At 39.4% G+C, this 142,072-nt stretch overlaps 12 protein-coding genes across 22 annotated transcripts; 3 read left to right on the top strand and 9 right to left on the bottom strand.

The window, feature by feature from the left end:
* Window positions 1-38,776: 38,776 nt before the first annotated feature.
* Window positions 38,777-41,194, top strand: LOC121999202 (alanine--glyoxylate aminotransferase 2 homolog 3, mitochondrial-like). The gene is made up of 9 exons (XM_042553915.1): window positions 38,777-39,156; window positions 39,241-39,471; window positions 39,559-39,729; window positions 39,800-39,943; window positions 40,073-40,252; window positions 40,354-40,579; window positions 40,664-40,777; window positions 40,845-40,931; window positions 41,014-41,194. The coding sequence occupies exons 1-9, from the start codon at window positions 38,917-38,919 to the stop codon at window positions 41,055-41,057; spliced, it is 1,437 nt and encodes a 478-aa protein (XP_042409849.1). The 5' UTR covers window positions 38,777-38,916; the 3' UTR covers window positions 41,058-41,194.
* Window positions 41,195-44,705: 3,511 nt separating this feature from the next.
* Window positions 44,706-49,787, bottom strand: LOC122016169 (pre-mRNA-splicing factor SYF1-like). Its single transcript, XM_042573396.1, has 7 exons — window positions 48,663-49,787; window positions 48,235-48,560; window positions 47,453-47,637; window positions 47,193-47,363; window positions 46,163-46,363; window positions 45,401-45,652; window positions 44,706-45,318 (listed from the first exon to the last, which is right to left on the bottom strand). The coding sequence occupies exons 1-7, from the start codon at window positions 49,709-49,711 to the stop codon at window positions 44,881-44,883; spliced, it is 2,622 nt and encodes an 873-aa protein (XP_042429330.1). The 5' UTR covers window positions 49,712-49,787; the 3' UTR covers window positions 44,706-44,880.
* Window positions 49,788-59,839: 10,052 nt separating this feature from the next.
* On the bottom strand, window positions 59,840-62,061 carry LOC121999184 (DNA-directed RNA polymerases II, IV and V subunit 12-like). Of its 2 annotated transcripts, none has more exons than XM_042553904.1 (4): window positions 61,906-62,061; window positions 61,016-61,095; window positions 60,816-60,908; window positions 59,840-60,002 (listed from the first exon to the last, which is right to left on the bottom strand). In XM_042553904.1, exons 2-4 carry the CDS (start codon window positions 61,056-61,058, stop codon window positions 59,980-59,982), a joined length of 159 nt encoding a protein of 52 aa, XP_042409838.1. In that variant the 5' UTR covers window positions 61,059-61,095; window positions 61,906-62,061; the 3' UTR covers window positions 59,840-59,979. The 2 variants fall into 2 exon arrangements, with proteins under 2 accessions (XP_042409838.1, XP_042409842.1); XM_042553908.1 differs by having other exon boundaries at window positions 61,016-61,076.
* Window positions 62,062-62,422: 361 nt separating this feature from the next.
* Window positions 62,423-63,055, bottom strand: LOC121999176. The gene has a single exon (XM_042553897.1). The coding sequence runs from the start codon at window positions 63,000-63,002 to the stop codon at window positions 62,541-62,543; it is 462 nt and encodes a 153-aa protein (XP_042409831.1). The 5' UTR covers window positions 63,003-63,055; the 3' UTR covers window positions 62,423-62,540.
* Window positions 63,056-63,946: 891 nt separating this feature from the next.
* LOC122016129 lies at window positions 63,947-72,411 on the bottom strand. 6 transcript variants are annotated; one of them, XM_042573337.1, is made up of 8 exons: window positions 72,167-72,411; window positions 71,980-72,085; window positions 71,671-71,754; window positions 66,293-66,536; window positions 66,035-66,116; window positions 65,701-65,755; window positions 65,058-65,196; window positions 63,947-64,983 (listed from the first exon to the last, which is right to left on the bottom strand). In XM_042573337.1, exons 4-8 carry the CDS (start codon window positions 66,464-66,466, stop codon window positions 64,879-64,881), a joined length of 555 nt encoding a protein of 184 aa, XP_042429271.1. In that variant the 5' UTR covers window positions 66,467-66,536; window positions 71,671-71,754; window positions 71,980-72,085; window positions 72,167-72,411; the 3' UTR covers window positions 63,947-64,878. The 6 variants fall into 6 exon arrangements, with proteins under 6 accessions (XP_042429271.1, XP_042429281.1, XP_042429295.1 ...); XM_042573347.1 differs by having other exon boundaries at window positions 71,980-72,120; window positions 72,204-72,411; XM_042573361.1 differs by having other exon boundaries at window positions 72,204-72,411.
* A 199-nt stretch (window positions 72,412-72,610) lies between these two features.
* Window positions 72,611-77,505, top strand: LOC122016159. Its single transcript, XM_042573384.1, has 4 exons — window positions 72,611-73,032; window positions 75,656-75,725; window positions 75,802-75,879; window positions 77,265-77,505. The coding sequence occupies exons 1-3, from the start codon at window positions 72,691-72,693 to the stop codon at window positions 75,876-75,878; spliced, it is 489 nt and encodes a 162-aa protein (XP_042429318.1). The 5' UTR covers window positions 72,611-72,690; the 3' UTR covers window position 75,879; window positions 77,265-77,505.
* Window positions 77,506-77,988: 483 nt separating this feature from the next.
* On the bottom strand, window positions 77,989-83,099 carry LOC122016118 (CASP-like protein 4B2). 2 transcript variants are annotated; one of them, XM_042573316.1, is made up of 3 exons: window positions 82,523-83,099; window positions 82,291-82,448; window positions 77,989-78,338 (listed from the first exon to the last, which is right to left on the bottom strand). In XM_042573316.1, exons 1-3 carry the CDS (start codon window positions 82,822-82,824, stop codon window positions 78,136-78,138), a joined length of 663 nt encoding a protein of 220 aa, XP_042429250.1. In that variant the 5' UTR covers window positions 82,825-83,099; the 3' UTR covers window positions 77,989-78,135. The 2 variants fall into 2 exon arrangements, with proteins under 2 accessions (XP_042429250.1, XP_042429258.1); XM_042573324.1 differs by having other exon boundaries at window positions 82,291-82,426; window positions 82,523-83,089.
* A 5,460-nt stretch (window positions 83,100-88,559) lies between these two features.
* Window positions 88,560-90,649, top strand: LOC122016104. 2 transcript variants are annotated; one of them, XM_042573305.1, is made up of 2 exons: window positions 88,563-88,875; window positions 89,076-90,649. In XM_042573305.1, the coding sequence occupies exon 2, from the start codon at window positions 89,223-89,225 to the stop codon at window positions 90,456-90,458; it is 1,236 nt and encodes a 411-aa protein (XP_042429239.1). In that variant the 5' UTR covers window positions 88,563-88,875; window positions 89,076-89,222; the 3' UTR covers window positions 90,459-90,649. The 2 variants fall into 2 exon arrangements, with proteins under 2 accessions (XP_042429230.1, XP_042429239.1); XM_042573296.1 differs by having other exon boundaries at window positions 88,560-90,649.
* Window positions 90,650-93,606: 2,957 nt separating this feature from the next.
* On the bottom strand, window positions 93,607-96,754 carry LOC122016074 (dehydration-responsive element-binding protein 2B-like). 2 transcript variants are annotated; one of them, XM_042573256.1, is made up of 2 exons: window positions 95,172-96,754; window positions 93,607-94,781 (listed from the first exon to the last, which is right to left on the bottom strand). In XM_042573256.1, the coding sequence occupies exon 2, from the start codon at window positions 94,628-94,630 to the stop codon at window positions 93,734-93,736; it is 897 nt and encodes a 298-aa protein (XP_042429190.1). In that variant the 5' UTR covers window positions 94,631-94,781; window positions 95,172-96,754; the 3' UTR covers window positions 93,607-93,733. The 2 variants fall into 2 exon arrangements, with proteins under 2 accessions (XP_042429190.1, XP_042429181.1); XM_042573247.1 differs by having other exon boundaries at window positions 96,551-96,742.
* Window positions 96,755-97,366: 612 nt separating this feature from the next.
* Window positions 97,367-98,268, bottom strand: LOC122016096. The gene is made up of 2 exons (XM_042573287.1): window positions 98,086-98,268; window positions 97,367-98,023 (listed from the first exon to the last, which is right to left on the bottom strand). Exons 1-2 carry the CDS (start codon window positions 98,120-98,122, stop codon window positions 97,524-97,526), a joined length of 537 nt encoding a protein of 178 aa, XP_042429221.1. The 5' UTR covers window positions 98,123-98,268; the 3' UTR covers window positions 97,367-97,523.
* On the bottom strand, window positions 97,680-108,852 carry LOC122016082. Of its 2 annotated transcripts, XM_042573277.1 has the most exons (13): window positions 108,527-108,852; window positions 106,795-106,837; window positions 105,183-105,236; window positions 104,740-104,803; window positions 103,505-103,561; window positions 102,286-102,392; window positions 102,144-102,182; window positions 101,268-101,356; window positions 101,067-101,145; window positions 99,397-99,444; window positions 99,233-99,242; window positions 99,021-99,137; window positions 97,680-98,846 (listed from the first exon to the last, which is right to left on the bottom strand). In XM_042573277.1, the coding sequence occupies exons 1-13, from the start codon at window positions 108,733-108,735 to the stop codon at window positions 98,833-98,835; spliced, it is 930 nt and encodes a 309-aa protein (XP_042429211.1). In that variant the 5' UTR covers window positions 108,736-108,852; the 3' UTR covers window positions 97,680-98,832. The 2 variants fall into 2 exon arrangements, with proteins under 2 accessions (XP_042429211.1, XP_042429203.1); XM_042573269.1 differs by lacking the exon at window positions 97,680-98,846 and having other exon boundaries at window positions 98,860-99,137.
* A 1,336-nt stretch (window positions 108,853-110,188) lies between these two features.
* On the bottom strand, window positions 110,189-120,298 carry LOC122016067 (cytosolic endo-beta-N-acetylglucosaminidase 1-like). The gene is made up of 11 exons (XM_042573235.1): window positions 119,796-120,298; window positions 119,239-119,376; window positions 118,909-119,018; window positions 118,696-118,807; window positions 118,510-118,617; window positions 117,088-117,200; window positions 115,270-115,351; window positions 113,538-113,618; window positions 112,116-112,174; window positions 111,222-111,357; window positions 110,189-111,116 (listed from the first exon to the last, which is right to left on the bottom strand). The coding sequence occupies exons 1-11, from the start codon at window positions 120,243-120,245 to the stop codon at window positions 110,397-110,399; spliced, it is 2,109 nt and encodes a 702-aa protein (XP_042429169.1). The 5' UTR covers window positions 120,246-120,298; the 3' UTR covers window positions 110,189-110,396.
* Between the last annotated feature and the right edge of the window lie 21,774 nt (window positions 120,299-142,072).

Below are 142,072 nucleotides of genomic sequence, written 5' to 3'. Positions count from 1 at the left end.
GGTCTATCATCACAACACATTAATGGTCCATCAGCTCAACATTATTTTTTGACGTTTTGTATAACCATTACCATGGAATCGGGGGAATATTCCCTATGCAAGTTGTACAACGGAAGCTTCTACCCTATAAAGCACAGGAATTGCAGGCTTATTATAGGAAATGTGTCAGAGTGTTATAATGGTCGATCTTATTTTAGTAATGCATCAAGATTCGTGCAAAGAGTAAAAGTAACACTATATAAAGGGGTTTCCATCTATAGGCACATATATGTGAGGCTTCGCTATCACGGTTCATTGTTCATTATTATAGTCCTTCATTTTCTCCACTACTATTTGCTTGTTTTTAGTGTTGGAGTACCTACACTAATGACCCCTTCCTGGTTCGGTGACTAACATTTTTTGTTTCTAGTTCTTTTTGACACACAGGTTCGCTTGCAACGTAACACTAGGTTTCTCTTGTTTGAAACCTCCTCACGGTCAACATCGAAGCCGCCTATCCAATGCTCCATCCTCCTTAATTCTAGACAAGATCATAATACTCAAATAAGATGACAAACCCAAAGACATGGGTTATTCTGAATAGACAATCATGAATATTTCAATCATGAATATTTCTCAAATTACTTGCTGGACAGAATGTGGAGTCGGATCGTCTATTTTTTTTTTAAAGGGGGTGGAATAACTACATGCACAAGTCTCATGGCTTCGCACAAGCCCAAAATAAGATGAACCTTTCAAACTAAACTCATTATATTGGATAAAAATTAGACAAAATTAACTGCAAGTGAGCATAGGGCGGTAAACAAGCCGAGTCAAGCTTTAGAGCATTCAAGTTTGTGCAGTAAGATAATCGAGCCAAGCCAAGCTTAAAATAAATCAAGTCATTGAAATGATTGTTCAAGTTTGGCTTAGTTTATTTTTATGAGTTTGGTTCGAGCTTGGCTTGAACTTGATTCGTTTATATGTTATCAAACTCTCAATTCAAGTTTGTTTGATTATTTTAAACTTTTATTTATTTGATTGATTATTGAGTTTGATAATTCAACTTGTTTGTTCATATTAAAGGTTTTTTATTTATTTAGCACGTTGATAAAATTTTTATTAATGAACGAACATATAGTTTGTGAATATTATTCACAAACATAGTTTATGAATATTATTCACAAACATAGTTTATGAATATTGTTCATGAATATTAATGATCCTATCTGAAATTGAAGAAGATGGTGCACCAAGTATGTGGCTTTAGTGTTTACCGTAAGAAGACTCTAAGATGGAAATTGAAGGTGCGTCAAGCCATCCTGCATGTCAAAAATAGAAAGTAGAGAAAAAGTCAGCAATCAGGCTAGGGAGGGATCCTCGACGTAGGCACTCTGACGCTCAAGTCAAACAAGTGGCCTAGAGGAAATGTAATGAACAGTGGAATCTAAGTGTCTTATGTTGCGTAGTGTTGCGTACCTACGCCTTTAGATGGATGCCCCCTTATATAGTGTTGTTTTTCCTTTTTGCATGAGTCTCAATGCATTACTAAAATAAGACCGACCCTTTTGACATTCTGATATTTTTCCGGAAAGGGACCCACAATTTTTGTGATTTGTGAAGTAAAAGCTTCCTTCATAAAGACATCACAAGGAATATTCCTTTGTCCCTCTGACAACCATTATGCAAAACACGAAAAGGGAATATTAAGTCGTTGGATTGGTGGACCTTTAATATGATTTGTCGGTAAGTTGACCAAGTCCCCTTTGTAGTCCGATCAACCCTTGTTCGTAGCCACGATTGGGTCGGATAAAGGATGGATGCCACTTTTAAGAACTCGACTCTTCACTTGGCTAAATAGTCTAGTCGGATCGAACAAACAATCCCGACAAATAGTCCGATCGACTATGTCACTTAGCAGAAACTTATGACTCAGCTTTGAATAGCATTAACACAACTCGTGGTTCCATCGATCCTGAGGGACTCGAGGTCCAATCTGACCATCCTTCTAATATGCTATAATAGGTGACCGTGAGTGTTGACCCCTTCTTAACTTTGACTTATGCGACTCAATTCCGAGGGCCCACCTTATTCGTTATATCAATTAATGAATATATATGTGTTCAAACTTGTTTGTTTAATTTAACGAGTTATTCAGGCTTATTTAATATATAAGTATATTAAACAAACATAATCAAGTTCACGAAGTTTGTTCATTAATATTCGATTTATTTACCATCCTAGCTAAGCGGGCCAAAGATGCTCCTAAACATCAACGTATGAGGCTAGGAATGATTCACCTCAAGAATTCCATCGGACATCAAGATCAAGTTTGTGCATCAAAGATGCAAAATCTATATTCAGGAACATTTTGTTTTCCACTTTTGATTTGTGATTAGAAGCATGATACCTAGTTACAATTGAAAGCTATGCTCTCATCTATCACTCAAGTGCGTTAGTGATTTGACTAATGTTTATTTCTATGCTGAAGGTGCTGATTGTTAAGAACTTCAGGGATCTTGGCATTGACATAGGTGGATTAGATCATCCTGAGATGGTAGAAGACGAGGTCGTCACCTAACAATTCCTCTAAGACGACCTCACAGATTCAAAAAGAGATAAATCAGGAGCACTTATTCAGCCTTAATCAAATAATCTTCCTAGACTTGATTGTATCATCCTGGTTATACAGATGGATCCCAATTGCATCCACATATTATGTGTGCGTGGATTGGAATCCACAATGAGGTCTAGTGGCTAGCACATAAGGTATTGTCACCATAAGGTCTGGGGTTCGAATCTCGGTAAAGTCGAGATAAATGTCTCCCTTATGTGCTAGCCACTATTCCAAAATCTAATAGCCGCCCGTGATTTACCTCCTCCGTGTTGGCTCTAAGACGGGTTGACAGGGGCGCTAAGGACGAGCATATTCACCTTTTGCCACCATGAATTGTAATCCACAAACAAAATCACACGACCTAATTAGTCGAGCTGCATATGGCGAGGTTCCACCTAAAATCTTTTATCAGTTCGGTTAATGTAGCTATTTGTGTGTGAAAATATTATGAATATTTTGACGATTATAGAATTTAAAAACCATTTTGAAGAAAATACACAATAACTTAGTATCTACGAATCCCTTTCCTTCACTTTCTCTTCTCTTTCTTATGGCAGGTGGCAATCAAAGAGAGCAAGCAATCCAATTGTTAAACGACATGAATTAATTTAAGCAAATTTTGCCCAGGATTTTGACTATATATATAATGTCCTCTTTATTCGGTGATCATCATATTCGAAAGCGATGAAGATGATGAATTAGGAATATATATAGTTTTATTGTTGATTAAATGAAGATTCTAAGGCGGCTCTCTTTTGGTGAAACGAAGATTCTATGATGTCATACAATATAAGAAGTGTTAGTACCGGTCCAGAGAAAAGGTTTTGAAATTGGTCATCTGACATTCAAATCAGTGATTGACTTAGGAGAAAAAAATTAGTATAAGCAGATTGTAGTAAAGAGCGTGTGAGAATATGGAGCGTCGCATACTCGCTTGTAGATGGAGATCTCCTTTTATAATATTACTGTAGCGCTTATGCACGCATCCTAAAGTATATACACGCTTTCCAAAGCATTCATAAGAAAAGACAGGTCATAAAGTGCCTCTAACACTTTTCCTCAAACGAGTATGCAAATTTCTATGGTGTGACAGGCGAGAAGCTTCTAAAGTGAGATTTGTCTGCATGATATTCTCTATCCTTCACAGCACAAACCTCCAAAAGAGTACGGAACCGAAGGCCCATGGGACCCATGCTAGGTCGATCGACCATCACTCAGTGGTGACCACCAATTCGGCTTCACACCCATTTTTAACAACTCGACCTCTTCCTTAACCATAGAAGTACAATATGTCTGATCGATCTGCCTCCCCGCTTGGCTAAGTCAGTTGGGCTGGTTTCGGCAATGAGTGCTTACCTACCAGCTCCAGGTTTAGACACACGAATCGATCGAGTGGAGGTCGATCGGACATTTGCGTCCGATCGGCCATGTAGCCAGCTCGAGTATGCCCTAGCTGTTGTTAGTGCCTTTGGCCCTCCCTTGACGTTGATTGCCACATCGACCAGTCTTCCCCATTTTGACCTATTTTTTAGGGGGAGGGGGGGGGTCCACCTTTATTATCATATTACAAGTCTCCTCTACAAGTCTAGTTGAAGAAAGTTGTAAGTCTGACTGACTTGACCCTAAGTATTCTTTGCACTCATCATTCCCAACCAAATGTTTCACTCTATCGCAACCGCTCGACATGAACAACCACTGCCTTCATTTAAAATTTCCTCGAGAGCCATTTACTCCAAGATTGGGGGATTTCAAGTGTAGCATCGATCAGCTTGAGTGTCTGCGACACTTGGTTATTTGGCCCTCATAGCTTTTCTTTTTCTTAAGCGGCTTCCTTTCTTATCTTTTTCGCGAGCGACCTTTTTCTTATCTTTTTCCCGAGCGACCTCTCCTTCTCCTAGTGCTCTTTTATCGCGATTGATGTCATCTTAATTTCTTGGAAATTGATCAAATCCCTTATCATTAATGCAAAGCATGTCGAGCGTGCTTTTTCATTATTAGCCTACTGATTACCTCCATCCCTTATAAATTCTTCCTATTATTTACTGTCACATGTCACTATTTTCTATCACCGAATATTCGATATGATAGGCGATTGTTGAGATTCGATATGAGAGTTGCCTTTTTGAATTTGAAGACCCCAATCAAATCTCATTTTATAAATCCTAGATCAGACGACTAGAAATAAATGATGATTGGGCTTTTAAAGCCTCTGTTCTTCTTTGCACTGTATCGTTCTCACAATTGCCATCATCTTCCTTCTTCTCAATTGTCTGTTTGCTATTAACGACGATGCCTTGGAAGGCGTCTTGTACATATTTGAACTGAGTCCCGTCGGCGCCCAGTTACCCGGTCCTTTTGGTGAAAAATTCTGTAGGATCAATGAGCTAGAGGGGAGAGGGGGTGAATAGTGCTCGTGATTTTCACATTTGTTTTAAAAACATTCGAGTAAAACTTAGTGAAAGATAGAAAAAAATGAAAGAACAGACGCTAACACTTTTGGTTACTTGGTTCGGAGTCTGTGACGACTCCTACTCCAAGGCTTGTGATCGTCGATCGCTTTCGTTGGGCAATCCATTATCAGTTCGGAAACACTTTACAATAATTAGTATAAGTACAATAATTCAAACAAGATTTACTAGCAACAAAGAATAAGTAGTTGATCGTCGATTGTCAGGAGCAGCGCAGAAGTTGTTCTTAGTTCGTTTAAATGTCTTAATGTATTCGAAGTTGTTGGTCAAGACCCCTTTTATAGCTAAGTCAACTTGATCCTGATCCATTGATATCGGGATCACTTTTTGACTCGACGTTGATTGATCGACCGATCCAAGTGTTTGGTCGATTGAACCTTCTGAACCTGCCCAGCTTCTTGTCCAGATTCTGTCGCTTCAGATGAGCCTTTGTTTGGTCGACCGATCCTATCGTTTGGTTGACCAATCCCGCTTTCCTATTTGCCTTATCTGGTTTGATCAACCCGATCCGATTGAGTTAGAGTCTATCCATCATTCGGTCAACTAAACCCAAGGTTCGGTCAACCGATCATTTGTTCGAACCCGATCAACTCGCTGGAAATCTGATCCTTTTGCTTGGGGGTTCGGTTGACCGAACAAGGCAAAATTTGGACCTGCAATTTTGTTAGTTTCTTAGAAAACTGAGTTAGGATAATAGCAAACAATATTAAACGTAATTTTGACAGCTTTCGGACTGTCCGGTCCTGACTTTGAGTTTCGCTGAAACTCTAGGTCGGACCAACGTCTACTGTTCTCTCTTCGGAGAACACGTCCTCACCTACTCCTCTCAGGAGAGTTTACCTTTTGCTAGACCAGTCCTCCAGACCGTCTGGACTTTTGCTTGACATCCGAGGCTCTAGGATTTTTTGTTGAACGTCCACTTCATGACCTATCCAGCCCTCCACCTGATCTGCAACCACTAGGATTTTCACCTAGAGTCCCCGACTTTAGGATTTCGCCTAAAGTGCTCGACCCACCAAGACTTCGCCCAGTCCCCTGGACCAGGACTTCCTTGCCTAACCGCAGCTAGAACTTTCCATAACCCAGGGTTTTCACCCCCTAGGACCTAGGGTTATCTCCCTAAGGTTTTCCACCTACCTAGAATCTACTAGAACTTTTGTCTAAGAATACTTAGGACTTTCCTGCAAGCTTATTCACATTTGTTAAACAACAAGTAACCTTAACTTTGAACCCTTTTCCATATTCAAAATACAGGTTCGATCGTTTGGTGCTCCCTGCACCAACAAATTCTCTCACCATCATTTTTGAATCTAACTGATTTCTTTTTTTTTTCCAGATAAAGTGATGTTTAAGGCTTTGCTCAGCGAATCCTCCAAACTAACTAATGAAGAAATTGAAGTTCGAGGAGCCGCTGAGCTGGAGAGCCATGGACTTGCGCCGACCAATGAAGAAAAAGCAAGTAGAGTAGCAGCAAGCGATACCGCTGCTAACACATAGGAGCTACCCCCCCCCCCCCCCTTTTCCATGGCAGCCATAGTAGTTCCCTCAAAGTCCACCACATCAGCCAAGCCACTGGCCTAGTGTTAGCATCATAAAAGACTCTGAACAGAAACCTCTGCCCGCTCAATAACTTCTACAGTCGCTCCACTCCTCTGCCCGCTTAGTAACTTCGACTCTCTTATACAAATGATCTCTTATCAATGTGAATTGACCGGCTCACTTTTTTATAAAGTGAGTTTGCTACTGGTTAGATGGCATGTTGCCCGATCGGAGGAACTTTATCAAGGGTGTTCTCCAATCACCTGGTATCTCTATTTTGACCAATATGAACCACCAACAATACTTGATTGACCAGCCTATCTAGCACTAACAGGATCAAATAACTGACTAATTTGGCTAGCTTATATATGTATTGATTGTCCGCTCGAGGGATGTTTTGCACTGTTACTCCTTGGAGCCTTGACTTTAACTTTTCAAACGCATTAACATAGTTTTAACCTCACAGTATTTATTTTAAAGTTACCTGAGAGTTACTAGGTTGCCAGTTGGGAATCCTAATATATGAAGACCCGTGTGGCTCCCATATGCTAGGCTGCCTGTAGACTAACGACCAAAGCTTCATATTCTTCATTGTTAGTGCCCAGTAGTTCAGTCGAACGGACAATTGCATCCTATCTTCGCGTGGTGATATTAGGAACATCCCCACTCCGCTGCCTTGCCGACTGGATGATCTGTCCACATAGACTTTCCATGTTTCCTCTAGCTCAGGGTTTTATATTTCGGTCACAAAATCTGCTAAGGCCTGTGCTTTGATGACCGATTTGAACTGATATTGGATATTAAATTTGCTTAGCTTGGTGGTCCACTTGATTAGCTGTCTAGACGCCTCAGGATTGAGGAGAAGTTGACCTAGTGTGTTACTAGTTAACACAATTATGGGATGAGAGAGAAAATAAGGATGTAACCCCTCAGTGGCCAAAATCAGATCGTATGCCAACTTTTCGAGACAGGTGTAGCGATATTTAGTGTCTTCAATAAATGACTTTAAAAGTACACTAGTTGCAGCTCATTTTCATCCTATCATACTAGCGTCAATCCGACAGCCCGCTCGGTAGAAGACAAATAGATCTAGAGCAGTTCGTCGGCGAAGGGTTTCGCAAGTATAGGTAAAGAAGATAAATAAATTTTGAGCTCCTCCAGTTCCTTGTCATACTAGGTGTCCCATTAGAATTTTGTGTCTCGGTATAGAATCTTGAAGAATGGCAGACTTCGATCGGTCGACTTTAAGATGAATTTTGAAAGCTGTAATTCGGTCGATCAACCGCTGAGCTTCCTTTAAGTTACGCGGCGGGGGCATGTCTTGGAGTGCCTTCAACTTGTTGGGATTAGCTTCAATCCCCTGTTCGGTTACGATGTAACTGAGGAAACATCCGCTCCTGGCCCCGAATAAGCATTTCTTGGGGTTCAGCTTAACTCCGTACTTCCTCAAGGTTGGGCATGTCTCCTCGATATCTACACATAGATCAACACTTATAACCCATCCAAACGGCTCAAGAGTCTAGGATATAGGCATGATAGCATGCTCGCTTATAATCTGATCGAACGACTCAGGAGTCTAGGAAAAACGCGAGGGCAGGCTCGCTTATGACTTGGCTGGACGGGACGGGAGTCTAGGACATATGCGCAATAACATACTCGCTTATAACCTAACCGAATGGCTCGGGACTCTAGGATATATGCGTGAGAGCATATTCACTTATAAATTGGCTGAACAGCTCGAGAATTTGAGATATAGACTCAAGAGCATGCTCACTTATAATCTAGTAGAATGACTTGGGAGTCTAGGACATAAAAGTGAGAGTATGATCGCTCATATGATAATCGCTATCCTGTTGGATATCAAATATATATATATATATATATATATATATATATATATATATATATATATATATATATATATATATATATAGGATAATGATTAACGTAAGAATATAACTTATGTGCAACAAATGCCGGACTTGAAATCCATATATGATATTTTCTCATCATGAACCATCTATGTTTCGTTGTGTATGGCTGTATGCGATTATGTCATTATATTTTGAAGAATAGACGTCCGTGTTGGTTGGTCCTAGGAAGATCGTACCGGCTCCACTGTACAAAAATTTTGTACAAGTGTCGAACATTTCCTAACCAACCTATTGTGTTCTTTAGAAATTAAATTAGGAATCGCAAACGGAACTTAACATTATTGATTTCAAATTTAACTTATCTGTTCTTAACGGTTTAGATTTGGATTGCAAACGATACTTACCATTATTGATCCAAATCCACCTATGTCATAAATTTAATTAAATATTAATTTCCAAATTTGACTTCCAGGACTGCATGGCGAGGCACTAGTCCTTCTTGGGTATAAGATCATCCACCACCGCCTAGATAAAGCCTTTTAAGGAAAGCTAATATTTAATTTCCTTATATAACTCTAGGTTTAACAAAAAAAGAACAATCGAATCATAAATTCGAAAACAAAAAAAAACACAAACTCGAATCATAAATTCGAAACTCTAAAATCATATGCCTCTTGTGTTTGGAATTCATAAAAAGAAGAACTAGCATGATGCGGAAAATAATTACTAGTTATACCTCTTCTTTGTATGCTAATAACCTCGAGATATTCTGCCGTATTCCTTGCCTCCTTTTGGACGTCGTGTGGACGATGATCCTCTAAGATGAACACCACGCAAAACTCCTCCTCCTTCTCTAATATTCGGCCACCACCACCACCAAGGAACAAAAGAGAGCAAGGGGAAAGGGAAGGGAGAGAGGGCCGGCCACAAAAGAGAGCACCAACAAGAGAATAAGAATTGATACATTATGAGACCTCTCCTCCCCTTCTTTTATAATACTTGTCCAAGGCAAATAAGGAAAGATTTTTACAAAAATTAAAATCTTCCTCTTGTTTTTCGTTTTCCCTTTTTTATTTTTCCTTTTCTCCTTTAATTGATTGATTGGCCGGCCCCTTGCTTGGGCACCAAGCAAGGGTGGCCGGCCCTTAAAAGAAGGAAAATAATCTTTGTAAAAATTTTATAAGCAAAGAAGGAAAGCTCTTATAAAATTTTACAAGCTCTCTTTTAATTTTCTAATGTGGATGTTAAAAAGGAAAGTTTTAAAATTTAAAATTTCTCTTCTAAAATTTTCTTTTTTAACATAGTTACAAAAATAGAAAATTTTAAATTTAAAACTCCCTTCCTTTTTTTCAAAACCATAAGGATGGTTAAAAAGGAAAAGTTTTAAAACTTTTAAACTTCCATTTAAACCATGTGGCCTAATTCAAATAAGGAAAGTTTTGTAAATTTAAAATTATTCTTTTAACACTTTTAGTTATCTACAAAGAGAAGATTTAAAAAAAAATCAAAACACCCCTCTTTATTTGGATTATGGTGGTTGGCCCCTCCTTGCTTGGGCACCAAGCAAAGGGCCGGCCCTCTTTGAGAAGATAGTGGTCGGCCCCTATGGCTTGGTCACCAAGCCATGGGTCGGCCTCCTCTTGGATACCAAGATGGACTTTTCATGAGTAGATTTGAGGCATCAATGAGGCTACGATAGGGACCTAGAGGAGAAATTGGTTTTGGCCTTCCGATGAACTCGAGTATCCCGTGTTCGCTCCGAACACAAAACTCAAGTTCATCAATAATAATTCATTCTACTAGAGAGTTATTATTGCACTACCGCATCAATCCCAAATTATATTATGGACTCCTTCTTATCATGAGTGTGTTAGTCTCCCTGTGTTTAAGATATCAAATGCCCATTAATTTAATTGAGTTACTGACAACTCGCTTTAATTAATATCTTAGTCCAAGAGTAGTACCACTCAACTTCATCGTCATGTCGGACTAAGTCCACCTGCAGGGTTTAACATGACAATCCTTATGAGCTCCTCTTGGGAACATTCTTAACCTAGATGACTAGGACACAGTTTTCTTCTATAATCAACAACACACACTATAAGTAATATCATTTCCCAACTTATCGGGCCTATTGATTTATCGAGCTAAATCTCACCCTTTGATAAGTCGAAGAAATAAATACTAAATATATGTGCTTATTATTATATTAGGATTAAGAGCACACACTTCCATAATAACTAAGGTCTTGTTCTTTTATTAAGTCAGTATAAAAAGAACTTACCTTAAATGATCCTACTCAATACACTAAGAGTGTACTAGTGTAATTTATTAGTCAAGATAAACTAATACCTAATTACACTACGACTATTCCAACGGTTTGTTTCTTTTCATCTTAATCGTGAGCATCTGTTTATAATTTATAAAGAACTGATAACATGATCTTCTGTGTGTGACACCACACACCATGTTATCTACAATATAAATTAATTGAACAACTACACTTAACAAATAAATGTAGACATTTGACCAATGTGATTCTTTTATTTCAAAAATAAATGTTTACAAAAGCTAGTCTTTTAGTATACACTCTAATAATCCGAACCTTGAAGTACTATAGAACGAATGTGTTTTAAGGAATCCAACTCAGGTCATTCAATAAATTTCCATTATATCTCCGATTATCCAACATGTTGATCTTAGTTATTATTTAAGTACTATTGTTCTCCTTGGCCACTTTCAGCATTATTTTTCCAATGAAGACTTGATTATATGTTTCAAATCAAACATTCTAATTTGAATGCCTACACTTTGTTTTCCATTGGCTAGATAGGACTCGTAAGACTTTGTTAGTTTGCTATTTAGAGTACTGTTGTTCTCCTTTTTCTTGCCAGTGAACAATTTGTTATTTGCTTCACCATGCGCTCAAAGGCAAAATCACAAAACCGAACATTCTAATTTGAATGCCAACACTTACTTTTGCATGGGCTATGATACGACGAGTGAGGTGGGATCTCTGAAGTTGGGTTTGATATCAAAAAAGTTGGTTGAGGTAGTAGTCAAAGCTAAGAAGGGATCAACTTTCGGATCATATCGGTGTCATGCTGAAATTAGTCAAGTGTCACCGTCGAGTGTTTTAGCCGAACATACCAAAGGACTAATACGACATGCTAGGCACATCACACAGCTGGACTAGACTATATTCTAGTGTAGCGGTCGAGTGCAAGATAAATCACCAACATAAAGTCCGACCGGATCCCCGACATAAACCCAAGCTACCCCAGAGTTGGTCGAACTTACAGGGCCCAGTTCCCTACTACTCCTAAGCATAAATCCCAGCATAGAGCCGGTCGGCTCTAGCATTGATCGGAATTACGGGGCTCATCTCCCAATTTCTCCAAATGCAAGACTCTCAATTTACATTCGCTAGGCCCCAGAACCAATCGGACATCCGGGGTCTAGTTCCCCACACATGAGCATGACTCCTAATCTCTAGTCGGTCAACCTTGGAGCCGTCCGAACTCCCTCTAGGAGACATTGCTGACAAAGAATCATAACAACTTATCAGGGAATATTTCATTACTATGACATATACATGCAATAGAGTCAACCTTCGCCTATAGGAAGACCGTTGTACATACTCCATTACCCAACATATTCTGACATCAGACATTTTCTATCGTCTCATTAATTGCGGAGGTTATGAGGGGCGGTATTAAAAAGGGTCTTCTCCATTAGCCAAATATGCTCACTTGCGCTCACTCGCGTGAGGTCCCGCTACTACAAGGCATCATTTGTTACTACTGTTCATCTTCTTCTCCATTTTCACTCAACTATTATTCTGACTTAAGCATCGGAGTGTCTGCACCAAAGTCAAAGACCCCTTCCCTAGCTCGGTGACTAACGTGTCCTTTTCCCAGTTCGTATCTGTTGGTGCGGGTAGCACTAACGGTCTAACCCAGGTTTTGGTGAATGACAAATAGGTTAAGTTAGTTTTGTTGTTGTCTGACACTTTGATCAAGTGTGCAGGAAAAGTTCAGACAGGTCGACGGGCTGACCGGATGTCTGGCACGAAGTCCAGCTAGGTCGACGGGCTGACCGGATAGCTGGCGAGAAGTCCAAGCGGGTCGACGGGCTGACCGGACGCTTGGCGAGAAGTCCAAGCGGGTCGACGGGCTGACCGGACGCTTGGCGAGAAGTCCAGACGGGTCGACGGGTCGACGGGCTGAAGGTAAGTCACTGGAGGGGAGTGACTGTGAGGACGCGTTCCCGGGAAGGGGACATTAGGCGTCGATCCGGCTTAGATCCATTTCGGATGTCTAAGTCGAGATCGTGACTAGATTCCGGTCTCGGAAAGACGGAATCTAAGTCATACTCTTTTTATTTATTTGTTGAACTTTAACTGTGCTGACAATCTGTGTTGCAGGATATACATTTGCCTCGGACTAACTTTGTTTTGCAGGAAAAAGGAGTTTTCTGGAACAAGGTGGTCCGGGCGCCCGGAGGGGATCCGGGCGCCCGGAAGGCGAATTCTATCCAGCCGAGTCGTCGCCACGTGGAGCATCATGGTTTGTGCAGCTACGTCACATTCCAGGCGCCCGGAAGGGATCCAGGCGCCTGGAACAGCATATAAAAGAAGCCCCAGATAGGAGCTTCATAATCAATTAAGCTGAGAATTCTTCTGCTGCTGGTCTTGCTGCTCAACGTTCAGTGCGACGCCAACAAAGCTCCGACACTACGCTCCATTCTTTTCCCTTCTTGTCGGTATTTTGTTTTTAGTTTTCATTAGCATTCACTGTACGGTTCTTTTGTAATCATTATTTCGAATTGCTAGTGATTGCCCAACGAAAGTGGTCAAGGACCACGGGCCTTCGAGTAGGAGTCGTCACAGGCTCCGAACGAAGTAAAACAACTGTGTCTATTTTACTTTTCCGCTGCGCCTATACTCTTGTTTTTCGAATCGATATTCACCCCCCCCTCTATCGAATCTAACGGTCCTACAAGTGGTATCAGAGCGAGGTTCCGCTCTGATTTGGTGCAACCACCAATCAGACAGGGGGTGAATTTTCTTTTGTTTTTTTTTTTAAAAACTGGTGTTTCGTTAACTTAATATTTCTCTAATCAATTTAAATTAGTGCAACACGAATCTGATTTTTTTTCTCCCGCACTACTAATCCAAGACCAAGTCTTGGGATATTTTTTATTTACCTGTGCACAAAATGTCCCAACAAGAAGGATTCAGCACAGTGCGACCTCCACTCTTCAACGGGGACGACTTCCCTTACTGGAAGAAGCGCATGGAGGTCTACCTTAAAACTGACTTTGACCAGTGGATGAGCATTACAAGACCTTACAAAATTCCAGTGGACAACGCCGGGAATCTAGTGGATCCTGAAGACTGGACAGCAGATCTCAAGAAAAAAGCGTCAATAGAAAACAAAGCGATCAACACTCTACAGTGCGGACTAACAAGAGAAGAGCTAAACAGAGTCGGTCCACACAAAAACGCTAAAGAATTGTGGGACAAACTGATCGAGCTGCACGAAGGAACAAGCGACGCTAAGGTAACAAAACGAGACCGGCTTTTAAATAAAATTTTTAATATAAAAATGCAGGAAGGAGAAACAGCGAATCAACTCCACGCGAGGATCAAGGACATCCTCAACGGGCTCCATGCGATAGGCCACCAAATGGAGGACAGAGACTTGATAAGGTATGCATTAAACGCCTTTCCACGTAACAGTTTGTGGGCATCAATAGTGGATATCTACAAAATTTCTAAGAATCTTTCTAAATTAAAATTGGATGAGCTTTTCTGTGAATTAGAATTGCACGAACAAACTAATGCTGGAGCCGAGAAAGGTGTAGCCTTATTTGCAGTTTCTCAAAGAAAAGCAAGAACAAGACTGATCAAGATTAAGACGAAGAACACCTGTAAACTTGGTAAGAAAAATGTTCACCGGGAGAAAGAGGAGCTTGACAAAAGGATCTTCAAAGATCGCTCTCCCTCGAACAAAAGAACGTGACTTGCTACTGCAACAAAAGGGACATTACAAGAACGAATGTCCAAAACTAAAGTTCGACAAACCAAAACCAACCAAAAGAAGGCACTCAAAGCAACGTGGGCGACTCCTCGGACGAATCGGAGGAAGAAGAGAAACAAGCCATGTCTCTAGCCGAAACAGATAACGAGTCGGAAGATGAAGACGGTTCAAAACAAGCCACGAGTCCGTACTCGTTTCCGAAGGCCCGAATGAGGTATACTTTAATTTAAACAAAAAAATTTTTAGAATTATTTCCTGTTTAAATAGCAAATTAACTAAATTAGAAAATGAAAACAACTTACTTCTTGAGGAAAATCAAAACCTCAAGGAACAATTAAAAAATTCAAATCCAACTCAAGATCTAACACTTGAGGAGGAGAATTTATCATTAAAAAATGAAATAAACAATTTAAAGGAGATGTTAGAAAAATTCACAACAAGATCAAAAAATTTAGACTTAATCCTAAATAATCAAAAAGCATGTTATAATAAAACCGGACTAGGATATAAGTCGAATTCAAATAAAACCTTCAAATCATTAATAACCCAATACAAGTCAACCAATCTAGCTTGGGTTCCGAAAGCGTGTCTAACCACGCAAGTAGGACTTAATCAATATTATATACCTAAAGAAAAAATACATTATATAAATAAACCAAACCAAAATCCAAAATACAAACCTAAATCAAATTCAAAATCTAAACAGTTTAAAAAACAATAAAATTATCACCAAGTTAACTATAACTATAAAAAGAATCGACACAAGCCTAAAATCAAAACTTAAATTAATGGCCAATAATTCAGGGGGAGGCTCCAGAATAGCTGGCACCTCCAAAACTAACTTACCCGACAGGGTAACCCAAAATTTACCAACCCGGCAGGGTAATTAGGATTAGTTAAAAGAGACCAAGTTTAACTTGAATCATGGTACTGGTGAAATTTTTGGATGATAGTACGTTAGGGAAACTTGGGCATCGCATGTCTAGAAAGATATGGTTTCGATCTGGTGCATTTGGCCAAGTGGAACTGACCGAAGCTACCCTTAAACGAATCCTAACCAGTTAGACCAAGATTTAGTACTAAGTTCCGTGGATAGGAGGACTATTCGGAAAATCTCGAAAGGTTGGTTACTTCTAATGATGTCCTTGTGACTCACCAAGCTTAGAAGTTTATCCGAAGAATGCCTATTTGTGGAAACCAAAGCTAAGTCTGAATCTAACACAAGTTAAAACAAAACTCTGTAATCAAACTAATTTCATCTCACAAAATCATAGGATTCCCTGATTGATAATATAGATCGGGTGAGATGAATAAGGCTTAAATTTTAATTTTAAAAGTTCTTTTAATTTCAAAATTAATTTCAAAATTTTAATTTTAAACTCAAAAATTATTTTCAAAATTTTAATTTTAAACTTAAAAATTATTTTCAAAATTTTAATTCTAAACTTAAAAATTATTTTCAAAATTTTAATTTTAAACTTAAAAATTAATTTCAAAAATTTTAATTTTAAACTCAAAAATTAATTTCAAAATTTTAATTTTAAACTTAAAAATTAATTTCAAATTTTTAATTTTAAACTTAAAAATTAATTTCAAAAATTTTAATTTTAAACTCAAAAATTAATTTCAAAATTTTAATTTTAAACTTAAAAATTAATTTCAAAATTTTAATTTTAAACTTAAAAATTAATTTCAAAATTTTAATTTTAAACTTAAAAATTAATTTCAAAATTTTAATTTTAAACTTAAAAATAAATTTCAAAATTTTAATTTTAAACTCAAAAATTAATTTCAAAATATTAATTTTAAACTTAAAAATTAATTTCAATTTTAAACTCAAAAATTAATTTAAAAATTTTAATTTTAAACTTAAAAATTAATTTCAAAATTCTAATTTTAAACTTAAAAATTAATGTCAAAATTTTAAACTTAAATTAATTCTACACTTAAATAATGCATGCTCAAAAGACTAACTCTAAATCCTACTTACTGTAGGAAACCAAGTGGATTTTGGACAGTGGTTGCTCCAAACATATGACTGGAGATCACACCAAGTTCACTAAACTCACTTACAAAAGCCTAGGAACAGTTGCCTTTGGAAACAACGGCAAACTCAAGGTAATTGGTATAGGTAATATTGAATTAAAATTAGACTTTACAATTACAAATGTTTTACTTGTTGAAAACTTTAAATATAATCTTCTAAGTATAAGTCAATTGTGTGATACTAGGTATAAGGTCAAATTTCTAACTACAGAATGTTTAATCAAACATCTAGATAATCCTACCATAAGCTTAAAAGGTTTTAGAAAAGACAACATCTATGCCATCAACCTAACCATTTCTCCCACTAAGTGTTATTTAACACAAAAAGAAGAAACTTGGTTATGGCATAGGAGGATGTCTCACACCAACTTTAGAAATATAAGTAAACTAAATGGACTTGTAAAAGGCTTACCAAAGCTACCTAACTTAGATTCAACCATATGTAATGCTTGTCAACAAGGCAAACAAACTAAATCAGCCCACAAACAAACAAATCAACCACAAACTAACTCAATCTTAGAACTTCTACATTTAGATCTTTTTGACTCCCATGGAGTCAAATCTATAAATGGAAACTTATATTGTTTAGTAATTATAGACGACTATTCTAGGTTTACTTGGGTAAAATTCTTAAAACATAAAGATGAAACTTTTGAAATTTTTACAAATTTTTGCAAACAGATTGAGAACGAAAAAGATATTAAAATTAAAAGAATTAGGAGTGACAACGGAGGAGAATTTAAAAATCACCACTTTAACAGTTTTTGTCTAGAAAACGGTTACCATCATGAGTTCTCATGCCCTAAAACCCCCCAACAAAATGGAATTGTAGAAAGAAAAAATAGAACCTTACTTGAAGCTTCTAGAACAATGTTAAATGAGTATAACCTGTTGGTGCAATATCCTTTAGGTCAAGGTTGACTGAGTTGACCAAGCTTGGGTCTTGGTCATAGTTTCGATGTTTGACAATACATGTAGACACATGGACAATGCAGGTGCAGTTGTTCATGTGGGGAGATTCTGATCAGGGATTGATCAGTGTGATTGAAGGAGAGTCAAGTAGGTCAAGAGTGACCGGATACCTGACTAGGAAGTCCTAACTGGTATGTTAGGCAGCAGAAGTGAAAGTCCTGGTTAGTGAAGCCAGGCAGAAGGAAAGCCCTAGTGAGTGAAGCTAGGTAGATTGGAAATCCTGGTGAGTGAAGTCAGGTGAAAGTTCTAGTGAGTGAAGCTAGGCAGAAGGAAATCCTGGTGAGTGAAGCCAAGTGAAAGTCCTGGTGAGTGAAGCCAGGCAAGGGAAAATCCAGATGGATCAAGCTTGGGTCTTGGTCATAGTTTCGATGTTTGACAATACATGTAGACACATGGACAATGCAGGTGCAGTTGTTCATGTGGGGAGATTCTGATCAGGGATTGATCAGTGTGATTGAAGGAGAGTCAAGTAGGTCAAGAGTGACCGGATACCTGACTAGGAAGTCCTAACTGGTATGTTAGGCAGCAGAAGTGAAAGTCCTGGTGAGTGAAGCCAGGCAGAAGGAAAGCCCTAGTGAGTGAAGCTAGGCAGATTGGAAATCCTGGTGAGTGAAGCCAGGTGAAAGTCCTAGTGAGTGAAGCTAGGCAGAAGGAAATCCTGGTGAGTGAAGCCAAGTGAAAGTCCTGGTGAGTGAAGCCAGGCAAGGGAAAATCCAGATGGATCAAGGATGATCAGACATCTGGTGGAAGTCCAAGTAGGACAAGAGAGTGACCGGATACTTGGCACGACGAGTAAAGTCCAAGTGGGTCAAAGGGATTGACCAGACACTTGGTGGGAAGTCCTAGCAGGTCAAAGGAGTGACCAGATGCTAGGCATGATGTATCAACAGGTCAAGGTTGACCGGATGTTGGTTTGAGAGGCTTGAGACTTGGTTTTGGGCAAAAACCAAGTGCTGGATCGATCAGTGGATCGATCCAGGCCTTTCCTAGCGAACAGAGAGCCTCTGGATCGATTCGTGGATCGATCCAGATGTCCAAATCGATCAGTGGATCGATTGGGACGCGGCTACTTTGCGCGATAAGCGCTGGATCGATCCGTGGATCGATCCAGGCATTTTTTCAGAGCACAGAGGCGCTCTGGATCGATCCGTGGATCGATCTAAAGCCTCCCCGATCGATTGGGAATATTCGAATCGATCGGGATCCGACTGTTGCGTCGTATTTGAGCTGCAGGCGTGTGTTGGCTGCGGCATCTCTTCACCGATTCAACTCAGATCTTCACCAGCTCCTCCACAGCTCTCTCCAAACTCGAGATCACCAGTTCTTGAAGGATCTTAGAAGTTCTCTAAGTCAAGAGGCGGATCTATTGCAAGAGGAAGAAGTTAGGGTTAAGGTTTTTATTGCACATCTTGTAAGCTTTTGCTTATCTTGTATTTCCCTTTCTTCTTCTTGTATTGAGAGGGTTGTAGGGCTTCTCCGCCTTTGGTAGTTACCATAAAGGAGTGTTATTCATAGTGGAGGGTGTGTGTGTTGGTGTGGATCCTTGGATTAGTCACCTCTTGTGAGGTGGATACCAAGTAAACCAACCGTGTTAGCGTTGTGTGATTGTTTCTTTGTATTTCCGCTGCACATCTTTGAAGGAACAAGCACCGCCGAGCACCGAGTGAACGCGACGAGCTATTCACCCCCCCCTCTAGCTACTTTTGGTCCTAACGTAACCTACCTAAATACTTTTGGGCAGAAGCCGTTAGTACAGCCTGCTACGTATAGAACAGAACAACAATAAATAAAACTCATAACAAAACGTTCTTCGAATTGTTTTATAATAAACAACCAAATATAAAATATTTTAAGGTATTTGGATGCCCAGTTTTCATCTTAAATACAAGAGAACACTTAGGAAAATTCACCTCCAAAATTGAAAATGGAATTTTTGTAGGGTATTCCCTAAATAGTAGAGGCTACAGAATTTACAATAAGGTTACCTTAAAAATTGAAGAAACTACTAATGTAAAATTTGAAGAAACTAAACAAGACATAGGATCTACACAAACACCTGAGTTTGTTCCAGAAACCAACCAAACTCTAAGTCATGAAGAAGAGGAACAACATCAGGAGGATCAACCTCCTAGAACAATAAGGGTTAACCCAAATCATCCAACTGATCAAATAATTGGTGACCCAGAATTAAGAGTTCAAACCAGATCATCGTTTAGAAACCTAAGTCAAATTTCATTAATTTCAAAAATTGAACCCAAAACTGTGGATGAATCCCTACTAGACCCAAATTGGATCATAGCTATGCAAGAAGAACTAGCCCAATTTGAGCGTAATGAGGTCTGGGACCTAGTTCCACCACCTAAGAACAAGAAAATAATAGAAACAAAATGGGTATTCAGAAACAAACTAAGTGAAACTGGGGAAATTACTAGAAATAAGGCTAGGCTGGTTGCCAAAGGATTTAGTCAAGTTGAAGGACTTGACTATGATGAAACATATGCCCCAGTAGCTAGATTAGAATCCATTAGAATGTTACTAGGTTATGCAGCCCATAAGAGACTCAAACTATACCAAATGGACGTTAAGTCTACCTTTCTCAATGGACTAATTAAAGAAGAAGTTTATGTAGGTCAGCCTCCTGGGTTTGAAAGTCTAGAACACCCTGATTATGTTTTTAAATTAAAGAAAGCACTATATGGACTTAAACAAGCTCCCAGGGCATGGTATGAGAGGCTAACATCTTACTTAACATCTAAAGGATTCAAACAAGGTCAAATTGACCCAACCTTGTTTGTTAAATCATTAAATACAGACATATTTATTGAACAAATATACGTAGATGATATAATATTTGGCTCAACAAATTCAGAATTTTTAGAAGAATTTATTAATCTAATGGAAAAAGAATTTGAAATGAGCTTAGTGGGAAAATTAACCTATTTCTTAGGATTACAAATCAAACAAACAAATGAAGGAAACTATATTTATCAACATAAATACACCAAAGAATTACTTAAAAAATTCAGAATGGAAAATACAAAAGAAATAAAAACACCTATGGCAGTAAACACAATCTTAGACAGTGACCCAAATGGAAAACCAATTGATTTAAAATACTATAGAAGTGCAATAGGTAGCCTACTGTACTTAACTGCAAGCCGACCTGATATCTTATTTGCAGTTAGTATGTGTGTTAGATACCAAACTTGTGCTAAGGAATCTCATTTGACACAAGTTAAAAGAATTTTTAGATATCTTAAAGGAACAACAAATGTAGGAATCTGGTATCCTAGGACAAATAATTTTGAACTAATAGGGTATTCTGACTCAGATTATGCTGGATGCAAATTAGACCGCAAAAGCACAAGTGGTGGATGCCAATTATTAGGTTCATCACTTGTTAACTGGTTTAGTAGAAAGCAACATTGTGTTGCTCTATCTACAACTGAGTCAGAATACATAGCTATAGGCGAATGTGTTGCACAATTATTATGGATGATGCATACTCTAAAAGATTTCAACTTAAACATCACGAATGTAAAAGTATTAATTGACAATATAAGTTCAATTAACTTAACCAAGAATTCTGTGCATCATTCAAGAACCAAACATATTGAAATTAGGCACCACTTCATCAGGGATCATGTAACTAAAGGTGATATTGAACTCAAGTACATTGAGTCCAAATCAAATTTAGCTGACATTTTTACAAAACCACTCCCTGAAAGTGAATTTAGCAACCTACGACGAAAATTAGGGATGTGCCTAATAGACTAGGATTGTCTTAAAACTATTTTTAAAATAATGTTTTTTTTAACTTATAAGTTAAAACTGTATGTTTTCAAAACTTTCCATTTTTAGATTTTCAAAAACAGTTTTGGCCTTAGACTAGTTTTGAATCCTTAGAAAGCATGTACCCATAGGACTAGTTTTTGAGCATCTCACCAACACCCTAGGTTTACCTTGCTTGTGTTTGACAAACATAGAAAGGGGTGAGATGCATAGGCCAACTGTCTGGACTTAAGATGCTTATTTCAGTGCATCAACATAAGTCTGGACGTTAAATACAACTCAGATATTAATCAGATTAAAAGTTCATCAGTCAAGTCAAACACTGACTGGTTATAATTAACTTAATCTGACTAACCAAGTGAAAGCTACTATCTTCTGATAGTTAGTTAGTACCTAATTGGTTAGACAGCTGGTTAGAGTTAAGTATCAAGTTCAGGGGGAGAATTAACTCAAATTTTGTGTGATTGAAAAATACTTTTTAAAACCTAACCTATGTTTGAACATTGATTTACAAATTTTAAATTTAACTAAGTATTTGAAAAATGTGAAAGTTTAATCCCACCCAATTTTCAAATTTAGCCTCTATCAAATTAGCCTTAAAAATTAACGTTGGCAAAAATTTTATTTCTTGAAAAATTATTTAATTTTTGCTTTGTTTTGAAAAATCGAAGTTGAAAAATTTCCTTTTTGAAAAGTAGATGTAACTTAAACAGTAAACTTGAAAAACCTATTTTTGAAAATTTCCACAAGCTTAAGAGTTAAACTTGATCAACTTTTTAAAACTCAACTTGTCTCCCCCCAGTCAACTTAACTATTTTTTACTTGGTGTTAAAAATTACACTTTTATCTTTCAAATTTTGACCAAACTTAGATATTTTTTTTACCTGTTACAGTAACTCTTCACTATGATTATTTACCTCTGTTCATTTTTTTTTATGAATGCCAAAGGGGGAGAAGGGTTAGGTGGTTAAGTTAGCTAAACCAATTTGAAAACACAAACTAACTTTAAAACCACACAAATGCATGTTGCTTCTTGCATATGTTTTCACTAACTTAAACCAAGTTGTCATTCCATCAAAAAGGGGGAGATTGTTGGTGCGGGTAGCACTAACGGTCTAACCCAGGTTTTGGTGAATGACAAATAGGTTAAGTTAGTCTTGTTGTTGTCTGACACTTTGATCAAGTGTGCAGGAAAAGTCCAGACAGGTCGACGGGCTGACCGGATGTCTGGCACGAAGTCCAGCTAGGTCGACGGGCTGATCGGATAGCTGGCGAGAAGTCCAAGCGGGTCGACGGGCTGACCGGACGCTTGGCGAGAAGTCCAAGCGGGTCGGGCTGGCCGGACGCTTGGCGAGAAGTCCAGACGGCTCGACGGGCTGACCCAGGCGGTAAGTGAGGTAAGTCACTGAGGAAGTGACTGTGAGGACGCGTTCCCGGGAAGGGGACATTAGGCGTCGATCCGGCTTAGATCCATTTCGGATGTCTAAGTCGAGATCGTGACTAGATTCCGGTCTCGGAAAGACGGAATCTAAGTCATACTCTTTTTATTTATTTGTTGAACTTTAACTGTGCTGACAATCTGTGTTGCAGGATATACATTTGCCTCGGACTAACTTTGTTTTGCAGGAAAAAGGAGTTTTCTGGAACAAGGTGGTCCGGGCGCCCGGAGATCCGAGCGCCCGGAAGGCGAATTCTATCCAGCCGAGTCGTCGCCACGTGAAGCATCATGGTTTGTGCAGCTGCGTCACATTCCAGGCGCCCGGAAGGGATCCAGGCGCCTGGAACAGCATATAAAAGAAGCCCCAGACAGGAGCTTCAGTATCAATCAATTAAGCTGAGAATTCTTCTTCTGCTGGTCTTGCTGCTCAACGTTCAGTGCGACGCCAACAAAGCTCCGACACTACGCTCCATTCTTTTCCCTTTGTAACGACCCAATTTTCCCTATTCTGAGTTTCAAACGTCCATAAAAATGTTTGAAAATACTGTTAAAATATTCTAAAGATTTTTAGGAATTTTTAGAGTATTTTTACGTAATTTTTGGAGGTCGTTTAGTATTTTTACAAAGCCAAAGAAGTTTAAGCAAAAAAGTGTTGGAGAAGAGGTTCGAACCCGCGACCTCGGGTCGGACCAAACCAAGCCAAACCGGCTTGACCAGCTGGGATAAGGGATTGATGTTAATCTCAAATAGAGTTAAATAAGGTTATAGTATAGTTGAGTTATATCCGATTACTTATAAAAGGAAATAAGTTTTGGGATTTTAGAAAACCTAACTTCTCCTCTCTAAATTCCTCTTCGCCTTCTCCCTCGCGACGGCGCAAGTACTCTCGGCGGAAACCAGGAGCAGCTAGGGTTGGAGATTCCGACGCCGGCGAAGCTTCCCTCCAACCGTCCTTCATCCACGGTGGCTGTTCCCGACGGAGAGAAGCCCGAGAGCTCCGAGAACACGCCGGAGAATCTTCGCCCGAACCCTAAAAGTGCAAGAAAACCCTAGGTAAGTACTACTCACCTGCGGTAGGAGTTGCTCCGAGCTTCGATTTTCTTCCTTGCTCCGAATTTAGGGTTTCCGTTTCCTTTTGTTGCGGATTTTGCTGTGCCGAGTGGATTTATAAGCTAGGGTTTTTCTTCCTTGCTTTGTTGAGATTCCTTGTTCCAAATTATGCCATGAGATTCCTTGTTTCCAAATTTCTGTTGTGAGTTCGGTAGGTTTGTGAAGGTTGCTGCCATAATCTGAATTTATCAGATTGGGTGTGGACAGGTTTCAGTTGGGAATTTCGTGTAGCACTTTGATTTAAATAGCTTGCGTAGCATGAACTATGGTTATTCTTGCTATTAGGCAATATACATGAGATGGTATAGATTTCCTTTTTAGCATGTAGTGTCGGATTGTGCTGTTAAATTGGCACGAACAGCTCGGTGTTGAGTTGTTGTACAGATAGTGATTTGGAAGTGCAGTTTCAAAATTCGGATGTTTGTTTTTTTAGATAGCTGTGAGTTATGTCTCCTCCATCATTTGGCCATGACCATTAGTGTTTAATGCTTGAAACATTGATGTTTTGTGCTTCTGTGCTTGCTGCCGTGGGCTTTGAAGGAAGGAGAAGAAGGGACAGGTTGTGGTCACTGGGATGGATAGTCATGGGTAGCATTTTTGGTCTCTTTTGCTTGTTACCAGGGTGCTGAATAGTGGCAGGAGTAGCCTATATAAGTAGAAGAAGTATTGCAGATTTGGTTTAACTTATGCGGTTTGCATTATCTCGGATTAATGGGGCTGGTAGTTAGTGTTCTTTTGCTCTATTTTACAGCATGTTTAGAAAGTTCAAAGTTGCATTCTTTTGCCCTATTTTTATAGCATGTTTAAGAAGTTTAAAGTAGCATGTTACCTTATTTTGTATAGCAGGTTTAAAGGCCTTAAAGTAGTATTCTTTGTCATGTTTTAATAGCAGGTTTAGAAGCCCTAAAGTAGCATTCCTTGCCTATTTTTACAGCATGAATGGAGTCACTAAAGTAGCATCCTATACCTGTTTATTACAGCATACTTAGAAAGCCCAAAGTTAGCTTCCTTTTGCTTTATTTCTAGCATGATTAGAAAGTTTAAAGTAGTATGTTTTTGCCTATTTTGTATAGCATGTTTAGAAGATTAAAGTAGCATGTTTTATTCTATTTTTCAGCATGTTTAAAAGCCTTAGAGTAGTCATCCTTGCCATGTACTTACAGCAGGGTTAGCAGCCCTAAAGTATCGTTCTATACTTGTTTTTACAGCATGATTAGAATCATTTCATACTTGATTTTACAGCATGTTTAGAAGCACTAAAATAGCATCCTTTTGCCATGTTTTCACCGTATGATTCAAAGGCTTTAAATTGCTTTATTTAGTTTAGCTTATAGCATGATCAGTAAGCTTTAAGTTACTTGTTTTATTCTGTTATATAGCATGGTTAGTTGATTATACACCCATACTTGTTAAGTATATTTAAAGGACTCCCACAATCTTTAATAAAAGATAATAAGAAAGATAACAAGTAAGTCAAGCAAGAGGCTAGTACCCGACATCCAAGAGCTTGTCGTTAAACAAATCTAGGTGACCATTTCCGAGGTCTTGGCCCTGGTAGACCGAGGTCTGCTCTTTTAGGATTGGTGGCTCGCAACCCCAACCTATTAGGGAACGCGCATGAGATGGTACTAAGCCTGGGCCCCAAAGAAAAGAAAACCAAAGAAAAGAAAAGTTAAGAAAGAAAGGAAGAAGAAGTGAGTAAAAGATAGGAATTAAAAGGTTAATTTCTAACACAAGGATATAAGAAATGAAACAAGTTACATGCTTAGAATAAATAAGAATGGTTAGTTTCTTTAATTCTAAGTTTACATAGTTAGTTTCTTGTTATTCTGCTTGATACTGAGTATGATTTGTATCTAGTTCATTTTTTGTATACCATGAGCATATGCAGATAGTTTTAGTATTTCAGTTTCAGTACTTATGCACTTCATTTATGCATTTCGAGTTTTGTGAGATAGATTAGTACTTACTAAGCGTTTTCGCTTATAGATCTTTTCTTTTTCCTCCTACCGCAGATAAAGGAAAAGCTAAGATATAAAGGGAGGCGACAGGGTGGTGGTGATGATGGATGTGTGTGGTGACTGAACTATGGAGAGGTCCAGAGGGGACTAGCAAGACTTGTTTATTTAGAGTTTATGTCTAGTTTATTTTCCTTATTTCTGTTATGAAATTATGAGTTTATGATTGAGTTTGATGTGCATTGTAGCTTATTATGCTTCATTCTGGGAGCTTGAGTTTAGTTCATTTTGCTAGATTAGTTTTTGATTATGATATGATTTATTACTGCGTGGTTGTGAATAAATTGTGATCCAGCCGCATGTGGCTGTGTATATATATCTTGTGTATTATAGATTTGGTCACCGGTATAGGGGAGACTCTGCCGAAATTTTTCGGTAGGAATTTCTCTGAACCGTGATAAATCTAAGTGTCGCTAATAATAGCATAAGTGACACCAGTAAGTAGAGTAGGAGTTAGGTAACGGTCTCCCTTAGAGAGTAGTAGTAAGAAGGGTGGTTGTTACACCCTTCTTGTCGGTATTTTGTTTTTAGTTTTCATTAGCATTCACTGTACGGTTCTTTTGTAATCATTATTTCGAATTGCTAGTGATTGCCCAACGAAAGTGGTCAAGGACCACGGGCCTTCGAGTAGGAGTCGTCACAGGCTCCGAACGAAGTAAAACAACTGTGTCTATTTTACTTTTCCGCTGCGCCTATACTCTTGTTTTTCTAATCGATATTCACCCCCCCCTCTATCGAATCTAACGGTTCTACAGTATCTTTGTTGCGCAGGTTTGCTCAGTGTCACTTTACCTTAACTCACAGTCTTTGCATAGTCAATATTCAAGCCACCTCGACGCCACCTACCTAGCGCGTCATCTCCCCCACTTCCAGACAGGATCAAATTTGGTGTCGTCTGTGGGAACTCAGCCTAAATCTAAAATGCATAGATGAAAAAGGCTAGAAGACTCACTACCTTTACCTTGTCGTAAGAAAACTTGGAGCTGTTAATAGTTGCCCAACCACAGAAGTTAGTGCAATAACAACAGGCAGTAGTTAAGTGCCCTTTGCAGAGCAACTCCGTTGTGTCATGGATGGGTCCTCACATTGAGCAAGGGACCCAAGTGGAAGGACCGACTAGGTGTCACCCAGTTCCTCCTCTTGTTAGCTTCATGCGAGCGCCCACACAGTTGATCAACCTGCTGTCTGTACCGCCATCCCCCATTGAGTATCTAGGGTACTATTCTATACCCCATTCGACGAAATGGGACGAGCAAAAATGCCCTAAATATCATCTTCTAAAGATGTGCCCGTTTGGGATCTTCAAAAGAAGAAAGCACCGATGGCCAATATTTCCCCCAAGCAGATAAGTGTGAGTTCTCCTAAGAAAATTTGGAGGACAGACTGTCGAGTCACTTTCGATTGTATGAATAGGAGAATATGCACTACAAAAAAATACCATTATTACCGACTGAATATTCCGTCGATATTCCGTCGGTATATGAGATTACCGACGGAATACCGACGGAATTTCTGATATCGGAAGTATTTTGGTCGGCAATTACTTTACCGACGGAAAAATATATCCGTCGGTAAGTACCGACTGAATATATAATTTCGTCGGTAAATTACTGACTGAGATTCTTACCCGTCGGTAAAAAACCAAACGGCGGTGAACGGAAACTCTCGACGGAAACAGTGATTCCGTCAGTATTATGCCGACGGAAAAAGTGATTCCGTCGGTAAACACCGACGGAAACAATTATTCTGTCGGTAAACACCGACGGAAACAATGATTCTGTCGGTGTTTACCGACGGAAACATTGATTCCGTCGGGAATATATCGAAGAAAACCCTGTACTTTCGATAATTTACCGACGGAATTATAATTTCCGTCGGTAAAAATCTGGAAAAAATTTGAAATCCAGCCCCTGTTTTGCTAGTTTCCCATATACAAATTTAATACAAATACAAACTATCACAAGCGATGGTATCACAAACACAATCCACACAATATATTAACAACATACAACAACAATATCACAATGTAAATCAATCCACAATCTCCAAAATACAACATACAACAAATATATAAAATTAACTGAACGACAAATAGAAAATCTCCAAACTATAATAAAATCTAAGTATCAAGTTCTCACAATCAAAAGTATCTAAAATTATACAAGTGAACGACAAATACAAAATATCCAAAATACATACCATGATACATCACTTATACATATATCCGAATATAATCCTGTAAAAGTCAAATACAATAGATTATGATTAGAATAAATCGATGCAAATGTAATATAACTCAAACATTGTTATATATAACTAATTTTACTTGTAAAAAAAAATACCTGGATTATATTTTGGATAACCAATAATAGTGGTGATGGTGAATGTATTAGTATGAACTCCTGAAAAATGTAAAACACTTTAAGATAAGCATATAATAATATACAATAAATATATTTGACTTAATGAATATCTAAAAAAATATATAAAAAAAATCAAGTTATAGTTAAGCATACCTCAACAAAATCTAATCATCAGCGGGGTCGGGGTCTGATGGGTCTGGGGTCTCCTCTGACTGGGGCTGCTGTGATGGGTCCCATCGTGCAATGATTGCTTGCATCTGGGCCAATGCCTGCTCCTGTGCAGCCCACTTCTTCTCCCACTTCTGATCCATGGTAGTCATTTGAGTCTTCAAGTCTTGGTTTTCTTTTCTTAATGACTCCACCTCAGAAGAAGAAGAAGAGGAACTCGCACGACCCCTAGGAGTCCTCAAGCGATCAAATACCACCTTGGCCTGGGAACCAAGGCCGTAGAGGGAGGAGTTCTTTGTCCTTCCACCCACAACATCATAATAAATTTCATTTATTTCTTGAGTGGATAGATCCTGTGACTCTCCTCCCTCTACTGGTGGCTGAGATGCCTGAGCAACCCTGCTTGTCATTTCCTCCTGTGTAGAAAAAATATACAATTTATATATTATACACAATTATTAAAGTTAATTAATCATTATTAAAGATTAAATATAAATTGCAAGTTAATAATTCAAACCCCAATGTTCTTTGATCGATCATCAATATATGTGCCATCCTTTCTCTTGTGAGTTTTGAGAAAGATCTCCAAGCAAGTGGGTTGTCTTTCTAAAGAACGCTCCTGCATGCACAAACAAATTTGACTAAAATTATACAAGTTCATTAGTAAATAAAAATTTATTTTATATAACTTTAAATTAAAATCACCAGATCCATAGCGTGCTCAACAATGGAACGAGATCCTGATGTATGTCGAGCAGATCCAGTACTCGGGTCACCTGACTCTGTATTCCTATTCGCTCGAGCTTTTAGAGCCTTTGTCTGCCATCTTTCTGCAGACCAAGTGGTCGTCCATGCACTCCAAATCTCCTCGGATACATAAGCAGGTCGTGTGTCATCCTTTCTCACATAGTATAATAGGTCTTTGTACAACTTGGCACAATAAATATTCCAAGTTTTTGCAAATTCTACCTCGTGTCCCTCCTCCCATGTATATTTTTTCTGCAATTTAAAAATAAAATTTTAGAATATTAAAGGATAAATATAATGTACATATTCAATTTACTTACCACAAATTCTTGATAATAGAAATCCTTAGTTCCAGCATCTACATGTCTCCATGTAGTCCCAGATATGCAGACTCTTTCCTTAAATTTCCATGTGATATATGTGGATACTCGATGGCCGTCGGGAGTAAACCTACATATAAGCAATATTAAGACATAAGATATATGTTATAAATAAAGAACTTGAATTACTAATAATAAAAAAAATACTTACGACTCTCCAACAACCCTAAGTACGGTGGATCCACGGAGTGGTGCTGGAAGATCTGCCATGATACCTTATATCTACAAAAACATATTAGCACACATCATAATAAATCTTTAATAACATGATAAATAAGCAACAAAACATGATTAAAGCATAACTTACTAGATGAATAATAATGCTAAAATTTAATCAATGCTAGACTCTGGAAGCATTTCTATTCAACATTAACAGTTTGTAAGTCGTCGTCGCTAGACTCTGTTAGTTCAACAAAATCTCACTGCTGGATTTCTCTCCATCATCTATCTCCTCGTCAATGGCATTACCATCTACAAGTAGTTGTGATGTAGATTGGATTTGTGAATCAACCGAATGTCTCTCTACTTCGTCATTCTGAAATGCATCATGGTTTTGAGTAGTAATAGTGTTCGACATTTCTATGGTTGAACGAGACTTCAATCGACAAATAGACAACCATTCACTAGCTCTTCTTCTCTTCGTAGGATATTCAAGATAAACCACCTGACCCGCTTGTATTACAAAAATGAAAGGTTCAAACTTATTGAACCTTCTGTTTGCATTAACCTCTACTAAATTATAATTTGGATGTATTCTGGTACCTGTTCTTGGGGTTGGATCATACCATGAACATTTGAACAACACACACCTTTTTATCGGTAATGCAGGATACTCAACCTCTATAATTTCCTCAAGTCTACCATAGTAATCAAACTCAGTGTTATTGGTGTCGATAGATCCTTTAACGCAAACACCAGAATTAAAAGTTAATCTCTGCGAATCTCGTTGTCTCACATGGAATTTGAGACCATTAACATAGTAACCCGAATAGACCATTATTTGGCGTAGGGGTCCAGATGCAAGATTCAATATTCTATCATCTTGTACATTAGATATTCTTCGATCTTTCACCTATCAAAATAGTAATACGAAAAATTAGGACCGAATTTTTTTTAATAAATAATTATGAAAATTTCTCTAACTCACATATATTTGAAACCATAATGCAAATTCAGTCTCTAACTTTTCAGCAACCTCACTTGCAGTCATTGATGGATTTTGAAGATGTAATTGTTGCTCATACAAGCTTTGAAAAAAGATAATTATAAGAAAATTAGGATATCAAGCAATTAACTACAACGAAATAAAAGCTTGATTAGAGAAGTTAACTTACTTTATGTAGGGTTTGACCTCATCACAGTTTAAGAGTATGTATGTTCTTGCAGCATGGTATTCTTGTTGAGTTAACCATCTAGAAACAGATGCACCCATTGGTTTACCAGAAAATTTGAAAATAGAAAGCATCGATGGATCTATATTCTGAGTATCATCGGAATTTCTAGGACATTTGCGGTGTCTGGTTTTAACATTATCAGCAAAATAATAAGAGCAGAACGAAGATGCTTCCTCCACCAGATAAGCATTACATATTGACCCTTCAACTCTTGCTTTATTACGAACATTATTTTTTAATTTTCTTAAAAACCTTTCAAATGGGTACATCCATCTATACTGCACAGGACCAGCTATTCGTGCCTCATATGGTAAATGTACGGGTAGATGTTCTATTGAATCAAAAAAACTTGGTGGAAATATGCGCTCCAACTTACAAAGTATGAGAGGAATGTCAGTCTCTAGCTGAATCATATCAACCGTCATAATACACCTCGCTGTCAAATCTCTGAAAAAAAGACTCAACTCTGTAAGTGCTTGCCAAGCATTATTGGGAAGTAAATCATGAAAAACTATTAGAATAAGTCTTTGCATGAACACATGGCAGTCATGACTCTTCATTCCAAACATCTTTAATTTGTTCATGTCAACGCATCGAGCCATATTCGAAGCATATCCATCTGGAAATTTAATTTCTTTTAACCAACTACATAAAGCTTGTTTACCATCTTTGTCCAATGTATAACAAGCTTTTGGAAACTTATTGGTTGTTTCATTCTGATGCAATTCTGGTCTGTTGACTAGTTCTTTTAATTTTTCACGTGATTTTGCAGTGTCCTTAGTTCTTCCAGGTACATTCATCACAGTGTTGAAGATATTATCAAAGAAATTTTTCTCAACATGCATCACATCTATATTGTGTCGAATGAGTAGATACTTCCAATAAGGCAACTCCCAGAATATGCTCCTTTTCTTCCAACCACACTTGCTCATCCTCACAAGATACTTATTTATCTCATCAGAATTAGGCTGAGATACTGGGAGAAATCCATAACTATCTATTTGTTCAATGATTTCTTCACCTGAAGCATGGACTGCTGGGGGAGGTTTTCTGACTACAACATTCTTTAGAAAATTTTTCTTATTTCACCTAAAAGGGTGATCCAGTGGTAGAAATTTACGATGATTATCAAACCAAGATATCTTCCCACTGCAAGGTAATGAAAATGCATTGGACTCTGTCATGCAATGTGGTCATGCTAATTTACCAGCCGTGCTCCATCCCGACAACATTGAGTATGCTGAAAAATCACTGATCGTCCATAATAAGGCCGCATGCAATGTAAAATTAGTTTTACTTGCAATATCATAAGTAACCGACCCTACATTCCATAATTCATTAAGCTCGGCAATTAGAGGTTGCAAGAAAACATCTATCTTATCTTTTGGATTGGCTGGACCAGGAATAAGCACGGTAAGAAACATAAATTCATCTTTCATGCACATCCATGGTGGTAAATTGTACGGTGTTAATATAACTGGCCAAGATGAATATTGTTGTCCCGACTGACCAAATGGTTGAAATCCATCTGCAGAAAGTCCCAATCTCACATTTCGTGGTTCCATTGCAAAGGAGGGAAACACATTATCAAGATGTTTCCATGCAGGAGAATCACAAGGATGACACATTATACCTTCTTCATGCTCATGCTCATGATGCCACAACATGTGGTTAGCTGTAGCTGCAGATGCATACAAGCGTTGAAGTCTAGCAGTTAACGAAAAATAATACATTACTTTCCAAGCAATATTTTTCTTCTTCTTCCCTGGTATGCGATTACGATGCTTAAAACGAGGGTGAGTACAGATTTTACATTCATTCAAATCACTGTCTTCATTCTAAAATATCATGCAGTTGTTTATACAACAATCAATTTTCTCTATAGGCAAACCTAAACCTCTGATCAATTTCTTTGTTTCATAGAAGCTATCAGTCATTATGTTATCAGTAGGGAGCAACTCTGACATCAATTGACAAATGTCATCGTAACATCTTTCTGAGAAATGATGTTCTGCTTTCATATTCAATAACCTTGCTGAAGCTGATAGTTGTGAATGACCAGAAGGAATGCCTTCCCACACTTCTCTTTCACTAGCCTTTAACATTTTATATAGTTGCTGATATTCAGGGGTTGGTATTTCATCTATATTCGAATAATCAACTGCATTCATCGCATCTTGAACCATTGATTGCATTGAAATATCATAATTATTTGATGCTTCAGGAGCTATAACAGTAGTCCCAGAATACGAACCACCAGATGACCCAATTGGTTCATATATATAAGGCTCTCCGTGGCAATACCAATTGTAGTAATTTGGCACAAATCCATTTCTACATATGTGCATTTTTACGGTATCTTCATCACGAAATGCTCTATTTTGACATTTTTTATGATTGCACGGACACCGTAACTCAGAACCATTCATACATTCTGGATGACTTTTAGCAAAAATCACAAACTGTTCAACTTCAGCAATAAAATCATCTCTGATAAAATCATTGTCTAATCGATTGTACATCCAAGTTTTGTTCATATACATTGGTATAACCTAAAGAGAATATAAATTGAAACATTATTAAACTTGTTGTATCACTTGAAATAAGTTTAAATAAAGAATTATGTGCACAATTTTATCTCACGATCATCATATCATATTACCATAAATCACCTCTACACTAGAACAATTAAATGAAACTATTATAAACATGTTGTTCCTTATAGCATTATCAAACGAAATAATCATACATATATGAGAAGCATCAATCAAACTACATTTTATGCAAGTACAATAGCGAAATTGATCAAAATATGTCACAACACTTAAATTTTCTAGGGTTTACATTGTGCTCAGCTACGAACAGTAACAAAGCACCGCTACAATTGCGAGCAGGTTGCAGGCCGCGAGTAGCGAGCCGTGAGCAGGCCGTCAGCCAAGAGCAGCCCGCTAGCTGCGAGCAGACCGGCGGCCGCGAGCAGGCCGCTGCCCGGCGGCCGCGAGCAGGCCGCTGCCCGCTGGCCGGCGGCCGCGAGCAGGCCGCTGCCCGCGATCCGCGAGCAGGGCGCGGCTGCCGGCCGTGTGAAAACGCAAATGAGAGAGGAGAATAGAAGAGCATACCTGAGAGATCGCCGGAACGGTGTGAACGGGAGGAAAGGGCGCCGAGATCGCTGGAGAGAGCCGCCGGAATATCGCCGCCGCTGAGGAAAGAAAGAGGTCGCGCGAAGAGGAAAGGGACAATCTGTGCCCTAAAACGTGATTTACCGACGGAACATTAATTCCGTCGGTAATCGCCGACGGAATGGTTAATTCCGTCGGTGATTTCGGCTAGTTATCGGGTAAGGTTTAGCGAATGCAAAGAAAACGGGTACGGGCGGAAACTTACCGACGGAATTCTCTTTCCGTCGGTATAATAAAACCCTAAACCCGTTAATTACCGACTGAATATCATTCCGTTGGTCATGTTTATGCCCGCACCCGCCTATTTACCGACAGAATAAGAAGTCCGTCGGAAATACACAAAATTCTAACGGCGATATTATGGGACTCCCCGACGGAATAGTGATTCCGTCGGTAATTACCGACCGATCTAAATCCCGTCGGTACTTCCCGACAGAGGTATATTCAGTCGGTATACGCCGACGGAGTTGAGATTCCGTCGGTACGCCCGTCGTTAAACTCATGCATTTTTGTAGTGATGGAGGGGCGACCGACCTGGAAGATCTTCTACTTAAGTTTGAAAACGTGGTCCTCTTTCATTAATACACGGATGCCGTTAAGTACCAAGTGTTCCTTACCACTCTTTCCGACTTGGCATAAAGATGGTTCAGCCAGATCCCAGTTGAATTCATATGTTGCTTCAAAGATTTTCGTAAAGTCTTTTTGCACCACTTTGCCAACAGCATGAGGTATCAAAAGACCAGCTTGAGTCTGTTCATGCTTTCCAAAGTGTTCTTAAGAAAAGACAGATCATAAAATGTCTCTGACACCTTTCCTTAAATAAACATGCAAATTTCTATGGTATGACAGACTTGAAGCTTCTAAAGTGTGATTTGTTTGCAAGATATTTTTTTGTCCTTTGCAGCACAAACCTTCAAAAGAGTACGGAACTGAAGGCCCATGGGACCCACGCTAGGCCGACCAGCCATCACTCAGGGATGACCACCAGTTTTGCTTCACGTCTGTTTTTAATGACTCGGCCCTCACTCGGCCTCTTCCTTGGCCATAGAAGTACAACATGTCCAATCGGCCTGGCTCCTCGCCCAACTAAGTCAGTCGGGCGGGTTTCAGCATGAGTGCTTGCCTACCGGCTCCAAGTTGAGACACATGGATCGATCGATAAGACATTCATGTCCGATCGGCCATGCAACTAGCTCAGGTACGCCCCAGTCATTGTTGGTGCTTTTGACCCTCTCTTGACTTTGATCGTCACATAAGTTGGTTTTCCCCATTTTGATCTATTTTTGGAGGGTCTACCTTTATCGCCGTATTAGGCGAACTAATGGACATCATTATCTTTTGATCAATCAAATCTACTATGCCCCTTCATCTTTGACTGAGATGATGATGATATATAAATAGTGAGATTTATTGTTTTTTTCCTTTATCATAAATGAAATTTATTGGCATTTAGTTCAATTAATTAGTTGATGAAATTTGTACAGGGGTGCAGAGACACTGCTAGACCAATCCACCTACAAAGCACAAAGCATTAGCCAAAGACAATGCCCCCTCAACTACAACAACAAGGAACAATAATAGAATCAAGTCCACATCCATCACAAAAGCCTCCAATATGCTTATAGTTTTGAAGGTTTCTGACTTCCCACTAGTCCTTTTCTTTTGGGTTAGTGATCTATCTCCATTTAGCCATGTCATTTGTTACAGTAAGCTAAACTTCATGCGGATGATGTAATAAAACCACTCAACTTGCATAGAATGGAGGCAAGGATGAAATGGCAAGGAACTAGATATTATCCACATCATCTATCATGTTAACTAAATCTTATTAATTAATAGCGTATCTTAGATTCTTTTTTGTTTAATTAAACATAGAAATTTGCAGATATTCAACTTAAGTATGTACAATATGACTTCTAATTTGACAACATTATTGGTCTTAAGTTGATTCCATTATGATCTAAGTACCAAATGGATTTTATTTTAGAACTGTAAAATTCTTTCTAATGAAATGCTTCATTCATAGCCTAAGAGATGTCATGGGGTGCTTTTGGAGGATATCCAAATAAGATTCATGTTTACAATATTGATATTCAAACTAGATTATTGGACATCCAAATAATCCAAGTTAAGCAGATTTTATAAATATTGTGAATACTGTGAAAATATACAAACCAACAACAAAAACTAATGTTGTGTTTCCAAAAACCTAGTGTCATTACAGTCATGAAGATAAGGTTCCCTAGGGTTTTTCTTCTAATGGCTTAAAGACATTTGTCATTGCTGTCATTTTTCAAGTCCCTTTGCCTATTTGCATGACGATGAAGGCACTGAAGACTTGAATAATTGTGATGATGAGGGCCATGAAGCTTGCAAGGGCATTAAAAATGGTGGTGAAGCTTTAGGCAATTGGCATTTTGTAGGTTTGTTATTCGATTACACTTATTGCTTCCTTACTCACGAGTGATTGAGTCATATTGTGTCCAGATACTTTGCATTTGTTTGTGACTAAGAACAAGGGATGTGGCGAATCTTACATAGATAAACACAAGTTTGGTGCCACTGATCATTCATGTTGAGAAGAGTTGATAAGGGAACACATGGAATTAAAGTGTGTAATATTCAAATCGTGTTATGGGAATTGGTAGGTTCATGGTGGATTATGATTCATGTTTGTGTTTCACTTCATCAAGAAACTCTCTCTGTTCTTTTCTTTATATATATATATGAATGTATCTTGCGTTGATAATCTACCCTTCTATCAAATGTATTTTGCCAGTCTTCTTTTGTCGGTTGTATTTGATTAAGTTTTTAATCGCATCGAATGATTAAAAAAAAGAGAGAGCAAAATGATGTAAAATTATAACCAAGTCTCTAATCAATATTAGCGACAATTGCAAAGTTTAGCATAAAAAATTTAGTAACTTTTAATTTTATTAAATATATAAATATTATCATAAATTTAGCATATTAGCAAATTGACATTGATACAGCGGATAGTGAGTGACCTCAAAGATAATATAATATCCATGGTTAAGATAATATAGTAATCAAAGTCAATATGAGATGACATTCAAAATAAGGATGTGGCCCAATAGACCACTTTCAATGGGACTCGACCATCCACTTTTTATCGGTGAGGCTCCTAGCATTCACTCAGTTGGCCACAAAATCAATCGGACCTACGGAACTCAACTCTCCACTGTTCATGACAAGGTTCCCAACATACAACTGGTTGGCCCCAGAACCAGTCGGATCTACAGAGCTCTCCTCGCTCTTCATGGGCTCAACGCCCAACATATGCCTGGTAAACCCCATAATCAATCGGACCTACGGGGTTTAGCTCCCTATACTTCATGAGCTTAGCGCTCAACATACACCCGGTCGGTCACAACATTGATTAAACCTATGAGGCTCAGCTCTCCACTGTTCATGGCAAGGTTCCCAACATACAGCCGATTGAACCTATGGGGCTTAGCTCCCCACTTCTCATGGTCAAGGCTCCCAGCATACACTCAGTGGGCTACGTCGGTCAAACATATGAGACTCAGCTCCCCACTCATGGTCACGGTTCTCAATATACGTATGGTCGGTCCTAGAGCCGGTCGAGCTTACTTGGCTCTACTCCCCACTATATGTCCGATTGGCCACAACGTCGGTCCAACTTACACGGCTCAGCTCTCCACGCTTCATACGCATAACTTTCAGCATAAACTCGATCGGATTCTCTACAAGAGACAATAGTGTTAGAGAATCATAATAATCTGTCAGAGAATAACGGTTACTCATCGAGAAATATTCCGCTATCTTGACATATACATCCAACGAAACCTTCCTCTAAGTGTGGTCATACATCCTCCATTAGTCGACATATTCTGACACCAGAGATTCTCGACCACCTCATTATTATAGAGGTTATGAGAGGCAGTATAAAAAAAGAGTGCTTTCCTTTGGCCAGGTATGCGTGCATACTCACACACGCATCTATACTATTGTTCATCTTCTTCTTCATTTGGCTATGATTTTGACTTAAGCATTAGAGTGTTTGTGCTAGAGACCACTTAGTCCTCACTCTAACACTTTTTATGGTGTGTACAGAAAGGATCACTCGACTCCTTTTTTCAGCTAAGAGTCTTCTCACGATCAGTAACAGAGTCTCCTATGTAGTATATTATCTTCCCTGATCAAATATATTAATATAATAAAATTTCATTGCATGATAGTATGCAAACATTGACATATACTTCAAGTTTTACATGTACATTTTAATATGTATTTATATTTAAACATTTGATAACTCGATAAAATTGTACCAAAGAAATGAAATACATGCAAATTTTTGTCTCTAAATCACATGTTAATTTCATCTTTGGTTTTTTAAGGATTTCTTCACCCTCTGTTTTTCCTTTTAATTTTCCCTTTTCTCTCCTATTCTTATTTTTTCTTCTTCTCCTTTTTTTTAAACTGAATTAATTTAAATTCACTTTTGTGATGAATCTGGCTTCAATTAAGGTAAGAAACATAATAAAAACGAATGACTTAAATAAGTAAATCAAAAGTAAATAATAGCTTTCTAAACTCGAGTCCACCTTTTTTTCCCTCCATCTATTTAAGAACTTCAGCCTCTCGTCTCCACCTCCAACCTCCGACACCTCCTTTCCTTGCCATTCCTATTAAAATCTAATTTTGATCCTTTTCTTCTCATCAAAATCTAATTGTGATCCTTTTCTGCTCATCAAAATCTAATTTTGACCAAGAATTTCATTGATTCACACGATTTTGGATCTCATGGCGATCCCCCGGCGCCCTGACCTCCTCCTCCGACGCCTCTCCACCGCCACTGTCGTCTCCCATGCCCGCTCCTCCTCCGCCGCCGCCATCGCCGCGGTGGAAGAGACCCGAACCGTCCCCCAAATGCCGCACTTTGCCTACACTCCACCGTGCTACGACGGCCCGAGAGCGGCCGAAATCTTGAAGAAGCGCACCGAGTTCCTCAGCCCCTCCATGTTCTACTTCTACAAGAACCCCGTTCGTGCTCTGTTCCTTCTTTTTCCCTTTTCAACTCGGCTTTTGATTTCTCTCGATCCAAAGATGGGATTTTGATGGCCGCAGTTGAACGTGGTGGCGGGGAAGATGCAGTATCTGTTCGACGAGGACGGGCGGCGCTACCTCGACGCCTTCGCCGGCATCGCCACCGTCGGCTGCGGCCACTGCCACCCGGAGGTGGTGAACGCCATCGTCGACCAGACGCAGCGGCTGCAGCACTCTTCCGTCGTCTACCTGAACCACGTCGTCGCCGACTTCGCCGAGGCGTTGGCTTCCAAACTGCCCGGCGACCTCAAGGTCGACCAAGAAGAAAGAATCAAATCACGAACACATCCCATTATTTCCTTCTTTCAAATATAACCAAACTCTCAAGCAATTATTCAGGTCGCTTTCTTCACCAATTCCGGAACAGAAGCCAACGAGCTCGCGCTCATGATGGCTCGGCTCTACACTGGCTCCCACGATATCATATCAGTAAGAAATTCTTACCATGGAAATGCTTCTGGAACAATGGGAACCACTGCTCAATACAACTGGAAGTTTAACGTTATCCAGGTGAGAAATTTTCTCTCTGTTTCTAAAATCATTCTCTACTTAAATCGAATCGAATTCTGTTTTCCACCAGAGCGGAGTGCACCACGCAATGAACCCTGATCCCTACAGAGGAGCATTTGGATCAGACGTCGAGCAGTACGCGAGAGATATGCAGGAAGTAGTAGACTTTGGAACATCTGGTCATGTTGCAGGATTCATATCTGAAACTATACAGGTATTGTTTAATAGGGATTCTTATCATTCTTATCTTATCTTATCCTCTTCTAATTATTGATAAATCTGAAGGATGATGATGATGATGATAGTTATAGTTGTTTTTTTGGTTGGGATCATCAATCATCAGGGTGTTGGGGGAATAGTGGAGTTGGCACAAGGCTACTTGCCTGCTGTGTACAAGATCATAAAGAATGCCGGTGGACTCTGCATTGCTGATGAAGTGCAATCTGGATTTGCAAGGATTGGAAGCCATTTTTGGGGGTTTGAGGCGCATGGTGTTCTGCCTGATATTGTCACCATGGCAAAGGTGAAAAGAATATATATCGCATAACGGCGGCTACACTGACATGAAAAAACATCTTTTGTTGGTCGAAAATGTCTGATTCGTGTGGTTTTTGAGCTCACCAGGGGATTGGAAATGGGATACCTCTGGGGGCAGTGGTCACCACGCCGGAAATAGCTCAAGTCTTGACCCGTAGAAACTACTTCAACACCTTCGGGGGGAATCCTGCTTGCACCGCAGGCGGCCTGGCTGTTCTTCGAGTCATCGAGAGGGAAAAGCTTCAGGAAAACGCATTCTGTGTGGGTTCTCATCTCAAGGGCCGACTCAAATCGCTCCAAGAGAAGCATGAGAGTAATCACTCAAGAATCTACTTTGGATAATTGAACTGAGTCATCTTGTTTCTTGGGGGAATTTAGTGCTTGCCTTTTCTTGTAGTTATTGGCGATGTGAGAGGGAGGGGGTTGATGCTGGGGGTTGAGCTGGTCACTGACCGGGAAAAGAAAACTCCGGCGAGAGCTGAGATCTTACACGCGATGGATCTGATGAAAGGTGAAGCAAGATATTCTATCACATAATCCTACCTTCACTCTCCTAAAATTCAAAAACCTTGTTGCAGATATGGGAGTGTTGGTTGGCAAGGGTGGTCTTCACGGCAATGTGTTCAGAATCACACCCCCTCTGTGCTTCACCAAAGAAGATGCTGGTAACCTAAGAATTGATGATACTTTTTCTTGTTCTAATCAGTGTTTGATCTTTTAATGCTTTGCTTTTCTTCCATGATGCAGATTTCTTGGTGGAAGTGATGGACATTGCCTTGTCAAAGCTGTAAAGCTTCATCTCTTGGAAGCCGAAAGTTTTTGTGTTTCAGCACTGTTATGTATTGCTTATCTTGTGTAATTGTCGATATGCAAGAATTTTACTGCCTGTTTTAACTAAAATATGAATGTTGGTGATCACAAAAACTTCAGGAAGTCCATTTTTTGTGACAGGAATAGTTTGTTCTTTCTCCCTTTACTAGCATATTCATTTAAATCCACAGGGATTTCAATGAATAATCTAGATTAGCAGTAAATAAATTGATAGTTCTCGTAAAACCTAAGCCGTATGAATTCTAAATAACCGAAATAAGAATTCGAATAGGAAAAACAAGAACATATGAGCATGGATCTTCGTTTCATCGAGAACATGACATAAGAAAGTAAATAGCGGAATTGTCATTGTTCTTCATGTAGAACTCATCGATCCAATAATTCTACGGAAGAAGAAGAAAGAGAAAAAGGTTGGCCTTCCGGAGGAGTTAGGTCAATGGGGAAAGAAGAGGCGTCTCAAAGATAACCCTAATCCTCTGGTGACCAACCCATTATATAGTGCACATCTATTATCAACCAATCGATAATAATAGATACAGGACTATAGGTTCTACACATATGAGATCCACATCCAATAACCCGAAACCCACTAGACATAAATTAGATCACTTTAAAGGGTTCGAATCGTATTCATGTGTGCAACTTACAAATAAGCCCACCTAATAGGGATAATTATATCCAACATAAATAGCTAATACACCATATAGATTAGAGCTGTTAGACGGGCCAATCCGTGACGGGGCGGGGCGGCCCATGGCGGGCTAACCATTTGGCGAGGCGGGGCGGGCCAACCCGCCAACTTGGCGGGTTGGGAAATTTCCAACCCAACCCATTCTAAGGCAGGTTGCGGGTTTGGCGGGCCTACCCGCGGGCCCATCAAAAATTTTTAAAAAAATTAAAAAATATTTCATATCTTCAACATTTTACTTCGAAAAAGTTTTCTAGAATTAAATGTATACATAAACATGTATTTTAAATATAAATGAACACAAATGAGTACTTATATTGAATGAAAAGTACTATTTTTATTTCAAAATTATAACAAAGAAAGATAATAAATTGGCCTAAAACTTAGCGTACATATATTTTTCAACCCGCGGGTTAACCCAAGCCCGAGCGGGCCGACCCGCGCGGGTCGCGGGCCTAGGCGGGTCGGCCCACGACAGACTTGGGTTGATAAAATTCCAACCCAACCCGCTTAAATTGTTTGGCGGGGCGGGCCAACCCGACGGACCCAACCCAAATTGACGGCTCTAATATAGATGCAGGCTGTTTGTCATAACAAATGATGAATAATAACATCAAAACTAGAGTGCCATGGTATATCGTATTGTTGTTCTACGGTCAACCCGTTGCGGGGCGGGTTGTCAAGTGGCGGGTTGGCCATTTGACGAGATGGGACGGGACGGGCCGATCCGTCATCTTGGCGGGTTAATAAATTCTCAACCCAATACAAAGTAGATTGCAAATTAGATGGACCAACTGATGAGCCAATTAAAATTTTAAAAATTAAATAAATAAGTTGCATAACTTCAACATTTTACTTCAAAAATATTTCATAAATCAAATATATCATGTATTTTAAATGTAAATGGACATAAACGTGTATTCATATTTGATGAAAAGTACTATTTTTATTTCAAAATTATTATAAAGAAAGATAATAAATTGACATAAAACTTAATTTATATGTATTTTTCAACCCGCGAGCTAACTCAAATCCATGGCAGACCGACCCGTGCGGATTGCAGGCTTAGGCAGGTCGACCTATGACAAGTTTGGATTAATAAAATTGCAACCTAATCTACCTAAATTATTTGATATAAAATAGGTCAATCTGACGAGACCAACTCAAATTAACGACCAAGTAATCATGTCTATGTCAATAATGTCCTCACAAGTGTACTATATAACTCATACCATGTAGTTAAAACTGTCTATTCATATTTCTTTAAAGCCCAATCAAAAGAATGGTACATGCAACTAATCATAAGATCCACTTGAAGATGAGGTGGGATGCTCTGGTCGGTAATTTACGGATCAAAGAATGATCCACTACTTGTGATTGATTATGATGGATCTCATCTATTTAAATGATGGGATCCATTAAAATAGATCAATCCATAAAGTGGACCATCCTCTAGTCCGTAAATTGCGGACCAGAGGATCCGTGTTCCTTGAGGATACAAGTGTCATGTTATTGACATCGGCGAATACCTTCTGGTCAATCCCGTGAGAGCCATTTTAGATCGAGGAGGAGCACCATTGACATCGACGAATACCTTCTGGTCGATCCCTCGATGAACACCCAAATCCTATATGATCGTTCTTGTCGAGATTGAGGAGGAGCTACATCAGCATCAACGAATACCACTAGCCCGATTCTCCTGCTGAACACTCAAATACCGATGGACTGTTCTTGTCGAGATCAAGGAGGAGCTACCATCAGCATCGACGAATACCTCTGCCCGATCCCCCGGCTGAACATCCAAATTTCACGGGGGTCATTCTTGTCGAGATCGATGAGGGGTTTGTCATTAATTGTTACAGTTTCAATCCAATGAATTAACGATCATCTATTGTCACTAATTACCAGCAATTTCAATTAAATGAATTAATAGTCATTTATTGTCATTAACCAAAATTAATTCATTCATTTCACATAAGCAGTAAAAATGTGATAAGATATTCGTTCATTTGTTTGGGTAAATCTTATCTCAATCCGTTGACATTCGATATGTGTGGGTAATGCTCGCACAGGAGTCAATTTAGTTAGTACAATCTGCATTATGAATTTATACCTCTTATGTACCTATACATGAAAAAGAGTCTTTCCTCATATATATATATATTCACAACATCAATATATATGTCATAATTTAAATGAACAATAAAATCTATAAACTTCTAATATAAAATTAAAATTTATGAAGTCTCTTTTTCTCCACCTCTTTATTCTATTTATATTTTCAACCGTAGATTGAACTATTGTTTGATGGCAAATTATAAGGATTAATATAGGAAAGTAATATGTATAGGAAATTTGATTACCACCAAATAAAGTACATCAGGAGGTCGTTGCTGCCGTTAAGTGGCCGATGCTTCTGCAAACTACAAAGTACTCTCAGGAAGCTGGAGATCAAAGCACAGTTGGACGATACTTCTGCAAACTAGAGAAGAGTCACCGGAAGCAAATGTTGCAAACTAGACTTCCGTGTTTTCAGTTAAAAAATATTCTATCTGAATTAAACGCTTCATTCAATTAACTAAACTCTCTTCCCTTCATTTTTTTATATGGAAGCTTACTACTCAAACTTAATTAAGGCCATTAAATTCATTAATCTCTTTTGTATTCCTTTTTGCGGTCTCAATTTTATATGCAGAAGTTTAATTTATCTGGATCATTATTAAATTTGTCAATCTCTGATTCATATTTTGCCTCACAGCTTCTTAGTGTCATTTTTCAGCTTATTATTTGTAGAAGCTGGCTAAATAAGAGTTACTTAAAAATAGTTAATTTGCATAACAATATGACGAGTAATTAATGACCCGCAATACTTATTGAGTAATTTCATGCATATTCTATTGAAAATTAAAGAAATCCACACCTATGAGTAATTTCATACTTAGTGAAATTTGATATCTAGTGGACTGTTTTAACCACCAGACAAGATAATGAAACAGACAACTTTGATTCAGGTAATGACAACAATTGCAGTAACTCACGAGATTCAGGAATTTCAGGAAATACAATCTGAAACCAGCAACATTCGTGATGTGGCATCATTGTTGCCGTTGCCTCTTGATTCGCTCAAGTGCTCCTAGATGAGTACTGTCTGTGTTATCTTTAGCTTCGGCTTCGTGGTCAGCATCCAAGGCACGCTTGTTTGCCAAATCTCCGAACACAGAAGCAGGAACATCCTTCTGAGAAATTTCAATTTTCTCGTCATCTGAATCACTCTCCTCAGGCAACTCAATATCTTCACTGTTAGCAGTCACTTGCCTAACACCATCTGACTGTGATTCAGATCCAGCACTGACAAAGCTCACTGTCCGGATACCATCCTTAGAAGGCAAATTGTTGGTTGCAGGAGCCAACTGCCTTTCTAGAGCAGCCATTTCATCCTCTGGGACCCCTGCACGCTTCAGTGTGTTCACAGCTTCCTCCACGTTCATATTTTGATCTTTTTGCATCAAGTACTCAGGCAGGATGACATGTGTCTGTCAGAGACAGTGTTAAGTCAGAAACCGTATAAACTACATATCTACCAGCTCAGACTCGACAACAGAAATTAGAAGTTACCTGGCTGTAGCTCGCAGAAACACTACGACCTATACGAAGCATTTCCCTGAAAGTGTCCTCATTACCATGCTGAATCTCAAAATCTTTCCATTTTTTCCAGAAATCTGGATCAGAAAGTGGATCTGCAAACTGTGATGCAAAAACATAGATGGCCCGTGCACGATCTATTTCTCCAAGGTTCTTTTCCAATTCAGCATACTTCAAGCACATTTTCTTGGCGTCATTATCATGCAGACCAGATTCAATGGCTTGCTGAAGAAGAAGCAATATGAAGTTAAGCAAAGATGCAATATTGAATAAGAAGACAACACGAATTAAAGGATCTATTTTAAACACAAAAGCATGGTGGCACAACGAAAACTATTCTCAATTATCATATGACATACTATAATATTAACATTCTAATATAACCTATGTTAATTAGGTTAGTTAAGTATATCCAAGCTAAAGTGTAGGGATACCAAAAAATTTACGCTGTAGTAGGTAGGTTATCAACCGGCTCCTATATTGTACTGTTAGAAGTACCCTTGCTGGATAATGTGTTAGTTCTCAATCAAAGATACTACCTTTGGATTTGAGAATTGTTCTGCATTTAGCAAGTTCTTAACTTATGATCGCCATGAATTATTTACGCTCCTAGAGAGGAACAATGATAACAAAGCAAAGAATTGACCAATATCTCACATTGAATGCCTCAATTAACAGCTGCAGATAAATCTTGTTAAGATTCAACAGGAAGAGACAAACAAAAAAAAAACCAACCTGGTATATCTCCCTAGTTTTTGGAACACCGAATATTGAAGCTGCTCTAGCTATATAAATCTCATACATGCTCAATTTCTCACTGTCAGGGACAGTCTTCACTGCTTGATCATAGACCTTCATTGCACGCTTCGCAAGACCATACTCTTCCTCCAGTCTTGCATATTGAAGGAATATTGGCTTTACCTCATTTTCAGGTGCCTGACCATGACATAGAAACTCATTAATTAGCCTCTACTGTTAAGGCAATAGAACTATATTCATTCTTTTTTCCCCTAAAGAATCAATACAATCATGCCATAATCTGAAATAGTCTATTCTAGTGAAAAAAAAAAGTTTATAAAGGGCTAATATTAGAGTAGACTAATATCACATGACTAAATATTAATCAAACATAATCGGTATCCAATTGTGAAATATGTTCTTATAGACAGTAAATGTAAAATGTTGGACTGAGCAAAGTTTCCTAAACTGAGTACTGCAATGAAGATAAATAAAGCTGATGTAGAATATTAGAACAAAAAAACTAATGACTTTGATGCATCATTGAGCACATATCAGGATTGTACTTTTTCTATTCACCAGAGACAAAAATGGAGAACTGATGTTTTGGAACCTCAATGGCTCAATTATCCAACGACTCCCAACCCACACCCACACAAAGAATATATACTACTTTAGTTGTTATAAGTAACTGAAAACAAACTAGCAAAGACCCGCTAATTGAAGGTTTACAAAAACAAATCATAAAACATGTAAAATCAGAGGACTGGAGCCAAAAGATGATTTCAAAACCAAGACACAAACTTATGTGCATCAAACAAGCATTGACTGAGAAGCCAACATACTATTCATCCACTATCATCCTTTTAGAGCGATTGATAGAAAACATCCTGATTTAATTCATCATAAACACCGAGAGTTAATTAACCAAACTAACAAAAACTTATTGATCTCATATTGACATAAAACTAAACATGCACACTTGAGTGAATCCATCAAAAGCCAACAGTTAAAACTTGATCAATACCTGCTCAATAGCATGTTCAAACAACTCTCTTACACGCTCCAACTTTGTCTTTCCATATCTCTTAACAAACTTGGAGAGGTAGGTGACCCATATATCTTTAACATGTGGGTATTTAAATATCTTCACACCTCTCTCATAAACCTTGAATGCATCTTCAAAGTATTTGTTCTCCTGAAAGGTCAAAGCAAAACAAATTTGAGAATGAAAGAATTTTCATCAAGAAGAAGCGAAACATCACAAGAATATCACTTGTTTCTTACCTCAAGAAAGAATGCATAATTTAGGATAATTTGTGGAGTTGCTATTCGCAGATCAAGTATACGCTCATAAACTATTCGAGTCGACTCCAACATCCCAAGGCTCTCCTCCAAATCCACATAAAAGCTCCACAGCCTCAATGATTTGTGTAGCTTCATCTGTACAGGCTCATTACCATCAGCAGCAACTGCAAAAAGACAATGTGTTGAAAACCAATTAGCATCCTTTTGGTTCATTTGTAGGCTAGCAATACTATCATGTTAGCATACAATCATGATACAGGTAGAAAACAACTTCAAATTGAGCACAATGCTGATGGATCTTGTTTTAGCTTGACTTCTTAAGGTATCTAAGTCCAAGAAGGATAAAGTTTTGTTTCCCAAGTTTCATCCAGATTCTAAAGTTATCTGGATTTGAGATAAGTATTAAGCAATAAAAAAAAAAGGAGAAGAAAAACTTAATACCTTATCACAACAGTTTGGGTAACGTTTAAATTACACATTTTTACATAATTTTCTAGCTTACATGGGATTACTAGATAATGATCCAATAACTTTAAATTCAACTGTTCATGTTGGTCCACTGGTGACCTGCTGTCATTACTAGGCTGATTATCTCATGTAATTGCAAATTTTTTATAAGCATAAAAAAAATATGCTGTTTCCAACATAAATCCAAGCACAAGTGCTTCACGGTCTAGTAGGTAATGTAAATAAAGATAATTCTTCATCTTAACAGGACTATTATGGGTCACAAAACAACAAAAACTAAATAAATTTAGTACCTCTGCGCTTGACTTCAACTGAGGGCTCTGCAGTGGCCTTCCGCATTAGCTCAATGGCTGTTCTGAACTCCTTGTGTCTCAGCTCCATTTCAGCATATTCACACCAGACAGTTGCTAGATGGTCCACTGCCTTGTAATTGACATTGACAGCCTTCTCAAAAATATCCCTAGCATTCTTGAGATCATTGTGGCTCTCATATAATCGGGCAAAGGCAACCCAAAGTGTGTGAGGCTTCCCCACTGCCTTCAACGGATCAATTGTTCTCACTGCCTCTGTGTAAGTGAAAACCTGTTTTGCTGGATCATTCTCAAAAATTTTAACTCGCCTGCACAACAAAAAAATAAACAAATAAATAAAAAGATTCAGTAACCTAAATGGACTAAAATAATAATCAAAAGAAGAACAAATTGCTATATAGCCAACTTGCCTATGCCACTGTTCCACATTGTGAGGATTTTGTCGTAAGAGCACACTGTTAAGGAGCTCTGGCCGACGGGAGAGAAGATTCTCAAACCTCTCCATCCTTAAATCTGTATCATTGTCATCATTTAACCAAAAGCCATGGAGGAACTTCTTGCTCAGCTTTGATAAATCAACCTTCCTTTCATCTTCCTCCCCTTCCCCATCCTCCTTCTCCTCCTCAGCTGTCTCCATCTTTGCTTCAAGTGCACTCTGTTCAAACTGTGCATAACTTTCAAAGATCACACTGAAATCCCTAACTGTTGTCACAATCTGAACGCCCTCCTCAAAGATGTCCCTCGCCTTCTCATACAATCCCCTGCGGACATAGTAATCCGCAAGGGACGTCCATAGTCGCCCAACCTCATCCGTGTACCGCCGGATGCCACCTCGTATTATGGCGTCAACATTAAGGCCGGACACCTCAGTGGCATGGTGAGTGAGGAGGTCGCAAAGCTCAAGCCATAGCTGATGCCGTGTCTTACCCTTGATGGAACGGAAGCTGTTGTCATTAAGTACACCAGCAAGCCGCTCTGCGGCTTCCTGCCAGCGCTTCGAGGCCATAAGAAAATTGATGAAATCTTCGATGTGGGAAAGATCGAACAAGAGGTACCGGCGGAAGACGCGTAGGGAGGTCTCCACGGGAACACCGGGGAGGGAGACAAGAGTGAGGTAGGGCTCCCAGATGCGATCGTGCTGGGTGACAGGGAGGGAGCGGAGGGCACGATCGAAGGTCCGACGAGCGCGGGTGAGGAGTCGCTGCTCGGAGAGGGAGGCGAGATACATGAGCCAGACGCGGGGCATCTTGTGCATCGTCACGAGGGCGCTCTCAAAGGTGTTGTTGAGAGAATCGAAGGCCGGGTCGTTGACGGGGCGGCCGCGGACGGCTTCGAGGCGCTCGCGGAGGTACGCATGCCACAGTTTGTAGCTTCCAGGTAAGGCCTTGAGCGCGCGTTCGTAAATGACGGCCCGGCGCCGGAAGGGAGAAGAAATCGCCGTTTGAGTAGCCACCGACATTGGGAGAACGCCGATGAACGAGAACAAAGAACGCGAAGACGAACGAGGAATCTTCTGACGTCGGGCAGGATGCTGATCTTCTGACGCAGGAGATGTCGAAAAAGTAATACTTTTAAAAAAATAATTATTTATATAGAGTACAAAAGAAAAAAAAAATCCTTACAATTTTAAAAAATCTTAAACGGAATCTATAAAATAGAAATTATGAAAACTAGCTTAATACTAAAAATATCTCAAGTATTAAAAAAATTTAAAATTATTAAAAATAGTAATAAAAATCTTAGGGTAGGGTGTGCGATTTGCACCTTTTCCATTTTTATATTTTAGAAAACATGTATTTTCTAGAAAATAAAAAATAATTTTTAGATTTTTCTATTTTTCTAAAAAATGATATTTATTTTTTAAAAGAATGGGTATGAAAAATATAAATCAAATACTATTTTTCATAAATATACGTTTTTCATAAAATGAAAATGAAAAACACACAAACTAAAAAAAACACACCTTTAGATTCTTCCGGATTAAAAAAAAATTATCCTCAAATTTAAAATAATACTTCTATAAAAAAAACTCCTCCGGGATCAACAAATCTTCGGATCAATAAATTTTTGAATAACAATTGTTGGAATGACCATGAAACTTTGAATACTCGTCGAGTATCCAAGTTATTATCTTAATGTGAAATCCAACATACGCAGATTGATTAGCCAAGTAATGCTGACCATGATTATTTTCTCTGGAGCATTTTAAAAGACCAGCATTAAGAAGCACAAGCACAAGTGAAATCCATGCATTATTCCTGAGTAAATCCAAACTCTGTATCGGTGAAATTTCTAACTGCTTAGAATGAATCTGAGTAAGAATATTATAAATGACTCCAAAAAATATCAACATCCTCGTCAATATCAGTTCCTTCAATCACCATAATATGACCAAAACTCAGGAAGGATTTAAAATCTGCCACAACGAGAATCTGGGAAATTTATTGAGACCACATCCCAATAAAGTGAAAACATATAACGTTCAAAGAGTAATTGTTCTGATGTTTCCGATAATTTGCCTTTCAAAAAATCAAGAATCCATGTGAATTTAGAGATCAGTTGGGTCCAGTTCAGCGATTGATTTCACCGTGTCTGTACAAGCAGTGCCCCAGTCTTTTACATTGGAATGATTGATCCCACCGATCTCGAGTGAATCCTAACATCTCAATGTGAGAGGTGGAGGCATTGTCTACATAAGTAGGATTTAACTAACCCAATTTAACGACAAATGTTCTTAGATAATGTTTATTATCAGATGAGATCCTTTGACCCTATTTCTCATGTATCTGTGCCCCACTCAAGATCAAATGATTGCATCATCATTCCAAATTTATTGTTTACTAATAAAGTATTTTTTTTAAAAAATATATATATATATTTCTTAAAATTTGAGAAAATCCCATAAATAATAATTTTTAAATTAACAGAATACTTCTAAATTTAATTTTCTAAAATTATTTTAGAAACTTTTCAAAAGTAATTTTTATAACAATTTAAGAAACTTCCAAAAAATAATTTTTTTTAATAATTCTAGAAAAATCTCAAAATTAATTACAACACTAATTACGAACCGTAAAATAATTTTATGATCATATCAATACACGATCAGGCTCTGATACCACTGATGGATATGTCTATTGCGTGGTGTGCTAAAAATACATTTCGTAAACATGCACAACGGATGACTTAACGATAAATAAATTAATTTATTGTATCACACACATCACACGCATGTAAGATATAATCATACAGAGAAGAACATAAAATAAAATAAAATTGAATAATAATTATTCTAAGTATACTTTACAGATGACCTGTAATGAGAATGACATCAACCTTTTGCGACGTTATCAAATCTCACCTCTATCAACATCTACGTCAAGTTCTTCAAGACAACTCCAAAAGAACAAACTTTACCTTCGGAAGGAACTAGCCACAAGCGAAGGAGAATGATCAAATAGGAAGAAGAAGCAAAAGGAAGACCTTCTTCCTTTGGGTGGCTCACAGCAACAACATGAGACCCTCTTGTTGTGGTCGGTAGCAAGAGAGAGGTAGAGGGAGAGAGGTATTGAGTTTAGATTTTCAAAATCTAATCAAGCCAATAGTGAATTGTGTATTAATTCTCTCTTAATCATATCAACATATAGTCATCTTTAATGAGTTGGATTAGAAAGCCCAAATCTAACCTATTATGCCTTAACAAAAAATTAGCTCATTAACCCTTGGTTTGGTTCACAACTAAATCAAGTTGGTTCATGGCTAAATCAAATAGGGTTCAACTCTTCTATAAGAGATGTGGTTCATCCGCGCTTCCATTCCGACAAATATTTATATATATGTCCCATGTATGGTCCAACTACATATTTATCTTTTGATCTGAGAATCTTATTTTCTAACTTATTTTATGTCTTTTAAAAATTCGTAGTGCGTATGACTGAATAGGTTCCCGGTTTATCTTGGTCGTCCATAATTAACTTCTTAATTATGGAACGATCATGAGTGACACCTAGTAGTACATCATGATCCCCAATTAGTCAGAAAATAACAATTGATCTCAGAACTAATACTGAACCCTGCAGTAGCTACAGTGAGTCATGTCTCATTCCTTTCATTCATCTTATATCTACTTGGTACATGACATGGTCTATGTGTTTGCTCTCAGTAGGTTGATTACGTCACATCTAGCCCAAGTAATATTTTCTCGTTCTACGGATTCAAATTACTCACACATGTATACAAGAGTCACATACTCTTAACATGTGATGCTTTAGCCAAAGACTTTGAATAATAATCTTAATGAGTGGCCATAAAGTATACGTCTCCCCGTAAAGAGTGATGAATCCTTCGTGTGCTATTCAGACACCTTTGAATATTTCTACTTATATTCAATCATCTCGTGTCCATACTTCCAAGGAGATGCTTGATTAAGATATCAAAGTATAAGTCTTCACGACCAAGATGACTTGTATACCTCAAGTCGAAGGAAACTTACACTCGAGTTGCAATAAAAACTTTACAGACATATCCATATTTGTAGAGAACCATATGAAGTCTTACAAGAAGTTACTCCAATGAACTAGTTACCATAACTAGTATCCACGTTTAACTCTCGACATCCCAATATCTCCAACTAGTAAGAAACAATTGTTTGACCGAATCAAGGAGTATAACCCGTACTAGTTTTATAGAATTGATGATGTCTGAATGCACGAATTCAACGATTAGGGAAATTTCAATACGTTCATAATTATATATGTAGAGATAATCACAAGTTGTAATTTAATTACAAATTCTCTTATGGTATGAATTATATTGCGGACATTGAGTAAATGATTTTAAGATTATTTAAACATATAATATTCACTCAAATAATAACTCTATATTTATTAAATAAATAGTAAAAATCATAAAGCGGTTGCTTTAGGACATCCCTCAAAATTTAATAATATCAACGACAATATAGCAGCAAAGAATCCATTAATAAGAGTTTTTGACCAACTTGTATTTCCCCCCTACATACTGCAAAGTTAAACAAAACCAAAAGCTATCAAATTACATCATCGTAAAGTTTGTTTGCCTCCACTATTTGAGATTTGCTATGTAATCTATAAAGGTAAATATATAGTACAAGTGGGTGAGGAAAACACTCCTAAATGTCCAGCCAAAAATTATCAAACTGTCCTACCCCTCTTGAACCTTCAAATTTGTACCCAGCAGAGTTACCATATCTCACTTGCTGTTGAAACCGTGGAACAGATACAATTTGATCTGAGATCTCTTTTGCATCCCAAGAAAGTCACCTATCTGCTTCAGATTAGATGACAGTGGTTGCATGCAAGACTGCTGAATACATTACTGCCTGGAATGCCATCTTTGGCAAGATAATGCGATATAACAGGTGGTGCTTCTCTGTACTTCAACAAAATTGAAGTAGTCTCTGGGTATGATGAAAATTCAATCCGAACCTTTTTGCCATCTAGAAACCAAAAGTTAAAGGTTCATTTGGCCTGTACCACCATTATATAGAAACTACTTGGCAAGCATCCTTGAAGCTATTGGAACAAGTCATATTTTTTGGAAGAACTATCTGTCTGTGGCAATGAAGGTTGTGGATTACTTTAATATGAACAAGAGCCAGATTTCTGTGAAGATGTGGGGCTAAGAAACAAGTTCTAACAGTCAGATTTTATATAATAATTTGTTTATATGTTTAGTGTATTTTAGTCTTTTCCATTTCAATTAATGGTTCAGGGTTCTTAATCTAGATATATAATCCTTTGTACTCTAAATTTCTAAAACACTTTTGATTCAATAATACGGCGAACTTTTTTCTCTTCTCAATGTTTACATGGTGTTAGAGTCTTCATCTTCATGACTTTAATAGGTTGATTGAAAAACTGTTAATTTGATTCACAACCTTTATCTTCTTGTTCTGAGCTTTTAATTGAGTTTCTTTTATTTTTACATCAACTTGGTTTTGTTTATCTTTTGGTTATTTGTGAGTACTATTCGTTCTATTATTATAAGTGATTGTATAGATGATTCGCTTCAATCGATTAGTGTCAAATTGAACGAAAAAAATTATTCGTATTAAGGATATGTTATGAAATATTTCTTGTGAAGAAAATCTATGTGGAGATATGTTTCAGATGTGTGAGTTAAACTTATAGACAACAACGCTACTAATTATGCAAAGTTGTGGAATAGTTGGGAGGTTGATAATACGAAGATTATTACATGGATCAATAATTATGTTACACACTTTATTGGTGCTCAATTGGCCAAGTATAAGACTGTCAAAGAGGTTTGGGATCATCTAGCAAAATTATGCACCATCTAATTTTGCAAAACATGATATCAATTGGAAGCAGATATCCGAGCACTTCAACAGCAAGATATGAGCGTCCAAGATTTTTATTCTATCATGTCAGAACTATGAGATCAGTTGACACTCATATAATCCCCAGAATTACGAGTATTCCCGGCTTATGTCACTCGTAGAGAAGAACAACATCTTGTCTAATTTTTTATGACTTTTCGTGATGATTTTGAAGAATTGTGTGGAATAATTTTACATCGTAGTCCTATCCCTTCTATTGATTTAGTGATACATGAATTGCTAGCTGAGGAGATTCGCCTTAAGTCTCAGGTTAATAAGAGGATTATTGCACCGTCTATGCCATCTGTTTTTGCAGCACCTTAGTGGCCTCTGTCTCATAATCAAAATATGTCAAATATGAAGGTTTCTAGTGATGAGTGTGTTTATTCCAAAGACAACTTCTAGTGCCCATTATTGTTCAATAAAGATAAATTATCACAGCAGCATAAACGATCATTGCAGTAGTATCAGTGACAACGACCTAAACAACTACCATTGCTACATCAAAATACTTCATGGAAATATGATAATCAACCACAACAGTCTAGTAATGCAATGGTTGTCCCCTCTTTAGATCCGCATATGTTTGAGTAGTTTCTATTGGTGCAGGGATTACAAGACGATCGAACCTAAGTTTTGATTATGGCAAAGAGTCCAAAGTTAAGGTTACTTGTTGTCTAACAAAGATGAATGAGTTTGCAGAAAAGTCCTAAGTGTTTATAAGCAAAGTTCTAATGGATTCTAGGTAGGTGGAAAACCGTAGGGGGAGGTAACCCTAGATCCTAGGGAGAGGTAACCCTAGATGGTGGAAATTCCTAATTGCGGTTAAGCAAGGCAAAGTCTTGGCGGTCGAGCACTTTGGGCAAAATCCTGGAGTCGAGGACTCTAGATGAAAATCCTAATGGTCGTGGACCAGGTGGAAGTCTGGACGGGTCGTGGAGTGGACTTTCAGTATGAAGACCTGAATTCTTGGACGCTAAGCAAAAGTCCAGATGGTCTGGAGGGCCGGTCTGGAAAAATGTAAACTCTCCTGAGAGGGTCATGTGAGGACGTGTTCCCCCTTAGGAGGGAACAGTAGACGTCGGTTCGAGCTAGAGTTTCAGCGAAACTCAAAGTCAGAACCAGACAGTTAGAGACCGTCAAATTTATATTTTACATATATTTTATACTGCCTAAACTAACTTTATTTTACAGGAAAATAAGTTGTTGAAAAAGTCGGTCCAGGCACTCGGAGCTGGTCTGGGCGCCCGGATCTGGTCTGGGCCCGAAATGCCATGACTTATCTCGTCGCCAGTTTGGAGCGCGCTAATTGGAAGAGTTGACGTCACGGTCCATGCGCTTTGAAGGGATCCAGGCGCCCGGAACAACCTATATAAGCAGCATTCCACTAAGAGACATACACACAACTTGCATTTGCGATTGCTTTTTTGTGCGCTGCTCCAAAGACGTTCCTGTGACTCCACGATGTGACTCTGACGAATGAGTGACACTGCTCTGATGATCGAGCAACACAACTCCGATGACAGAGTGACGCGACTCAAGCTTGAGTCTTGATGTTTAGATTTCGATATTTGACAATATATGGAGATTGCAGGAGCAATCGTCTGATTGAAGAGATTGTTAAAGCAATTCCCCTCTGGTCAAGGTTTGACCAGTCTAATGTAAAGAATAGTTAAGTATGTCAAAGGGTTGACCAGATACTTGACTGAGAAAGTTCTAACTGGAGATTAGACAATGGGAAAGACCTAGTGAGTGAAGCTAGGCAGGTGAAAGTCCCGGTGAGTGAAGTCGGGCAGTGGGAAAATTCTAGTGAGTGAAGATAGGTTAAAGTCCTGGTGAATGAAGTCAAGCTGATGAAAAGTCCTGGTATGTGAAGTCAGGCTGATGAAAAGTCCTCGTGAGTGAAGCTAGGTAGATAGAAAGACTTAGTGAGTAAAGCTATGCAGATGGAAAGACCTGGTGAGTGAAGCCAGGCACGTGGAGATTCAGGTGGGTCAAGATTGACCGGACACCTAGTGTTGGGAAGTCTAAGTAGGTCAAAGGAATGACCGGATACTTGACACAAGGAAATCTAGATAGGTTAAGGGTGACCGGATATCTGGTGGAAGGAAGTCGAGTGAGTCATGGAGGACCGGACATTTGGCACGAGACGGTAAGTTCAAGTGGGTCAAGATTGACTGAACACTTGGCACGAGGAGAAAAGTTCAAGTGGGTCAAAGGATTGACCAGACACTTGAAGAAGAAGTCCCAGCAGGTCAAGGTTGACTAGATGCTTGGCACGAGGAGTTCAAACAGGTCACGGTTGGTCGTATGTTGGATTTGGGGACTTTTGAGCTTGAGTTAAGCAAGTCAAGGGTGGTCAATCGATCAGCCGATCGATCGGACCAAAGCCCAATCGATCAGCCGATCGATTGGGAGAATGCTGCGATAAACAGCAGCCCAATCAATCGGTCGATCGATTAGGGCTGTTTATCGCACAAATAGAAACCTCCCCAATCAATCAACCGATCGATTGGGCATCGCCAATCGATCAGTCGATTGATTGGGGGCTGGAAATCACATGTGACACGAGAAAGCTGAATCGATCAGTTGATCGATTTAGGCTTTTCCAGCGAAGAGCACAAAGGCGCTCTGAATAGATTAACCGATCGATTCAAGTCTCCTCAATCGATTAGGATACGACCGTTGCGCATGATACAAGTTTTGGACAACCGAGATTGATGGGATCTAACGTGGCAATCGATTGGAAGGAGCCCCAATCGATTGGAAGCCCTAGAAGCGCAGATATAAAGGTGACGAAGTGTTTAAACGTTGTAACCTTTCTTCCCGGTCTTCACGCGATCTTCTCCGACACTTCTCGCTAGTTCTTGGAAGCTCTTGAGGACAAGTGTTGGTGCACTTCTAAGGTTCAAGAGGCAATTACAAGCAACAAGTGAGCAAGAAGAGAACTTTTCATTTATAGTCATTGTATTTTTCTTCTTGCGTTGAGTTACTGTATATGTGAGTGTTGTATGAGGTTTCTCCACCTCCAGTAGTTACCAAGAAGGAGAGTTTTATTAGTGGAATGAGCGTCGTGTGTGGATCCTTGGATTAGTCATCTCTTTTTCAGGTGGATACCAAGTAAATCCTCTTATTAGCGTTGTGAGTGTTTGCTTCGAATTCTTTTCTAATGCACATCATCACGAAACATCAAGACAACGAACGCGACGAACTATTCACCCTCTCTAGCTACAAATCGACCATAATATTTGTTAGGACCGAAATGTAGCTAGAGGGGGGTGAATAGCGTCTCACCCAAATCGATCGCTTCCTACGTATTCGTTAGTGCACAGCGGAAAACAAAGAATACAACCACTAATACAAATATGAAAGATAAATACAAAGAAAGAGATGCAAATCGTTAACACGTTCGTTTATGTGGTTTGGAGATAACTTGCTCCTACTCCACGGTGTGTCCGTAAGGTGGATGATCCCTCAATCCGTCGGTAGATTAGTCCCCGGGAAACCTCCGGCTAGCTCAAGCTCCTTGTCGGTGGAGAAACCTCGCCACAAACACTTGAATACAAGCACACTAATCACACGAAAGCTTGGGAGACTCTAATAGGCTTTAACCAAGTCTATTTCGTTAACCATGCCCAAGCACCCCGAGCTCTATTAAATAGAGCTCGAGAGGAAAACACTAAGTTGTTTTCCCGCTACGAGTCGACTGGTGTATGCACCAGTCGACTGGTCCTTTAAGTGAAGCTAACCGTTACCCAACGGTCGACTACTAGTCGACTGCTACAGTGTACCAGTCGACTGCTGCAGTACTGCTACAGTGTCACAACAACGTTGCTACAGTGCTGCTACATTGAAACCTAAAACCATAAGATTTTTCCCCAGTACAATCACTCAGCACTCGTCCTTGCCCGACCAACTTAGACCTAGCCTTCTTGCCTCCTCCATCAGTCTCGCGTCCCTTGGATGTCTCCCCATCCTTCACATTTTGCCTTCTAGAGCTTCCTTCGACTTTGTCTTTATTGTCGGGTCTTCCTTTGCCAAGAGGCTCCTCACCTCCGGGACTTCATCTATTGTCAAGTCACACTTGGACTTACGTTGCGAAGACTACATACTTGGACTTACACCGCCAAGACTCATCCTTAGACTTTCCTCCTTTGCCAAGATTATACTTGGATTTTCCTTGTTATACCTGTATCCTGCACACTCACAATACATATCAAATACAACAATAAATCTAACTTAAATATTTATCCAAATATCAAAACCTAGGGTACTAGATTACTCCAACAATATTTCCTTCCTACATTATTGCACAACTCAATGAAAAAGAACAATTACACAAGCCAAAGGATGCATATAACAAGAAGCAAAGGTAATACACCATATTTAAAAAAAAAAAATCAAACGATGACATTAAAAGAAAATATTTAATTAATTTCATTTAAAGCATCATCACTATGGAAACTTAGTTATTCAAAATAAATAGACCCTACGAGTAAGGGATCTAAGATTTAAACTCAGACTGTAATATATAATACTGATTTAGTATTCGATTAAAATAGGACTGAACTAAATTAATTAAAATCTACATGAAATGTTTTTTTAAATAATCAATTAAATTTTTTAATAAAAATAGAATAAATCGACCTATAAAATATCAACTAATTGCACAAAAATTAAATTAATTAATTAATTTCAACAATAATGACATCATGTAAAATTTACCAATTAATTAAAATAAAATATACTTACTTAAATATTTAACTTTTTTTAAAAGAAAAACAGAAATTTCAAATACTCAAATTGAACTATCGCCAAAGTTCTTAAATTCACATATGAATTTCCATTTCACTTAAAAAAACGTTTTTAATTTTTTCTTCCCGAATAAACAAAAACAAGGCAAAATCATATTTAACTTTATAATTATTTTTTTTTCAAATCATTTATCATGTTTGGAAAGGAGACATTGTCAATTAACTCAGAATCTAATTTTGTCCGTCTGATCCAGCCTTGATTTTGGTGTTATCATATGCTTATGCTTCACTATCATCATAACTAAGCTATGTTAATTGCAATTATTTGGATTAGCAAGTGTTAATCATATGCTATGGCAAAAAAAATACAAATCTTTAGAAGTAATATATCAAGATTACTAATCACGATAAAAAAAACATATAGACGTGAGCTAATAGTAATAAATCACTTCCACAACTATTAACATATTAGAGGTTTTACTTATCAAAGCACAGTGGATCACACTTTTATAGCGACACACTACAAAAGTTCTCTTTTAACACAGAGACCACTTAAGCAGATGACTTGCCCCTTAAGGATTGTGCTCTTGGCTCTCACCGGGCTTGGAATTGCATAACTGCAAGATTCAGAACAAAAAAACATAAGGAAAAAAAAAGATTCATGGAACCAGTTACAACATAGAGAACAAGGAAATGTGTAAATAACAATAAATTTTATGAAGATTAGAAAATCTCTTTGTATCTTTCTGCCCGATTTCAGGCTTTCTAAGGAAACAGGGTCTTAATCAGTAAATAGACTTTAAACTACATTCATTGAAGAATGGAATTTTGATTCTCTATTTCTTCTGTAACTACTTTTTCCCTAGCTGTTTGAACAGAATAATAAGATGGTCTTCTTTTCTTTCCTGCTAGAAGACTTACCCTACATGAATGCGGCGACAAGTATAGTATGACAATGAACTCTCATATAGTATTAGACTAGTGAAAATCAAATTTACAGATTGATTCCTTAAAAATTTAATCCATTACACACTATGCATCCCACCTTAAGTGCTAGTAATGACTGAATAATCATATAGTCCTAGATAAGAAACTCGAATATATGCAAAAAGGAATATACTCGAGCAATGTATTTCCATAGCTCCTCTAAGAATGTATGAAAAAGAATTTCATTAAGGGCAAAAGTGAAAAGGAGAAATAAATGACAGTTGGCAAATCTATGTATTTGGTTTTCAATTTAAGTTCTCTTTTCACATGAAAAGAAGATTATAAACAAGGAGAAGTCATTTGCAAGTGGTTAAGTATTAAAACTGTAGGAAGACGTGTCAATCATATATAGAAGTTATTCACTCTTCCTACGATAACAATTAGCAATCTATAACAGACTTTAACAAAAGTAAATATTAAAAAACAAACCACATAATACATACTTCTGCGAGTGCGCTTCTTGTGAAGGATGCGATGTCCACACTTCCTGCACTGTACGACATCCCCTGGCTTCAGGGTGTTCTCTTCTCCGCAATCTAAATTATAGCCATTCCAATTTTCATTGATAGCAGAACTATCAAAGTGATAAGGTGAATTCATTAATACACAAACTACATAAATCAAAGAACGGAACAATTTTCACCTCCACATAAGTAAGTAACAGGCTCAGGCTGCAAGGGGTCCATGACACCAAGGACCAAAAGCTAGGTTCACAATAAACACCTGATCACGATTGGGATTCATGAAAAAGTAGAAATAAACGTTTGGAAAGCAGAGAAAGGCATACTAGGATGATATCAAGAAAGGCATACTAGGATGATATCAAGAGAAGATAAAAATTACAAGGATCAAATACAAATAAACTTAAAAATCCCCAGCTAAGAAATAGATTTGCAATCATGTCTGGATCATTTTTTATTACTTGAAATAAATAATCTAAGAACAAGTTTAGGAGCACTCTACTGAATTGTTATTTAATCAATTGAAGAATTTGAGAAAGCCTATTTTGCTCATTGCGCAATGGACTCTTCTCAAATTTGAGACCTTATATAATTGGCAGACAATGACATGTTCGCAACTGATTAAAAATTAGTAATACATGAAGGAAAAAATTACCATGGTCGATTGTGCTGATAAAATTGATCTATTGACGGTTCATAAATAGGCCGTGAAATGAAACATAAGAAAAAGGCCTCGTATTATTTCAAGAAACACGCAGTTTTTAATTTAGTGGAATTTCGATATTCATCCGGAGCATACAAATAGTAGAGATCTCCTCAGGGGAGTAACGCTGAAGCAATACTGCGTGATGCGTTCCGTTTTCCTACTGAACTAAACAGCGAATGCACTAATTTAACAGAACTAAAAACATCCATCGCGAAGGTATCTAAATATCAACTGGAAGAAAGAAAACCGCATAGAATACGAAGAAAATACAAATAAGGTCACCAAAAGCATCCAAATCAAACAATAAATAAAATCTGGAAACATTGTTAAGATCAAAAACCACAAGCGGAAGGTAAAACATGGCACCTTTGAAGAACGAATTCGTCGAGGAAAGAAGCACCCAAAACCCTAGCTGGACAACAAGTATGAGATTGTGTGCGAGGGGAAGGTGGCCGACGCTTTTATAGAAGGCACCTTCGAAGGACGAATTCGTCGAAACCTAACTCGACAAAAAGTACGAGATTGTTTGCGAGGGAAAGGCCGCCGGCGTTTTTATAGCCGGGTTGCGTGATTGTTTCAAGATTCGTGCCGTGCTATCGCTATCCGAAAAAAATTGACGGTGTCCATATTTAAAAAAAAAAATCTAAAAAATAATATTACAGTCGATGCATAAAATAATAATTAGCAAAAAATTGATATAGAGATTAATAATTAAATTCACCGCAGGGACTTGCTTGGGTTGAAAATCTAAATTTCTTTTTTTTAAAAAAAAAATTATTTTATTTCGGATTGTTCTAAATATAAATTCTTATTTTTTCAATAAATCGCAAACGGGGCCACCCAAAAAACTTTTTTTAATTTTAAATTTATACAAACACCACGTAATATTTGGATATTGCCACAAACTTGATGTGACGAGGCTTTTTTTTTAAAGAAAAAATTGTTCAAAACTAATTATTTGTTGGGCCAGGCCCAAAAATTGATTAGTTTGGGCTGATAATTCAAATGGCGAGAACAAGGCCCGGGAGTGAGCGTCCGCCGGCGTTGGGCCCTGCCTGGCTCCGCCAGACCGCCGATCCTCCCACTCCTCCGCCGGAGCTGATCCCGGCCTCACTCGGCTGCGCCACCTCCTGCACCGTGACGGAGGTGTTGAAGTACTCCCGAAACCGGATGATGCGAGCGGTGGCGACGTCGACGGCCCAGGCATGGACCCAGTATGCGTGCTTACCCTCCCACCCCTCCGCCACCACCCAGCGGCCGACCTCCGCCACTCGCCGCGGCCGGAACCGGAAGTCGCGCGGACCAGCTTCGCCCGTCAGCGTGCGCCGCATGTACTGGCACCGCCGCGGCCCGTGGAACCACCACTCCACGTCCTCCGCCAGCAGCCCCGCCGCCGCCGCCGCGTCGCCCCGCAACAGAGCCTCGTACAGCGACTCCACCACCGCTTTTGCCGTCGAAGCCATCGCAATCAATCGGTAGCCTCTCGATTCGAACTACTCGCAATGTGACTCGAGCAATCGAGCTATGGAAATGGAATGGAGAGATTTGGGGGGAAGCCAGGACTAAATTTATAGTGTGCTCTTCAGTGGGACGACAAGAATTTTTCTAGAACCACTAAAATTTATCACAATTTTTAACTTCGCCCCATATTTTAAATGCACTAGTTTACCGTGCGAAGTTGCTCTTAATTTATTAATAAATTAAAAACATTTTCTAGGATTCAATTGAGAAAATAAAAGAGAGCCAAATCTTATACAATATTTAATTGTAATAAATAAATAAATTATTTAGCCTGAATTTCAATGGATCCAGCTTGTCGTTGTCTTTTAATAATTTTGAGTAATAAATTTCTGATTCATGAAATCATTTAATAAAGGTGAGCTCTGGCCAACTAGTTTATTGGCCATGCCCCAATCAATGTGTACATCAATGAGTTAGGTGTTGGATTCACTTGGCGTGAAGGGGTGCAAAAAGTTAGGCCTGAGAGTTTGGAGGTGATTTTTGACAAATTTAGGCAGACATCCATATCGCAAGAAGCATAATTTATCAAGATATTGGCGTGTTACAAATAACATTATAAATGAATTTTTTTTTGAGGCACTTTCACATAGTAAAAATTAATATCATTAGTATTATGAAAAAAGAGGTTCGGTATTGACAGTATTAAAAAAATAAAATAGAAAATAGTTTTCACTAAGAGATTCAGATTAGGACAAGTCGAGATACTATTTGTCTCTTTTCCAGATGCAAAACAGCTAATGGTTGAATAAACTATACGACCATTATCTTTTGTGGTTGAATATTTAATGTGGGAATTGCTCAATCAATCAATTTCTCATTTGCGATTATACAATTAGAATTGCATAATCATCAAAATACCTTCCAGAAGCTTTCACACATTTGCACCTACTAAACAAATAATATTATTAATAATAATGCCTTTTTCAACTCTGTCAGATTTAATAGAGAGAGATAAACTTGGAAGGTGAAATCCATGTCAGAGTTTACATCCACTAGTGCTTCAAATACATTACCCTACAAGTTATTAAGGAAACTGGTAGGAATCTTGTGCACGCACCAACGAGGCAAGCCAAACAAAAACATGATTAAAAACAAAAACGTTGATTCCTTGAAGCGTGGATTCACCAAAAATCGAGGTTAATGATAGAAATCGTCTCTATCGACTCCAATAAAAAATGTTGCATTGGGTGCCACACCAGAGTATTATCGACTGCTGCATGGCGCGAGGTGTCTACTGGGGAGGAGCACAGGTGAGGACTCGGGGACTCTTCTCCCCATTCCCCAGTTCCACCCGTCTCTCTTGGGTTCAATTGGATTAAAATAAACAGATAAAAGAAATCTCTCATGAGATCAATAAGTCTGTCCCTGACTCAGTGTCGACTCATTGAGTACCAGTGATTAAATATATGTATGGCCAGCTAATTTTGTTGGTCAGATTTGGACCAAATGCAAAGGCATGCCAAGTTCAGCTCTAGGTTGAAGCCGCTGGATACGACAAACAGTGTTTTCAATCAAAATTGCTTCAAACAATGTAGACAGTGTTTACTTCTGGCGGATGCATTCTTCAAGCACTGGTCTGTCAATTTAATTGCTGAAACCGTTCAAAAATTATAACCAGCGAGCAGGTATTCCAGTATAAACATTTGAAATTCCATCAACGATCCATAAGGTGAAATATCACTCCTCTTCTCGAGAATCAACATCAGGTTCATGAAAAATGATTCCGACTTGGCATCAAGAGGTGGCACGTTGCAGCAAGCTATTCTAAACACACGGCCACTTCAGTACATTCATTGATGAGTTATTGCACGGAACTGGTCAGGTAATGCTGGTTTCTTCACAGTTAATGGCTGCGCGCAAGGCCTTCCACACGGGGACCAACATTTTCAATGGTGGTTGTAATTTCTGTACGGATCTAATCAACTTCAGAACCCAAGAGACAATGATCAAATAGAGCCAAAGAACAGTTGTAAAAACTAAAATGATCGGTTGGTTACCTGGAACACTAGCATAAGCTCACCCTCATCACGAAGAAGCAGAGCCAAACTCCAGTAGCAAGTTACAGGGGTCACACATTCATTCAGCATGGAGCTTAGTATTTTGCTTATGGGGACAAAAAGGCGAACAATCCTTCCACTATGAAAATATAAATATTTGCTTTAGCACATAAATACATTCATTTAGAGACATGCTACTACAGACCACGACCTGATAGAACTAGTAATCTGAAGATTATCCTAAGTAAAGAAATAAAGATAACCATTTGGGAATTAAGTCTTAATGGCTGTTCAAGCAAGGAAAAATAGAGAATAAGCTATAAGAATGGTTTTTTAAGTTAGTGATTTAACGTTGATAAAGCATCAATGCATTATATCGTACCTAAATTTAAAGAAGGGAGTCACAAGGAATACATTAAGACTTCATGAGTAAGCAATCAACATCATGATAAAAAAAAACTGCAAGAAATGCTGACTGAGGTAATAGTCATGAAGGAACTAACTACTGAGTAGTATATTTTGAAAATATAAAACAAATTCCACAAAATGCCTATTCCTTTATCAATAAACATAGAGATATAAAATGAGCAAGGAATGCATAAACTCAAACATTAATGTGAGCAACTGCCATCTCATAACTTACCTCCAGTAATGAGTTTCAAGTTGCACACCAAATGCTGGCATAATCACCACCCTTTCTGGATAATGAAAAGGTATCAGTTAGTGAAATTCCCAAACCAAAAGTTTGCTAGTTGATTACCTAGCTCTAGTCATACATACTGTAATTTCTATATTGGTTTCAAACTAGATCATCTTCAACTTTATGAAATCTATTTGAAACTTCAGGCATACAAAGGAGGAACCAAAAATAGTTTTGAGAATCCCATTTGTCATCAGCGCATATCAGCTCGATTTCTCTGATAAATATAAATTTTGCTAATTAAAATCAACTGATTAAAGCACGATTTGAAATTTACCTTTCTTAACAGGGTTGTAGTGCAGAAACTTGGCCAAGAGAAAGCACACAAGAATGCTCCAAATGCTCCTGATATTAACTTCCTGTTACAACAAAATGAGGTAAGGCTTGGCAACGACAATTTTGCACCAATGCCGTGTAACAATTATTTAATGAAATTTGTGTCATGAAATGGGATAATTCCCCTGAAACATATACGTATTGGCAAATAAAGTTGATGAAGCATTACAAAGAACGTAAGAATTAAAATACAAAATACCTTCGTTGTAACAAAATATACATTAGTTCCCAGAAACACTACAACCATGGAATAAGACAAGAAAATCCCAAGCCTGCTCCTCTTCACTAAAATTTCATGAATGTCAAGCTGTTGCGCTTTGCCATCATGATGATAGCTGTATTTGCTATGAAAAATTGGAGCTTCAGACATCATATCTCAATCATAAGAAACTGTGGATATCTGAGGCAGGTTATTTGCAATGTACCAGCCAACCACATTTTACCTACATAATCAACATTACAAAAAAAAAAAAAAAACTATACTCAGTCACAACCAGCAGTTCAAAGAAAAGAAAAACTAATAATCAATCTCAATCCCAATAATCAATCTCAATCCCAATAATCAAGAGAATCCAAATCAATCATAATCCCTACAATTAAGGGAATCTTCGGAAGTATTCAACACTCCCCTTCAAGCTGGAGAATATAGATCATATGCACCAAACTTGTTACATATGTAATCAACTCGAGGACCTCACTTAATGAATATATCTGCTAGTTGATCAAATGAATTGACAAATCTAGTAGATATTTCTTCACATATGACTTTCTTTATGACAAAGTGACGGTCAACTTCAATATGCTTTGTCCTCTCATGAAAAACTGGGTTCGAGACGATATGCATGGTGGCTTGATTGTCACATATAAGTGATACTTGTGTAACCTCTCCAAACTTTAGTTCCTGAAGCAACTGTTTTAGCAATATAAGCTCTTGACTGGCTCGATATTCTGCCTCTGCACTGGATCTTGCCACATCATTCTACTTTTTGCTTTTCCAAAAAACAAGGTTACCTACGACAAATATACAAAACCTAGAAGTGGATCTTCTATCAACGGGATTTCCTGCCTAATCTGCATAAGAATATCCAACAACTCGAGTATGTCTTTTGTCTTCATACAAAAGATCCTTTCTTGGTGTGCCTATGATATATCGAATAATGTGAGTCACAACATCCCAATGTTCCTTGCATGTAGAGTTGAAAAACTGACTTACTACGCTTACTGCAAACAAGATACCTAGACGAGTAACAGTAAAATAGCTTAGTTTCCCTACTAATCGTCTGTACTGTTCACGATATGGAAAAGTCTCCCCCTGATTTGGCAGGAACTTGACATTAGGATTCATGGGGTTGTTGACTGTCTTTGAGTTTAACATTCATGTTTCTTCCAGAATATCAATTGCATACTTCCTTTAGGATATGATGATCTCATCATTAGACTATGTTACTTCTATCCCCAAGAAATATTTGAGTTTGCCGAGATCCTTTATCTTGAAATGTTTGAAAAGATGTTGTTTTACCTGTGAAATCCTGAGATGATCACTACCTATGATGACGATATCATCAACATAAACCACTAAGTAGATACAACCAATAGATAAGTGACGATAAAAGACAGAATAGTTAGCCTCGCTCTGAGTGCCTCACTCTGAGTCATGCCAAACTGTTGAATTACAGTACTAAATCTACCGAACCATGCCCTGGGTGACTGCTTGAGGTCATATAAAGATTTCCGCATACGACATACAAGACCAGAAGACTCCCCTTGAGCAACAAAACACGAAGGTTACTCCATGTAAACCTCCTCGAGCAGATCACCATGTATGAATGCATTTTTGATGTCCAACTGATAAAAAAGCCAATGTCGAATCGCAGCAATGGACAGGAAAAGGCGCACAGAAGACATCTTGACAACAGGAGAAAAAGTGTCCCCATAATCCAATCCGAAGATCTGAGTATAACCTTTAGCGACGAGGTGAGTCTTAATTCGGTCAACCGTGTCGTCTGGACCAACTTTCACCGTATATATCGACAACCAACAACTGACTTCCCAGGTGGTAGAGGAAAGATCATTGGTTTATAAGAAAAATATATCTCCATTGACATGAGACCTTTTGGGTAGAGCCCAAGAGTAAAACCATGAGGGCTTAGGTCTAAAGTGGACAATATCATACCATTGTGGAGTTATCTAAATTCCTTTCGATCCTACAATTACTATCAAAGTGAGGTTGCCCTTCACCGGACTAACCGTCGGAAGAAGCACGAGCCAGAGCCATAATCCGAGATCGAACCATGTGGGTGAAACCTTGAACAAAGTAGGGGAAGAGCAGGTTAGTAACCTGATGCTTGAGAGGATCCTGAGCAGGTCAAGAGTGACCCGATGCTCGAGAGGAGACCCTGAACAAGTCAAGAGTGACCCGATGCTTGAGAAGGACCCTGTGGTCCTTTGTTTGAGGGGGAAAATATTGGGGTTGCAAGATTGCAAACATAATCCCACATTGAAAACACATGAGAAAGATCATTGGTTTATAAGAAAAAGATATCTCCATTGACATGAGGCCTTTTGAGTAGAACCTAAGAGTAAAACCATGAAAGCTTAGGCCCAAAGGGGGCAATATCATACTATTGTGGAGATATCTAAATTCTTTTCGATCCTACAATGACGATGCGGTCAAATCTGGTGGCAATTGTATAGCAGAAGCTGAAGAAGTGACAGAACTTTGAGCGATCTGAGCAGCACGAGGCGGTCGATCATGGAGACTCCAACACTTATCAATCGTGTGTGTCTTGGTCGGTGGCAGTGATCACACCAAGGGTGTCCTTTGCCACCCTTACGAGGAGGAGGTCTATTGTTGTTTCAAGAGACTAAAGCTAACGAGTCAACAGGAATGATAGGAGACAACGTCAAGACTTTGTCAGGGACATGGACGAGAGTTGTTTAGGTATTGTCCATGATAGCTTCTATGGGGTTGCCCAGGATCTGATAGTGAACATGAGAATAATCTGTGGACAGACCATATAAAGCCAGAGACATAAAAAATTTCTTCCGATTTCAAGCTCCGCAGCAGGAGTGGCTGTAGGTGGAAGTAGTTCATTGAACTCGCAAAGAAGACTAGAGACTGAACCTAGATAGGTAGACATTGAATCTTTAACCTGATGGGCACTGAGGATGGTCATGAGATCTTCACAAACCTGATAGAGTCGCCAAGAGGTGTTTATAAAGAGTTGTTGAGCCTGTGTCTAAACAGAGTTACATGTTTTGTGAGTGTGAAGGTCATCCCTAAGAGATGGATGGATGGTAGCTCAGATAATGCAACACAATTTCCATAGAAGACGATTGACGACTTGGACATCCTCTTCGATGTGAGTGAGATGTGTCTCATAACCTTGTCCAATAAGCCAAAGCTCAATGTGAGATGCCCAAGAAGAGTAGTTCTTACCATCCAATTGCTCGAAAGAGAGGGGTGCAGTGATGTGGTTGGTAAAGATTGAAATATTTGGCTTTGGAGTGCCGGAGAAAGTCATTGATCAGCTCGGTGAAAGAGGACACACGGCGAAGAAAGGCTCAAGTGATGCAAGAAGATAGGTGAGGACAATGGAACTGCAGGAAGAATAATCCATGCTGTCATCAAATTGCTGATCTCTCGAGCCTCTCTCCGTCGCCAAATTGCGGGAGAGGACGAAGGATGGTGTGCTCACGATGCAGGAAAACACAGTTCGCGAAGAGGAGAGGGCGGCAGCATCGGGTGGTTGTCGAAGAGGGGTTGCGATATGCGTGCGAAGAGGCGTGTGCGACGCTGCGGCACAAGGAACAGCGGCGCAGGAAAAAAAAAAATAGGATTTGCCTTTCAACTTAGCTCTTATACCATGTGGAAAAGAGAAAATCTCTCTATGTTATATTAATATGTTTACATGTAGGTATTTATATACATAAGGAGAGAAAAGAAAAATTAATCTCAATCCCTACAGTCAAGGAATCAATCTCAATCCTAATAATCAAGGGAATCCAAATCAATCATAATCCCTACAATTAAGGGAATCTTCGGAAGTATTCAATATAGCTCATAGCTTTCTTGAAGTAATAATTTGAAGCAACAAAAGTATTTAACTGAAACAAACTAGGCATAGAAGTTTCACAAGACATAATGTAGAAATCTCTAGAAAGTAAACAAGGTGAACAAATGTGCAGTATAAAATCAGTTTGAGAAAATGCTTAATAAAAAATCAACTATAATTGTGTGAATTTCAGACTAACAGAGATTTTAGACAACTTTTCATCACTAGTATTCAGAAGAAAGGGCATGATAAACCTGCACAACTATATCAGTACCATCCAAGCCATCATCATGTGCATGTCAATAAATTCCTCACAAGTGTACTTATTAAATAACTCATTTAGGTAATTACAAAGAAATATGGCTCTATACAACCATGTCAATAAAAAAGTGTATCTCTATATTGTCCATCTTATGCACAATATAAATGCAGGTTGTTTGTCAGCACAAATGAAGAATAATAACAACAAAACCAGTGTGACATGGTATATGGTGCACATGATACAACCATATCAGTACCATACCAAGTCATCATCATGTGCATGTCAACAAATTCCCCACAATTGTACATACTAAATAATTCATTTCAGGTAGTTCAAAGCAGTCTATCCATGTTTCTTTAATGACCAATCAAAATTAGTCATTTCAGGCAGGTAAAAACTGTCAATTCATCTTCCTACAGAATTGGAAAAATTACATAAGAAAACGCTGTATCCTAGTAACTTATCTATCTTGAGGAGGGCATAATAACTCCAAATCTTTTTCTCGTTTGACACAATGATTCTTTTTTGATCAACATGTCATTGAAACACCTCGAGTGTTAAAATATCTATTTGATCATCACTATGTAAATGAGTATGATACCCCAGGGCTGATCCAGGATTTTAGGTTTAGGAGGGCCGCATACTAAGTGATGAAAATAATTATTATATGTTGTATTCGAAGGTTGTGCGGCCAGGGCGACTGGATTATCTTCTCCTTGGAAAATCTACAAGAACTTTGTTAAAAAATATGGCTACAGCTAATAAACCAACTTAAATCTAGACATGTAAGTTAAAGAAAGATTTTTGAGCCATCTGATTCACAAAAGGGCTACTGAATCTCCAAAAGTTACCCAGAACTACAAGTCTACATGCTTCTCCTCAGAATATGTGATCAAGTATGAGAGGTTCAACTCACAACTAGAAACTTCATGGGAGGAACAAATCAAAACATCGTTAAAAACAAGGCGATAACATAAGTTACAGTAACTGAGTTTAGTCAAGTTTCACAAGGCAGTAGTAATATAACTTAGGAGAAACAGGTCATAAACAGAAGCAGTTAAAATTAATATACTTGATATCCACGTAACAATTTTTTATATTGGGATGATGTCATTTGCAAGTATTGTTGATGGAATGAATCAAAATGCACAAACAAGGTGAAAGACAACAGAGCACAATGGCACAACCTTTGAAATTCTGAGAAAACTAATGCAACAATGCTTAATATTCCTAGGCAAATTGGACTCTCAGTGGCCGTACCTTTGTTACATATAGACTTTACTGCTGTCTGATGCAGCAACTCATTCTATCAACCTCCTGGATCCGATAACTTACCAAGAAGACCTATATAGAGCCGTTAAAAATCAAGCAAGAAACTATCAAAAGGTAAGTATAACCATCAAAAACAATCTACTAAACTTGAAAGGCAAAGCCGACAAGCTTGCAGCTAAACAATTTTGGGCAAATGACAACAAATAACATTTACAAGAAGAAAAAAAAGCTCTTGCACCTCCATCTAAGAAAAAGGCAGAAACACAAAAGACTAGAAATATTATAGATCTATCTTACATAGCGGTCAAATGGCTTCCCATCTCTGAAAATAATGAACGTCGGCAATGCCTCAAATGGCAGCCTTGGGAGGCGGCCGCGTAGCTGCCTTGCGGAGCAACGACCACTTCGCGAGCGGCCGTAAACATCTCAAACATTATACTGTCATTTGCTCAAGCATGATTATAATTTGATAGCTGAAACTCACCTGCTCGAATCTACAAAGCCACGCGAGCCTCGCTCACCTGCTCGAATCTACAAAGCCACCGGATCCTTGGATCTTGCGGAGAAGGAAGGAGAGTCACCGGTTCTCAGGAGAGGAACAAAGCGACGCGGGTTCGCAGAAAGGAAATAGGGCGGCGCAGGCAGTTTTCGGAGGAAGATGGTGGACAAGCAGAAGGAGAAGAAGAGAAAAACAAACTTCGGGAAGAAAAGATTTAGGGCAAATTTAATAGAAAAAAAAATTACCGGCCAAAAATCAATTAAAATTGCCGCCGCCGGAAAAAATACCGATCAAAATTTTGACGCATAATTTTATCAGTCGATTCAAGCCCAACAGATAACAATGAAAGGCCCATTCTAGTCAGGGCATGGGACCCGGTTGTAGTGTGCTCCTAGGTGGATATAAGCTATTTATCACCCGGAGATGAGAGTGCTTGCAAATCCTCTTTTTCGCCACAACGATATATCTTTTATAGCCCTCATCTGCGTCTGCCTCCTCCGCCGCCATTTATGGGCAAGGGCCCGCCGCCGCCGGCGAATCTAGAGAGGTACGCCCGCGTCGTGGCCGAGAGGATACGAAGATCCAAGGTCGCCAAGCCGGACCTTAGGTGTCTGTCTTCGGTCAAAGAGGAGGCCGCTGCCATTGCCGCATCTTCTAGAGGTATCCGACGGAGGATGGACGAAACGAAGATGCAGGAGGGTCGCGTCCCTCTGAAGGACGTGGTAGCGGACTGCACCAGGCGGTGGTTTCAGGACACGCTCAAGGAGGCCAGGGCTGGGGATGCTGGGATGCAGGTTCTTGTTGGTCAGATGTACCAGAGCGGCTACGGAGTATCGAAGAACGAGCAAAAGGTGAGGACTTTCATTTCATAATCTAAATATGTTCATCGTTTCCATGTGTAGATTGAGACATTTAGTGGGAAAGGGAGGAAAGGGTGTTGCTTCTCTTGCTTGTGATGCTTGTTTTATGGGAAACGGCGTTGCTCCTCCATTGACTACTCCGAATTGCACGTGTACCTTACTTCCTTCCCTTCTCTTCGATTCCTTTCCTTTCAGCCCCTCGCGAAGCTATCCATACAAACAATGTGTTTGACAGTAGGGTTTCCTGCTTCGGATTTGCTGATTTGAGGAAGTTACTGGTCTTAATTGGAAAGGTCTCATCTTTAGTGCTATTTTCAAATCTTCATGTTTTTCAGAAGAATGAATTTGTTTCTGAGCAATACCTACCAACACACCAAAGATTTAACAATGATAGGGATGTTTGCTCGTAAACTTGATGGTTACTTTGATTATATCTCTTAACATTGATATCTTGGATTTTTGAATTTAAAATAAGCATTTTCATTTCTGGGATCTCAAAACGAGAGTTGATGGATATGAAATTGCTGTAAGAGTTTTAGATATGATGGATCTATTAGTCGATGGTAAAGAGATACTGTCAAATAAAGCATTAATAGGATACTGAATTGTTGGAGAGAACTCTGGAGTCTAATATGAACCTCTTGTGCCCTTAGTATAAAAGATAAAAAAAAAATTATAGGATTATGGTACAATCTCCTATACTTTATGGATTGAAGTAGGGAAACAATGCATGCAAAAGGTTGATTTTGCATAGATGAGAATTTTGAGATTGATATGTGAACTTACTAGAAAGGATATAGTTAAACAATTAGGTGTAGCTCCAAGAATTGATAAAATGAAAGCAAATAAAATGAGATGGTACAACATGTTCAAAGTTGATTACTAGACTTTGAATTAGAAGAGTTGAATCGGTTAGAAGAAAAGGTATAAGGGAATAGAGAGAGAAATATTAGTCAGTATAATGTAAAATAACTTAACTTACTTGAATATTACTATTACTATAGCCTTGCATGGGTGTTCAATGAGGAATAAGATTCATGTGCCAAGTCCAAGTTGGGGCATTATAATCATTTCTTTAAAAGCATTCCACATTCCAAGTTGCTAATCTAATTTATGTAATAATTTCTTTTTTTTTTCATAGACTCAACGATGCTGAAACTTTTGTTATTTTGCATCACATGAGGGATTAGCATTATAATAAGTTTGATTTAGACCCATGTTCATGCTATTGTTTACATATCCTTACATTGACTATTGAGAGCATAAAACAATCCTCTACCTTTTTCAGCAACGTTAGGGCTAGCATTAGAGATGTTGCATACATTTTTAATTTCCTGTATGCTTATCACCCCAATCTCATGTTCGTTTAGGCATATCAAAGCTTTATATTTTGTTGTGAGTATCTCATTTGATTTGATTCTCCTTCACAGCCATAGAAGTTTTGCAAGTTTAATTTGTAGTTACCCAGTAATAGAACAAGTTATTTCTTCGGTCTGAAATTCTCATTGTGATTTATTGATGTGTGAGCCTATTGAAATTTCAGAATGTGCTATTTAGCTATTTAAAAGAGGTGATATGATACTTAGCGTAACATTTGTTTGTTGTAGTTGTGCAAATTTAAGTGACTACGGATTAGCACATGACTTTATCTTCATGAAAAAGGTGATGTGACAATAGATATTGCAATCTGTCTTCCCTTTTCACGTGTAGTTTAAAAGATTATAGAAAGTTTAACACTATTGTCAGTCAAGGTGTCATGGATAATCTTATGGATTAAATGCATAAAGTTCATGCACAACGAAATCTTCCAAGATTTGTAGGCATTGCATATGGAAGATAGAGCTATTTTGCATCTGAAGAACAAGCCAAACAAAGGTGTTGCTGATCAAGATCCCACCTTAGAACGACAAGTGTTTCATAGGAACTGAATCACTGATTGTAAATTGTAGGATGCAACATTCTAACAAAAAAGAATTTTAATTGTATTGGATATCATATAGTTATTTTATGGTCTATAATTCGTAAGATGTTTCTGCATTGTGTGATTAGTAATTGTAATGACAAAAATTAAAAAGGACTTGAATAGTTAGAAGTTGAAAAGGAATCTCATAGAATAAAAAATTTTCTCAAAAAGATCGATCACTTTTAAGTTAATATTGATCTTTAAAATGCTAAGCGAATGCAAGTATATTCCATTCAGTCAAGGTTGTATAGGTCTAGATCCTAAATGATAAGGGGGCATAAGATGGGAGTGTAGGTTTGTAAGCACCTACCCAGTCCATTCAGTACGCCTGGTCAGCCAACCTATTCAGTCCATCCATCTTATTTATTTTTATTTATACTTGAAATGATAAAGCATATTATATTTACCAGAGATTGAATAATCATTGCATTTATCAAACTAGAATGATAACATCCACACGTTGAAATAAAATAATTGCTGAAATTACCCATTCCATTCCCACCTACCAAACTTGCCTAAGAGTTTAAGATTGTAAGAGGTAGATTCCCTGGAAAGATCCATTATTTTGAAAGGTTACACAATATGTACGAATTAGTGTTTTTCTGAATTCTTTCTGTGACAAATTCTTTAATTTGCTCTTGGCATCTGCAGGCAAATGCTTGGATTTCAAGAGCATCAAAGTATCGGAGTTCAGTTTGGAAGGTTAGCGACAAACGGCCAGGTGATACTCTAATTGGGACCGGATCTATCACCTATGATATATATTTAGGGTGTTGCTCAGCTGTTTTATTTCTCAGGTTATAATGCCAGTGACTCAGATTCTGATGAGGAGAAGATTAACATCAAATCATCAGCAGAAGGACCTGGTTCATAAGGTGAGTTATTCTTGTGTTCTGTTTGGTAAATTTTAAACTCGATTCTAGATGATTGATGCTCTATCAAGTTAAAAGGCAAAAGAAATAAGTAGCCATGGATCACTATTATTTTATTTTTGCATCTCAAATAATTTATAGTCCAATATATCAGATATTTGAAAGGTCCTGTTAAAATTGAATGGCCAAAGTGATTTACTGCTAATCTTGAACTATCTTTCACATATCTAGTTCTTTTGATTCTTGCTAATTTCATTTTTATTAATTCATTGATCATGACGCATGACAAGGAACACAAATTTGTCTTTCTGTTCTAATCTTGGTCCAGTGAAATTTCCTGCACGATGTTAAATATACCACAAAATTAAATAGTCTAGTGCAAGAAAGATATTCTTTTAGAATTTTAGGCCTTCATTTTTAAGTTGTTTTGTCATGTGCTGTAGTCTAGCTTGAGATAACAGGATACAAGGAAGATTGCTCTCCTAGAGATGCTCAATCCTGAAGTTTAAGAATGAATTAGAGGTTTATTTCTCGAATGTGAATTTGATATTGTCAATATTTAGTTCAATAATCTTTGTGATTTGGGGTTGTAAAAGTGTCTGCAAATTGGTTTGGGTACATGATTTAAAATCTTACTCCTGGAGTGGAACTAGATAGTTTGGTACTGTTTTGATAGTAGGTGTTAAGAGGAAAAGAAGAGGGAGGAGCTAAGCTTAAGGCATTGCCCTGAAGAAGCCTTTTGGCTTTCAAGAGTTCGTTCAACATTGACATTTATACGGAACTAAAGTTTTGCCCTTGCGTAGTGAAGAGGCTTCAGTCACCTGGCGTAGTCATGAGTAGGACAGTCACAAAGCTGTGGAGCTGGATCATTTATGTGGAGAATGGGCCACGAGACCGAGAGGAGATCAATCAGTTAGAGGGTGGATCGTGAGGATGGATTATGACCGGCACAACTCGAGATTTTAATCCATGCTTGGGTATAGATAGCAAGTGAATCATTTTCAACAGTATGAAATTAGTTACACCTTGACTAACGGAGAAACTCTTATATCCACAGTTGTCGTCGAAATCAGACTAGACACAGCGGGTTGAAGCTCTAGGTAACTAGTTCACTGGATTGGCAATTGGGTCAATCAGTCAGATGCATGTTGACCCAAGTATTGATTCTACCAAACTTATTTAGATTGATCTGGACAAACCGTAAGGATCATATATTTGTCAAAGAAAATTTATTCTAGTCATATCCAACACTGAAATTTACTTTATACATATTTGTAACCTATTTAGCTATGAAACTAAATAACTAAATGCATTCCTCTATACATATTTCTTGAAAAGCTTCAATGTTCACCCCAAGGCTTATTTTGATTTCTTGCAACTCTCTGCAGATTCTCTCTGTCAGTGCATCAACACCCAACTATTTACTTTCCTGCAACGCCTTTTGATTCCCAAGGATTGCATGGTAGATTTCCAAGAATAAATTTTGTTCAAGTTGTGCAACTTCTTCTCCCAGTCTTTTCATTTAGGACTAGTTGTTGTAATTGTAAATGAGTTATTATATCTGGATATACTAATCCTTTCAATCGTGTGAATTATTTTTATTACGAAAGAAATTATGATTTTTGATAACCCACTTTTCTGGATGCGATTTTGGGTTGCCTGTGTTATGAGAAAATTGCAGTTTGGTGAACAATAAGTTGTGGATTTTTTTTTCTTTATTTTGCCTAACTTTTTGGATATTGAACTCGATACACATTTTTTTTTGTGCGCTTATTTGATAAGATCCACAGCGGAGATACATTAGTAAAAGAATAAAATCAGATAATTAAAACAGAGATACATTATGGAATTTTGTGAATACTGTGAACCTCTTACATTTTTATGTATTGACTATTATAATTCTACAAAACTCATGCTGCAAGGAAAAAGAAACTAATCTGTGATCATCTCCTAACCTCATGATTAAAATACCAAGAACCAATGGAGGATAATGAGATAACATACATAAGCAGTATAACCATAGAGTTTCAGTTCTGTAACTTGAAAGTGACCGTGCTGCAACCAAGGTCGCAGTTTAGGTAAACTGGATGAGCAGATATGAGGCATAGAAAATTCCAAGAACAATCCTACTGTACAGATTGAAGGTCAGTTCAAACAATGAGATAATACAGAAATTTGAAATAAAAAACACTCGTGCAGGGGTCAGTACAAAGCTTTACTGAAGAAAGAAGAGAAAAAGTTTAGATCATGCAGAATATTTCAAGGATGTTTGTTCATATGTAGTTCTTTGAGACTCTGTAGCCAGAGATGAGAGATGATACTGCAAGGGCTATGAAAGCTAAGAACGCCATGCTGATAGAAGCTGCTGATGCATCTGTGAAGATATTTGTCACTGTTTCTCGCATATGATTTGTAATTGGAATGGCTGCAGAGGATGCTGAGATAAGCAGGTATGCAATCACCTGTGAAGTTTGGCAAGCAATCTCAAATACCAAGCAACACTAAGTAATTGTTCAAGTTCATGATAATCACAACTCGTCAAATAAGAGTTCTACTGTTCTAGCCATTGATAAGTATACCTGATGCACAAATTTGATCTTGTTTACTTCCAATAACATGCCCTTTATAGCATAATCATCAAGCAAAAGATTTAAGGAGCTAGGTGATTGCTAAAACGATATTAGGGTAGAGGCAGTTGCATCACAGGAAAGCATGTGGATGAACAAGTCCAGTGTTACAAATATTTTTCATTGTTCTATTTTTTTTTTTTTTGCCAAAACGATATTAGGGGAGAGGCAGTTGCATCACAGGAAATCATGTGGAAGAACAAGTCCAGTGTTACAAATATTGATCATTGTTCTATTTCTAGCTGGAGATAATAATGATCCCGTGACAATTAAATGCAAAGGTATATACAAATAAAAATTTCTTGCCACACAACTTCTTAGTCACGTTATTCTTATGTCCATTGGCAAAATTATGTTAACTGGTATTAGCCATCATCTTTAGGCTAGCAGTTTCAAGAATACTTAAATGCAGTATCAAGAATATGACTTAGGTTGGCTTTGATACTGTATATACTATGTCAACAAATGAAAAAAAAAAAAATAGAGGTTAAGTGGATGATGACGGGATTTAAATTAACAACATTGCTTAGCTGAGTTGTGAGTTCCATTAACTTTATTCACTGGAAAATTTTAGAGCAAATTGAGTAGTTTGTTTCATTATATGTAGAAGATAGATGGCCTCATCATCTAAATGGAATAGTATGCACATTTTTGTTTAATCTTTATGTTAAATGATGTGATCATACATAACCTCAGATATTTGACCAATAATCTCATAAAGCACCTATGCTATAAACCTATTTTAAGAATGTCAAAGCTATTTTTTGAAGCCAAAAGGTTATAAACCACTAAATGACAAATATCACTGGAACAATAAATTTTCAGAATTGTTCTAGATTTTAAAGTGATGGGCAATACTTTAAATATATGAACAGAAAAAAAAAGTTTAATAAATAGGTCATATTTAAGAAAGGGAGTTTGTTTCCGTTTTTCTTTTACAGTTTATGAATATTATTTTCTTCCTACTGATTCTACCTAGCCAATACAACCAAAACAGGGTTTTGATGACAGGTCGATTTCAATACAAACTGATACTGCAAACTAAGGTGGTGGTTGCTATTGGAATCCTCTTTGATAATCAGGAGTTGTGCGCTCGAGGCCTTCATATATGATGTCTTGTCAACACCATCCTACCCCTGCTATATATGAATTATACATAAAGGGAAAGATATTTCTAACTTTATGAATGGTGAGATGATCAACAAATCATCGGACAAAGGGAGAAAATGGTAGACCGTCCTATAAAAAAGTACATGCGCTTGAACTAATGGAGTCGCAATCCCTTCTCTAGATGAAGATTGAGCAAAACCCAATCCTTGAGCAACTCATCAAGATCCTCATCAAAGAAATTTATTGAAGCAACAGGCAAACGTGAAATGACCAATGAATCAGACTAGGAGACAAAAACTTAAACTATTTCTGTGGAATTAAATTGTGCAACCAATGCAGAGACTGTATTCCAGAGCAAAATGAGGGTTCACTAACACCTTTACAAATGACCATGGTATTGCAGAGGTTTTTCCTACCCACTACACCAACATAATGGTCATAGGAAACAGCATCAGTATCGAGATAATTTGGTCATCCTTGAGTTTATCTCACATGACCTCTCCCAAGAGTTATGTTTGGCTTGCAACTCAAATGAGTTCTCATGCAAATTTTACTAGAAGTTTTAGGATAAATTTGAAAGCCATTTGAGCTTAGTTTTGATGATTTTTAATTTTGCTTGAGATTATGCATTCTAGCCAGTATCCAACTCTAAGCTTGATCTCTACCGAACTTATGATGCTTCAATAAATGAATAATAGGCACTCTATCTCTAGTAAACATACAGTCGTTATGGGTTCTGTGGGTGCTTTAATGCTAGAGTTCTTCAAAGATTTTGACTCGGTAAGTTGGAGATGATTACTTCATGCTACAAGCACTTGACTTGGTGATGAATAGCCATCCTAGTCCATTGGTCCAACACACAAAGGGAAGCCATCTGTTCTTGACAATAGATGCCCAAATCAGTTCCATAACAAAAGAGCTCTTAGGTAGGGCGACCAAGTCTCCCCATATGTTTCTCTTAAATCTTAATTGCAGACACCTTTTCACATTCTACAGAAATTTGAGATAGTGATTTAATTCATGCAGTTAGTAAGCAGATTATTGGAAGTGGCATCCAAGCTGCTCAATATGTGGACAGCATGCAGCCAAGATGATCATGATCAGATCGAAGCACTGAGACAATTCTTTGGCTTTATGAACAGTCCACTGACTTGAAAATCAATTACAAGAACCTCCTTTGGGGTGCCAATCCATCAAGAAGTCAACCATATCAGTTGGATTGTAGAAGGCACATAGCTACATATTTTTGTCTTTACCATTCAACAAAATGCCTTTTCACAAGTGACTTTTTTCCACTCATCTACAAGGTTCAGGATACAAGAATGCCTGTCCTGCTAAGAGGTATTATTCTTATCCCCAACAGAAAGAGTGACCTTGTTCAATAATGTACTCTTAGCCATCCCAGAAAAGTACAGGTCTTTCAAAATACAAGCTTATGGTATTAAGTAAGTCAACAAATCCAGAAGGAATCCAGAAAGACATTCCTATGCACCAGTACTCGTCCATAGGATAAATCTGCCAAGCTACCTGGTAATACGTGGTGAGACCAAAAGCAGAGGGAGGCTCGGGAATCATAGATTAACAATCCTATAACTTGTCAGTTCTCTCATGTTGGTGGTGGCAGGTTGCAAAATGGAGCAGATTCTATTTTATGTTGTAACATGTTATGAACATCTTGCCTAAACTGTTCGTCAAAACCTTGGCAGTGCCAAACTCTTTGTGATAGTGACATATCAGACATAGTTATGCTCACAAGGAGTAGCCACTTTGTGTCAGTGTCATTAGTACCTAGCGAACATAATCCATCCTTTTTTGGCCTCTCAAATGGTTGCACAACTGAAGTTTATCATTGCTTCTCCCTAACCTTTATGCCCGCTGCCTCACACACCTCCACCACCATCAGGACGGACCACATAGCAATCCCCTTGCCAATTAGTGCCTCATATGGTCTTGATGAACCCACTCTCTGGCACTGGAGAAGATGTCCTAATCTGGAAACTAATAATAATGGTTGGTTCACAGTTAACTCCACTTATTCTCTGTTGAGTAAAGGCAGATAACAAGTAACTTGGTTGAGTTAGGATAGTACCTGAACCTATCAATTTTTCAGAAGGCACATATTTTGATAACTTTTTGACTAGAACTTAGAATATATCTAGGTAGTTTTTCTTTTGTCAAGCCGAGTCTGAAACTCTTTCTTTGCAATTCCAATTATCTAAAAAAAAAAATCTTCTGAAATTGAAAATCTCTTTACTAAGCAAATATTAGGTAGCTTCTATATTGCTTCCATGAAAACAAACCTGAATGATCAAGGAAGGAAATTCTCCAAAATCACATCCTTTCCTTTAGTGTAAACAGTTGTCTGCATTGCCAACCCTTATTCTGTTCAATTTACTTATGTTTGAGAAATTCACGGATTTCAGTACTAACTGAATTATATCAGAACTATAGATAAAGTACCTTTCAGGATCACACAGCAGCAAACACTTATACTAAATGATATATTGAATTGGTATTCTTGCATAATCTAAGAGCAATAAACGAATAGAAGGTTTCCAACAGAAGTATAATTTCTTCATATGAATCAAACCAGTTAAAACCCCAAATCCCTAAATTCGGTGATCCCCTAATTGTCAACCAGAGTGATAAACAGTAAGGTCGAGTGAAGAATCCCTACCTGGTCTCCAGAAAAATCCACGATCCATGAATATTGTATAGGCACCAAATCCAGCCCACCCCTCGTCTGGCTCCTCTGTCTGATAATCTGAGCCATCGAGTAGGCGAACGCGAGCACGGAAACAGCCAGCAAGTACCTTACCAGAACCACAGAGTGGCCTTACCAAATTTTGTTAAATAAATAAATTAAAAAAAAGCACTTACAGCCGCATCAAAATCGAACAAGAAATTACCGGTATTCCTGGTACCGAGAGAAATCCTCCCAGTCGCCGTGCTTATTGGAGGCGAGGACGATAAGGGCGACGAGAGAGAAGAGGCCTGCGAAGGCACGGAGCAGCAGCACGACCTTGTCGAGCAGATCCTCCATCCTGGACGTCCGCCGCACCGGGCGCGGGCGCGGAGCTCCCGGCGGCGTTGCCGAGAGAGGGGTAGTAGGGAAAGTAGGAAAAGTAGGAAAAGGGCTTCCGGAATCTGACGGCGGCGTCTCGTTGGCCACGCCACGAGGGCCGAGCTCGCTGGTGTCGGTCGTCGTCATCGCAGTGCTCCTCGACTCAAGGATCGATTGATGCGTCGGAAGAGGAAAGGCCGGGAAAAACAAGCAGACAAGTGGCCCGACGACAGATGGCCGGACGAAAACAGGAAGAGGGTTTTGGGGAGCGACAGCATGAGCATTTAGCAAGAGTGCAAGACCAATAGCAAGTACATAAAAACTAAAAAGTAAAAGATCAAAAATAAAAGATTGGTACAGACTTTGTTTTACCTCCCGATCCGTAGTCGGTCTTTCGACATCCTTGCAAGGCTATTGAATTTCGAAGGTATTTTCTTCATGGTGCAGCTGGGCCAAGAGCCACCGTCACTGTCGCGGTAAATTAACTAAGCGTTGTAAGTAAATTTGATATTTGATTTGGTAAGTATTTATCTTCGTTATACCAAACTAATTAAATAAATAAATTTAAAAACTAATTAAAATAAATAAATAAACTTATATATATATATATATATATATATATATATATATATATATATATATATATATATAAATGTTATGCTGGGCGACGCTTTGTGCGCGACGCGCAGACGTGTCACCACTAGCTCAATTTCACTACAAATAAAATAATCGACAAAAGTGACTCTCTCCCTTTCTCGTCTTTGTTCAAAATTTCGGCGGCGCTTATTACCAAAAATAAAATCTCCCTCGCCGCTCTCTCTCTCTCCCTCCCTCTCCCTCGCCGCTCTCTCTCCCTCGCTCCCGGTCCCCTCCGGCGTCCGTCCTCTGAGCGACCTTACGCTTTCCCGGAAAATTCAATATTTTTTGTCTGGCTCGCCGCTCGTCCCCTTCCCTCAATCCCTCCGTCGAAACTCGTCCCTCGCGCTCCCGGCCGGAAAGTTGCTCCGGCGTCTTCAATCGCAGGTCTACTATGAGATCCTACCACCTCACTCCAATTTAATTGCTTAATCCACACCGTTCTTACCTTGTGAAATCGGTATAAAAATAGCTGTAATAATTGTATAAAGATGCACCGCGGCTTTGCTCTTATTTCTACTGTTGCATCAACTACTACGATTGATGAAACCGTGCTTGTAGGATATGACTTGCATTGGTCGAATTTATAAGGTCGGAAGGACTTATGCTACGATCTGGATGGTCGACGGCTCCAACAACCGCCTGCTCTCCGGTAGACTTTCATTTTGCTGCTACAAGGTATAGCAGCATCATGGGGAGGAAGCTGCTACAACGTGTAGCAGTTAACTGTGCATGAAGCTGTCACACCTTGTAACAGTTGACTTGATATTTTCTAGCAGAGATTAACGTACTCGGTACTCATAGTTTTCATATTGTCTTTATCAACCCGATTCAAAAATTATTCTTAAAAAAAAATTTCACTGCTTCAGCGCCTTTCCTGCTGCAGATTGATTGGAATTCTCTCTCCTTCGCTCCCTCCGTCTCCCTCGTCTTCGTCGAAGGTCGTCCGACTGACCACTTGGGCCCCTGCCGGGAAAGTGAAAGGCTCCAACAACCGCCTGCTCTCCGGTGGACTTTCATTTTGCTGCTACAAGGTGTAGCAGCTTCATGGGGAGGAAGCTGCTACAACGTGTAGCAGTTAACTATGCATGAAGTTGTCACACCTTGTAGCAGCTGACTTGATATTTTCTAGCAGAGATTAACGTACTCGGTACCCATAGTTTTCATATTGTCTTTATCAACCCGATTCAAAAATTATTCTTAAAAAAAAATTTCACTGCTTCAGCGCTTTTTCTGCTACAGATTGATTGGAATTCTCTCTCCTTCGCTCCCTCCGTCTCCCTCGTCTTCGTCGAAGGTCGTCCGGCTGACCACTTGGGCTCCTGGTGGGAAAGTGAAAGGCTCCAACAACCGCCTGCTCTCCAGTGGACTTTCATTTTGCTGCTACAAGGTGTACCCATTGACTACTACAGTAACCTCTTGGGATTTTACTTTGGGTACAATCTCTCATGTACTCATACCCTTCATGATTCACTTGACCCTTCCTTGCATCTTTGACTTCTTGCCTTCAAGCCTTCTTCCTTTGGTTCTCGTCCCTCGAATGCATTCAAGCCCGTGGCATATCCTAATGTCATCTTTCGTGTATGCCTCGAAGTGTGCTTCCCTCAACTCTTGTCCTTGTTGTCTTGTCCACGGTCCCCCGGATGCTCCATCTTTCACCGGACCCGAAGTCATCAAACTGAGTCATATATGTATTTTGTAAAGCTGCGCACTCACATACACATATCAAATAACAACAGTAAACCTAACTTAAACCCTTTGCCCAAACATCAAAATACATGGTCACACCGGACCATCGGGATTGCTCCAATAGTTCCTTCCTGGTCTACAAATATTCTTCTTTTTCTTCTGCTTGTTGATCTTTGGGAGCTACAAAATTATATTTGATTATTAACAAAATTTTAAAATCGGTTTTGAAAAATACCTCCATTCACTTTTTCTACATTGCGAACTCTCTCTCGAACTTAGACGGGTAGATGCTTAGTCCGACCATTATCTCGTTGCTTCAGTTGACGATTAGTCCTTCTAAGATGGTTGTCTCTGATACCAATTATAGATCCCGATAGGCCGACTAGAGAGGAGTGAATAGCTCTTCAAGTAAGTTAGAAAAAATCTCTTGATTTTACTTAGCATGGATGCACAATTAGATTAAGTAAATATACACAATTAACATTAAAGAAAACAACTTTAAAGAATAGGTAAAAAAGTCAGAGTTTACTTGGTTACAACTTAATGATTGTTAATCCAAAATATTGAAAAACTCACTAAAAACTCCTTAGTTGAAGGCGGAGAAACCTTTTACATACGATGACAGCTCAGAAAAGACTAGGAAAGTAAATACAAAAGTTGTTGTTCAGTTGTTGTAAAATGAAATGAACCAAGAGTCTATTTATAGTTTGTTAGTTAAATACATCCATTGGCTGACGTGGCATCTCCGGGAGCTTGGAATAGCTCTGGGCACCTCCAGCGATGTAACTGTTGGGATTTTTAATTCAATTCCCTTTAGTCCCACATTGCTAAGTGGAGAAGCTTGGAAGGGCTTATATAGGAAGTCCTTCCATCCTTGCTTAGCAATGATAAGAGGACCTACACGCATGCGTGGGCCAAGCCCAAATCGAGTGGATTTGTGGGGTTCGAGCCGAAAATCCATAAACCGGGCGTCACGTGCGCGATTAACGCGCGCAGGGGGGGTGCAAATCCCCAGCCCGTGGGCCTTGCGCTCACGGGCGGCCCTTGTCTGTTTTTGCTGGTTTAATTCAGTCTGAACCAAACCAGTTTGGTTTCTGGTTCTGGTTCGGTCTGAACCAAAACCAAACCAGAGTTTGGTTCCGCGCGAGGAAGGGACGCGGACTCTGGTTTGGTCCGCGTGAGGAAGTGAAGCAGCGCTTCGGTTCTGTCCGCGTCGCGTGAGGATGCGAAACAACGCATCCGCGCGTGAGAAGAGAAAGCAAAAGCAAAGTGTGCGTCTCTTCCTCCGCACTGTTTCAAGTGTATAAATACACTTCCTCACTTCCTTCTCAATTCACTCCAGAAAGCAAAGCATTTCTTCTCCCTTGCTTTCTACTTCTTTTTGAGTTCTGAGGCTTGGTTCGCGATCTGAGGTTGAGTCCGAGTGCGGCGCTCGTTTTGGAGTGCACCTACGAGAGACGCGAGCGGTTGTCGGATCTTGGGAGGATTTTGCCGGAGAGCCTCTGCACCTTGGGCGGCAATCAATTCTCTAAAGACAGTCGGCACGTCCGACGCTTCGACCGGAGATACACAATTTCTTAACCCTTACTGTTATTAACGTTTATTGCATGCTCGTCATTTATTGGTGCAATTATAGATTACTGTATTAGCATAATTAGTTCTATTACAATTACTACAGTAACTTATCTCCTGCGCAATGGCTACGCAATGGTGCAGGAATAAAATTTTATCCCCTTCTAGGTGTCTAGACTAGTCCGGACACCCGGACCATTGCTGACGCGGACCTAAATTTGATCCACACTGAAACGACCCGAAAAGGCTCTTGGTTGGTGCTAAGGTTGTCCGAGTGCCAAGGCTGTCTGAGTGCTTAAACTAGGTCCAGGCGCCCGGAGGAGTCAGCTTCGTGCTGACTCGTCTAGATTCTTCTCCGGTCGCTTAGGTGATTTTCTGAGCATATAGAGTTGAGCTCATCCGAACTCAACTCCGGTCTTCTCCTATAGTAGACTTCTACTCCGGCTGCTTGTCTCTCGGAAGCGCCGCGCGTGCCCTTTTCGCTCCACCGATGTACTCTTTCGCTTCTCTTCTTTCAAATGTACCTAGCCTATCAACTCACTTTTCATGTCATTTTTTTTTGTCTGTTGCGTCTTTCGCTCGATTTTTTGTATTCCTAAACTCTCGTATACTTTGATCAAGGATTAAATTTAACATGACCTAATTTAATCCGATTGATCAGATTAAAATTAATCGGAGTTACTTACACATACGAAAAGAATGACGAATTGTGCTACACATTCAATGACTCAAAAGTTTTCGATGCTTCCTCAAAGTTGGAATGACCGAATGGATCTTATCGTAGCTAGATTTTGCAAATTGTAGTTAATGATATGCTACTCTTTCATAACGAAGGAAGTACGTGGTTTTGTAAAAACAAGAACCTGTTTTTAATAAAAATTATCAAATAAGTCTAGTACTACCATAATAGACACTATTATAACAGCCTATAAATTATGAAGATAACAAATGTAAATAATACTATATTTTCAAATTATAAAATTAAACGAGGGGATTGATAGGCCCTACCTATAGTTGTGATAATAAGATTACGATCTTATGTTAATTTCGATCAAATTAATACTATTTGAATATCATCCATTATATAACAATTAGCAAGTAGTTAATAAAATATGCAAGTACATAAGTCAATTTTGTCTCATTCTAAAATTTAAATTTTTTTTTTATCTATTAAATAATTTAATTTTAATTTAAATAATTCATATTTGATAGGATATTGTCCTTTATTTGCTGACTTGTATAAAATGAGGGTTGAGATGTCCATTTTTCCCGGAAAATTTTGTACGATAGCTATAATTAGTTAGGTGCGCCCAATCCATCGCACCCATTGCATTTCCAATCAGGAAGTGGGTGACAAAAACGGGTAATTAGTCAAACGGCAGAGGCATGATTGCTTGCTTCGCGTGACTCAACAACTGATTCCCAGCTTGGATTCCAGTCAAATCATGACTCTAATCGCGACTGCAGACACGACAAGATCGGCGACGTCCATCGTCGCCTCGTGGTAGTCTTGGCTCGCGATCGCAGGCACGAATGTAGATACGAAAGCGGTGGAATGAGAAGATTCAGAAGAACATGGATCAACGCTACTTACTATCTTTTACTGGCCCCTCAATAAGGGACCCACGCGTTTTCTGACAGCGCACCCGGCGGGGCCCGTGTCGGCCGCCTCGGTGCGTGTAACACCGTAGAGAATTATAGAAGCTGCCTCCTAGGCGCGGGCCTACTTTCAAGCTCTCAAATGCCCTTATCCTTTACTATAATCACGAAACTGGCACTACCTTTGGATCCGCTTTTTTCCCGTAATAATATAAGGTGGCACGCGCATCGAGATTCGTTGCCTGTGCGATGAACGGTTCTGATCTTCCCTGGATTTCTCATTCGATGGTCTTTTATAATATTTATCCTCGTAATAAATTTTATTATATAAAGACCCTTACCCAGGGCCGAGTTGGGAAACTCGGTGAAGTTAGGCGAGCGTTTGAAAATCCCACGCGTGACGTGAGGAATCGCCGATTCTTGATAAAATCGCGGCGAAGGAGAGAGAGAGAGAGAGAGAGAGGAAACGAAGGAACCTCGGAGACGATCGCCAGAGAGATGGCAAGAGAGTAGCGGAGGAGCGCCATGGAACGCCAATTTTATACCTTTCCACCTTTCCGTTTCTGGAATTCGCCGTCCGATCGCCCTCTCGTGGGAGCAAACCACACTTCCGCCCGCTTCTGCTCCCGCTAGCCGCCCTCTGCCGTCGTTGATTTCTTTTAGGTTAGGGTTCGTGGTACAGTTCTTCTTTTATTGAAAAAGGTGAGCATAGATAGGGATTCTTTGATTTGTTTCATTATTTTCTGGCTATGGAGCCGGCGTTAAAGCCGAGCTCGGTGCGCAACCTCCTTCTACGTGCGCTCCTCTTCATCGTTTCTGTTTTTCTCCTACGGTTCGTGTACGTCATCACTGTCTATGGGGGCTCCTGCACCGCAAGCGATTACTGCCTCTTGTCATCGCAGGCAGAGCCGCTCGCTGTCGCGGGAAACGCCAGAGGATCCGCGGCCTCGGTTTCCGTCGTTTCTGCCCATGTCGGTCTGGGGTCGTCCGCAACCTCAGCCCTCTGGACTAGCCGAGAGTGGCGGAAGGTCGTCGAATTCTATTCTGCCATGCTCCAGGATCTTGTGGTCGAAGGCTTCCTCTCCCCTGCCTTTAAGTGCTTGTGCGTCGGTAGCCCTTCGGGATATGAAGTGCTCGCGCTCAAGGAGATCGGAGTTCCTGACGCGGTAGGCGTCGCTAGGAAGAGAGCGCCGCCGTTGGTGGTTGCTGGAGGCGATCCTCTTCGACTTCCATTCAAAAACGCCACCTTTGACTTTATTTTGGTGGGGCAAAGCCTGGATCACAGCAAACAACCGGTGGATATTGCGGCCGAGATCGAAAGGACGCTGAGGCCCCATGGGTTCCTTGCAGTGCTAACTGCCTCCGCTGCAGATGCCTATAGTCTGCAGTCCCTCGCACAACTTTTCCCTGGCTTCATAAATGTTCGAGCAAGGGAGATCAACTATTCAGATTCTCCAATTTCTCTCCGGGAGGTAGTTTTCCGTAAGCAAGAAGGTGCAAACATTGTTAGTTCAAAGAGTAATTCTCATACTGAATGCCCAATCCATGAGAACAAGCTCCAGATTCTTCAGTCAGCAGAGCCTATAATTCAGGATGAGCCACTGAAGCCATGGATCACCCTCAAGCGGAACATTCATAATGTGAAGTATTTGCCATCAATTGCTGATATAAGCTTCAAGCAAAGGTATATTTATGTCGATGTAGGTTCTCGGAGCTATGGCTCAAGCATCGGAAGCTGGTTCAGGAAACAATACCCCAAGCAGAATCACACTTTCATGATTTATGCAATTGAAGCCGATAAAGCATTTCACAAAGAGTATGCCACTAAGAAAGGTGTGACCTTGCTACCCTTTGCAGCATGGATACGCAATGAAACTTTAACCTTTGAGATTAATAATGATCCAAGTAACCATGATGTCGAGAAAGGACGAGGAATGGGCCGTATCAGGCCTATCGGGGGCTCTGGTAGTCATGTTTCTACAGGTTCAGTGAGTGCAATTCAAGGGTTTGATTTTGCTGCGTGGCTGAAGAGGACAGTAACTGAGAGGGACTATGTTGTGATGAAGATGGATGTTGAAGGGACTGAGTTTGATCTGATACCGAGGCTGTTTGAGACTGGGAGTATCTGCCTGATTGACGAGCTCTTTCTTGAGTGCCACTACAATAGATGGCAGAAGTGCTGCCCTGGACAAAGGAGCCCAAAGTACAAAAACACATATGGGGAATGCTTGAAGCTGTTCACTTCACTAAGGAATAGCGGAGTCCTTGTTCACCAATGGTGGTAATCGGGAACAGATTGTCTCATGGAATTTGTGTGGTACACAGCCCAAAACTTGTTAAATTCATGCTCAATTTCTCACTTTACTAGTAAAGGAGTTCCATTTACATTTGATAGAATACAAAATAAGAAATGTGAACAATCACAGTTACCTATATGTCTTTCACAAATGAGGAAGCTAATTCTTTTGTGTGGCCATTTAATTCTTTGTCAGTATTAAGGCATCCTTGTCAATATGGCTCAAGTACATAGCTTTTTGTTTGTTTATCCACCTTATTAGTTGAGATGATTGTTTCCTTTTTATGAGATATAACTCATTCAAATGGTTGTGCATTTTGAACTAAATTATCTATATGCATTCACTGAACTAAATTATCCCTATCATTAATTTCATTATCTCACTGCTACATTAATCTTCTTTCTGATGTTTGTTTTCTCTGGATTATGATCATGTAAAATTTTGACTGGAAGCTTACTGGTGTCTTTATGAATGTCATCCTCACTTTGTGTGATAACGAACGAAGTTTTAAAAGAATTAGACTACTCTCGCACCCACCATTTATAGATACCTATTAGATATGCTTTTGGAGCACAAATCTCCTGGACCACTTTTTTATGATCCAGAGGATACGCCACTCGTATTTGCGGTCGGATCGTGGCCGCGATCCGGCCGCAAATGGTTGCGATCTCTTCCTGGGTTCACCGTCCCTACCAGGTTATAATTTTTGTTCGGCCGCCCGAAGGCCTCCGGTGGTGGATAAGTGGCCAGGTTACTGGGCGTCGAGCAAGGGTGTCTTCCAGGCGGCCTCCGGCTGCCCGCTCTGAACAAAAACTATAACTTGACGGGGACAGTGAACCCAGGAAGGAATCGCAACCATTTATAGTCGGATCGCGACCACGATCCGGCTACAAATACGAGTTGCACATCCCCTAGATCATAAAAAATTGTCCAGGAAATCCTGCCTCCTGCTTTTGCAGTAGTTTTTTTTTTTTTCAAATTCAGTTACTCTGTGAAACTCTATCAATGAACATTCATAGGCTTAAGTGGGATATAGGAAGATCAACACCTGCTAGTTTTAGATAAATATGATTTTGTCTTAGTTTTTTCAATTCTGCAATATTTTGTCAGCATCATACTTTGCAAGTTGTATTTTAATTCTTTATTCTAGGAAGGAGAGAAAGAAGTTGAATATTAGGAACTGCTTTCGGTGAGACATGGTGGTCCATAGCTTATGTTATTATATTAGAATTTTGGATAAATGTAGTTCAACTGATTTACGTACCATTCTATGGGTCAGTGTTGACATTCTTAAGCTTTAGAATGTCAAGCCTCTGCTACTTTTGATAAGCTTTATATCTAATTAATGTAGAGTTATGTTTTCTGCCAACTTTGAGAGTATCACCTAGATTGAAAACTTGGTGTCTCCTAAGCTCACTTAAATATAATATGAGAGGAAAATTTTATTGTACCAAATATAAGAAATAAAGAGAGCATACGACATAGGCCAACTCACAGGGACATTAGGTTAACACATCACACTTTAAGATTCTTGTTCATAATATAGTTAGTAGTACTAGCACTACTGGGAGTAGCGCTACTGGATCTTTTACAACTTTCTTCTTAAAACTGGAAACTAATGATGGGAAAACACACGACTTCTTCAAAACTTTCTTCCCCTCCCATAATTTCACTTATCTATCACATTCTATGCTCTGACTCCTGCGTGGAATTCATGCACTAAAGTGAGCTGCTGTTGGAAATCTCAGTCGAAAAACATCGGGCCTACAGAGCACTATTTGTTAGCTGCTTTTGGCAAATGCGCTGTCAATGAGTTGCTGATTAGCATGCCAACAGTGTTCGAGCAACAGGGAAGATGATGAGGGTTAAGATGATTTTCTATCAAATTGTTACTTCCATAAACCCAACATTCTATCTTGATGGTCCATGAAACTTTGTTTAGAAAAACGACTCAAGTGTTGTTAAAATATGATTTTTGAATAAACTTTGTATAGCTAATCACATTTAAACTTGTAAAAATATGATTTTTGAGATAATTTTATTAATTGTGTATTGTTAATAAAAGGGAATCGTTTTGGATAAAACGATATCGTTTTGAGACAATTTTAGATTTACACTTGTCTATAAATGATTTATATTAATTTGTTATCTTGTGTTTTATTTATCTTTGGACTTAAACTTCAGACTTGAATTTATATTTATGTTGTATTTTCACAGTAAGTATTTGATTGTTTAAAAGTTTTAAATTATGAGTAGTTTATGATTATATGAATTAAAATGTTCTATATATAGATTTATGTTATAATTTAAATTAAAATATTTAATGATCAATTAAAAAAAATATCATATTTTTTTTAAAAAAAAATTGATTTAAAATATGATGTGAAATCTTATGATTTTACGATTTGATTTTACGATCCGATTTTATGGCTACTCTAATCATTTTATCTAAACTCTTGATTTTGACTTGATTTTGACAACACTAGTTATTATCATTTGATTTAGTCAAGTATCTAACTTATAAAAGTCAAGTCCCATCAGTTGATCATCATGAATGTCGACGCATTCGAGCATGTTTTTTTTCATATCTTGACCACTTATACAAATGACTAGTAGTCATCCGTGATTTAATCCTCCTCCTTATTGACTTAGGGATAGATTGCCGGAGGTGATGGAGCAAGCAAATCACCTTTTATTCTCTCATGTCTTGATCACCTGTACTAATAATTAATAATCATTTATAATTTACCTCCATCATATTAACCTAGAGATAAATTATCGGAGGCACTAGAGCAAATAAATCATCTATTATCACGTATTACAAAATGAATGCAGTAACTTATCCTTCACCGAGCCCAACGAAAGGGATTTGCATTTGATAAAGAGGTCGTCTGTATTTATCAAACTAGTCGGTTACATCGAATTTATGATGATTGATGGTTGATATGATTGACAATATTAATAGAAAATGAATTAGCCAGAACTGATAAAGAATATTTCACACAAAAAAACACTTGATATATCATGAAACATAAGACTACAAACTTATAATATATATCGGGGTAAACCATTAGTTTCAAAATCTAATGGGTAAAATGTCACAAAGATACCTTCTAAAAGAAAGGAAATCCTGGTATGCACAACGCCTATAAATAATCAATAGAACAAATACACGCTATTTAACATACTTTTTTTTAACAAGAATTCGCTCGTTTAATTTTGTTGAACAAAGAACCGTCATCTTTACCAGAATTTGATCACCTCTAATAATGATGGTTTGAAGGCAAGTCTGAATCGAACATTTCAAGCCCTGCATCGTTCTTCAGAGTGTCCTCTAATGAAGTCTCCCAATCATCTACCGTGGGAGCCATAAGATTATTGCTGAGGCCAACTTCCTGCAGGTTCGGGTGCAAACCCCATATCATGGCCGTAGCATCTGGATTTTGAGAATCGAATGCAGTATCTTCAGGCAAGACGCCTTGCCAATTTGAACCAGTGACATTGTCAACGTTTGCCATCTCATTAGCCATCATGTTCAACATCTCTTCCACAGAAAAATCTTCCTCCATGTTTGAATCTTGGACCACCATCTTCGAAGTGACGGCTGCAGACGATGAGACTGGTTCAACATGACACCCCAATTCATTTTTCTGATCTACCTGTGGAAATTTGGTTTCGGCCTGCTGGAGACGTGATGTACCGTTCACAGCATCATAATATCCCACCTCGTCTGCCCTTTCCACCTTGAGAAGCTTGGTTCCCATTTCTGCGTGCTCAAGAACATGGTCCATGGCAGCTGCAGTGTCAGTTACAGTTCTTGGAACCTCTATGCCAGCCTGGAGAGGCACAGACACATCTACATCCAGTTGTTGAGAATCTTGGCAGGAGACAGAGGCATCCACAGAATCTGAGTGATACGAGACTGTGGTTGATTCACATGAAGTGTCACAAGGCAAATTGACACGGGCACGAGCTCCATACATAGCCCTTGCGGCAGCATCATAAGCACGAGCAGCTTGGATATCATCAGGAAAGGTACCTAACCAAAGTCGGCCTCCTCGATTTGGTTCTCGGATCTCTGCGACCCATTTGCCCCATGTTCGTTGTCTTACACCACGATATCTGCAATTGGCATTATCTGGGCCTCCTTTACCTCGCATGCACCCTTTCTTTGAGCCTTTTGCAGGTGGCTTTTGAACTTGCTTTTCACCGTTTGGGAACCCACAGAGCTGGTGATTGCGCTGGCGCCACCAGGCAAGGGTTTCAGATATAGAAGCAGAGCCATTACTCCCTCTACGCGCTCTCCTTTTACTGGCACAAAGAGGTTTTTAATTGACAAAGTGAAAAACTTGGGAACACGTACGGAATAAGTCACTAATAAGAATATCAACAAACGTGAAGGAAAACAAAATTGATAATCAAAAACACACAGCAAGCAAGAAAGCAACGCACACTGACACCCCCATATCAGCCAAAACAATATTTTGGCAAAAGAGCACACACAGCATGCATAACACAACAGGGGAAGACATCAAGCAACCCTCATCAAATCTTCAGGAATCCCGGACCAGAAAAACTTTGATATAAAAAGAGTACTAAAAATGTTCCTTTGTAAATAAGCAAAATAAAAGTCAACTCAATGAAGGAACTCGGAATGAAACTGAAACACAGTAAATTCAGGAAGAGATGAATTTATCATACCTACATACCGCGTAGAAACACAGTTACCAAGCACCTGCCGCTCCAGAATTCTGATTCGGCAGACATCACAAGAGAAGCACACAAAATAAGTAGAATGTGTTCATTAGAAAATCACAAGAACTAAAACTCAGTCAAATAAAACAATGATCTCAATGATTTATATAGATATATATATATTTTCCGAACATTGCTAAATCAATAGGATCACCTAATGAGAACAGCAAAAGTGAACATGAGAAAGATACATGACCATTGCTACAAGCCCAGGAAACCGATTCAAACGCGCACAGATCAGATCTCACTAACCACCATAACAGAGGCCATTTGGGTTCAGAAAATCCATTAGATACCAACAGTCACATCGAATGTGTCAAGATCCAAAAAAACAGCTTCAAGGTTCAGCACACAATGGAAGACTAGGAGTTGTCCACAACTTGATCGGTTGACATGGTAGGATTAGTTTAGTCAATAATGGGAATGGAATTGCTAGTAATTGATGTTCTCAATTTTGATGGTAAAGAGAGGAGGAGGATATTGCTAGTATGATACAACAAAATGAATGAAAATTTTATGAGACCGGCATGATCCACCATGCTTAGAGATGAGTAAGTTTGGTTGTTAGGAAGTAACACATATAGCAAGTTTCACTTATAGGGATCAGAATTAATAAAATAGATAGGATGGGGTTTAGACATGTTCAAAGGTAATTGCTAACTTAGATTGAATTCACATGTTCAAAGGTAATTACTAACTTATAGTGGAATGTTAAGAATTGCTTAAGCTAGTTACACGAATGAAAGAGCCAAAAAATATACTTCGACAATTACTGGTCGCTTTAACAAACACATTACTATTTGAAGAAAACATTTTAGAACAAAAAAATTCAACCAACCTTAATACTTCGTTGCACCAAAATGTATGTTCTCAGTTGGTAAATATAGTTTACACGCAGAAAAAAAATTATCCAACCCATAATAAAATCATTACCAATGAGCTCGGGAGGCTCTGATATATAAACACATATAACAAGTAACAAGCATCACTTACGACCGCATCAAAATGGTCGAACTAATTCGATAAGTATTAGCAACACCAATACCACAAAGAAAACGTACGAGATCGTATCTATCCACTACCTTTCACTGTAAAAGGACAAAAAAAATTCCAAATCTCATTGAAGACACCCTAACTACTGCAGAATGAACAAACAATAATCAAACAGAGGGACATAAAATGACGCGAAGAGCAAAACTACGGAAAGCCAAAAAAAAAAAAAAATCATCGGCTAGAAAACCTAGGTCCTAGGGAAGGAAATAAAACGAAACAATGGATCAAACTGGAGAATATACATCTAATCGGAGCAAAGCTTCCTCTCTCACCTATCCGTCTCTGTCATCTCCTGCGGTTCCTTTTTCTTCTCCGTTTAGGGCTCCAATCTACCTCGCGGTTTCGACTTTTCCGCTTTTCGAACGTACGTTGCTTGGGCTCGAAGGAAACTTTAAGACGGCTCCCCGCGCTATTTATATAGTAATAAGGACCTCACGTGGGAGCCGTCGTGTCCGATGCTCAACGTCACCTGGTCACGTGGCGGTCGAATTCCGTTCCTTATCCATCAGGCCATCGCTTTTTCATCTAGCCGTACACGTGTGTCTCAACGTGGTCGCAGTGGCGATCCGGAGTTTGCTTCCCAAGACGCCCACGGCACGGCTTCCCGTTCGACGAATTAGAACCGCTTGATGGCAAATGAATGCTCAGGATTTATGAACATCCAAAGGACAGGACGCATGGTACGTTAGTAATGACGCGTTTCATTTAGGTCACGGATTTGGTTTGCATGAGTTGGTTGAATCATTGCCACGTAGACCCGGTCAAGCATAATCGACTTTGCAGATATTCAGCCATCTCCAAATCCAACGGAGAAGTTTTATTTTGATTCAGAACGAGGAGTTTGGGCTTGTGTTATATTTGATTCAAGATATTGATCAATATAACCGTTTTGAAAAAATAATTCAAGTATATCTAAAAATTTTATAATAAATTCCAGAATGCCTTCGGTCATCTCAATCAAAGAAGAAACAGAATAAGTAGATTGCAACGAACAACAAAAGGATAAATCAAATTCCAGAATGGATTCTTTTCATCTAGATCAAAGAAGAAACAAATTAAGTAAAATATTGTAACAAACAAGATGAGCATAGAATCAAATTTCAGAATGTTTTTTTTCGTCTTAATAGGAGAAGAAAAAGGTTTGGTGAATTCTTATGACACCAAATCAAGGAGAACTGAGCAATGAACATAAGCTATCAAAGATAAGAATTTTGTTTTTTTTCCCTTTCAGCTGGGTGTACTGCTCTAACCTCTCAGCCGCCTCAGGCGATCCAGCCACTGGTCTTCCGGCACTTGATTCGCCCATTCCGGAGGGATTCCAGGGAACGCTACTCCCCTCATCGCATCCACGACCATCGCTGTATTCTCTGGAGTCAACGGAGCGCTCCTCCGCCTCTCGTCCTCGCTGAACGCCCTCGAGATCGACGCCTCCAGCTGCCTCACCCTCTCCTCTTCCTCCTCGGCCTCTTCATCCGCCGCCTCTTCCTCCGCGCCTCCACCAGCGCCGTCAACGGGAGGTCCATTCAGATCCAGAGCCGATAGGACACCCTCGGCGTCGAGAAAGAAGACGCCAGGGCTAGGGTTCTGGATATGGAACACGCCGCCGTTGGATCGGATTGGGGAGGGGACAGCGGCCGCGTGTTCGTCGGAATCGGAGCTGGGTGCAGATCCGTCGTCTTCTAAGGCGGATATGGGCTGGTAGTGAGCGTCGTCGTGGTCGTCGTCATCGTCGGTGGCGTCGTCGTCTGTGCAAAATGGAGATCGAGAAGGCGATCAGAGTGTAAGACTGGCAGAGATCGGAGATTACCTCGGTGGCGGTTGTGGAGCCCGTTGGAGATGGACATCGTCTCGCCGACAGCAAGTTGGCAAACACGCCTGCAGATCCGTCGGAGAGGAAGAGGAGAAAAGGGCTGGTGCCCCAACCACACCGCTCTTTATCGGGAAATTCTCAATTTACCCCTACAAACTTTAGCTTCATCTCCATTTTTAACTTTATTGGGATAGTCAAAAATTTCTCGAGCTCCGCATGTTCTTCATCAAGCCATCAATCCAATAAATAATAGTCGAGTTCTTCAAAGTCCATTCGATCCTTTTTCTAGAATCGCAACTTCAATTTGAAAGGCGACAAGACTCCCATTTCTCCATAGCTATGCACTCTCGCTTCTCGCTAGCGAGGTCTCCACGGAGCAATTTCATTACTTGTGGATAGACCATTCATCGATTATACTCATTTTGTACATCTTTGATCGCCTTGTACTCATTCGACTACAGATAGAATCAGAGAATTCAGTTGCATTTTCGTAATCTTCTTGAGCTCCCCTTGCAGCTTCTTGCACTCCCCACTAATGATTATCAATCTCCTCATCCTTCTACTTCAACACCTTATCTTGTCACCAATCTACTGTCTTCTCCTCTGAAATTGGGGCCACTTCTGCTTTAACTTCTCGATGTTGTGATCTGCTATCTCCTCTAAAATTGGGCAACTCACCAAAAGTCTTCGCAGGAAGGGATCGCCAGGGGAGGCTCATTGTTGTAGTCGACCATCCACTCTTTGTCAACAATTGATCACTGCCGGTTAGCATATGAAGAGCATATTATTTTCTTAAAGAACATTATGACTATATCAAGGAGTTCATTACCTTCAACAACATATAACGAAACAATAAAAAACAATGTCGAAGGCAAACTCAGCTTAACTTGAAGGTTATAGGGGAAAAAATGAAAGAAAGAAAGAAAGTGTACAAGTCACAACTGCATCAAAGACGAGAGCCATTGCTTGGTTACTCCAAAAGTTTGTTTTCTCTCTTTCAGTGTGTAATAGCAAAAGGACTCGCCATGATGGAGTAAAGCAAACAGAATCTGAACTCTGATGAACCAGGCCCCAAGTTAGTTCACAGGAGCATAAGAACCTCGGTTGTCCCTACCATATCCGCTTAACCGTCGTGCAAAATTACCTAGCATATTCTGCAAGGAAGATACGCAGTCATTGTAGCTGCATCAATTGTAATTTCAATAAAAAACTGACGAGTAGAAAATCATAAATTTTAGGATTAAACTTGATGCGAGCTTGGCATAGTATAATTTTCATCAAGATAACTAACTGTAAACACAAACATACCTTTGCTCTGTGCGGCAAGCTGAGCCAAAAATCTAAGTTTGGAATAGCCTGGCAAATTGCAATATAATTAGCCATTAAGGTTTACACTGGATATTTATGGGTAAAGTTGCTTCAAACAACACTAGAGAAGATATTTGCCTAAAGTTGTTTCTTGGAACACTAGAGAAGAAAACAGTTTTTGCATATTCAGGTTCAAAATAATCAACATAACAGTATAAAATAGCTATCAGATGAAACTGGATTCACATTCAAGCAGTAACAAAAGGTGTGTCCAAAGGCTATCATTAATTGTTAGGTCAGTACTATGAAAACTTACGAGTATTCTAGTTGTTTTTTTTTCTTTGACAATTTTCTGTAAATCATACTCATCAAGGTTCCACCTGATTAGGTAAAAATCGAAGCAGAAGGTTCTGTAGTTGTCAAAAATTAACCAATATCAATGCAGATAACCTGAGTTGGATTGATATTGGCAAAAAAGATTGATTTGGTGTTTTCAGAGAAATTGGTCAGTTTATGAAGATTGATGGTCAAATTTAAAAAGATTAGGGTTCAAGAAGTTGCTAGAACAAGGTTCTGCAGTTGTCAAAAATCAACCAATATCAATGCAGATAACCCGAGTTGGATTTTGATATTGGCAAAGGTTGATTTGGTGCTTTCAGAGAAATTGGACAGTTTATGAAGATTGATGGTCAAATTTAAAAAGATTAGGGTTCAAGAAGTTGCTAGAAATCAGCAAGATTTTACAAGAAAACGGATGAAATTGATTGCAATTTCATCAAATTAAGAGGAAATTCATTGTGTTGATTGCAATTTGGTTAAGTTTGGCTAATTCTGGAAATTCAACTGATCTAGCTGATTTTTCACCCATCCAATTTTGAATTCTAATGAATTCACATGTGAGACAAAAGTCTTCATTGCTTGCTTAAATCCCATGATTCATCATAACTCCTTGTTGTCCTCATTATTTTGTTTTTTCTTTTTTCCTATTGATTTAGATTTCACAAATTCCAGTGATCCAATACAACCAGTACTAAGATATTTTTGAATCGACGCCGATATTAATTTTGACAACCATGAAAGGTCACATATCCATAGAAAAAGAGGTCATGGCATGTTGAGCATGCGTAGGATCTGGAATTTGGGAGGATCTATGCACCCAACTAAACCAATTGACAGAATTCTAATTTCTAAGTGCAAGAAGAGATGGGTAAGACTTGCATATCTTTTCTTGCAAACTCTTATACTACATCAAACTCACTCAAAGATTATTAACTTTTCATCAATCTTGTCTTTAACCCAAATTCGTCCTTCTCGTGGGAAATGGTGTTCAAACTCAATCTAACCTTTAGGACTAATTAGACAAATTCAACTTCAAATATCATCCTGTACTCAATTACTCGGCAACCATCACATGGATAATCCACATATCTTGTATTGCAAGTGAAATCAAATCATGGCGTTCATGATTTTTGGTTTCCATATTCAGATCTTTTGATATTTCAAGTTGCACCCAGTAAAAGTATGTGTGATATAATGAAATCAAAACAGCATGAAACTAAATTTTTTTACTTATTTTGGCTTCAGCACCACATGAAACATAGCAGATCAAATGCTTGAACACAGACCAGCACAAGTTATAGAAGCTAAAAAAAAACTAGAAGAAATCTTACTTCTGCACCATGAATCCCCTGGAAAAAGAACCTATAGACTGTGCCTATAAGGATGTAGCCCACTAAGAAGCACAAAATGCTGCAAGAACAAAACAGGAACAGTTGCCTTAGCATTATAGAATTTTTATTTATACAGAGAAGCATGGAACTAATCAAAGCACAACAAACCAAAGTGGAGCTATGACTTAAGGTGAAACACACATCATAAGTACTGTTCCAAACAAGCCCCATCCTCTTCCATTTACATAAATAACTTTTGCACACCCAGATGGATGCCTAAGTGCCACGGCCTGCAGAGTTCAGTTCAATGATGTCTGTTATCCTTTAATCACTTTATATGAAAAGTTAACCCTACATTAAAGATCAGTCATATAACTGCAGGAGAAAAGGATTTAAGTTTAAAGCTAATAGCATTCACTGTCAGAAAATCATCAACAAACATCTAGTGATCCTTCAGCTAGAAGAAAAAGATCAATCAGAGATTATAAGATCATTATATGCTTCCCAGTAAATAGGTTGAGCAATTCCGTAAGTATCTAATTAGAAGCAAATGATAATAAAATGAGAGTACTGGAACAAAATTCTAAATTCCCAATAAAGGAATCAGAAACGGCCATATCTTGAACAGATATTAGAATGATAACTTGCAGGAAGTGCAATCAAGATTGATTTTAGAGAAGGAGAATCAATTAAAACTGGTGGTGCAAGGAGGGCAGCAGTTACTAAGAATTTTACTCATAAAGAATAAATAAATGTACTGCTCCAACTTGAGTAGATATTACTTTTGATAGAGCTGGATAATTGAAGATGCAGCAAATGACAAGATTGCAAGAAACTATTGGTATATATACTATCAAAGACTAGCAACTCCTAGTTAGTTCATTCTTCAGGTATCCACTAACTTAATTATCATCATTGTGGATATTAAACAGAGCGAAAAGGAGTTTGATTACTGTTTCCTTCTCATAGTTGTCATAACATCTTTTTCTTGCATAAATGAGAACTGCATGAAACCTGGATGTTCTCTTTTTTATTCAATTCTAGAGAGAGAAAGGAAGTAAAGATTTTTGCACTCACATAGTCACATTTTCCTGTAATGTTCAGAGAATTTGGAACCTGTGAGTAAAATTACCAGTAAAATTTTAGGAAGGACAAAATCAAATAGATAACCATAAAATCTAAGCATGCATGTATTGGTGTAAAAAATGGAATGGCATACTCGGACTTCATTTGAATCACAGAAGATGGAAACAGAAAGCGAGCAATTATCCTGGGTTCCGAATGAGGATGACTTAACAAGAACACCTTTCAGAGGATACTTCTGATCTGTTCTACAATCAGTATTAAGTAATATCAGTTTTATTATTAACAAATAGCAATGAACAACTTTCTAGGAAACTCAACATGTGAAAAAATGTCCCAGAAAAATCCTAAAATTGTGCAAGCACTTCAAGCTGATCCAGAACAATGGACCATATACTTGACATGGATAATCAATCTGTAAAGTGCCGTGTTTTCAGTATTCACAACAGGTTTCATTCAAAGAGCTCGAGGCTGTACCTTGCCTTATCAGAATACAATCAACTATTACCTAAGACTTTGTGTGTGCGCCTGTGTGCTGCTGCGGCCAATTAGCAAAAAAATTCAAGATTTGAAGCAGTAATTTACCATTAGTTCAACTTAAAAGTTTAGGTTCCAGTTTTCATGAGCAAGTAAGATAAACAGAGAAATACTGCGGTTTCCTACTCCAACATAAGGATCAAGCATGTCCTGAGATACAAAACCAATATCTAGGATTTTAGTAACATGGTTGAGCAATAGATTGTACAGGGCATTGTTGTAGATGTAGCTTGATCTAATAAAAATTAAGAAATGCACAAATAAATATGATATCCCACGTAAAATTGTAGGTTAATAATGACAAATGATAAGTCAATAACTATCAGAATTGATAGCATAGTAATATAACACATTATAGCAAGAAAGTCATAAGATGCATGAGCAAAACAGAGATGCAATTAGTAAGGACACAGGAGAAAAAATATTTTGGTTCAAGAAAGAAACAAGTTAACTCTAGATGTGAAAACAAGGTCAGGAAGAACAGAATTACAAAATTAGAAATGATGAGAACTGAGAAGGATAATGGATCCCTCTGAGGATATGCTATTACTAAGGAAGTAACAGAAACATCATTGTAGCCACCAAAATATCAAGGCCAACTAAAATTCATAATTGGTCATAGTAATAACCACCAAAGGACTTTAATAACCTCCCAAAGCCAACACAAAGGAGCTCAACAGAACTTAAAAAGGATCCAAGTTAAATTAATAAGATTGATAATGGATAAAGTTGTCATGATGATGAACTCAAATGCACGCATGTGACCTGCCTATAAGTTTGATTAATGAAAATCAATACAAATAAAAAGTAAGCCTTACCTATAAGAGCAATGTATAAATCTGAAGACCTCCCAATAGTTGTGCAAACAGGATATCCTGCATATGCAACTAATATTAGTACAATTAGAACTACCACACAAATGTAGTAGGAATCAAGGTTCAAAATTTCGAACGCTGCTGAAGTTTCACATTTTGTGTGGAACAATACTATTTCGATACTATACTGATGTTTCAACATATAGTGCCTGCAGAAAATTGAAAGGGGAAGGAGAAGGAAATGAAAAGGAAAAAGAAAAAACAATTATATAGCTAACATTGGAGTTTGTCTCAATAGCAATGATACAATTTTGAGATTCTATTGTCTGCTACAAACTACAAAATAATAACAAACATCATTTCAAGTGTTTTGTAGCTTGTCAAAAGGTGTTGAATGTTAGTATGACATGATACCCATTGACATAATTAACACGACACAAATTGATTATTGCATTGAGTAATATCGAAATGATATGTTTTGACCATGTTGTTGCTTAACACCATACGAGATTTCAAACCATGTAGGATACTATTGGCCCTGAAGAATATTGATCATCATGACAAATTGATGATGGCAAAATATTGTCTTGTGCTATTATTTTTAAACTCGAATAGTGAGACATTATCAAAACACTCGATTAAATACACAAAAAAATAGCATGGACAATTATTTGCAAAGGCAAGGCATCCAAAGGGCTAAATGAGTTCAATACTGCTTTGAAGATTGAAGTTAGATTTTTTTTTTTTTTTTGGTTATACATGGCCTCACCACTCATATCCCAGATAGCCCTTCTTGGTGTATATTATTTGTCCATTAGACTCGCTAGTAGATGAGTGTAAATAGATTTAATTTAAATCCTTAATTGTGAAGAAAAATCTTCAGAAACTAAACGTTAGTAGAATTAAGATTGAATCTATGATACGTAATTTAGTATGTTAATATAAGATCCATTGGTAACGATGCAAGTAAATGCTCTGTGATGTTGAAGATAATCCTCCATGATTGATGTAAGAAATAGGACTGCCGAGTAAATGCTCTGTTGCATAATTTAGTTAACTTGTACTTGCATAATTTAGTTAACTTGTACTTCAATGATTTCCTTCAGTGATACACTCCCGACATTAAACATAGACAGGACAAATCAGACATAGGAAAAATCTTAATTTATTCCCTTTTTAGGCACTGATAAAGTATATACTTTGAGTAAAAAGATACCACAAACAAGAGAATGTGTTACCTCCTACGTTGCTTGCCACAAGTGCACTGCATGCCGTACCACAGTGAAGTGGACCACCACAATCCTATTTACACAAATCAAAGGAAAAGTCAGCAAGAGAAAACCAAATCTTCATGCTTCCATGATGGATAAAAATTGGACAATTACATAACAGTCATCTGAAAAGCAAGTTGGCCAAGCACTGCTCCTACGTCTACTACTTTCAAATTTTCAGATAATTCTATCATCAATATGCAACAGTATCACCTATCATTATGTAAAAGCAATCTATCACAATATTATCTTTCAAGTATAATACAGCTATAGAACCATGGCAAATTTTTTTGGAGAAAAATCAGTTAGCTAAGACTAAAGCACTACTTAAAAAATTCTGATGCAACTACAAATGCAAAAGAAAATGAAACAGCATATATTAAAAGATGAAACATAACAAAATCAGTTACCTGACAGCCAAAACATCTTGGTGGATCATGGTTGAATATCATTTGATCACAGAGCTGTTCAGATTGCGATTGAATCAGTTAGATAGAATAGCATAAAATAAACAAGATTGCACACAAAAAAAGGTGAAACTTTTTCTAAAGAAAAAAATAAACATTTAAGCACAGTGTATCTCGAGCTGAACCTCACAATTGAAATATATGTCTGGATATTTATAATGCGATGCAATTAGGCACATATGTTCTATTGTTGGACATGCAGAGTGAGACAAGCAAAAGGGTAGATAGGTTCTTATATGTTAGACTCTCCAATACATCTCTTGCACCTATGTCCGTATGGTTAGTCCTTTTGTGGTGGGTAGGCCTCCAGCATTACAAGGTGGCACATGTTACTCTTACTGAGCAACTCATGCAACTACAGAACATATGGAGCATAAAGGTAATGTAAATCAAATATCACCCTCATAGTAACATGGTGCAAAGTGCAAACATGAGGGTTAGATCAAACAGAACACAGATGGATCTGTTGGCTCGAAATCCCATAGTGGTGGTAGTGCATTTAAAAAAAAAAAAAAGGCAGCCCATGCACGAAGCTCCCGCCATGCGAGGTCCCGGGGAAGGATCCATTGTACGCAACCTTAACCTGCTTTTTTTTGCAAGAGGTTGTTTCCAGGATTCGAACCCGTGACCTTTTGGTCACATGGAAACAACTTTACCCTTTTGGTAGTGCATTTGTTCTAAGAAATTTTGATGTCGTTTCATTGATCATCAGATGCAGGTTTGTTAACAGAAATCAGCTCCAGAATGTGAAATGCAGCAAACCTTGGAGCACAGAGACTACATTTGAGGGTGTAGAACCAGATAGTGGTTCCATGCTTAACTCAGAAGAGGGACCTGCATGACTATATTTAATGTAGTACAAAACTATATCATCACCAAGTAATGTTGGTTTCAACTATACATGAGATCAAATCCATGATCTTATGCCTATATTGAACTCTATGAAAAACTGTATCATTAGTATATTCCTATCATTATTATCAATATTTATTACATTAGCTAGAGTTTTTTATTCTCCCTGCACTCCTTACACAACTTGCATAACGGTTTTGACACCATGAAAATATTTCATCTGACCAGAGGAGGAACAGAGCAGCAACTGATTGTCCTGCTTATTTTGTTTGACAATGTTATATGCCACCCCAGCCACAGAATCATTTGTCCTTGAATTTAAGAGGAGAGTTATCAACTCGCTGAAGTTGTTAATATCTTTAGGTTTCTTGTGTTTTATAAAAGATTAATGAATTTTACTGCCATCAAGCTTGAGGATTTATGAAATTTGCCTGCAACAAGCTAACTACATGACACAATAGATTAAGAAATAGGTTTATTGTCATATGTAAGAGTTCAAACCATGTTTGCGTCCACAAAATCTTCAAGGCTAACAATATCAGAATAGCATCTAGTTAATTATAGGAAGAGTAGAATATGCAATGACATATTATTTTGTTAGTAATCAGCCATTGCCATCCTCTATCCAGAGATTGGGGAATACCAGATAAACAAGTTATGTTATTGATATCAATTTTAAAGAAGGTAACCTGATGAAGCCAACCTGAAACCAGAGTGAAGTGTCATTTACAACCACTTTGTAAAACCTACAAGAAAGAGGAATTGCTCAATGATCAATATAAGACTTTCAGATAACTTCAAAAAAACTACGATCCATAGATCCAATAATGGGAGGAGGAAAGAAATAGAAAGAAGATGAAAACTCAAAAACTGGTTATCAAAGAAGAATATAGTAGTAGCTTATGCAAAGCCAAATAACCAGTTTTCTCCTGTAATGGAGTCAGACATATTAATAGCTCACTACTAAAGAAGATTAGTAATGAACAAAAATTCAATGGAAGAACATCTAGATAATACAGATGGAATAGAATAATCTTGCTGTGCACAGGTTTATCAATTGTATATCAGTTGCAACATCAACTGTCTATCTATTACCCATGAAATTGTTCTAGATGTGTTTCCACCTTCCTATAAATTGGATCAGCCTATAGAAGCATGACATATTAGTGGGTTAGATCCAATATGATAGCAAGTATGTGCCATTAGAGAATTTAAATACAAGGCATAGCTCTTGAAGTTTTTTTAGTGGCTGTAGAATAATTTTGAAGGCTGTCTTACAAAACCTAGACAAATTGAAGGTTATAAGACATCTAAATTCAATGTCTACGATCATAATGCAGAAGCCATAGATGATAGATCACAGCATATATGGGAAAAGTAGGAATTAAACAACAACAACAGCCAAGTCTTATCCCATTAGATGGGGTCTGTTTATACAAATTCTTTTATGTCATTCGGCTCTATCCCCTATTATATCATCATTTATATTTAAATAATTTTATTGTTGCTAACCAAGTCTTTTTGGTCTTCATACCTCGTTTGATATGGACATTTGTCATAGTTCCAGGCAACCCCGCCAAAGCCGGTCCCAAGTCCGGTTGAAAAAGGGCAAGGGTTGCACATTAGGTTGCTAGCCAACATGGACTTTCATTCAAATGTTCAATGAAAAGTAGGAATTAAACACTAACCTAAAATGTCTTTGACCAATCTAATAGATGTTACAGTGTAATATAAATAAGATATCTTTGTCGAATTTCAAATTTAGCTCAGTTCGGAAACATCCTTACTCATCTGTACTTGAAGCCCATCCAGATCTACCATTATGAGCAGTCATTTCCTTTTGGATCACTTAATAACCCTATGATTAGGTCCACACTGTTACCATTTCCCATAATCATCATCTAGTTTAAAATAGAATTGAAAGACAGCAGTCTATGGATGATTCTTTGAATGCAAAATTATAGAGATGGTGTATGGTAATGCAGGTTCCCGTCTTCTAGAGTTGCAACAAATATATTTCGTTACCACAAGCAGAGCAGAAATAAAATAACAAGTTTAGAAGCTCAAGAGGATAACGAATTTGTGATGGAAGATTCTGATATTGTGCTCTCGCCAGAACCCAAATCAAATAAATAATTGAACCATTAACTTGGGTGGCGTGCATGACATGGACACATTAATTCTAAATCTAAAATACGAAGTACACTGATCCAGATCATATCAACCAACAGAATGTCAACTAAATTGGAGCGATACCCAGAGAACCGTAAACTTCACGCACCCCTAACGAGGAGCCATATCGGGTAATAATAAATAATCTAGCACTGATCTTCTTTGAACAATACAAGAAGACAAAGGAGAAGAAGAAATTTACGAGTTAAAGCTTGGAGGCGAGAGTTGGAGGGTAGAAAAGCAATTGTTAAAAGGAGGAGTACCCGTCTTCGCTGAGAACGCCGTGAGGGTATTTGGAGGTGGGCGACGCCAAGCTGTAGTTGTAGATGACGTCCTGGCGGCGGACGCTGAGCTCGCAAACTCCGTCGCCTCCGCCTCCGAGTGAGAGTTGCGGCTCCAAGGAGAGGAGGAGGAGAAGAGGGAGGAGAAGGGCGAGGGCGATACCATGGCCACGGAACGGCCGCATCGTCATCTCGAGAGGCCGCCGCTCCTTCGACCAGATGCCACGCTGAACCCCGGCTGGAGCCTGGAAGGAGACGGATCAGATCAATGGGCTCCAAATTTGCATCTGACGATCTGAGTCATGGAGTAGTCGATGCTTTTAGTTATTTATTTAGACATAGTTAGTTAGTTTTTATTTATTTAGATTCATCCATTCAAATAAGAAAAAGGAGAAAATAAAGGGCGTGTTTTTTTTAATCGTCGAGATGATACCTATTTTGATTTTTTTTTAATCAAAACTCATTGCATTTATAATTTACCCATCTATCCTCCACCACTATATACAGTAGCAATATTCATGATGTTTGAATCTAAGGTAAAGTCGAGATAAATATCTCCCTTATGTATTAATCATTATTCCAAAAGTCAGTAGTCGTTCATGATTTACCTCTTCAGTGTTATCTTGGGACAGATTGACGAAGACACTGGGACGAACATATTCACCTTTCATATTATTATCTATCTCTTTTTTTTTCCATCTAAATTAATACATATTGATATAACGATTACAAAATTATAATTGTTATAACTAAGTAGCAATTACAATTGTACAATAATTATAACTATTATATAATTATAATAACTATGATTTTATAATTATTACAATTGTAACTACAATTTTATAACTATTATAAAATTGTAGTAGCTACGAGTACAATATAAAAAAAATCTAAAACTAAAATTATTAGTAACCTCCAATAAAAATTTAAATGATATTTTTTTATTTGAAATCTTGACGTTATAAATGATATTTTTTATCTGAAATCTTGATGTTATAGATTTTATCTGTAATTAGTTATAAATTATTTGATATATTATAAGTCGTGTATTTTAATCCGAGTTAAAAATTATAATCCCTTGGAATTTAAAATTTAACATTAGTAACAATTACGCGCTGCTACGTGTAGCAAGCTACTGATTTTGCAAGCGAAACAAAAAAAATCATCCAACCATTTAGTCAACACGGCATGGAGCTAATTACCTTGTTTATTCATCCATAAACTATAGTTGATTTTATAAATATTTATTAAAATCTCTCTCCAAATCTATTTTTTTTTATCATTTAATTATTAGCATCGTCAAATTACGAGATAATAACATAACAAACACTTAGCCCCATTTATAGTTGTCTGCATCGTAACTATCAGGTAATAGAATTTCGTTACTACGAATTTTCAAATTTTAGAAACACACATTTTAATAATCTTTTAGCGGTAAGAGCATTTTGAGAAGACAAATTGATAACGAATTGAAGAACTTTAAAAATTATTATCATATGATTAAAATATCACGGTACAAATTTTGAAAATAATCTCTTATCAAAAATAAAATAAGACTGCATACAATGAATCCTTCCCGAAGATCCTGCATGATAAAAACCTCGTACATCAAACTGTCCCTTTTTAAAAAAAATTGGTAACAAATTAATTCGGTATAACCATTTAATTAAATAGACGAGGTGAACTGTGTTGTGTCATACTATTCAACATGGCTCCTATAAAATTCAGAAACATACCAAGAAACATCTAACTGCGCAAAGGAATTGATATTTCACATTGATTAAGCTACACCACTCTGTTGCCAGTCAATACCAAAGTGGCAACTATAATGCTGAGCAAGCCCCGATATGATTTAATCCTCAAGAGTCAAATCCAGATAAGGAGATTCAGCAAGCTTTTGGCATGTTCCATCAAGGCCACGTACTTGAATGATAAACCTGAGGGTTGTGACTCCAATATAAACACTAAGATCTGAAACGTAAAATACTTCAGCTCTAGCAGGACCCAGGTACTGCAGGCCTGAGCCACTTTGAGCGTAGATGTTATATCTCTGAAATGATGTCGTGGATCCTTCATTGAGCTTCCAAGTTAGTTTCAGGTTGAGCATTTTGTTTCCAAGAGAATCTGAGGTGCACAGAATATTCTGAGCTCGAGTGATCCATAAATCTGCTGGTGGATATTCCGCGCCATCCTCTTTGTTTCGAATGCTGATGTGACCTAGTGATGCATAGTAGAGTGAAGATCCAGAGGTTTCTGGTAAGGTACCTTCTTGAGATGAACTTTTGTTGTTTTGTATGGTAATCAGGCCACGACTTTTCAAGGTAGATACCATATAAATGCCAGCTAATGTATAGTCGCCCAGTGTCAAGACAGCTTCATGTATAAACCAAGGTGGGTAAGCCAATGCATCCTCCACCTTACTTTTTATTTGGGGCTTGATGATTATATTGTACTCTAGGCCTGCATTGGTGAAAGATTCAGAATCACTTGCGATAAGGACACACGTCCTTCCGTTGGTTTCTGATAACAATTCAAGATGTAATCCAAAGAGAGAATTTTCATCTACTTTTACCTGCATGAAAAATCAAATAATTCAACACCTGAAAATTAGTAAAACTCTGTTGAGGAGATTCCAACGAATAGGAAAACAATTACTATGGGAGAAGATGCAGCTTACAGAATATGATATGTACACGGGTTGATCATCCAATAGAAGTTGTCCATGGAAGAGCTTTGCAGAGAAAAAAGAGTTATCCATTAGACTTCCTTTAGCAGTAATATTTCCTCCTCCAGAATAAGATGCATCCTTGAAACTAATAATAACAGATCAAAATAATAAGAAGACATGTTGTATGTTGAATATTTTTAGCAAAATAAAAGAATAAGAATTGCAAAATTAGGTTGAGAAAGGGCAAAAAACGTAGAAAAGGATGAGAATTTGAAATGACATTTATATGCTACTAGCACATAAATGCTTCTTTTTTTTAAGAAAAAAAAAAGAGGAAATTTACAAAAAGTATAGGCAGAAGAAAATTGCTTTTCCTACACATTTCTACAATAGAAGTTACGAGTCAAGAACGTTACCATGAAAGATCTTGAATGTCTTTTGTTATAAATGTTTGAATTTGAGTTCTCTATTTTGAAACTAATGGAAACTCTCCTATTTGTTTTGATCGACTGGTAGTTTTATTAATCAATAGATTATTAGGGTTATAGTCTTGGTGACTAGCTAAGTTTCTTTGATTTCGGTCCACTTGGGTCTGACCTCGTGAGTTTGCAGCATAGTAGTGATGATGTTTGCCAAAAGATTCCAAAAGTTTTGACCATAACTTGAGTCACAAAACTTGACTATAACTCGAATTGCTATGATTACACAGTTCTGGAAAGGCTCTGTGGAACATATTAAGCGCTCCTCCACCTAAATGCAACATGCTAACAGCAGCAGCACAATAATAAATGTATGTAAAAATGGATCATGTTGATTAAAATGTGCAAATATACAGTTATAATCACAACACTGAAGTAGCTGAACAAATGAACTTTTTTTGCTTTAAAAATACATAAAACTTACTTGATAAAAGCTTCAATGGTACTGGAGCTATTATGGTTAACAGGATTACCAAGAATAGGCTGTTTTAAGAAATATACAAATTTGCCTTAGTAATTGTAGACAATGCTTGATAGACGTAATACAAGGATACAAAATCGGTTTCAACCTCCACAATTGCTAGCTACTACAATTAATTGGAATATACTTTCTAAAGGAATAGGAAAACAATAGCATAGTTGAATTGAATTAAATCAAGTTTAGAAGCTTCTTATTTATATAATTAACAAGATGTAGGCAAAGTATCTTTTGAGTGAGTCAACAAGAGTAATAGGATAAAAAAATCAATAACAACAAGGTAACTATAAGAAGAGAAAAATTATAAAATAACCAAGATGTTGAATAATACGGATCCAATATTACACAGCTATGAGATTGGATTATAATATGATTCAGCAAAACAGTTAAAATAACTGAGCAGCACACGTGATTTACTTGGGATTAATTTGGCATAACTTTGGCAACATGAAAAAGGCAATAGTGCTAAAACAACAATAAATGGAAAAGTTAATTATGTATTTGGTAGAACTGTGGTGGCATGATTTTGATAGTGAAGAGACCCGCACGAAGAATGCCAATGGCAAAAGAGGACGAGATCTAACATTCTAGTTGATCAAATTAAATTGTTATAGTAATGATTTTAATTATTAAATTAATGTTTTGTATTACTTTATTTATATTGTTATAATGTAATTAATTAATATTACTGTAATAAGTTATTAATATTCCATTATTCCTCGACTACATTGCTTCTCTATTTATAGAACTTCTCGGAATCAAGGAATAAATTCTCTCGAGAAGAATGACCAGAATATAAATCCAAATATGAAATAGAATATAAATGTAAAATACATCATAAAAACAATGTCCTGAGTTGAATTAAATTAAAAATGTGTTCAAAGAGTTGCCATGCTTGAAGAAAGATTACATAAAAACAAAGGAAATTCCAATATTTCTTTAAAGTGGAATGGTAAATTGTATTGTAATTAGATAAAAGAAATAGATATTGTTCAGAATAATTTTTGCCACTCAATTTCCCACAACAGTTATAGGAAAGATTTTCATGGTTTAAAAATTGTGATGAAAAGGTGTCATTTTAACCAATAGTAATCTTATGCCAAATATGGGTTTATGTTGTCTCATGCCTCATGTAACGATTTCTAATCAAGAGTGAACCTTTTCTAAGAAGCCATAGCTTATTTATATTTCTTATCATGTTTTATGATAGTAGCACAAAAAAAAGGTGTTCGAAAAAAAATACAACATATATAAATATATCATGACAGAATCTGAAAAAGCTTGGAGACCTAAGAAATAAACTAAGAAAACATAATGAATCAGGCATACAAGCAATTTTATGGAGCATGTTAGGATCATAAATAGTACCTGAAAGCCTTGTGAAGATATGTTATTCCATGGATCTTTAGCTACCTGAAAACCTTCAATGGAGAAATGATAGCCATGACCCTAGAATCAACAGTATATCAGACAAATGAAATAAAGAAGAATTTGATGCACATACAGAACAATAACAAAAGATTCAATGATAAATCTGAATCCTTGCTAATAACAAAGAGTATTTCAATAAATTTAATACGTCGGTCAAAAAGGATAAAAACTACTCAATGCATTGTCACTTGAGATGATGAAACTGAAAAGCAAAAGCATATAAAACATGCTAACTGAATCCTTCAATAGGAATCATCATGAAACAACTTTTCAAGAATAAGAACGTGATTACATAATCCTATCATAGATGGTGTGTGATAGACCCTTAAGAAAATATGTTAACATTTCAATCCTACACTAGTGGCCATATTTATTTTTTTTCCAAAATAGAGATATCTGACACATTGTTTGCTATTATCATAATTCATATACATTGTATAATCAAGCAGAAAGCATACAAAGGCAAGTGCAACCTATGATGATCTCAACCAAAAAAAGAACATGAGGCTACAGGGAAATAGCAAGTTGGATCTTAAAAATCCATTTTTGAGTCGTTAAGATGAAAAAACAAAAAACTAAAAACAAAATTTGCCAAAGTAGATTGATATGTTTAGATAACTAAATCTTTGTCATATAATGATGGAGTTGGATGAGTATAGGCATATGCATATATCATAAAATAAAGATCCATGTTCATATTTTCGTATATGAAACCTCCAGCTTCTCAAAAACTTACTGAATCTATTCTATGAAAAAAAATATTTGAACATTGAAATTAAAAAAGGTTTAGTTTTACCAAAAATAGACAAACTGTAAGATTCCTAAGCCCAAATCAATAATCATTCTGGGTAAGAAAACTTAAAACTGGTATTTACACTAGCACCCCAAGTCATTTTACAGGCAGACAAGTAGAGGGTTGCATTTGTCACCAGTGATCTCTCTCACTCATGGTCAATCATATTCCATATCTATCTTTGGCACAGTCTTCCTTACTTCTCTGTGGTGCTTTCTCACACTTAAAATTGTCACCTAGTAGGTGATACAAGACACTTTCCAGATGGGTTTTTCTCTATCATTTGTACTGTTGTGGGGCATTGTACATTTTGATGCTTTATCTTTGTGCTTGCCTTACCCCTTTACATGATAAGCTAGTAAAAAAATACGATTATAAATTGCATTAAGAGCCTTGTTGTGAAGTAATCACTTGACATTTTTGTTTGAAATTTTCCACCACTACTTCCTTATTTTAAATTTTTTTAGATACTGTTTTCTTTTTTTTTGCAGGTGTTACTGCTCATAATGTGTCTGATGTCTAAATTACATGTACAACACAAAAATAGCATGTCATAACAAGAAAAAAATATCAGTACAAATCATATCCTCTATAATGGTAAATGCCTTGCAAAAGTCATTTCAGATTGCTACAAAATAGCCAACTATCATAGCTTCCCAAGCTCAAAATCATGTTCCTTGATAAATCAGATTCCAGCATAAAATTTTAGCTATATTGTTTTGTTGCCGAAGTTAATTAGAGCATCTTGTAAATTTTCATGTTCTACTTGTAACAAAGGATGGGTAACATTTAATAAGTAAGTTCAAGTATAAAACTTAATATGCTAGTCAATTTGAGAGCTTTGAACTATGTAAAAACAAATAAATCGATGCTCACCTGATCAAAGTCCGAAAAGAAGGGCAACTCTTTTGGGTAGTGCTGAAGGATCCCCCATGACTGCTCAACAAGGCCCCACCAGCTGCACAATTCAAGGACCCATGTAAACTTCAACTTAAGGGTTGCCCGATGCATAAAGTTCCCACTAATGTGCGGTCCCGGGGAAGAGTCAAGTCATATTGAGTCTATTGTACACAACCTTATCCTGCATTGCAAGAGGTTGTTTCTGCGACTCGAACCTGTGACCTTCAAGACTCCTCCTAAAACTACAACTTAAGGAAAACGAATAAATTGAATGTGAAAATTTTAATTCATTTTATTAATGTCATATCTGACCTCTCCTAAGCTAGAGTATGAAGCACAGTGATAACTGATGTGTTAAAGCTAGTGGTTATATACTTTTAGTTAGGTTAATTGTCTAATCCCATGTTGGCTATTGGTCATTAAGTGTTATACTAGAATCTTTCATGTAGATGTTCAAAGGAAACAAGAAAAAGATGATCCATGAATTTTCCTTTGAGGGGGAAACCAAAGGGTTAGCATAGTTGTATAGCCTTCCTTCCCTGCTCTCCTACTCTGCCCCACCACACTCTCCCTTCCTCTTTCTTCGACAAGATAATCCCTTATCAACCCCACATAGAGGCAAATCCTTGGGCAACAATATAAGAAATCCTATATGATTCTGAAATGGCTTCTTGTGTTTGCCTTTAGCAGCATCAATCATTCTCTTTCTGACAACCTCATGTTACATAAAGCTTGGTGTCCTCTCTCCAACATCCACTCCAGGCAAACATGTCAAGAGCCTAAGGCCTTATCATCTTCAACAAGTTCAATAGTGACTCCCTCGACTTTGGCGTGTCCCTTGGCTAAACCTACTTAAGGTGACACCTGTCTACTTTTGATCATCCAACCAGGTGGTACAATCATCTGCAACAAGTTGCAATGCTCATCTATATTTCCTCCTCTTTCCTAGAGACTTCCTCATCCATGCCATCACTACCTCTGTCACTTGCACCTTATTCCTCCTCCAATGGTGACTCCCACAAACTTTATCTGTCTCCAAATCAAGTAGCAGCAGCAACATTATCTCAATCTCTAGTCTACTTTGGTTTCCTTCTTGCCTACCTCAACTATATGAGGATGCTCTTGCATCTCATTGTTTTTTTGCTATTGGTAGCCTATAATTGTTCTTAGCTTCAGCGAATGTTGCTTCTCATTAAATACAGCACAGACTCATGTCAAGACCCTTCCATGATCATCTCATCATGGATCATCAACCCACCACTCGTCAACTTCTTCCTGAAGTATCAAGATCACTTAACAATTTTATTGAAGCAACATGAGTGCCTAAAAATCACTGATCTTTTGGAAGACTTCATACCTATCAGATGTAGATCCTTGTCATAATGGTCTTTGTATTCTTCCCATTTATCTTCCCACTCCCTCTGCTCTACCCAAAGAATTGAAAAAATAATATGAAGCATAAATTGAAAATAATTCAATAAAGCTTACTGCATGCACACTAAGACATTTCAATTTTCTAAAGGTTTTAGTTTATCAAGACGTTTCTTCCAACGTCAGGGTTGTATCTGCTTTCATTTATTCAAGCCAAGTCAGTAATTCATATACAACAATGTGGGAAGCCTTCTTGAATCACCATTATTCGATATGTTAACAGCAATGGAATTGAAAGGGGAAACCCATGGGGAACAGATATACCATCTTCCTTACCAGTTAAGTTAAAATTCTAAAACTTTTCACATGAAAATATATATTTACGAAGCAATGAACTATACAATTAAAGTGGGAAGTTTATACCGATTATGTGCAGTTTGAAAGTCAGGTTTTTGATTAGTTTCGTATACCCATGCGGGAGCAAATATTGCAGCTGAAACATCATCCTTCTTTAGAGCATCAAGGGCTATGTTTGACTGTCATGGTAAAGGAAAAAAAAAATCAGATTTTATCTTGATAATTGTACTGCTATAAATAACGTAGGAACACATTTATGTGCATATAAATGATGTGCAAAATTAAGAAATATGTCAATATAGAAAGCAATGACCTTTTCTGATCCAATAACCCTAACGGTGTGTGAAGGCTATATCAAGCAATTCCAAAGTGGCTCGGATGGGAGTGCATGTGAACTTTCTAAATGACTCCCAAATCCAAGTCTATTATCTAACTGCAGTGAATCACAGAGTCCTCTAAAGCAATTAAAACTTGCCAGTGCATCTCACATGAAGTACATTCTTAGTCTCTGGCAGCCCTTAGAACTGAAAATGAATTGTTACAGCCATGCAGCTATGCATTTCCTCTATATTTCTGCTCTGTTCATCATGACTAAGGTGACTACCGCAGGCATGATCCCACAAGGCAAGACACTTAACTCAGCCAAATAAGGTGCTACAACGTTTAGTTAAAAAAATATGCGAAATATAATCATCAGCATGCATTCATTTCCTTTTACTCCTCTAACTCTAATCATACAAGTGTAGAAGCCAGTCCACTGTCCAAAGCAGCACGTTTAGCATGTCTCATGAGAAAAAACTTGATTTTGTCTTCCGGAAGATTTATATAAGGACTTTGCAAGGCCATCAGAAAGAAGAATCCAGGGCAATTGGAGGCTTCATACACCAACAATCAAGAGAAATTGTTTGAGGATTTCAGTAGGCCAAAATTTTGGAGGCATGCGAAGGAATGATAGCAAAATCCTCATTGGGATTCCATCTTCAAGATTGAATACAATGATGTGGTTTTAGATTAGGTATTTTTACAGTTGTACACTGGTAGTCTAGTTCATATATATGAGAGAGAAAAAAATTTGCACTCTCCCATTATAAGTGGAATATTTTTCACCCGTGGTTTTTTCACTCTTTCATTTTTCAAAGGATTTTTCCACTAAATTGTTTATGCACTTAGTCTTTGGTTGTTATTGATGTAGTGATACTATTGGTGATGATCACCATATCTAAATCCTAGTGAACTGTTAAAAAGTGGTACTAGGTTCTGTAACAATAAGTACAGCTTCATGACTTAGTAAAGTAAACCTATACATGCTGTAGAAAGAAACTACCTAGAACCATGACAATAAAAACTGATTAACCTACAAAGTGGCAGGCATAAGTTAAATATGTTCAAATTAATATTACACCTACAAATTGTGTTAAGGAAATTCTTTTATCTGCAATAATGGAAAATTTTAAAGAAAATGATTTTTGGCAAGGTGTTGTTACATACATTCCACTCTCCACCACCAAAGGTGTTTCTGCCAAAAACATCAATGCCCATGTAAACATCCAACCTTCTCTTGCCTGCATTGACAGCTGAAACATTGGGGTAACCTTCCTGCAGGATTGGGGGATCTAAGTTCAAGGTAAAAGAGTATGAAGAAGTTCACTTGTTTAACATTGAATAAAATTCTACCTGCCAAGTATAGTTGACAAAAATACCATCGCATAAATCAAAAAATGGCTTGTTGGCATCATTCAGTTTGTTTTGCCAGGCAAGTTTACCATCAATAGTTACAGCGTCATACCTGCATTTTACAAATCATTCTGACCACTAATACAGTTCGCTAAGAAAGTGTAATGAGGAGTTGTATTATCAGAGAATTTAAAATTTAGTGAGTGAAATGACCATATGACTAAAGACCCAGGAACTGAGGAATGCATAGTACACGACAGATGATGGACAAACTCCTTCAAGTTATTAACTTGCTTCTTGTCCAGATTGACTTCTATATTGACCTGAAAAGTCTTACTATCATGTATCATTTGTATATGGGTCAATACACAAAACCAAACTTACAAATCAACATCGAATTCAACTCCTAGAAAAGCAATTCTTGGAGAAGATACAAAGCCAAAAAATCAAGAACTCCAAACCCAAGGAAAAAACTATCTGAAAACAAAGATTCTGCAGACATGCGCACAAAAAAAAAAAAAGGAAAGGGAAGATGAGACTAACCAGCCAACCATCAAATCCCAAAGCACTAGCTAGTTCTGTAAGTCGTTCAGCATACATTTGGGAAGACTCCTTTGACGAAAGCAAGGTATCACAAATTACTCTACCTTCATCCCATTCAACCAAGAAAGTTCCTAAGACCTTCATATCGGTTAAATCAAGCAACAAAGCAAAGAGAATAAGTTAATTTTTAACAGAATAGAAAGCAGCATCATGTGAATCAAGCTGACTGAATGAACTTAGGTAAGAGAAACTTCCACACTTTGATAAATGAAAGGTTAATAAGCAAACAGAGGATAGGAAAGTTTTTTTAAAAAAAAAAGGACTGGATGAAGGAAAAATGAATCTCAGAGACATAGAAACCTATGTGTTTTGAGCAAAATTAAATAGAATATCGCTGATCAGTCAACCACTGTTTTATCTGAAGCGAAAACATGAATAAAATAGTAAGGTATAGCTCATAAAGAAAATAATCACCGTAATTATCAAGAATAGTGGAGCTGGAGCATTTTAGACCAAACAACAACATAAAGGGGATGAGGAGCATCGGGAGAGAATACCTTGACGCCATGGGTGTGGGCAGCGTTGGTCCAGCACGGCGGCGGCAGCGTGACCAGGTCATGCGAGAAGTAGACGAAGACATCCATAAGGTACCAATGCCAAATCGCGTATGCTCCGGGGTTGCCGCTCCCCTGCACTCGCAGGTCGTCGACGTACCCGCCCATCATGTCGTGGCAAACGAGGATCCTGCGGCGGGGGGGAAGAAAGGCGGCGGAGGACGGGAGTGGGACGGAGGCGCGGTTGAAGGGGAAATGAAAAGAGCGGAGGTAGGAGCGGGAGGCGAGGGCTTCGAGGCTGGTGATGGGATAGGAGATCGGGGGAGAGGGCTGCGACGGGTCGAAGGGAGGATCCCATGGCTTGGGGTCGCGCTTCGGAAGGCGGTCGCGACGGCAGAGGAGGAAATCGACTAGGGTTTTGAGGCACTTGTAGATCTCGCGCAAGTGCTCCATTTGGCGGAGGATCAGTTTTCGGAATGGTCGCAGTGTTCGCCATCCACAGCAACGGCTTCGTAGTCAATGGCTCATAAACAAAGATTTTTAAAATTTTTTTAACAGTAACAAAAAATATTAAAATTCAACCCTACTTATTCCAGTCTTTTTTTAATTTAAAAAAAAAATAAAATTTATTCCTAAAATATTAAAATATTATTTTCCTCAATTTCTCACTTTCCAATTTACATGTTTACTATTTCAAAGATAATAAAAAAATTTTAAAAAAAATAAAGATACGATATTGTGTAGTAAAAAATATATATTTAAATTTAATAAAATAAATTTTTACCATATGATCCTGTCCGAGAGTCGAGTCGATAGACACTGGGGACATAGCGCTTTCTGCTGTCTTCGGTTGATCCTCAAGATGGTGTGAACGTCCGATGAACCTGCAACAAAGCCGAGCCGGGAAGGGGTTTCCGGTGACGACCCTCCGACGCTCAAGTCAGACGATGGCAAGGAGAAGCAAAGTAACAGGATGAGGACTGTAGCTATAGTAAAGATGAATGCATACCTCCGTCGAAGTCTAGGGGTCCTTATATAGGGTCCATGGAAGGCGCGCACACGCTTCTCGAGGGGTACCCGCTCCTCAACGCATACCTCAGAATGGATGTGTTAGAAAAGTGTATCTGACACCATACCGCAACCGTCCGAGCATATCTCTGACATGACAGTGGAAACTACCACCGTACGATTCTCTGTCCGGTTCGGCCGCTGACCATGCTGTCTGTCGGCGACCCATGTCTCGAGAAGGATATCACCAGCTGTCCTTTTTGTCCTCTTCTGAATCTTTTGTCGGTTACTAGGCCGAGCGGGAGGGTCGCTCGGCCATCCTAGCGTCCGGGAGTGCAAGCATACCGGATCGAGCGAGAAGGTCACTCGGTCACATACTTGGACGGGTCTGCAGCCTTAGTCGATCTGCCGTTCAGTCGAGCAGACAGGTCGCCCCGCGGATCAGCTCTTTTATACATACTCATGAGCGTCGGAAACTCGACCTGCGGTCGAGTTGTCATTGCGCCGGCCTGGGCGCTATTCTGGCTGATCAACCAGGTGACCTCTCCGGTTGGCCTGACTCGTAAGTTGACTATCTTGACTTTGACCTCCACGTGTCGTTGACCCCTACTCTTGTAGGCCCCCCTATTCTTACCACCAGACTATATGCCTCCCCTTCAAGCATAGTCGAAGGAGGTCGCAAGTCCGACTGACTGGACTATCAGTTTGGTGGCCCGCTCTGCCGTTGACGTAAGTACTTCTCCGCCCGGACACTATAAATGTGACATACAGCCGCTTGGCGACCTACCCATTGAGGCACTATGCTGGTCGCTAATTGTCTTGCCGACCCGGTGGCGGTCAATGCCGATGTCTTAAGGATCTCCTCGGAATTCATGTAAATCCTCGGCATTAAGGCTGAGCACGCGGTCACGCCTGCGTAATTGAGCTCATTAAATGCGCCCCTGTGAGCGGACGCCACATGGCGCTGTCGCCGTCATCGTATGGCTGGAGCGTCAGTTCCGACGGGACATGCGGTGGTTCAAATTATGTGGCTGGATGCAAGCTTCGATCCTCGCGACCTAGATCGGACGACTATGGTTGGCCGAGCCCAATCTTTATAAAGCCTCAACGCCGACCTCTGTTCCATCGCTGCTGCCTTTGCGTGCTTTAGCGAATTCCTTTGCTCCCAGCGCTCCTGCGAGCATTCCGTCGTCCCGGCGATCTTCGACCTTCCCCCAGGTTTCTATTCCTGTAAGCCCTTTGATCCTCCTTCATCTTTGCACTTGCTTCGTTTTGCCTTCCTTAGCCCCCCTTTTTTGCTTCTGCCTGTGCTTTCTCCGTCGCTTTTCTCGACGAACCCCTTGTATTTTTATTTTCCAATTATGGCTAGTTCTTTCGCCCCGTCCCCTGACCTTTGGTACCACACTATGCGGAGTCAGTTCGACTCGGGCGATGCCGCCACCTTGATTGGTGCTTTTGACCTTCCCCCTGACCATGAGATAGTTTTAGCCTAGCCGTCCGATCGGCCCCATGACCCGCCGATTAGCACCATCACCTTTTTCCGAGACCAGTTCGTAGCTGGCCTTCGATTCCCCATCCACCCGTTCTTCGTTGAAATGTGTGAGTACTTCCGTATCTCGCTCGCCCAACTTGTTCTTAATTCTTTTCGTCTTCTGTGCGGCGTGGTCGTCTTGTTCAAGGTCCATGGTATTCCCCTCAAGCCCGAAATTTTTCAATATTTTTATTACCCCAAGCAATCTGAATTCGGCACTTTTCTTTTTCAATCTCTGATCGGCCTGGTTTTCTTTGATAAGATGTCTTCCTCCAATAAACATTGGAAGGAATATTTTTTCTACCTGTGCCTTCCCGAGCGGCCGCGCTTCCGAACCAAGTGGCAGACCGTCGTTCCACCTCCGCCCAAGCTGACAAAATATAGGACCCGACCGGAGTACCTCCACACGGCCAACCTGCTGGCCGGTTTGAAGTTCAATATCCACAAGCTACTGTCTGAGGGCGTCTTGTATATGTTTGAGTTGAGCCCAATCCGAATAGGCCTCCCGGGCGGCATTGGTGAGGAATTTCCCTTCACCACTTTCTTTGAGTCTAACTGATTTACCCTTTTTCTTTTGCAGTTGACGTCCTAATGAAGTCGGTAGGTATCGGCTTGATGAAGCTTAAGGCCGCCGAGGTCGAGGTAGTTGCGGCCAGAGAAATTGAGCGACTCGGCATTGCGCTGGTCGAGTCTCACAAGGACGAAAGTGAAGAAACACCAGCTGTTGGTGAGGGGGCTGGCGTTCGGACCAAAGGTAAAGAGGTAGCGAACGCCCCTTCAGAGACGCATCCTACCGTCCGAGCGGGTGGCTCGTCGTCGGAAGGTGATGAAGAAACCTTGGCCATCCGCAAACGTCGTCGATCGGATGCCCCTTCTCGATTAGCTGCTTTGGGCATCGGCGATCCCGAACAAGCTGAGGCCCCTTCTTTTGCAGCCGTTCCGTGCACGGATGAAGCGAACTCCTCCGATCGAACCCTTTCGCAATGCGACCCTCCTTCTGACCCGATCGCCATTCAGCTCCTCAGAGTTCTACCCCCAACCCACAAGAGAATTCGACAATCAGGGATCAAGACTACGCCGATCGGTCAATCCTCTGGTCCGTCGGCATCTGCTCAGTCAGCCCCGAGCGGTCGACGATCTATAAAGGCCCTCTTGCAGCTTCCGACTGAGGAGCTCTTGTCGCCCGCCGATTAGCCCACGGCTCCGGAGCACCAAATACTTATCCGCAGGCCTCTAGCTAAGATTTGGGAGGATGCCCGCGCTAGGGCTACAACCATGCCCCGGGGGCTGCTCTGCAACAACCATATGTCTTATGCTACAGGAGTAAGTTTTCCCCTTTGCTTCCCATATCCTACTTTCGTTCGGCTCTGACATGTCCTTGCCTTTGTAGTGCTGGGTGGAGAGTGTGGCGGTATGCAACTGCCTTGCCTTTTTGGAAGATGAGCTCAAGAAGCTCAAACTCTCTGGAGGAGCTCCTGCTCAGGGGCCCTCCTACGCCGAGCTGCAAGAGGAGCTAGCCCAATCCCAGAGACTCCTAGAGGACAAGCGAAAGATCTCATCTGATCGACGGAGTATGTTGGAGCAGCTGGAAACTAAGGTAAAATCTTATGATCGAATGATCGACCTAGCCACTACCAGAAAGCTTAGGGCAATAGCTGACTTGGATGCCAAGAATGTCGAGGCTTGGGCCCTGGAGTTAAAGGTCAAGGAGCTGACCGATTTACTCACCGCCGAGCGGAATGGCCACTCGGTTGAAGTTAACACTCTGCGAGAGGAACTGAAAACTTCTCAAGCTGCTCTCGAGGCCTCCCATGCTGCCCTCAAGGAATATCAGGGCGCTAAGCCGAGCCGATTTGCTGTTATGAAGCAGAAGTATATCCGCTCGAAGGAATTTGTAAAGAAGGCATGTGATCGGTTTATCCATACGTTCGAGTTGGCCATCACTGCTACGGTCGATCATCTAAAGACCGAGGGCAGTCTTCCTGAAGACTTCAGCATCCCTGTCCAAGACCGTGTTGGCTCCTCACCACGATGCCGGATGAGGTCTTTGATTATCTGGAATGAAGTCGAAGAAATGTACTTGTCATTCGGCCTATTTTGACTAATGAATTTGTGCTTGCCATTTTGGCATATTTTGACTAATGAATTTTCATTTTTCGGTTCTGTTTGTTTCTTCGTTGATTATGCCCGAGTCGACTACTTCTTCTTCCATCCGTCCTCGTATTCTCGCGTGCTTTTAACCTTGCGATATTTGATCAACCGCTCAGCCTTTGTATTTAGGCTTGCCCCTTCCCATTCGGGAGGGCCTAAGCCCATGTTTGACTCAACGATTTGTGGCGGGGTTTTATAGTCGCCGGTTTGACTCTGGCGTTTAACGTCGCTGCTCGACGATCTTCAGGCCGGAGGGTTTATAGTCGCCAGTTCGACTCTGGCGTTTAACGTCGTCGCTCAACGGTCTTCAGGTCGGGGCTTTATAGTCGCCGGTTCGACTCTGGCGTTTAACGTCGCCGCTCGACGATCTTCAGGCCGGAGGGTTTATAGTCGCCGGTTCGACTCTCGCATTTAACGTCGTCGCTCGACGGTCTTCAGGCCGGGGGGTTTATAGTCGCCGGTTCGACTCTGACGTTTAACGTCACCGCTCGACGGTCTGATGGAGCTCGACCGTTTGGCGCGTATTTGGTATACCTTTTGTATTTCATGATTTCATTCTTGTAGTCAAAGGGTACCGAAGAACGAAAATATAAAATGAATTACATTGGCGCACCTTTCACCCAGCTCGGTACGGCTGGAGATGATTAGCGCTCCAGGGTCGTTCTAGCTGCCGCCCATCTTCATCTTCCAAGTAGTAGGCACCCGATCGGAGCTTCTTGATGATCCTGAAGGGCCCAACCCAGGGAGCCTCCAGCTTGCTCACATCGCCGACCGGCTTCACCTTCTTCCATACTAGGTCGCCAACTCGAAATGCCCTGGGAATCACTCGCCTGTTGTAATTCTGCTTCATTCTCTGTCGGTATGTCATTAGTCGACCGACTACTTTAGCTCGCGTCTCGTCTATCAAATCCAGCTCTAGCTGCCTCCATTCGGCGTTATCCTAGTCATACCGTTGCACCCGATCAGACTCTATTCCGACCTCCACGGGAACGACAGCCTCACCTCCATACACCAAGTGGAAAGGCGTAATTCTCATTCCCTCCTTAGGGGTTGTACGGATCGCCCATAGTACACCCGGGAGTTCGTCCACACAGCTACCTCCATCACGATTGAGCCAAACCCGAAGAATTCATAAGATTTCCCGATTGGTGACTTCCGCTTGTCCGTTGCTTTGTGGGTAGGCCACGGAGGTGAAGTGCTGCTGAATGTCGTACCCTTCACACCATTCTCTGAGCTGCCGACCGACGAACTGCCTGTTGGAGAAATCCCAATGGTCCGTGCGACCATGTGTTTTGGTATTTGGACAAAGGGTTTAAGTTAGGTTCACCCTTGTATTTGATATGTGTATGTGAGTGTGCAGGTATGCAGGATACACATGCGACTCAGATTGATGGCTTCGGGTCCGATGAAGGATGAAGCATCCGAGGGGTCGTGGATAAGGCAGCGAGGACAAGGGCCGAGGGAAGCGACTTCGAGGCATACGCAAATGATGGTATTGGGGACGAGCCGCGGGCTTGAATGCATCCGAGGGACGAGAGCCAAAGGAAGTAGGCTTGAAGGCAAGAGGTTTAAAGCTACAAAGGAAGCATCAAATGAGTCATAAGGGTGAGGGTACGAGTGCACGAGAGATTGTACTCGGAGTAAAATCCTAGTTTTAGGGGGTTACTGTAGCGTTACTGTAGCAGTATTGTAGCAGTCGACTGCATGTTTTATCAGTTGACTGGTGCAGTCGACCGCGCAGTCGACTGGGTATGAATAGAATGGTTCTGTTCGTTCGGTCAGTGTGGATCAGTCGACTGCATGTTTTAGCAGTCGACTTGTATCGAGCCGTTGGGATGTAACGGTCGAATTTTCACAGAGGACAGTCGACTGCATGTTTTGGCAGTCGACTGGTAGGTGGGGTTTTCAACCCGCGACCTATATAACCAAGGCTTGGAGGCTTGGTTATTCCTGACGAAATAGAGGTGGTTAACCCCTATTAGTAGTCTACCAGTGCCCTAGCTTCTAAAGAGTCCTTGGTGAGAGTTGTGGTGAGGTTTCTCCACCCACAAAGAGCTACGTGAGCTAGCCGGAGGTCTTCCGGGGAGTAATCCACCGACGGATAGGGATCGTCCACCTCAAGGACACGCCGTGGAGTAGGAGCTTTATCTCCGAACCACGTAATTGATCGTGTAGCTTGGTTTGCATTATCTCTTGTCTTTAGTTTAATTTCCTTTAGCTTGTTTGTTTTGTATATTCCGCTGCGCATACTAACAAGTGTCGGAAGATCAATCGATTTGGGGGCGCCGTCTATCCAACCCCCCTTCAAGCCGGCCACCGATTCTCCAACAAGTGGTATCAGAGCGAGGACGCTCTCCGTTGGACTAACCGCCAAGGAAGCACAAGATGACTGGCTTGATAGAACCGCCAAAGTTCGAAGGCGGAGGCCTATGGGACTTCACATATTGGATGATGAAGATGGAGGTCTTCTTCAACACGGATTGGGACACCATGATAGTGGTCAAAGAGCCGTTCGAAGTCCCGAATGACAAGAAAGGAAAGAGACTCCGACCGCGTCATTGGACGGAGGAGCAAACCTCTCGGTCAAAGGCAAATTCGAAGGTAATATCGATTTTAATTGATATTTTACCTAATAACATAATGAGTCGTATAGGTGAATATGAGAACGCCCATGATTTGTGGAGCAAGATAAAGAAGGTTCCATGGGAAGAACCTTTGTCTACACAAGAGGAGGAAAAATCCGAAGAAACGGATGAAGAAGCTCGAGCAGAGAATGATCAATTGGATGTGGAGACCAATTCAACATCAAAAGAAGAAGAGGAAGTGAATTTGGTCACATTTGAGGAAAAGGATGAAGAGAGGTCATCCACAAGTGTGGATGAGGAAAATGAGACAGCATCCACATCCTCAAGGGTTGAAGAAGAATCCAAGACAAGTGAAGAAAAAGTCTTGGAGGTCAACCTAATGAGCACCTCCACCGAAGCAAAGTCAAAAGATAACATCATTTGCTTCGGGTGCAATGAAAAGAGACATTATAAGAGTAGATGTCCTATAGGTAAGAAAGAGGTATCTCCTAAACTCAATTCAATTCATTTAGAATCTAATTTGAGTTGTAGGAAAAAGAAGGAGAAGAAGCACATTAGATGCTTCACGTGTGGAGACATGGGACACTACTACACCAAATGCCCAAAGAAGAAAGAGCTCAAGAAGTTGGCGCATTTGAAGATGTGGGAAAAGAAGTGGAGGAAGAATGGAGGCTCATGTCAAGGGGGAGCTCCAAAGGTAAAGGGTAAGGTAAACCCTAATTTAAATTTAAAGTCAAATTTAAACTCCTCCATGCATGCTAGGAAAAATAATGATAATCATAGTATGCCCATGCAAAATTTTGGATTTAGATATCATGATAGGAATATGGTTAATATAGATCAAAATCCTAGGAGACCAATACATGATAAACCTAGAAATGGTAGACCTAAGGAGAACCAAGGCATTAATCCCAATAAGAGGAGACACATGCCTAGGAAGGGTAGGTATAGGAATGCCCAATATGGACAAATTAACTCTAGGGTTAGGAACCTAGAAAAGGAGAATCAAGCTTTAAGGGAAAAGCTTGATAAGTTAGAACAATTCCTTAAGAGATTCAATATTGGATCTAAGGAATTAAGGATGATGTTGGGTAGTCAAAGACCCAACAATGATAGATCAGGCTTGGGATACCGATCTAGTCCCTCCAATGGCAATGAGAGTTTATATGATAGGGTGGCAAATGATCATGGCAAGGGAGAGGTTTCCAAGGCTAAGGGAAAGTTGTATGTTAGGGTGGCATATGACTATGGCAAGGAGAAACCAATAAATGACAAGGAAAAGTCATTTAAAGGTAAGGATAAATTAACCAAGGACAAGGTGTCCAAGATTAAGAAGGTTAGATTTGTAGGCCAAGTGTCAGCGGAGGTGCACTGATGTGGCCTAGCAATTGTAGATGAGTCGCCTAGGGAGGTGACTAAGGCTAAGAGCTCTAAGAGTCAAGTTGAGACCCATGACAAATGGATCTCAAGTGGGTTTTGCTTTGGAGTCTAGAGGAGCCATGGAGTGTGCCAAATAGTTTGGAAACAGACTTGAGTCTCAACCTTAAGAAATTAGCACAATTGGGTTATGTTTCATGCAAAGAAATATGGCATTGGGGTCATATAGCATGATAATTGATTTTGGATGTATAGATGTCATACAAACCAATGCTAAGGATGCATTGTGGGTTAGTATGGGCAAATACATCAAGAGGAAAGTCAAAACTAGGGCTTTAGGTAAAGGTTCTATTGAACCATTTAAGTTAGTTTTGGATTTTGTGTCAATATTGGGATTGGTGATAGATACATTTTTGAATGTACTTTTCCCAAGTAGACATGGGTAAAACAGACCTCTCCACAAAATTAGGAGATTTTAGGAGGTCTGTGGAATTATTGGTGCATTTCTGAAATTGGGTCAGAAATGTTGAAAAAGAGTGTCAGTCGACTGCATGTTTTAGCAGTCGACTGGCAGCGAACAGAAGCATTTTGTTCGCTCAGCTAGTAGCGACCAGTCGACTGGTACTTCCTACAGTCGACTGATACCAGGTTAAAACTGTTTTTCAGCGTTGTTTGTGACCGAGTCAGCTCGTATAGGTATATGAGATCCATAGAGGATAAATACATGAGTTTAGGGTCAATTTGAATGACAAGTTTTCAACATTTGGGATATTGTTGGAGAACTTTTTGGATGTTAGGTAAAGGGGGAGAAGTAAGGTTAAGTTGAGAAAACCTGAAAGGGTCTTTGCGTAGGGGAAGCCTTGGGATAGGTCCTTAAAAAGCATGTGGTAAAATCCTAGCTCAATGGGGAGCATAGATATAGGGGGAGCCTAAGGATAGGTTCCAATGCATGATGTATTCTTTCGACATTGTAAGTCCAAGTGTGTAGCCTTGGCATCGTAAGTCCATTCGGCAGTGTAAGTCCAAGTGTGTAGCCTTGGCAACATAAGTCCATTCGGCGTTGTAAGTCCAAGTGTGTAGCCTTGGCATCGTAAGTCCATTCGGCAGTGTAAGCCAAGTGTGTAGCCTTGGCAACGTAAGTCCATTCGGCGGTGTAAGTCCAAGTGTGTAGCCTTGGCAATGTAAGTCCATTTGTTTTAGCATATTGTTTTGCTATTATGTTTTCCCTAACTTAAACGTATTACCAAACATCAAAAAGGGGCAGATTGTTGGAGCAATCCCAATGATCCGTGTGACTATGTGTTTTGGTGTTTGGGTAAAGGATTTAAGTTAGGTTCACCCTTGTATTCGATATGTGTATGTGAGTGTGCAGGTATGCAGGATACACATGCGACTCAGGTTGATGGCTTCGGGTCCGGTGAAGGATGAAGCATCCGAGGGACCGTGGATAAGGCAGCGAGGACAAGGGCCAAGGGAAGCGACTTCGAGGCATACGCGAAGGATGACATTGGGGACGAGCCGCGGGCTTGAATGTATCCGAGGGACAAGAGCCAAAGGAAGTAGGCTTGAAGACAAGAGGTTTAAAGCTGCAAAGGAAGCGTCAAATGAGTCATAAGGGTGAGGGTACGAGTGCACGAGAGATTATACTCGGAGTAAAATCCTAGTTTTAGGGTTTTACTGTAGTGTTACTGTAGTAGTACTATAGCGCTATTGTAGCAGTCGACTGCATGTTTTATCAATCGACTGGTGCAGTCGACTGGGTGCGAACACAATGGTTCTGTTCGTTCGGTCAGTGTGGATCAGTCGATTGCACCAGTCGACTGCAAGTTTTAGCAGTCAACTCGTATCGAGCCGTTGGGATGTAACAGTCGAATTTCCACATAGGGTAGTCGATTGCATGTTTTGGCAGTCGACTGGTAGGCGGGGTTTTCAACCTGCGACTATATAACCAAGGCTTGGAAGCTTGGTTATTCCTAACGAAATAGAGGTGGTTAACCCCTATTAGTAGTCTATCAGTGCCCTAGCTTCTAAAGAGTCCTTGGTGAGAGTTGTGGTGAGGTTTCTCCACCCACAAGGAGCTAGGTGATCTAGCCGGAGGTCTTCCGGGGAGTAATCCACCGACGGATAGGGATCGTCCACCTCAAGGACACGCCGTGGAGTAGGAGCTTTATCTCCAAACCACGTAAATGATCGTGTAGCTTAGTTTGCATTCTCTCTTGTCTTTAGTTTAATTTTCTTTAGCTTGTTTGTTTTGTATATTCCGCTGCGCATACTAACAAGTGTCGGAAGATCAATTGATTTGGGGTGTCGTCTATCCAACCCCCCTTCAAGCCGGCCACCGATCCCCCAACACTGTCGACCATCTTCGGACACAATACATCGTGGGATGCCGAACCGACATATTATATGTTGCCAGATGAACTTCTTGACCATCTACTCGGTTATTTTTGCCAGCGGTTCGGCCTCGACCCATTTGGAGAAATAGTCCACCGTTACTAGTAAAAGCTTCCGCTGCCCGGTCGCCATAGGGAAAGGTCCCACAAATATCCATGCCACATTGGTCGAACGGGCAGGATACCGTGGACGTCTTCATCTCCTCCGTTGGCCGATGGGTGAAGTTGTGGTATTTCTGACAGGAAAGGCACATGGCGACAGTCCGAGCGGCATCTTCCTGGACGGTCGTCCAAAAGTACCTGGCTAGCAAAATCTTCCTTGCCAATGAGCGGTCGCCCGGGTGTCCTCCACAAGACCCTTGATGTACTTCTTTTAGTATATATTCCACGTCCTCCGAGCTAACGCACTTTAGTAATAGATGAGAAAAAGTTTTTTTGTAGAGCTGATCCCCGATAAGGGTGAATCGACCAGCTCTCTTTCTTAGCAACCGGGCCTCTTCCCGATCGAACGGCGTAGCTCTCGACCGCAAAAATTCCATTATCGTTGTCCTCCAATCGCCTGGGAATGTGAGGCCTTCCATCCTGTCGATGTGAGCCACTAAGGTCACCTGCTCGACCGGTTGTTGGATGACGATTGACGATATTGAACTTGCAAGTTTAGCCAACTCATCCGCTGCTTGGTTTTCCATCCGGGGGATCTTTTGTATAACGACTTCGCAGAAGTTGGCTTTGAGCTTTTCAAAGACCTCTGCGTAAAGTTTGAGTCTTGCGTTGTTTATCTCGAAAGCTCCTGAGAGTTGCTGAGTGGTAAGCTGAGAGTCTGAGTAGATCACCACTCGGCCCGCTCCTACATGCCGAGCGGCCTGCAAGCCAGCTATAAGGGCTTCATATTCTGCTTCGTTATTGGTTGCTCGGTAATCCAGTCGGACAGACAGGTACATCCGTTCTTCTTGAGGAGAAAGCAATAGGATACCTATACCACTCCCGAGCCGGGTGGATGACCCGTCCATATATACTCTTCATAAAGCTTCGGGTTTGGGATTCTGCACTTCGGTGATGAAATATACTAAGGACTGCGTCTTAATCACCGCGCGGGGCGGGGATACTGGATATCGAATTCGCTGAGTTCAGTGGTTCACTTAATCAGCCGCTCGGATGCCTTCGGGTTGAGAAGGACTCTTCCCAGAGGGTTGTTCGTCATGACGATTATCGTGTGAGTGAGGAAATAAGGTCGGAGTCTCCGAGCGACGAGGACTAGTGCGAAGGCAAGCTTTTCTAGACTAGTGTAGCGGGATTCGACATCCTTTAGAATGTGACTCAGAAAATACATAGGCTGCTCTTCGTCGTCCTGTCGTACTAACGCCAAGCCAACAGTATGCTCGGTCGAGGATAAGTAGATGTGGAGCGGCTCGGTGACAGTTGGCTTAGCTAATATAGGTAAAGAGTTTATATAAACCTTTAATTCTTCAAACGCCTGGTCATAGTCTCTGTCCCATTGGAATTTAGTAGCTCGGTGCAGAATCTTGAAAAAAGACAAGCTCCGATCAGCCGTTTTAGAGATGAACCGCGACAGAGCCGTTATTCGGCCGGTGAGGCGTTGTACTTCTTTCAGGTTTCTGGGAGGTGGCATGTCCTGCAGTGTTTTTACTTTGCTAGGATTCATCTCTATGCTCCGCTCGGTGACGATGTAGCCCGGGAAGCGTCCACTTTTTGCTCCAAACAGGCACTTCTAAGGGTTTAGCTTGACTCCGTACATTCTCAGCGTCCGACAGGTCTTCTCTATATCTGCACAAAGATTGGCTGCTCGGAATGATTTAATGAGTAGGTCATCAACATATACCTCCAGGTTGCGCACAATCTGCTTCCGGAACACTTTGTTCATCAGCCGCTGGTACGTAGCCCCGATATTTTTTAATCCGAACGACATCATGTTGTAGCAGTAGGTGTCATCCGCTGTAATGAAGCTCACTTTCTCTTTATCGTCCCGGGCGAGCGGCACTTGGTGGTATCTCTGATAGACATCCAGCATGCATATCAGCTCGCATCCAGCGGTCGAGTCCACCATTTAGTCAATTCGGGGCAGAGAGTAGAAGTCTTTTGGGCATGCCTTATTTAGATCCCGAAAGTCGATGAAGACTCTCCACTTGTTACCCAGCTTGTAGACCAGCACCACATTCGCAAGCCTGCTCGGGAATTGCACCTCCCGTATATGGCCGGCCTCCAGAAGCTTCTCCACTTCCGCTCGGATGATGACGTTCTACTTGGCACTGAAGTCCCTCTTCTTTGCTTTACTGGCTGAGCGTATGGCCAGACATGAAGCTCATGTTGCGCGACGCTTGGCGAAATGCCTGGCAGCTCGTGGGTCGCCCATGTGAAGACGTCATGGTTCTGCTGTAGGCACGCGATCAGCTCTCCCTTCTGGCCTGCCTCCAGGTCGGACGCAATGAACGTGGTGGCTTTCGGTTGGCCAGGCTGAATCTGTACCTCTTCTATTTCCTCATAAACTAAGGTATGAGGCTTCTCGGTTATAGTGTTTACCTCAAGACACGGTGTTTTCCGAGCGAACCTAGATTCTGCTCGGACCATCTTCACATAACATCGCCTGATAGCCAGTTGATCTCCTCGAACTTCTCCCACTTGATCCTCTACGGGGAACTTGACCTTCTGACAAAAAGTGGAGATGACCGCCCAGAACTCATTGAGGTCCGGTCACCCCAATATCACATTGTATGCGGAGGGAGCATCGACCACGATGAAGTTAGTGGTCCGCGTCCTCTGAAGCGACTCTTCTCCCAGCGAGATAGCCAACTTGGTTTGTTCGACCGGCATAACCTCATTACCTGTGAACTCGTACAGGGGGTTGTCATCGGTAGCAGCTCGGCTCAGTTAATTTAAAGCTGGTCAAACGCCTTCTTGAAGATGATGTTGACCGAACTGCCTGTGTCAATGAATATGCGGTGGATAGTATAATTTGCTATTACCGCTCGTATGATGAGGGCGTCGTCGTGCGGTACTTCAACCCCTTCTAAATCTCTAGGCCCGAAGCTTATCTCGGGCCCCTGTGCCCGCTCCTGACTGCAACAGACCGCGTGAATCCTGAGCTGCATGGCGTGCAACTTCCTTGCTCGATTAGAATCACCGCCCGTTGGCCCACCGACAATGATGTTGATCTCACCTCTAGCAATGTTGTTTCTATTTTCCTCCTCCAGAGTGGACGGTCTTACTTGCTCATGCGAGGCTCGGGACTTGACCCTCGGCTGGTGCTGAGGCTGTCGCTCGGGTGACTCCCTGCCTACCCGTCGCCCGACACTATAGGGTTGATGTCGTTGATTAGGTGAAGGTGATCGGCGGCGGTAGCTTCTTGGCGTCAGTTGAGCGATCGGGGCGAACCTCCAACAATCACGGGTGTTGTGGGTTGCTGACTGGTGGAGTGAACAAAACATGGGAGTCCATACCATTCCATTTTGCCTGGATCGATCGGCTGCTACATGTTGGACGGCCTGCGGCCTTGCTTTTTGATGAGGGTGTGCTCCCTCAGTGCAGGGTCCTCTCGGTGGCTGATGGATGACCAGCGGCTTCTGCTCGGCTTGAGCTAAAGTCTCGGACAGCGCTTCTTTCCTCTTGGCCGCCTGAGCTTCCTCCACATTTATATACTTGCTTGCGTTTTTCAGCATGTGGTCGTAGTCGTGGGGCGGCTTTCTGATGAGCGAGTGGAAGAAGTCCCCGTCGACTAAGCCCTGAGTGAAGGCATGCATCATTGTCTCTGATGAGACCGTGGGGATGTCCATGGCCACCTGGTTGAAGGGCTGGATGTAGGCTTGGAGGGTCTCTCTCGACCCTTGCCTCATGGAGAATAAGCTGACACTGGTCTTCTGGTAGCGTCGACTATTGGCAAAGTGGTGGAGGAATGTCGTTCGGAAGTCCTTGAAGCTTCGAATTGATCCGTCCGGCAATCTCCGCAACCAACGTTGTGTCGAGCCGGACAATGTGATAAGGAAGACTCGACACTTAACTCCGTCAGTATATTGGTGGAGAGTAGCAGCGTCATCGAACTTACCAAGGTGGTCGTCCGGGTCAGTCGTGCCGCTATACTCTCCGATCGCCAGGGGGCGTAATGCCTAGGGAGCGGGTCCTACAGAATCGCTTCGGAGAACTGGCGACTGATCCGTTCGGGGGATGACTCGGTCCGAGGCGCTTTGCCCTTTTTGGCATCTCGCGCGGGGGCCTCATCGGATGACCCTTAGTTGGCTTGGGCGAGATCAAAGGGCGTTTGGAATAGGGTCCGATGAAACAGAATCGGGGCTGGCGGTGCATCTGCTTGTGTGGCGGTCTGCCCTTTATTCTGTGCCCAGGTAGAAAATTGCTCAGGTCGGTCATCCTGTGTCGCTCGCCCGCCTGATGCTGAGGTGGCCTGCTGCACCACCCGCTTAGCTTGAGCCCTCTGCTGTTGCTCCACTATCTTTGCTGCCCGTGCCTGGATGTGCGCGTCGAGTTCTTCTTGAGAGAGCGTCACAGTGTGTGGGCGTCCAGCTTCCTCCATCTTCTCGGCTCGAATTCAGGTGCATTCCCACAGACGACGCCAATTTGATCATGTCTGAGAGTCGAGTCGATGGACACTGGGGACGTGGCACTTTCTGTTGTCTTCGGTTGATCCTCAAGATGGCGCGAACCTCCGACGAACTTGCAACAAAGCCGAGCCGAGAAGGGGTTCCCGGCAATGACCCTCCGATGCTCAAGTCAGGCGGTGGCAAGGAGAAGCAAAGTAACAGGATGAGGACTGTAGCTACAGTACAGATGAATGCATACCTCCATCGAAGTCTAGGGGTCCTTATATAAGGTTCCTGGAAGGCGCGCACACGCTTCTTGTAGGACCGTTATATTCGATAGGGGGGGTGAATATCGATTCGAAAAAACAAGAGTTTAAGCGCAGCGGAAAAAGATAAAGTAGACACAAATATTTTTACTTCGTTCGGAGCCTGTGACGACTCCTACTCGAAGGCCCGTGGTCCTTGACCACTTTCGTTGGGCAATCACTAACAAGTCGAAATATGATTACAGAAAAAGTACAGGAGATGCTAGTAATAATAAAGCAATACCGACAAAAAGAAAATTAAACAAAAACCGGAAGAGCACTTTTGTCGGAGCGTTGTTGGCGTCGCACTTGAACGTCGAGCAGCAAGATCAGCAGAAGAGTTATCAAAAAAGTTGATTCTGAAGCTCCTGTCTGGGGCTTCTTTTATATGCTGTTCCGGGCGCCTGGATCCCTTCCGGGCGCCTGGAGTGTGACGTAATTGCTCAAATCAAGATGCTCCACGTAGCGACGAGGTGTCTGGATAAAATTCGCCTTCCGGGCGCCCGGATCCCCTCCGGGCGCCCGGACCACCTTGTTCCAGAAAGACTCCTTTTTCCTGCAAAATAAGGTTAGTCCGAGGCAAGTATATATCCTGTAAAACAAATGGTTAGCACAGTTAAAGTTCAACAGATAGATAAAGAGAGTATGACTTAGATTCCGTCTTTCCGAGACCAGAATCTAGTCACGATCTCGACTTAGACATCCGAAATGGATCTAAGCCGGATCGACGTCTAATGTCCCCTTCCCAGGAACGCGTCCTCATAGTCACTCCCCTCCAGTGACTTACCTCACTTACCTGCCAGACGTCCGGTCAGCCCGTCGACCTGTCTGGACTTCTCACCTAGCGTCCGGTCAGCCCGTCGACCCGCTTGGACTTCTCGCCAGCTATCCGGTCAGCCCGTCGACCTAGCTGGACTTCTCGCCAAGCGTCCGGTCAGCCCGTCGACCCGCTTGGACTTCTATCCGGTCAGCCCGTCGACCTAGCTGGACTTTTCCTGCACACTTGATCAAAGTGTCAGACAACAACACAACTAACTTAACCTATTTATCATTCATCAAAACCTGGGTTAGACCGTTAGTGCTACCCGCACCAACAATCTCCCCCTTTTTGATGGAATGACAACCTGGTTAAGTTAGTGAAAGCATATGTACGAAACAACATGCATTTGTGTGGTTTTAAAGTCAGTTTGTGTTTTCAAATTGGTTTAGCTAACTTAACCATCTAACCCTCCTCCCCCTTTGGCATTCATCAAAAAAACAAGGGTAAACAATCATAGTGTAGAGTTACTGAATAACACTTAAACAATCATAGTTCAGAATTTAAGGACAAAAGTATAATTTTTCAATCCAAAACATAAGTGTATAAGGTCTAAATTTCAAGATTTAAATATTCAAAACAAGTTTCATCTTTGAAACGCTTTTTCAAACATAAGTTTTCAAAACCAAAAATTCCAAAACTAAGTTTGAAAAACCTATTTTTTTAAAACTAATTGAAATTTACTTTTCAACACTAAGTTTGTAAAAGATTCAATTTTCAAAATCAAGGAAAATGAGTTTGAGAAGCTTAGTTTGTAAACTAATTTTTTCGTAAAATTTAATCTTGAAATCAAAATATCAAATTTTAAGAACTAGATTCAGGACAATATTCAAAGTAAAGTTAAATTAAATTTAAATCTTTACTTTTAGTTTTCAAAGGATATTGGTCAAAAGTAAGATCATATTTTTAGAATGTTTTTGTAAAATTTGTTTTTCAAAATCAAAATTTCAAAGTTCAAAACCTTTCAAACTTTCAAATTTTTGTAAAAAATTTCACAATTTTTAAACAAGGTGTTTTTAAACTTTGATTTTCAAAATTAAGTTTAAAATTCAATTTGGAAAACTAAAGTAGTTTTATTTCTCCCCCTGAATTTAATACTTAACTTTAACCAGCTGTCTAACCAATTAGGTACTAACTAACTATCAAAAGATAGTAGCTTTCACTTGGTTAGTCAGATTAAGTTAATTATAATCAATCAGTGTTTGACTTGACTGATGAATTTTAATCTGATTAATATCTGAATTGTATTTAACGTCCAGACTTATGCTGATGCACTGAAATAAGCATCTTAAGTCCAGACATTTGGCCTATGCATCTCACCCCTTTCTATGTTTGTCAAACACAAGCAAGGTAAACCTAGGGTATTGGTGAGATGCTAAAAAACTAGTCCTATGGGTACATGCTTTCTAAGGAGTCAAAACTAGTCTAAGGCCAAAACTGTTTTTGAAAATCTAAAAATGGAAAGTTTGAAAACAAACAAGTTTAGCCTATAAGTTGGTAAAATCATTTTTGAAAGTATTTTTGAAAGATCCTAGCCTATTAAGATAGAACATATTCAATGTAAGTTTAAAATGCCACTAGATAAATCCAAAATATTTTACAAGTAGTGTAGCTACAGAAGTAGGTCATCACTAAGGCTACTGAGATGATGAAGGGGGTGGTCCAGATCCCATGGATCGAAGAAGTGCCATCATCGGGTGTCCCTGGCGGCTCGTAACTCGGCAACCTCTCGCGCATGTCCCGATGAAAATCGAGTTCTCCTGCTGGAGACTCGCCATAGCTCTCTAGTCCGGCCATACGGTCGGCTAGAGTGCGGGAGCGTGTCGTGGTGCTCGGAGGGGTGGTGGTGGAGCCGTGCGGCTTCCTCGGAAATAGTGCGGCATGAACTCGTCCACAATGCGTCGGATCGGCCGGTGTGCCCCTCCGCCAAGACATAGTCCCGTCATCTCTATCTATGTGGATACCGGCTAGGGAAAAGTTTCGAGCGGCTATAACATCGAACTCGGTCATATGGGCAACGTCTCCCTAGTGACATCAATGTGCAACGAGGACATATAGCGTCGAATGTGACCAAATGGTATATGGACTCGATTGTCGGTCACAAATCCAAATGAATAGATGATGGTGGAGAAGATGTGTAAGCTAATGTCAATGTCTAACCTATGAATCAGGGCATAAAGTAAGAACGAATGGAATGGGCGCATCACAGCGATGTCCCGAGTAGTCAGTGGTAAAATGCAAAGGACTACAACCCTATAAAGAGCGTAGTCCCGGACTCAAGTTCTCTTGACCTAAAGCGTGTCACATGGGATCTCTCTCCCCGAAAAAATCTGAATAAATCGTATCGAGAGTAATATGTGAGTAGGGATCTTGAGCGGTAGATCCTCGGAGGATAGCACAAAAAGGAGCAAGTAGATGGACGCAACTCTAAAACTCTCGGATAGTCGTAGGGGAAAAAGTACCTGCTGCCCTAGTGGTATAGGTGAAATCGTCTACTTTTACTAGGTTATTGCAAAATTCGGCACACAGACTTATGTTTATTGGACTGGTACATTCGACAAGGTTCGTTAAGTTATAGTAGCCTATAACCTCTAAAGCAGAGGGACATGACCTTAGAAAGAACGATCTATCTATGCAGGTAGTCCTTATGGCCTTATAAATGGTGGACTCAAACTTAATCCTAAGTTCGTCTGTGGGAAACCTAGGGTCTGTACTAGCATTGGAGGGTCCAGCACCAGTATTTGTTCGTTTCTTACTGTTTAAAAGATATTCTAAGAGAGTTTGCAAAGATAATTTCAAATAAAATTTCAGATAGGGGAAGAGGTTTTACCGAGGAGCCATCGATAAATATAGATCTGACGACCTCGGTTGAATCGCGACAGCGTCTTCACCGTAAGAAAATTTTAGTTAAAAGTACTTTCGCGCTGAGGTTCGAAGTGAACCTTGGCAAAAGTGAGAGTGAGTGGTGCAAAAATTGGGGGCGCCTGCTGCCCCTTATTTATAGGGAGCTCCGGGCGCCCGGGGTTGATTTAGGGCGGGGCGCCCGGATCCCCTCCGGGCGCCCCGGAGGGGAATACCAGGGGCGCCCGCCCCTGGCGCCCGGATCCCTTCCGGGCGCCCGAGGTTGATTTAGGGCGGGGCGCGACTGCATTTTTTTTTTTTTTTTTTTTAAAGGTTTTGGAGTTAAGTTTTAAAATTAAAACTTTGAAAAAAAAATTTTGAAAATAATTTTTAAGTTTAAAATTAAAATTTTGAAAATAATTTTTAAGTTTAAAATTAAAATTTTGAAATTAATTTTTAAGTTTAAAATTGAAAATAATTTTTAAGTTTAGAATTAAAGTTTTAAAAACAATTTTTAAGTTTAAAATTAAAATTTTGAAATTAATTTTTAAGTTTAAAATTAAAATTTTGAAATTAATTTTTAAGTTTAGAATTAAAATTTTGAAAATAATTTTTAAGTTTTAAAATTAAAATTTTGAAAATAATTTTTAAGTTTAAAATTAAAATTTTGAAATTAATTTTTAAGTTTAAAATTGAAAATAATTTTGAAGTTTAGAATTAAAGTTTTGAAAATAATTTTTAAGTTTAAAATTAAAATTTTGAAATTAATTTTTAAGTTTAAAATTAAAATTTTGAAATTAATTTTTAAGTTTAGAATTAAAATTTTGAAAATAATTTTTAAGTTTAAAATTAAAATTTTGAAAATAATTTTTAAGTTTATAATTTGTAAAATAATTTTTAAGTTTAAAATTAAAATTTTGAAAATAATTTTTAAGTTTAAAATTAAAATTTTGAACATAATTTTTAAGTTTAAAATTAAAATTTTGAAATTAATTTTTAAGTTTAAAATTAAAATTTTGAAATTAATTTTTAAGTTTAGAATTAAAGTTTTGAAATTAATTTTTAAGTTTAAAATTAAAATTTTGAAATTAATTTTTAAGTTTAAAATTAATATTTTGAAATTAATTTTTAAGTTTAAAATTAAAATTTGAAATTAATTTTTAAGTTTAAAATTAAAATTTTGAAATTTATTTTTAAGTTTAAAATTCAAATTTTGAAATTAATTTTTAAGTTTAAAATTAATATTTTGAAAATAATTTTTATGTTTAGAATTAAAATTTTGAAAATAATTTTTAAGTTAAAAAAACTTTTAAAATTAAAATTTAAGCCTTATTCATCTCACCCGATCTATATTATTAATCAGGGAATCCTATGATTTTGTGAGATGAAATTAGTTTGATTACAGAGTTTTGTTTTAACTTGTGTTAGATTCAGACTTAGCTTTGGTTTCCACAAATAGGCATTCTTCGGATAAACTTCTAAGCTTGGTGAGTCACAAGGACATCATTAGAAGTAACCAACCTTTCGAGGTTTTCTGAATAGTCCTATCCACGGAACTTAGTACTAAATCTTGGTCTAACTGGTTAGGATTCGTTTAAGGGTAGCTTCGGTCAGTTCCACTTGGCCAAATGCACCAGATCGAAACCATATCTTTCTAGACATGCGATGCCCAAGTTTCCCTAACGTACTATCATCCAAAAATTTCACCAGTACCATGATTCAAGTTAAACTTGGTCTCTAATTCTAATTGCCCTGCCGGGTTTGTTAGTTTTGGGTTACCCTGTCGGGTAAGTTAGTTTTGGAAGTGCCAGCTATTCTGGAGCCTCCCCCTGAATTATTGGCCATTAATTTAAGTTTTGATTTTAGGCTTGTGTCGATTCTTTTTATAGTTATAGTTAACTTGGTGATAATTTTGTTGTTTTTTAAACTGTTTAGATTTTGAATTTGATTTAGGTTTGTATTTTGGATTTTGGTTTGGTTTATTTATATAATGTATTTTTTCTTTAGGTATATAATGTTAGGACCTTGACGTCCGCTAGAGGGGGGGTGAATAGCGTCTCACCCAAAACTTTAGGTGTTTACGTGGTTCGGAGATAACTTGCTCCTACTCCACGGCGTGTCCGTAAGGTGGACGATCCCTCAATCCGTCGGTGGATTAGTCCCCGGCAAACTCCGGCTAGCTCAACCTCCTTGTGGGTGGAGAAACCTCACCACAACTCCAACCAAGATCACTTGGACACAAGAGATCCTTGAGCACTTTGGTGACTACTAATTAGGCTTTAACCAAGTCTAATTTCGTCACCTTGGCCGGCCATCCCAAGCTCCTTCTTATAGAGCTTGGAAGAAATCAGTAAGCTGATTTTCCCGTTACCAGTCGACTGGTCCTTGCACCAGTCGACTGGTGCCAGCCCAACGGCTCTCTCAACGGCTCTCTACTAGTCAAGCTACAGTGCACCAGTCGACTGATGAAACCACCAGTCGACTGCTACAGTACGCTACAGTACTGCTACAGTAAACCCTAATTTTGGATTTTACCCCGAGTACATTCACTCAGCACTCGTTCTCGCCCGACCAACCTAGACCTAGCCTTCTAGCCTTCTAGCCTCCTCCATCAGCCTTGCGTCCCTCGGATGCCTCCCCATCCTTCACGTCTTGCCTTCTGGAGCTTCCATCGGCCTTGTCATTGTTGTCGGGTCTTCCTTTGCCAAGAGGTCGCGCCTCCGGG

The sequence above is a fragment of the Zingiber officinale genome, chromosome 1A, assembly GCF_018446385.1.
Source record: "Zingiber officinale cultivar Zhangliang chromosome 1A, Zo_v1.1, whole genome shotgun sequence".
Classification (NCBI taxonomy): domain Eukaryota; kingdom Viridiplantae; phylum Streptophyta; class Magnoliopsida; order Zingiberales; family Zingiberaceae; genus Zingiber; species Zingiber officinale.
This window is presented reverse-complemented; position numbering and strand designations above follow the sequence as displayed.

Excerpts from the sequence above, each read along its gene's own strand:
- LOC121999202 (XM_042553915.1), top strand. The coding sequence starts at position 38,917 with ATGGCGATCCCCCGGCGCCCTGACCTCCTCCTCCGACGCCTCTCCACC. Across the intron at positions 40,778-40,844 it reads CGCGATGGATCTGATGAAAG|ATATGGGAGTGTTGGTTGGC; the intron begins GTGAAGCAAGAT and ends ACCTTGTTGCAG. Across the intron at positions 40,932-41,013 it reads CTTCACCAAAGAAGATGCTG|ATTTCTTGGTGGAAGTGATG; the intron begins GTAACCTAAGAA and ends TCCATGATGCAG.
- LOC122016169 (XM_042573396.1), bottom strand. The coding sequence starts at position 49,711 with ATGTCGGTGGCTACTCAAACGGCGATTTCTTCTCCCTTCCGGCGCCGG. Across the intron at positions 47,638-48,234 it reads AGTTGAAGTCAAGCGCAGAG|TTGCTGCTGATGGTAATGAG; the intron begins GTACTAAATTTA and ends GTCTTTTTGCAG. Across the intron at positions 45,653-46,162 it reads AAACTAGGGAGATATACCAG|CAAGCCATTGAATCTGGTCT; the intron begins GTTGGTTTTTTT and ends CTTCTTCTTCAG.
- LOC121999184 (XM_042553904.1), bottom strand. The coding sequence starts at position 61,058 with ATGGACCCCTTGCAGCCTGAGCCTGTTACTTACTTATGTGGAG. Across the intron at positions 60,909-61,015 it reads TGTTACTTACTTATGTGGAG|ATTGCGGAGAAGAGAACACC; the intron begins GTGAAAATTGTT and ends GCTATAATTTAG. Across the intron at positions 60,003-60,815 it reads CAAGAAGCGCACTCGCAGAA|TTATGCAATTCCAAGCCCGG; the intron begins GTATGTATTATG and ends TGAATCTTGCAG.
- LOC121999176 (XM_042553897.1), bottom strand. The coding sequence starts at position 63,002 with ATGGCTTCGACGGCAAAAGCGGTGGTGGAGTCGCTGTACGAGGCTCTG.
- LOC122016129 (XM_042573337.1), bottom strand. The coding sequence starts at position 66,466 with ATGATGTCTGAAGCTCCAATTTTTCATAGCAAATACAGCTATCATCAT. Across the intron at positions 66,117-66,292 it reads TATATTTTGTTACAACGAAG|GAAGTTAATATCAGGAGCAT; the intron begins GTATTTTGTATT and ends TTGTTGTAACAG. Across the intron at positions 65,756-66,034 it reads CTACAACCCTGTTAAGAAAG|AAAGGGTGGTGATTATGCCA; the intron begins GTAAATTTCAAA and ends TTCATTATCCAG.
- LOC122016159 (XM_042573384.1), top strand. The coding sequence starts at position 72,691 with ATGGGCAAGGGCCCGCCGCCGCCGGCGAATCTAGAGAGGTACGCCCGC. Across the intron at positions 73,033-75,655 it reads TATCGAAGAACGAGCAAAAG|GCAAATGCTTGGATTTCAAG; the intron begins GTGAGGACTTTC and ends TGGCATCTGCAG. Across the intron at positions 75,726-75,801 it reads GGTTAGCGACAAACGGCCAG|GTTATAATGCCAGTGACTCA; the intron begins GTGATACTCTAA and ends TTTATTTCTCAG.
- LOC122016118 (XM_042573316.1), bottom strand. The coding sequence starts at position 82,824 with ATGACGACGACCGACACCAGCGAGCTCGGCCCTCGTGGCGTGGCCAAC. Across the intron at positions 82,449-82,522 it reads TCTCGGTACCAGGAATACCG|GCCACTCTGTGGTTCTGGTA; the intron begins GTAATTTCTTGT and ends AAATTTGGTAAG. Across the intron at positions 78,339-82,290 it reads TGGATTTTTCTGGAGACCAG|GTGATTGCATACCTGCTTAT; the intron begins GTAGGGATTCTT and ends CAAACTTCACAG.
- LOC122016104 (XM_042573296.1), top strand. The coding sequence starts at position 88,923 with ATGGAGCCGGCGTTAAAGCCGAGCTCGGTGCGCAACCTCCTTCTACGT.
- LOC122016096 (XM_042573287.1), bottom strand. The coding sequence starts at position 98,122 with ATGTCCATCTCCAACGGGCTCCACAACCGCCACCGAG. Across the intron at positions 98,024-98,085 it reads GCTCCACAACCGCCACCGAG|ACGACGACGCCACCGACGAT; the intron begins GTAATCTCCGAT and ends CATTTTGCACAG.
- LOC122016082 (XM_042573269.1), bottom strand. The coding sequence starts at position 108,735 with ATGACGATGCGGCCGTTCCGTGGCCATGGTATCGCCCTCGCCCTTCTC. Across the intron at positions 101,357-102,143 it reads TTACAGGAAAATGTGACTAT|GCCGTGGCACTTAGGCATCC; the intron begins GTGAGTGCAAAA and ends TGAACTCTGCAG. Across the intron at positions 101,146-101,267 it reads TTTGGAACAGTACTTATGAT|CATTTTGTGCTTCTTAGTGG; the intron begins GTGTGTTTCACC and ends TTGTTCTTGCAG.
- LOC122016067 (XM_042573235.1), bottom strand. The coding sequence starts at position 120,245 with ATGGAGCACTTGCGCGAGATCTACAAGTGCCTCAAAACCCTAGTCGAT. Across the intron at positions 115,352-117,087 it reads TTTCAAACTGCACATAATCG|CTGGTGGGGCCTTGTTGAGC; the intron begins GTATAAACTTCC and ends TGAATTGTGCAG. Across the intron at positions 113,619-115,269 it reads TCTTTTCGGACTTTGATCAG|GGTCATGGCTATCATTTCTC; the intron begins GTGAGCATCGAT and ends TGTTGATTCTAG.